Raw genomic sequence first — 144179 nt, forward strand, 5'->3', positions numbered from 1 at the left:
GACCATTCTTTTTCACCACACACCAAAATAAACTCAAAATGGATCAAAGACCTAAAGATTAGGCCTGAGACAATAAGTCTTTTGGAAGAGAATATAGGCAGTACACTCTTTGACATCAGTTTCAAAAGAATCTTTTCGGACACTGTAACTCCTCAGTTGAGGGAAACAATAGAAAGAATAAACAAATGGGACTTCATCAGACTAAAGAGCTTCTTCAAGGCAAGGGAAAACAGGATTGAAACAAAAAAACAGCTCACTAATTGGGAAAAAATATTTACAAGCCACTTATCCGACAAAGGGTTAATCTCCATAATATACAAAGAACTCACACTGCTTAACAACAAAAAAACAAACAACCCGATCAAAAAATGGGCAGAGGACATGAACAGACATTTCTCAAAAGAAGATATGAATATGGCCAATAGACACATGAAAAGATGTTCATCATCGCTAATCATCAGGGAAATGCAAATCAAAACTACACTAAGATATCACCTTACCCCCGTTAGATTGGCAAAAACATCCAAAACCAAGAACGACAAATGTTGGAGAGGTTGTGGAGAAAGAGGAACCCTCATACACTGTTGGTGGGAATGCAAACTGGTACAGCCACTATGGAAAACAGTATGGAGATTTCTCAAAAAGTTAAAAATAGAAATACCCTATGACCCAGCCATCCCATTACTGGGTATCTATCCTAAGAACCTGATATCAGATATCTCAAGAGTCCGTTGCACCCCTATGTTCATCGCAGCATTATTTACAATAGCCAAGACGTGGAACCAGCCTACATGCCCAGAAACTGATGATTGGATAAAGAAGATGTGGTATATATACACAATGGAATACTACTCAGCCATAAAAAAAGACGAAATTGGCCCATTCACAACAATGTGGATGGACCTCGAGGGCATTATGTTAAGCGAAATAAGTCAGGCAGAGAAAGACGAACTCTATATGACTCCACTCATAGGTGGAAATTAGTATATTGAGAAGGAGATCTGATCGGTGGTTACCAGGGAAAAGGGGGGGTGGGGGGAGGGTACGGAGGGGGAAGTGGTGTACCCACAACATGACTAACAAAAATGTACAACTGAAATCTCACAAGGTTGTAATCTATCATAACATTAATAAAAAAAAAAATAAAAAAAAAATAAAAATAAAAAAATTGGAGATATGGATAAAAAAAAAAAAAAGAACAAATGGACAATGTCAGCAGAGAGATGGAAATCCTAAGAAAGAATCAAAAATAAGTACTAGAGACCAAAAAACACTGTAACAGAAATGAATAATACCTTTGATGGGCTTATTAGCAGACTGAACACAGCTGAGCAAAGAATCTCTTAGCTAGAGGATATATCAATAGAATTCTCAAAAAACAGAAAGCAGAGAACAAAGACTGAAAAAGCAGACCAGAATATCCAAGGACTGTGGGACAACTACAAAAGCTGTACCATATGCATAATGGGAATACCATAAGGAGAAGAAAGGAAAGGAACAGAAGAAATATTTGAAACAACGCTGACTGAGAATTCCCCCCAATTCATGTCAGACACCAAACCATATATCCAGAAAGCTCAGAGAACACCAAGCATTATAAATGCCAAAAATAAAAAAAAAAAAAGCTACACCTAGGCACATTGTCTTCAAACTACAGAAAATCAAAGATAGAGAAAAAATCCTGCAAGAAGCCAGAGGAAAAAAAATCTCACCTATAGAGAAACAAAGATAAGAATTACATCTGACTTCTTCTTAGAAACCATGCAAGCAAGAAGAGAGTGGAGTGAAATAGTTGTGTTGAGAGAAAAAAACACCAGCCTAGGATTCTGTGAAATTTTCCTCCTAAATGAAGAAGAAATAAAGACTTCTCAAACAAAAACTGAGATTTGTTGTCATTAGACCTGCCATGCAAGATATGTTAAAAGAAGTTCTTTAGAGAGAAGGAAAATAACATAGGTTATAAACTCAAATCCACATAAAGAAAGGAAGAGCACCAAAAAGGAATAAGCGAAAGTAAAATAAAAGCTTTCATTTTTTTAATAATTGATCTAACAGATAGTAGTTTGTTCAAAATAATAATAGCAACATTGTATTCGATGATGAATGTGGATGTATATATCTTATGTATATTTGTATATGCTTATGTCAGTTTATATATGAGTGTCATTCATTATGACAGCAGTGACACAAGGGGCAGGAGGAAGGAATTAGGATTAATTTGTTATCATAAGGTACTCATGCTACCTGTGAAGTGATATAGTGTTATTTGAAAGTGAACTTAGATTCATTGTAAATGTATACTGCAACCTCGAGGGCAGCCACTAAAAAAGAAAGAAGAAACCCAAAGAATAACCGATAGGCTAAAAGAGCAAATGCAAGGCTCATAAGTTTATGAAAGATTTTCAACTTGACCAGTTGGCAAAGAAATATAGAAAACAAAAGTAATATGCCATTTAAAAAATTACAATATTCAATATTGGTGGCATTGTAGGGAAATTATTAGAACTTCTTAAATGTTCATATAATTTGTCTCAGTGTAATTCCACTTCTAGAAATTTCTCTTGAGGAGCTATAGAAATTCATTTAAAGATTAATGTGGAACAATGTTATCATGGCATTATTTATAATAGGAAAAAATGGAATTCACCTAAAGATGCAACAATAAGGATATATTTAAAAGAATTATGGTACTTCCAAAATAGTAACTATTTGTTAATAATAATCATCACACATAACTTTATTTTATTTTATTTTTTTTGGTGAGGAAGATTGGCTCTGAACTAACATCTGTGCCAGTCTTCCTCTATTTTGCATGTGAGACACTGCCACAGCATAGCTTGATGAGCAGTGTGTAGGTCCACATCCAGGATCTGAACCCATGAAGCCTGTGCCACTGAAGCAGAGCATGTGAACTTAACCACTACACCACTGGGCTAGCCCCAGACATGACTTTTAAAATGTGGAATAGTGTAGTTTAGAATAAATGATATTTTTATAATATAATACTAATAGGAAAGAATGGAATATAAATCTGCATATAATATATGGCCTAATATACAATATAAGGACCTGTCTCTGGATTATGAATTGTGTCTTTTCTTTATATTTTTCTCCATTTCTAAAGACTTTTGTTTAATGTAAATACACTATTTTTATAATGAATAAAAACAGGTTAACACTTTAAAAAATCAAGTTACTTTTCCCCTTGCTACAAAGAATGGCTGATTTCCTAAACACATGTTTGTTGTGGTCCTACAGAAAGAAGAGGGAGGAGTTAGATATCAGATAAATCATTGGAACAACTGTGATGTCATTAAAAATTGGGAAATCTGAAACATAAGATAAATTCTGCCCTCCATCACTTCTATTTTATGACAAGTTTATCAGTTCTTTCAAGATTATTCTGCATTAAGCTCAATAAATGAATAGAAAAGTATTATCTCTTTAATTTTTAAATTGAAATTGCAGGTAATTATTGTAGCCCCAAAACCCACTGGTCCAAAGGGTCGCTATATTCAAATGAACAAATCAGTATAAAAGCCAACCTAGTATTTATACATGAAAAGGGGAAAATGTTTTTCCTTTTTTTTTTTTTACCCAGTTGATACCTTTGATTTTGGGGGATCACCATGGGATAGCTTTAGCCTCATGAGTAGGGACTTGTCCATTAGGCTAATCCCAGAGTTGTGTCCAGAGTCACAGTGTCCCAGTGATCGTGGTGAATGTATACTCTTCTGAATGAGTGGGTGGAATACAGGATCCTGAGTTTCTAGACCAGTGCTCTCCAAAGGATTTTGATTGCATACCCTTATCAATGTTTTTTAATTGAACATGCCCTCTGCTATGTTTTACATATGTACTGCTGTTACTACCTAATATCCCAAGGCACAATATAAGACAAAACTTATTGTTATTAATGATGAGTGTACAGCTGTAATTCAAGTAGCCTTCCTGAGTGTTTGAATTTTTGGCGTCTTGTCAGATTACTGCTTTAACCATCTGTGGGACGACTGAAGACGTCATTCAACTCACAGAGAAGTAGCAGCTGTGCCTCTTCAGGATTTCCATGTCTGCTTGCATTATTAGAACACTCTTCACATCGCTTTCCCTCTGGAGGAATCTTTTTAAGCCATTTGTCCATTGTTGAGGATTAGTTCAAGTTGAAACTAGATAATATCAGGCATTATTCCACCTAACCAGTCACAAGTAAACAGCATGTGTCACAAAACACTGAAAATAAACTGAATGAGAACACTCTTGGCAGCCTCCCTGTTGTTTTCTACTCTGAATTATTGAGCGAACCTTGTGTAGTAGTTCAAGTCCTTTTAGCTACTATTACAGAGAAACCTCAGAACTTGTCTAGCTTAACACAAAAGCCCAAAATGGTTGTTCAGCAGCAGCTTTTCTCCAGGAAGTGATTTAGGGTCCCACGTCTCTCCCATTTTATGCCTTTGTTATCTCCAACATGTGGCTCCCAAGATCTCCATGTTCATCTCCACCAAGTTGTGAAGATCATGCATATGAGGTCTATTATGGGACAACGGGTCAAGAATAATGTGCCACACTCACTTCCATATTCTGTTGACCAGAACTCAGGCAAATGGCCACACCCAACTATAAGAGTCTCTATGATGTAGTCAGTCTTGGAGCAGGAGGATTAAAGACGTTTGGAGAAGAGCTAGCCAGTATGCAACAATTCCCATAACAAAAAGACTGAATGATAGCATCAGTGTCAATCTGAATATTAAGTATCAGTCATGCTTAATCTGTTTCTCTTAAAATAATCACACCCATAAAGATTTTTTAACATTTCCAATAGATCAGTAAATAGAAAGAGGCCAATACAAAAGGATTGAATGTCTACCTTGTTTTCTGCTCATATTATTGAGTATGAAAACTCTAAAACTAAGGAAAACTATAGTTTCCAATCAGAAAACTCACATCAAAATCAAGCTATCATAAAGCAGTGGTTCTTAATGTAGGGTTCATGGACTGCCAAAGACCTATGGCTTAGAATGTGTCAGGATCATACACCATTGATATTGTAGGTGAAATTGTGTGCATATGGTTTGTGTGTGTGTGTGTGTGTGTGTTCATTTTTGCAGAGAGGATTGATATCCAGCATCAGAATATGGGAAGAGGGTATGACAAAAATAGTATAATTTTTAAAAAAGAGCAATTAAGAGGCAAACTTTTCTCAAACTAGTTAGCAAACATAAATCTGTAAATCTATTCTCCAGACTCTATCAGAAGTCGTTATACATACATGTTTAATAGTATGTTGCTACAATACTATTCTGTTATTATCAGCAAAGAAAAAACCAATTATCTCGTTACATACGCTAGGAGGGAGATCATGGTAAGAAAAAGTATGGCCATACGATTATATTCTATACTTCTCACTGACAAATATGAAGAATTGAAGGATTCACTGGTGATGTTCGGATAGGCATACAGCAATTGGAAGGTCAACAAGCCTAGGAATGCAGATTAGTGAATTACATTTTATTTAACTCTCAAGTTATCCCCTGCACTAGGGAGAACTTGTACCTGTAAGATAATAATCCTTCCCCTAGGGAGAATCAGTGTACAATATGCATACAGTCTTGTAAATCCCAATGCAAATCCATTTTTTCCTAATATAAATGCTGTAATACAGTTTAAAACATATTGGTGAACCTAACAGAACTTGGTTATAATACCTGCAGCCTAGCTCCTTAGTTATTAGAGGATTGATAATATATTACTTTTGTAAGATTTAAAGTTCTTCGGTAATATGACTAATCAGTCGTTTAGCTACATTTAGCAAAAAAAGGCAATACCATATTTTGTTTGTTTCTTTATTTATTGAAGTATACTTGACATACAATATTGTATTAGTTTCAGGTGTACAACCTAGTGATTTGATATTTATTTGTATTACAAAATGATCACCTTGATAAGACTAGTGACTGTCACCATACAAAGGTATTACAATACTGTTGACTATTTTCCCTATGCTATACATCACATCTCCGTGACTAATTTTGTAACTGGAAATTTTTACCTCTTGATCCTCTTCACCTATTTCCCCCACTCTTTTAACCCTGCTCCCCTCTGGCAACCACCTATTTGTTCTCTGTATCTATGAGTCTGTTCCTATTTTGTTTGTTCACTTGTTTTTGTTAGATTCCACGTACACAAGTCAAATTATACAGTATTCTTTGTCTGGTTTATTTCACTTAGCATAATATCCTCTAGATCCATCCATGTTGTCAAAAATAGCAGGATTTAATTCTTTTTTATAGCTGAATAATATTCTACTGCATATGTGTACCACCTCTTCTTTATCCTTTCATCTACCAGGGGACACGTGGGTTGCTTTCATGTCTTGGCTATTGTAAATAATGCTGCAATGAACTTGGGGGTGCATGTATATTTTTGACTCAGTCCTTTCATCTTCTTCAGATAAACATTCAGAATGGTATTGCTGAATTCTATAGTTCTTTCTTAATTTTTTGAGGAACCTCCATACTGTTTTCCATCATGGTTGCACCAGTTTACATTCCCACCAACAGTGCACAAGGGTACCCTTTTCTTCTCATCCTCACCAACACTTTTTATTTGTTGTCTTCTTGTGTGTGTGTGTGTGTGTGTGTGTGTGTGAGGAAGTTGGTCCTGAGCTAACACCTCTTGACAATCTTCCCCTTTTTGCTTGAGGAAGATTGTCACTGAGCTAACATCTGTGCCAATCTTCCCTCTATATTTTATGTGGAACACCACCACAGCGAGGCTTGATGAGTGGTGCTAGGTCTGTGCCCGGGATCCAAATCTGTGAACCCCAGGCTACCAAAGCAGAGTGCATGAACTGAAGTACTACACCGGGCCAGCCACTTGTTGTCTTTTTGATAACAGCCATTCTGACAGCTGTGAGGTGATATCTCATTGAGTTTTTGAATTGCACTTCCCTGATGATTAGTGATGTTGAGCACCTTTTCATGTACATGTTGGCCATCTGCATGTCTTCTTTGGAAAAATATCTTTTCAGGTCCTCCGCCCATTTTTTAATCAAACTATTTGGTTTTTTGCTATTGAGTTGTATGAGTTCTTAATATATTTTGGATATTAACCTTTTATTGGACATGTCATTTGCAAATATATTCTCCCATTCTGGAGGTTGCCTTTTTTGTTTTGTAGATGGTTTCCTTTGTTGTGCAAAAGTTTTTTAGTTTGATGTGGTCCCATTTGTTTCTTTTTGCCTTTGTTGCCTTTGCCTGAGGAGACTGTCCAAATAAACATGGCTAAGACTGATGTCAGAGTTCAGTACCTATGTTTTCTTCTAGGAGTTTTATAGTTTCAGGTCTTATATTTAAGTCTTTAATCCATTTTAAGTTTATTTTCATATATGGTGTAAGGAAGTGGTCAGTTTCATTCTTTTTCGTGTTTCTGTCCAGTTTTCCCAGCACCATTTATTGAAGAGACTGTATTTTTCCCATTGTATATTCTTGCCTTCTTTGTAATATATTAATTAATCTTTTTCACAGAACTAGAACAAAGAATCCTAAAATTTGTATGGAACCACAAAAGCCCCCAAATAGCCAAAGCAATCTTTAAAAAGAAGAACAAAGCTAGAGGTATCATGCTTCCTGATTTCAAACTATACTACAAAGCTATGGTAATCAAAACAGTATGGTACTGGCACAAAAACAGACACAGATCAATGGAACAGAATAGAGAGTGCAGAAATAAATCCACGCCTATGTGGTCAATTAATCTATGACAAAGGAGGAAGGAATACACAATGGAGAAAAGAGTCTCTTTAATAAATGGTGTTGGGCAATACCATATTTTAAAATTGCCTGGTCCTCTGCCACCACCTCCTTACTAACCTTTGTGATTTTCAAACCCACTCACTTAAACCAGCAGTGCTTTCTCAAGAGTCACACAGCAATCAGTGGTAAAACTAACACCTCTCCTCCTGAAATAATTATTTTCCTTCCTGATTAGTGACATTTTGAATAAATTGCTTGAAGGCTATATTTGTGAATGAGATAGAAAGAAGGAGATGATTGAGAAGTAATTATGAGGTGGAGTTTTTCCAACATTGTAAATTCCGTGATCTGAGATTAAGCCTCTTTGGTCTTGGGAAAGTTAGAACTTCAGTTTCCTTAGGAGGGATTGTCTTGCCTTAAAAGTTCAACTCAGAGATAAAGGAGGCCAGAGTTTGGTGAGTCCAAGCAGCAGAATGAGAGTGGGCCATATCCACACTTCAGGGAGCCAAGGCAGTGTCTTCCCCTTTGAAGTTCTCCATTGTCTACCCTGCAAAGGACAAAATGTACTCCACTTAGAACGGGAAAATAGTTACACGTGTTAGAATAAGGCAGTATCATTCAGAAGAAACCTTCTTCATTTTCTTTGCAAGAGGGATGGCTCTGTGTGTTGGGAGTGGACTAACATGAATCAGTTAAAAAGTAAGGCAAGGATTGGTTTTTAAGGCATATTAACATCCTCCATCATCTTTTGCTGGATTAATGCTATAACAAATTTTCATTTCAGAAAAAAGATATGATTTGATCATCCCCAGAATATAGTAGGCATGAAAACAGCCTGGAATTAAACTGGACTGGAATAATCTACTAGGTGGTAATCCAGGTTGATTTTTCTGTTTAGGGGTATCCATATTTTACATTTATATGATGCTATTCTTTTGTGACAATAGCAGAAGGGAAACTTGATTAAATTATGCTCGCATGGATTATCTAGTGTTAAATTACTTGTGTTTATCTAATGAATGTGTTTTGAGTAGCTGCTCTATTCCAGGCATCATCTGGAAGGGCGTCTTCCTTCACCATCGCCATCTATGATAGGAAGCAATGGGGACGTCAGATTCTATGGGCATTTAAGTGTAACTGCCCCAGCACAGCTCCATTACCAACAACTAATGGAGCTGGCTGATTTCTTGACTTTGAAGAACAGCAACAAAATGGCAAAACCATTCTGCCAAACACCTTATGACAACAACCCAAAAAAGGAAACTACGAGGGTCCCTGCGTTGTGTCCTCCAGAGGCATCTCATTTCAACTATCCATGTACTCACTCCATTTCTTAAGCCTGTCCTTATTTTCTCTGCTTCTGAATTCTAACATTGCCTCCATTATGTAAATATATGTCTTGGGATTCCAGGATTGATGCTACTGCTCTGATATTCACCTTGGCTCAATTCTTCATACACAGTCTGAATCAGACTTGCTTAAACCCCTTCAGGATATAGCCCAGCCCCACACATTCTATCTGCTGGCAGCTCAACCCATCAATGCTGAGTCTTTTCACTCCCAACATACATAGATCACAGGCCAGGGAAATACCAACCAAGAAGAACGTCAGATGAGACAATCAAAGTTATTCTCCCAGAGAGGTAGAGGGATGGCCTTCTACTGTACGTAATTTGAAAGGTGCTCAAAGGCCCTAAATTCTAAGCGAAATGGCAAGAACCCATTAGTGACACTTCTTTTAAGTGCAAATTAACTGTTTCATAATCTCACATTTTCTTTTCTTTCCAACCTGATTTATTCCAGCTATGAGGCATTAATTTACTTGGCTGGATTAATAATAACCAATCAAAAAGAAATTTTAAGTATCACTTTCTAGGTGAAAGGCACTAATTTCCTTCACAAATGACTTGAGTCACCCAACCACTTGTGAAATAACATCCTTTAAGAAGATTCTGCTCTGACTGCAGAATCTTAGTACGTCTCTTAAAGCAGGGATCAACAATGTTTTCTTTAAAGAGCCAGATAGAACATTTTTAGATTTTAGATTTTAGATTTTGCAGGCCATGCTCTGTTGCAACTACTCAACTTTACTATTGTAGCACAAAGCAAGACAATATGTAAACAAATTAGCTGTACCACAATAAAACTTCATCTATAAAACAGACAAATAAGTGGGGCACAGTTTTCTGACCCTAGTCTTATCTCATGATTTTGCTAAGATGTAATAGATCCTTCTTGTTTAATTTGTTTAAAAATATCTTCCTAATATAAGTGATTTCTGATAAGAGAATTAGAACTAACCAAGTCTGGGGAGGGTAAATAACATCTGAGAGAAAACACCCACTATATCTGGCATACAGTAAACATGAAGCAAATGTTGGCTGAGTTAAAAATCTAATTCACACCTCAAAAATATACCGACAGTTCCCAACTTATCATAGTTTGACTTACAATTTTTCAACTTTACAATGGTGAAAAAGCAATACAGATTCAGTAGTAACCATACTTCGAATTTTGAATTTTGATCTTTTCCTGGGCTAGTGATGCGCGGTAGATACTCTCTCATGATGCTGGGCAGCGGCAGTGAGCCACAGCTCCCAGTCAGCCACGCGATCACAGGGGTAAACAACCAACACACTTACAACCATTCTGTACACATACAACCATTCTGCTTTTCACTTTCAGTACAGTATTCAATAAGTTACATGAGATATTCAACACTTTATTGTGAAATAGACTTTGGTTAGATGATTTTACCCAACTGCAGGCTAATGTAACTGTTCTGAGCATGTTTAAAGTAGGCTAGGCTAAGCTATGATGTTCAGTAGATTAGGTGTATTAAACACATTTTCACCTTATGACATTTTCAACTTACAATGGGTTTATCAGGACTTAACCCCATCATAAGTCAAGGAAGATCTGTGTAGCACAAAGTTAGCCAAATTTGAAATAACCTTGAAAATAGTTTTCTTGTTTCATGACTTTTTGCTGTCTTTTCCTTCCAATTACAAGATCTTTTTTTAGATTTTCTCAGTGTCTTCATTATTATGTATATTCGTTTTTTATAGTTATTCAGCAACTGTAAGCTTTCAAACACACTGGGACTCTTCAATATTGCTGTATTAAGGGAAATTATAATAGCCTATTGACCGCAGTTCAGTCAATGATCCATTCATTATTCTGTCTTGAAGGCTAAGTTCGTAAAATAATGGATGTGATTATCACAAAAGTCAATATAAGTATAAGTGTGAGGATGGAACCAATGATGAGCCCAAGCAGTTAACTTACATTATCGTACCGTTTCACAAATATGTGCAACCAGATTTGGACATTCTTTTCCATCTATTGTCTACTTGAGTGATCATCAAAGTGAGGTGTGAGCACTTCAGTGGGTTGGCAAGATGTTCCATTGTGGTGCCAGGCAAAATTTTCAAAATTTCTTTCTATTGTTTTATCTCATTCTTTTATTTTCTGTTTTTGTGAATTTCATAATGTGATCAATATATTATTAGAGTTGTACATGTATATAATGGGGGATGCATGTTCAAAAACATTTGGAAAACTATTGCTGTACTCTATGTACTGCCATGTAAGAATGTCACATGCTCTTCTAAATACCTACTGTAAACATTCATAGAGATATTAAAGTTTTAACGAAATTTTTATACCATGGGTATAATACGAATATATCTTTTGATAAACAGAGAAAATAGATTGGAATATGGCTTCGATTACATAATTAGCAGCACTCTGCTACTTCATATTATATGTGTCTAACTTGTTCACTGGTCTGAGTATTTTAGAAGTACACCCTATAATGAATGAATGAAGAAGTAAATATCATTCAGAAAAATTACATGAATTTTGCTGCATCAAAAACCAACCCAAACTTAGTGGCATAAACCAGCAATCATTTTATTATGCTCATGAATTCTGTGGGACAAGAATTCAGGACAGGGCATAGCAGGGGTGACTTGTCTCTGCTCCACATTGTCCGATGCCTCAGCTCGGAAGAGTTCACTGGCTGGGGATGACCAGAATGACTGGGAGCTAAAATGATAGGAGGCTTCTTCACTCCCATGTCTGGTGCCTGAGCAGGGATATACTGAGGCAGGATTTAGCTAACACTAGTCCTTTCCACGTGGCTTGAGCTCCTTCAGCGCATGGAGGCCTCGGGACAGTTATAGTTCTTACATGGTGGCTCAGAGCTCCAAAAGCAAATGTTTCAGCCATCAAGCGGAACCTGCAATACTTGTTATGACCTAGCCTTAGAAATTACATAACATCACTTCCAAATTACTCTGTTAGTTAAAGCAGGCCAGGCCTGCCCAGAGGAGGGGACTTAGCTGTCACTTCTCAATGGGAGAGTGTCAAAGAATTTGCAACCATGAGTTAAAACTACCACAAACAATAACTTCACACACACACACACACTTGTGATCATCAGACTACTTTTTACCAACAAAAATAAGTAAAATTAGGGGCCAGCCTGGTGGTACAGTGGTTAAGTTCGCACGTTCTGCTTCAGTGGCACAGGGTTTGCCAGATTGGATCCTGGGTGTGGACCTACGGACCGCTTATCAAGCCATGCTGTGGCAGGTGTCCCACATATAAAATGGAGTAAGATGGGTACAGATGTTAGCTCAGGGACAATCTTCCTCAGCAAAAAGAGGAGGATTGGTGGTAGATGTTAGCTCAGGGCTAATCTTCCTCAAAAAAAAAAAAAAGTAAAATTATATTTTTAAAAATTGGAATATTTAGATTGAGAAAGAAAATATTTCTGATAACAGAAAAATTTTACAAAGACACATATATAGACTTTAAAAAATATTGCATTAGATGAAGATAGATATTAAATTTTATAGGAATTCAAATAATAGACCTCTGAGATTCCCTTCATTCATTCTTTGGGGAGGCATAGACTATTAAACACATGAAATTTTACATTATAATAATTAAATTGAAACAATTTACAATCTAAAAATGGTTGTAAGGCATTGCAACATGGAAAGAACAAAAATATTTTTAAAAAATTTACACACACCAAAATGTATTTCTTCTTTTGTTGTTGAAAACTATTAGGAAGACACTGTTCTAACTCTGAAATTTTGTTATACTATAAAAATATTTTGCACAATAATTTGCTTCAAACAAAAGAAAGCTCTTTTTGAAGACTTTCTGGGCAATCTCAAAGTTATTTAAATTAAATAGTATTAATTCCTAGTTTTACATTTTCTATCCACATTTCAAAATATTCTTTTCTATATTTTTTTAATTCAAGTCTTTGAAACTCCATGTTATTTTTTCTCTAGGTAGGAAAAATTTAATTTGGAGAGTTATCATTTATTGCTGCAGGACTAGAAATTGACTAGGGTAGAGAAACGTTGGGAGTGCCAGTAGAGAAGATGGAACCGTGTAACCTCCATCTGGATATTTGGTGGAGTCTCTGGGGATCCAAATTAGTAGGGACCTGATGAAGGACTTTTCATTTCCATTATTACCAAGTTACATCCTCCCGGGGTTAGACACAAAGATATAAATATTAACAACCAAAGGAGAGTTTTGCTTGCAAAACACTCTGATAACAATGAACTTTCTTTATTTGTTCATACTGGGTAAAAAGATCATCTTTCTTATAAAGCTGCCAGGCATTGGTTTTTTTCCACACTAATATCTCGGTTGACCTACTTATCCTTCCATTTCTCCATTTGCCATGCTTCTTCTTTCATGCAAATGAAAGCATATCTGACTGGTGATAAGATTTTAGTAAAAACACATTAGTTTTGAAATAGCAGTCACTTATATCCACCATTGTTTGCTGTAGAATGATTCTCACTGGTGATTTCCCTGTGTTTTTTGTGTGTGTGTGTGACCAAAATCATCTCCACTGCTAGGGCTATTTCACATACAACGTGGAAAGTCCAATGTCTTTTTTTGAAAAATTGCTTTTTGGTTATTATAAGCCACCGATGAATCTTTCTCCCACCATCTCATTGAAAAGCTTCCAGGCTCAAAATGTGCAGACAGTGAGGATAAGGCCAGTGTCTGGAACAACACAGTTTTTTTTTTTCCTTAATAGAAAGGTATGAGGGGTGACTGTACTGTACAAAGACTGATTTCATGTGGGCCATATAGACTTCCTGCCAATGTGTCATTGCGTCATCTTCTACATATTGTAGAAAGAGAATACAAAGCAATATTCTGCTGAAACTACCTGTGGGTCTAGTACTTTAAAATACTAAAGCTTAGAAATCTAAACATTAATCATTTTCTTGCTAAAATGCTCATAGACTTACAGATTCATAGAGATAGAAGGGATCCCAAAGTCCTTTCTTCCTTTTGTAGATGAGGAAACTGAGGCCCAGAGAGTTATTTGCCCCAAGTCAGGACTCAGGTCCCAGTCCAACAAGCTCTCTGCTACATTGCAGGTCTTCCCTGGAATCAATTTTCTGGTAATGAGAACAATGAGCCTATTCTCTCTTCCTGGGTTAGGAAAAATTACTCAGTTTCAGAAAAGATGGATGACAGATAACTAGATAGGGAAGAAGGGAGGAAGAAAGGAAAAGATGATAAGCAGAGAGAAATGAATTAAGACAGCAAAGAAAGAACAGAAAGAAGGGAGGAAGGAGGCATAAGTCAAGTGGAGAAAATCTAGCTGGAAAGCACGATAAGGTGACTTGTCTTGAAGCTGGATTTGCATAAAAATCCCTTAGAGATTTTTTACATTGATTTCTTTATTTTGGGGGTTTGGATTTAATGAAGTGGAGTAGCTTAACCCCATAGGCTATACTCTGTCTTCTAAGCACATTTATGCTTCCTGTAAATTCACTCAAACACCCAAACTCAGAGAAACCTCTATTTTAAAACAAGAAGAAGAACAACAACAAAAGATCATGACACATGCATTTGATTGTGTGGCTGCCAGGAGGAGCCCACAAACTCACTCATTTATGCAACAAATTGTATTGAGTGCCTGCTGTGTGCCAGGATTGTTCAAAGTGCTAAGAATGCAGGAGTGTGTAAGAACAACAAGATTCCTGTTCTCATGGAGTTTATTTTAGTGGGAAAAACACACAGTAAATTAGTGAGACGTAAATGAACAAGATAATTTCAGATAAAAATAAATGCCTGAATGACAATAATAAGGGAATACTGTATGTATAGGGAAGAAGGTTTTGGGGGTTTTTTGAAACGGCAGTCATGAAAAACTTTTCTGAACAAGGAACGTTTGAGTTGAGACTGAACTCAATTATAAGAAATAGCCAACCACAGGACAATCAAGTTTTTTTCCAACTTTATTGAGATATAATAGACAAATAAGATTATGTAAGTTTAAGGAGTGCAACATGATGGTTCGATATATGTATATATTGTGAAATAATTACCAAAATAAGGGTAGTTAACAATCAAGTTGAAGGGCATTCCAAGTTGAGAATTTTGTAGGAGCAAAGGCGGCATACTTGGGAAGACATATTCTTGGATGGATTTCTGAACATATTTCGTTAACTGACCTGCTAAACGTGCTTCCTTCTAGTTCAAGTCTCTTTGCCAGACTTCCAGAGGAAGGAACTGTACTAGTTCTATAAATAAGTAGTATATATTGTAAATTGATATTTGCTACAAGAAAAAAATACATTTTCTAAACAGCTGGCACCAGAGGTTCTCTCAGAGATATAACTATCTTTGGGAAAATACTGTGAGAATCAGGTCAGGATCAATCCAGTCTAGATCCCAGGCATCAAAAGATGAGCGCTAAATTGTGCCACATACATAGAAACATTTGTTTTGCTCCTGATGCGCAGGGATGATATGAAAGAGATGATCTGATGGTCTGCAATAGATCTGTAGTGTGAGCAAGAAATACGTCTGTTGTTTTGAGCTGATGAGCTGTGGGGGGTTGCTTGTTACCACGGTATAACCTAGCTTATCCTAATTGATATAAAGAAATAGGAGAAGAGAAAGGAGAGGAAAGAAAAAAGAATCTAAGATGGGGAGAAGCAGAGACCAGGTGGAGTGAACAGCCCCTGGGGCTCCTCTCTCCGAAGTGTTGGCTTGGGGGCATTTTTAGATGGTTTAGTATTCCACTTGAAGCTGATGTGTTGCTGCAACATGGATCCCTCTTCCTAGTCCCCCAACTCTTCCTAACAATTCTTCTATGAAGCCTAGTACACAAACAAGACTTACTATGGGTTGCTTCTTTCACAGAAACCACGTAGGTTTCAGATCACCTTTGGGAGTGATATAATACACACAAGACACACGGAACACAGAACCAACCACGAAGAAAGAGTTACTCAGAGAACATAGGCCTCTTGGAAAGTCACAGCACTCCTGTGATGGGACTCGGCCTTTCCACTAGACGTGGAATGGAAGGTTTGAGTCAAACTCACCTACTTCTCAAGGGGACACCCCGTTGATTTGCAGGTCACATAGATGTGAATGCACAACCTCGGCAGAGAGGCAGTGATGGAGTGAATGTAGACAGCCAAGGTGCTTATTCTATCCTCCCTGATGTATCTACCTTTTGATTGACAGTAATACCTGAATGAATGGGGTTCATACGGGTTCCGCAGCACTTTGTGCCTCCATACAGTTTGGTTCTTCCCTCTTTCATAACTTGACATATAGTTATGGCTCTATAATTACTTAGCTTTATGTCTCTTCCCCACTAGACTGGTTACTCCTTGAAGCTGAGAGCCCCATTATGTTCCTTTGTGTGTCCCCCATACCTAGCACAGCGTCTGATACCCAGCAGATGATCAAAATGTTTGTTGATTCAGTTAAACTCTGATATGCACAGACTTACTTAAATAGGGGCAACTAGGTCTCAATAGCCATCAAAAGCAATGTTTCAAAAATATTTCTTTTAGGAGGAGAAGTAGATTAGCAATTGGTTCTGTTTCCTAATTATTCCGAGCTATCTATTTGCTGGGCTCTTTCTGACCCCCTCCCTGGGGGTGGAGTGGAGTCGTGGGACTAGTTCTGCCCAATGAGGTGTGAGCGGAAGTGGGGAGCGAGCGTCACTTCAAGGCCAGAGCATTTAATTGCTGGTGTGAGATACTCCATGACTTTTTTTCTGTCGAGCAAGCAGCAATACCGTAAAGGGTGGCTGCTCTATCAAACTGTATCTGGGCTTAAAGATGATGTAAGCAGAAGCCCTTGCTAATCTACAAAAGACATGAGACATAAGCAAGAATAAACCTTTGTTGTTTTAAGCTACTGAGATTTGGGGGTCGTTTGTTACCATAGCACAACCTAACCAATCCTAATCGATGGAAAAATGAACAAAATCCAGATCTTATTCTCCCTACCCTGCCCACCAAATCATTTTTAACACAGTAATAACTATTACAAGAAGGGATAAGCACAAATGATTTAAGAAGGAAAAATAGAAAATGAAAAGCCAGCACTTGGGAGCAGGACTGAGTAGCCCATAGTCAGAGAACGGAAAGAAAGAGGTGATGAGCTGAAACCTGTGCAGGTGGAGGGGCCATCTGCTCACGTGCCTGCCTGTGTGAGCTACACAGTTAAGAAGAATGGCGGGCCATAGGAAGAAATCATGTATAAATGGTGCATTCATTTTTGGCAGAAAAAAGCTAACAATAGTGGTTAAAACTCTAAGCATAAAAGCAACGAAGCTTCAAAAAGAAAAGCAATGAGGCAGAAAAAAAGATTTAATAATAGGCTGAAAAGAGTTATTTTCCCCAATACAGTGGCTATCTGGTATCTAACCAGACTGCATGATAAAACTCTCTGCAGATTCCAGAAGGACTTTATTACTAATAGTTTGTGGTCATTTATTTCCCCTGTAACACCTACATAAAATTCTGAGTGTGTTTGGAATGCTTGAATTTGACTGTCATTTTTAGGGCCTGAGTTAGTAAGTTTTAATTGAAGGGCATCTCAAGGTCCGATGTCTTCAAATTTGTATTTGCAAAAGTTCCACTGCTATTGTTAAAACGGGCTTTGTGCAGAAGCAAATCACTAAGTTCTTAACAGCATCTTTTCAGGCTGAATGTTTATTTTTAGAAATGCTTAATTTTTTTTCTGATTGTTGCTCAAAACTATAGGAAATAGGAAATAGAAAACATAAAAAAGAAAAGTAAAAGCACTCAATCTCATATTCAGAAGAAACTAAGGTAGCCACTTGCTGATAATCCATTCAGACTTTTTCCAGGCATGCACATGCATTTTAATATGATTTTAGTATTTAGGCCCCTACGTTTTTCTTCATACAACGTTTAATCATGAGCACTACTCTAGAAGATTAAAAAAAATCTTTAAAAATGTACACAATTATTTATTTAATTATTTCCCCATTATTTTGTAGGTCAAGAGCTCTCTTTTTTTTAATGACTATAAATGACACTTGGATGAACAGAAATACTTCACACATCTCTGATTATTTCCTAGACGAAGAACTAATGAAGCAAAGGATGGATATTTTTGGATTCTTAAAACAACAAGACCAATTAGCTGCCATAACGTCTATCCTAATTTATACTCCTATATGTTTATGAGGGTACCTTTTCCCTACTCTCTGCCAACTCTCTTTTAAAATGTTTAGCAATTTGTTTGACAAAAAATGGCATTGCAGTGTTGTAATAATTTGCTTTCATTTTTCTGGCTAATAGTAAACATAAACATTTCCTCAAGTATTTAAAAGTCATCTGCATTTCTTATTTTTTGTTTGAATTTTTATGCCCATTTCATTTTTCTATTTAGCATATTAGTAATGTTTCTATTGATTTTTAAGTTTCCTTTACATAGTTGGCTATTAATCTTTGGATATAAAATATTTCCAAGATTAGCTTCAGATTTAAGATATTTGGGGTCAATAAAATGAGACAACATATGTGAAAGTTGCTTTTAAGCTTAAAATGCTACAGCACTTTTGCTTTATTGATTTTTTTTTAGTTTTTCAGATTTGGATTTGTGTGACTCCTGTCTCTTCTCTTTTGATATTATTGAATGACTCTAACACAGAGTTAGCAATCACCTGAGTACTTGATTCTTCACACACAAATGTATACATAATTCCATATACGATAACTTTAGAGTTCCTTGATATTGGTATTACAGTGTGGTGGTTACAACACAAGCTGGAGAGCCAGAGTCCCAGAGGGTACCTCCCAGTTCTGTGCTCAATTAGTTACGTGACCTTGAGCAAGTTATTTAACCTCTTTGGTCCTCATTTATCACACCTCCAAAATCTCAGAATAATGTGTCAAACAAGGATGTAACAGACCTCGCAGTATTGCTGCAAAGATTAAACAAGATAACAAGGTAACTGGTTAAACTAGACAGCTAATTTAATTAATCCTGAAAACTGAGGCCAGGCATCTAGTAAACCGATCCAAGTGCTGGCTCTTGATAGGACATTTTGCATGTTCATTGATTGGAGATAAGCCTTTTGATCTAGTTTATTTTTTAGGCATTTGGAGTGAAATACATCTCTGCCTCTGATAACAATAGTTAACATTTTCTGGAGCCTTTTGCAAGACTTAGCTGGTATTCATGATTCATTCAATGATTATTTATTGATTACCTGAGCTGCCAAGCAATATTCCAAACACTTCAATTGTGAACAAAACTAATAAGCTCCCCCCGACAGAGAGTTTCCATTCCAGAGAAAAAAGATAAAATGAAGAAAAAATGCAACTAAATAAACTAGCTAATTTCAGAGAAAGATAAATGTTATGAAGTAAGTAAGGCAGGAGAATGCACTGGAAGATGATTGTTGGGCTAATTCTTTGGATGGTCGGGGCAGGCCATGGTGAGGAAGAGGCAATGTGCAAAAACCTAATGACAACAGTCTCATGTCATGGGCATCGTCTTTACTCCCATTTTATAAACAGAATGATTAAGTTACTGAAACCAAATTGTTGTTGCTTTAATAAAATACATATGTCTTTCTCTGATTGCAAATGTAACACTAATTTATGATACAAAACACAGCTAAGGACAAAAAACTAAAGAAAAATCATCTGTGATCTTATGGCTAATACTTTGTAAGTATATTTCCTGTTCTCTTTGTCTGCATATGTATCCATATATTTAACAAAGGGAATTGCCATATGCATAATATTTTTAACTAGCTTTTTCCATTGAGCAATATTTTTCCTTGTCATTAAAGAGCCTTCTGAGACATCATCTTTAATAGCCGTATAGTCTCATATTATATGGAACCATAATAGTTTCTTTAATTAGTTTCTTACCAATGGATATTTATGTCATTCCAACTATTCATTGTTATAAACAATGCTATGATAAAGAACCTAATAATAATAATAATAATAAAGTAATAGCTAATGTTTACTCAAGTGCTTATATACAGCATGCATTGCACTAACAAATTTATAACTCTTAACTAATGTGTACAACAGTTCTATGAAATAGGTACAATGACAGTCCTCCCTTTAGAAATTGAGGAAACTCTGACAAAAATGAAGTTAAGTAATTTGCACAAGGTCGCATACCCAGGAAATTGCAGAGCTAGGATTTGAACTTAGACATTCTGGTCCAGCCAGAGCAAAAACTTAATCATGGCACTCTATTTCTGCCCCTGGCAGGATTTCTACGGATTTACAGATAAGTCTTAATCTTTATCAGCATTATTTCTTTAGGATAAGCTTTTAGAAGTGAAATTCCTCAGAACTCAACTCCAGATCTAATGCTTCTATACAAGAACCACAGCTCCCCTCATCCACACGTAACGCCCACTCCGAGGTGCCCTAATGGAAGATCTGAAACTGTCGGATTACACATCAGACTGCAGCCTGCAACGAGAAGCAGAGAACAAGCAATAGTCTAAGTAAAAGGGATTTCAGCCCCTGCCAGCCCCTCTCGCCCTTGGTTCTCTTCACAGCCTTTGCCAAGGAAAGCTTAGCAAAAACAAAGAGGAGGCTGCTGAAGTTCAACCTGTATTCATTCAGTCAGTTCCTTTTTTTTTTTTTTTTTGAGGAAGATTAGCCCTGACCTAACTACTGCCAGTCCTCTTCTTTTTGCTGAGGAAGCCTGGCCCTGAGTTAACCCTGAGCTAACATCCATGCCCATCTTCCTCTACTTTATATGTGGGACGCCTACCACAGCATGGTGTGCCAAGCGGTGCCATGTGCGCACCCGGGATCTGAACCGGGGAACCCTGGGCCGCCGAGAAGCGGAACGTGCGAACTTAACCTCTGCACCACCGGGCCAGCCCCTCAGTTAGTTCTTGATCCCATCCCCTAAAGAATATTCTCTGCACATATTCCCGTAGTCTAAGCACAGAGAGAAATGGAAAGGCAGAGGCAACACATGAGTGGCTTTGAGCTCACAAGGTAGAAGCTTTCCATAACGCCCAGGGTGTTTCTCTTAGGCTGGCTGTACGTCCTTTGTAACCTTCTGGACCTCCTTCCCTCTCTGTGTGGCCCTAGGAGGCCATCGAACAGATTAGCTAACAGATAATTGGGCCACACTCAGGGAACAAAAAGAGTCCCATGAAGGTGTACGGCTAATTGAGACACACAAAGTAGACCCTCCTGGGTGCTCTGGGCTTGCACTAACTGGAAATCATGACTCACTAGACACCATTTTATCTCATCTTTCAAAAAGTGTTTTTTTCCTTGAGAAGCTGGTTGGCCAGAGAGATGAAACAATTCATCTCTGTTACTTTTCCCAGGATTCAAAGATAACCCAGAATCACACGTTTCTATTTTAGCAAAGGAGGCCCCTGAGTATAGTAAACTCTCTGTTATCTCATCTGGTCAAATGATAGAGGCTTTACTGGGGAGTGGAGAGATCAATCGAGTTACTACATCTACCCTATATAGTAGACTATCACTCTTCAAAGAAACAGAATATGGAAAAATAAACCTAACAAACAGATTAAAGAACAGGTAATCATTCTTTGTTAATTCAGAGGCCACTTTTGAATCTTAAAGAGCTTCAAGGTCATCAGCACAATCAAACTACTGCACAGGAAACTTCCAACTGACAACCTTGGGTTCCAATGATCTGCTTGTAAAACTTCTGGTTGGAAATCAGAGGCACGTTTGTAATAAATAGTGCCCAGGGCCTGAGGACAGCCCACACAAATGTTTTTAACCCATAATGTAGCTGAAGAAAAGTACTAATAATGCTAAAGAACTTCGCTATCATTTTCATATTATTCTAGTGTTTCTATCAAGAAAGTGTGCTTCAAACCAACAAAGTGAGACACCAGGAACATGTCTCCCGCATTCTGGTGGCAGATACAGGAACTTGCGCTTAATGTCTTTTGTGACAGAGCCAGGCCAGTGGAAGAGAGGGTATCTCATGAGACTGAAACACTTCAATCGAGATAGAAAAGGGACAGGAGCAAGGGTTGTATTGAATGGGCTTAAGGAGTCACAGCTGCCACTGAAATGTAAACGCCCCAATGGTAGGTGCCCTCATCTGTTTTGTTCACTACTGTATTCCCAGAGCCTAGAAAGGTGCCTGGTATACAGCAGATGTTCAAAAAATAGTTTCGAATGAATGAAGGTGGCAGTGATAAAGGTGGAGAGAAATTGAAGTAGAAGAAGCCAGATGCAAGAAGTAATTTGAAAATCAGTCAGCTTGCACCATAGTGGAGGATAAATACTAGTTAATATTCTTGTTGATAAAATGTCAAACAGAGAGATATTGTAAAAATGTAGGCACACCAGGAAATTTAGTCATGATGGTCTAGTCTTCAAGTGAACCAAGGAGATAACGCACACAATTTTCTAAAGATCAGGGAGTGAACTCAGGTATCAAGGATAAGAAAGTCTATATAACTCAATTTTCCCCCATTGAAAAAATGAGACCCAAGAATTATAAGCCTGACTTCACTGTGCCATTCAGGACTGAAGAAGATGGAGACCAGCATCACACCCGTCTACACAGAGGCAGGCAGAAAAATAAAATCAAAGGATCATATATGTGAGAGCTATAATACGCCGGATAAACCAAAACAGTGCTATTTAAAAAGCAACAGAAACCATTTTCTCTGGGAACGTCAGAGTTGGAGAATTCTAATGAAGGATAGACAGCTTATTGTATACCCCTATTAATCGTGAAAGTCTGGCCAAGGGCCAAGTATCATATAGCTCAATGTGGTATTTTACAAGCAATTTTAGACAAAATGCACCTCTTTTCTTTAAAAGCGTCTAATTTCATGAACCTAAGACTATGTTATAAAAACTAATGACCTTCACAAAATGTAATCACAAAGACTTGGACTTTCACTAAAATTTCAACTAGGGGGGAAATGTGTATCATGCCCTAAGTCTCTCTTAAAACGGCGCATGACCATCGGGCCATGGAACAAACTCCAATAGCTCAATCTGTCCTCTCATTAAAGCTAGAGAGAGGAGCACAGGGCTCTGGCTCAGACAAAGGTGTCTGTGTGTCAAGCATGGATAGAACATCACTTTTTCTCAAGTAGCTGGGTGAAAGTCAAGGAGGGTGAAATCCAAAGAAGACTCTTGGGAAAAAGAAAGCTTGATCAACAACAAGGCTGCACATCAGAAAATGCTGTCAGTCTGCAGAGACTCAGACAAGAGATGGTATAAATATGTGAAGCAACAGAAGAGAGACCAGGGATTCAGAGGGAGTTAAAGATCTCTAATTAAAGGATGGGAGGCAGCGCCTGGAGCAATTCCCTGGACCAGAAATGAAGCTGTTTGTTTTTATAGAATGCTTTTAATTTGAAGTTAGGCAAGGAGAGGCATGTTCAAGTTGCCAAAGTTATTCCAAGTCAGGAAAGCAGTCACAATTTCCTTCTTAGGAGTGGTAAGTAGAGGGGACAGACAGGGAGGAAACTACACAGGAACTTGAATTTTACCCCAGTCACACTGATGCAGCTGAGTTAGCCACTCACTAGCTGATTCAATTTAATATTTCGGAGGTGCAATCCACTATTTTTAATCATAATCTCTACATCCTAATACAACATTTACCTTCTTATTCTTAATCTCCAAGAGTTTTCTAATTAGCAGAGGGACGGAGGCTTAGAAATAATAATAAAAATTTTCTTCTAATAGGAAAAAATTATCTGCATGCCATGTTACATCTTTGATGAATACTTTTCTGTAAAACCACAGTGCAGAATATGAAAATGTACTAATTTGATTTGTCATAGAAATGTTCTTTCTTTTAAGATCCAAGATAAATCAGCAAATGCTTTCAAAGCTGCCATTTAATTCATGAATTCAAATCATTTCCAAGATTTATGATCCATTAGAAAGACAGTTTCAATTTCCTTTGCCCTTGTGAGAGTTTAATGTATAGCTGGCAGAAAATGCATTTACACTGCACACATTCCAGGACAACAATATCATTTATTGATAAGACTTTTCAAGTTTGAAAAAATGATGTTGCTAGTTATGTTTATTTTGATTTGTTTATCTGTAAGTAGTAGATGGATGCTTCACTCTGGTAAAGTTTCCTAAAATGTAGCAGATTAACAGATATCCATGTAACAAAGATTGCCTACTGAAGATTAAAAGATGTCTCCCACAATTATAATAATGATACTATAAATAGATAGGGATATCTAAGGATAGACTAGGTGTCCATATATAGACTCAAATACAGATACAGATATAGCCAAGATCTAAAGAGGATAAAACATCAGACTCACAAAAGGGCACAATCAACTCAGTTCCAATTTGCTTTTATTTCCCCTCTTCTATTCTTTAGCCTTTGTTCTAAGCTGAATGATTCTGCCTGCCAAAAGTATTAGCAAAATTTATTGGACTTTCAAGAGAAGTTCTCCAAGTATATTAACCCAGCCTTAAGCTTCAGAAACAGTACCAACAGATGGAATACCCATTAGAGAAGATGCTCCTCTTTTCCAGCAATTTAAGTCTTCAACATGTAACTACTAAATTACTTATATATTAATTATTATACTAGGAGAGGAGCTACAGGAGTGCACAAGATGGTTATGCCTTTGAGGAGCTTAATGGCTTAGATGATAAATGAGTGGATTCTATGTTAGTGGGTAAGTTAATATATCTGTGGTTAATTAGAGGAAAAGAAATCTTCTCCTTAGGAACAATTTGACTCTGGCACCATTAGGAGTTACAGAACTTGTTAAATTTCATACAGAAAAATTATAAAGTGCTAGAATGCCAATTTTTTCACTATACATATGATAAAAAGGAATTCCAAAGAGGAAATTTATTTCCTCAAGGTCATAACCTTGTCAGATCTGTGTCTGCCCCAACTTGGGTATTAACCAGCAAAATGAAAAGTAAATGTTCTTCATTAGCTAATACCAGCTCATTAACTCTGTCTAACATGACCCATAGGTATCACTCAACAACCATGTTAGTTATCTACTGCTACATAACAGACTACTCCAAACTTAGCAGCTTAGAACAACAAACATTTATAATTTCATAGTTTCTGTAGGTCATTAATCTAGGAATGGCTTTGTTGGGTAATTCCAGCTCAAGGTCTCTCATGAAGTTGTAATCCAGGTGTCAGCCGAGGCTGTATCATCTAAGGCTTGACTGGGTCTGAAGGATCCTACCTCATTCACATGACTGTTAAGAGGACACTTCAGTTCCTCCATGTGGGTCTCTCTGTAGTGGTGCTCACGGTACAGCTTTCCCCAGAGCAAGTAGTGATCCAAAAGAGAGAGACTGAGATCCCAAGGCAATACAATAAACAATACAACAATAAAACAATACAGATTCATAACTTAATCTTGGAAGTGACATACCATCACTTCTGCCATATGCTATTAGTCACCCAGAACAACCCTAGTACATTGAGAAGGAGTCTACAAAAGGGTCTGAATACCAGGCGGGGATCATTAGAGGCCATCCTGGAAACTGGCTACCACAACTAACATCTCAAAATCCAGGGGACCTGCTCATACTTTGGAAGATGCATTACTTTTAGCAAATCTTACTTTTCTGATCCACAGATGACCCAGAACTGCTCCTGAAGAACACTTTCTACACTTCCCTATATCCAATCTGACTGCCTCACAATTGAAATAATAAAAACAATATGAGCCTAAATGCCTCTCTCATATGTTCATTCAGTAAATGTTTTTTGAGTAACTACCATATGCCAGGAACTCTCTTGGGAGCTGAAAATACAATAGTAAAAAAGGTATTATCTCTCCTCTAAACTATTTGATGAGAGAGAGAGAGAGAGAGAGAAGAAAATTGGAGGGGGAGGAGAGAGAGAAGGAAGAGAAGGAAATGGAGAAAGAAGATAAAAGAAACAGTGAGAGAGAGAAAGAAAGACATGAAAAAGGCAGAGAAAGGGAGAAGTATGGAGGTAGAAACCAAAATTCATGGGAAATAAATGCAATCATGGAGGTATTTGCTTGTGATGTCCTGCATTAAAATGCAGATATGAAACTTTCAGAAGAAAGAAGTAGGAAGATATTTGCTTAACATATACATCCATATTCTCAATGTATAGTGCATTGAGCACAAATTTCTAAATTTAGAAATTTTGCCTAAATGTATGCTTTTCTGTATGCAAGAAACTCACACCTCAAATCAGAGCTTCTCAAGTCTTTGAGTAAAGAAACTGATAAAAGCTTGGACCCTCTTTTCATAAAGAAAATGAGGATGCATGCACATACATACACACACATGCACAAATTTCTGGAGTCCAAGGACCTAAAATTAACAACCACTATCTTAAAAATATTATTAAATAACATTTGAATTAGTTGTCCATGTTAGCTGTCTTTGTCAATATTCAGGATATGTTCTAGTTAAAGGCTTGCTAGATCTCCATGAAATGATGATGTTTGTCCAGAATTAGGCAGAATATTAAAGTATTTTGGTCTTCAGGATATTTTGCTAAGCTAACAGTTTCCACCCTGAATGCAAGAACTAGTCTTGGAGGAAGAAGACAAGAATGCTCACTCTTGCCACTTTTATTCAAAATAGTATTAGAAGTCCTAGCCAGAGCAATTAGGCAAGAAAAAGAAATGAAAGTTATCTAAATTGGAAAGGAAGAAGTACAACATTTGCAGATGACACAATATTAAGTATAGAAAACCCTAATTCCATCAAAAAACTGTTAGAACTAAAAAACAAATTCAGTCAAGTTGCAGGATACAAAATCAATACACAAAAATTTGTTATGTTTCTATACACTAATAATGAACTATCAGAAAGACAGATTAAGAAAACAATTCCATTTACAATTGCATTAAGAAGAATAAAATACCTAAGAATAAATTTAATCAAGGAGATGAAAGACCTGTCTATTGAAAACTACAAGACATTAATGAAAGAAATTGAAGAAAATATAAATAAATGGAATGATATTCCATGCTCATGGGTTGGAAAAAATTAATATTGTTATAATGTCCATACTACACAAAGCAACCTACAGATTCAATCCAAACCCTATCAAAATTCCAATGGCATTTTTCACAGAAATAGAAAAAACAATTCTAAAATTTGTATGGAACCACAAATGACCCTGAATAGCCAAAGCAATCTTGAGAAAGAAGAATAAAGCTGGAGGCATCACACTCTGATTTCAAGCTATATTTCAAAGCTACAGTAATTAAAACAGTGTGGCATTGGCATTAAAATAGACACATAGGTCAATGGAACAGAATAGAGGGCCCAGAAATAAACCCATGCATGTATGATCAATTAACTTATGACAAAGGAACCAAGCATATACAATACGGAAAGGATAGTCTCTCCAATAAATGGCATCGGGAAAATTGGACAGACACAGGCAAAAGAATGAAACGGGACCACTATCCAACACCATACACAAAAATTAACTCAAAATAGATTAAGGACTTGAACAAAAGATCTGAAACCATAAAACTCCTAGAAGAAAACATAAGCAGTAAGCTTTATATAGGTCTTGGTGATGATTTTTTGAATCTGACACCAAAAGCAAAAGCAACAAAAGCAAAAATAAATAAGTGGGACTACATCCAGCAGAAAAGCTTCTACACAGCAAAGGAAGTCATCAGCAAAAGGGAACGGCAACCTAGTGAATGGGAGACAACATTTGCAAATAATATACCTGAGAAGGGGCTAATGTCCAGAATATATAAAGAACTCATACAACTCAATAGCAAAAAGAAAAAACAATTGGTTTAAAAAATGGGCAGAAGATCTCAACAGAGATTTTTCCAAAGACACACAGATGGCCAACAGGTACATGAAAAGATATTTAACATCATTAATCATCAGGGAAATGCAAATCAAGACCACAATGAGATATTGCTTCACACCAGTTAGAATAGCTATTATCAAAAAGACTAGAAATAACATGTGTTAGTGAGGATGTGGAGAAAAGGGAATCCTTGTGCACTGTAGGTGGGAACATAAATTGGTGCAGCCACTATGGAAAACAGTATGGAAGTTCCTCAAAACATTAAAAATAGAACTACCATATGATCCCACAATTCCACTTCTGGGTATTTATTCAAAGTAAACAAAAACACTAACTGGAAAAGATTTATGCACACCCATGTACATTGCAGCATTATTTACCATAGCCAAGGTTTGGAAGTAACTTCAGTGTTCTTCAATGGATGAATGGATAAAGAAGATGTGGTGTATATATATATATATAACTGAACATTAGTCAGCCACAAAAAATAATGAACTCTTGCTATTTGCAATAACATGGATGGACCTCTAGACATTACGCTAAGTGAAATAAGTCAGAGAGAGAAAGACAAATACCATATGATCTCTCTTGTATGCGGAGTTTGGCCAAAAAAAAAAGGTCATAGATTCAAAGAATCAGAGAACAGATTGGTGGTTGCCAGAGTTGGGGTATGGAGGCAGGTGGGAGAAATGGGTGAACTGCTTTTTTTTTAGTTTAAATAAATTGAATTAAAAAAAAGAACTTGTCTTGGCAAGGAACAAGGGTAAACAGCATTGTGTCTAAAGACAAGCTCAGGTCAAAGTTGATCAATCTATATGTAAGAGCCACTTAGTCTAATTCCTTCATTGTACAGATGGGAAAACTGAAGACCCAGTGGCTGACTAGGACACAGTGGCTGCAAGTCCAATATCGGTCAAGCATTCAGGATCTATGTAATCTTGGTCCACATGGCAAGAGGCTTATTCACAGGGATCAGGATCAGACTTGGTAAGCTGAGGTTAAACTCTCCATTCTAGGAGAGCACTAAGTGAAGCCAGATTAGCTACAGATACCTCAGTCCAGCAAGCTATGAGGTGGATCTTGGATCAACCAAAGGACAGGGAATAAGACTAGGCAGACAGTCTTTGGGGTGTCTCCTAGTAGACACTTCTATGAATCTTTATTTAATAGTCTGGGTTTTCTCCCCTCCAGAAGACACCATGACACATTTACTCTGCACCATAGTGATTTTATAGCTGGAGGAAAAAGGAAGGTTGGATATGAAAGCCAAATTCTCCCTTGGAAATGTAATTGAAAGTCTCCAATGCACCTATAATACTGGTATGCTGCCATTTCGTCTGGCACTGAGGCCTGGAAAGCTTAGTAAATGCTATCAAAAGCAGGTGAGCAAACGGCTGCTATTGCTATTCTACTGCTGATAGGTTAGAAAAGACCTGAGGAGGCTCTGTCTCAGGGCTTTGCCAGACCTGCAGTGCCTAGTTATGTAAAATCCTCTCTGAAAACACACACTGCCATTTGAGCAGTGGTAGACTGACACTAACGGGAGCTGTGGTTTACTAGCAGGTTACTTTCCATAAGCTTTGAAGGAAACCTCCTAATTCTAAACCAGCTGTAGAATGCTTAGTGCTCCACCAGAACTTTGAGGGGCCAGGCATAGAGCTCTTAACCTTTTCCCTATTCCTCCTTAATCCTTCATTGTTTAAAAAAAAGACTAAGATTGCAAAATGCACTCACCAGCTCTTATCCTGTACCACAAATTTTTCGAAAGCAATTTATTTTCAAATGTACTCAGGTATAGATTCTCAAAATAATGCCAAAATAAACACCAAATGGTATTTTCCCTTTTAGATGAATTCTTCCTGCTAGCTTGATCTCTGCTACATTTTGTTTTCTGGAATTCTCAATGACCTTTTCAAAAGTTAGGGGTCATAGTGTGTGAAAGGCAGGATTGCATTGGGCTGACCTGTTGAGAGCACCACACTTTTCTACTTTGCTTTGTTCTTTGAGCTGAAAGAAAAAAAATGCCACACATCATTTAGATTTTATTTTAGTAAGAAGTGAGCATAAATACAGTGAACTGTCGAGTTTGCAACACACAAAATGAAACATTTCTATAGATTATATTAGTTCAAGGAAAAACTTCCCAAATGTCACTAGACATAGTGAAAAACTGATAAAATGGATAAGAAAGAGACAAAGTTGATTCACTGAAACAGAAAGTGAATGTCACTGGTCCATTTTTGTTGCTGTATATAGCGTTCCATTTTACAAATCTACTACAATTGCTTTACCCAGTCCCTTCCAGTTTGGAGCAACTGTGAATAATCTTCCTATAAGTTTTCCTTACAAGAATCTTGATTTACATGCACCACAGTGTTTCCATATTATATAGGTAAGAGAGGAATTGCTGGTATATTGCTCAACATTGTGCCAGAGGGTTTTCTAAGATGGTTGTACCAAATTTTGCTCCCACCTGCAGCATATAAAAATTCTTACTGTTCTTCATTCTCATCAATACACAGTGCCGTTACACTTTTAATTTTTCTCCAATCTGGCAGGATTATGGTGGTATTGTTCAGAGGTTTTAATTTACATGTTCTTGATTATTAATAAGGTTGTACACTTTTTAATATAATCTTGGCCATTTGAATTTCCTCTGTTTTGAAGTCTCTGTTCAAGTCTTTTCCAATTTTCTGTTGGATTGTGTATATTTTTCTTGTTGATTTATATCTACCTAAAACCACATGAATAAAGTTTACAGCCATAATATTAAGCAAAAGCAGCAAGATACAAAAGAATGTAAATGTATGTTTCTATTTATATAAAGTTCAAAATCAGGCAAAACAGAATTATTTTGTTAAGGAAGACATAAGTAGGTAGCAATAATATTTTTAAAAGCAAAGAAATAATTGCAATACAATTCAGGAGAGGTTACTTATGACTCTAAATAGATCATGCTTGGAGGAAACAATCTCTGTTTGCTGAGCTGTCGTGGTTTCTAAAATTTGGTCAATAAACCCACCAGTGCTCAGGATGTTGAACACTGAAAATGAATCAAATAAGAAATCCTACTGAAAAAAGAGAATATAATCTTATGTGTAGATAAATAGCAAAAATTAAGCATATACAATGGGGAATGTCAAGTAGTGGTAAGAAATTCCAATTTTTTGACAACATATTATTTTTGTATTTAAAATATACACTTAAGTATAGAATTTACACATTTCCTTGAGGAGAAGATTTATGAGTATCACTGAATATGTATTCTTTTCTCCCCAGAACCCAATGGGAGGGCAGGAGAATGCAAAGTAGATTTTCTATAAATTAATATGTCTTTAAAGGGGAATATAAGGTAATCCCCAGAGCAACAACTGAGAAGACTATTTTCAAAAATTGTACAAAGATATACACTAAAAAACACTACAGATAAGGCAAAATGTAGCACTACAAAATATGCAAGTAACCCTCAGGCAAGGTAGGAAAAGGGAAAGAGAGAAACAGAAAACAAAAAGAATGCACAAAACAAATAATAAAGTGACAGACTTAAATCCTAACATATCAAAAGTTACGTTAAATATAAATGGTTTAAATATACCAATTAAAATAGAAATCATCAGAATATTTTTTTTAGTGACCCAGCTATAAGCTGTCTACAAGAAACTGATTTAAAATACACTAAAATAGTAGATTAAAATCAAAGAGATTAAAAAATATATATACTGTGAAAACACCAATCAAAAGAAAGCTGCATGATTAGGCAAGAAAAAGAAATAAAAGGCATCCAAATAGGCAATGAAGAAGTGAAACTCTTGCTGTTTGCAGACAACATGATTTTATATATAGAAAACGCTAAAGAATTCATTAGAAGACTATTAGCAATAATCAACAACTACAGCAAAGTTGCAGGGTACAAAATCAACTTACAAAAATCAGTTGCATTTCTATATTCTAATAACAAACTAACAGAAAGAGAATGCAAGAATACAATCTCATTTAGAATCACAATAAAAAGAATAAAATATCTAGGAATAAATTTAACCACGGAGGTGAAAGACCTATACAATGAAAACTATAAGATATTATTGAGAGAAATCAATGATGACATAAAGAAATGAAAAGATATTCCATGCACATGGATTGGAAGAATAAATACAGTTAAAATGTCCATACTACCTAAAGCCATCTACAGATTCAATGCAATCCCAATCATAACCTCAATGACATTCTTCATGGAAATAGAACAAAGAATCTTAAAATTCACATGGGGGCAACAAAGACCCCGAATAGGTAAAGCAATCCTGAGAAAAAAGAACAAAGCTGGAGACATCACAATCCTTGACTTTAAAATATACTATGAAGCTATAGTAATCAAAACAGCATGGTACTGCTACAAAAACAGACACACAGATCAACAGAACAGAATTGAAAGCCCAAAGATAAAACCACACATCTACAAACAGCTATTCTTCTACAAAGGAACTAAGAACACACAATGGAGAAAGGAAAGTCTCTTCAATAACTGGTGTTGGGGAAACTGGACAATCACACACAAAAGAATGAAAGCAGACCAGTATCTTTCACCATACACAAAAATTAGCTCAAAATGGATCAAAGACTTGAAGGTAAGATGTGAAACCATAACACTCCTAGAAGAAAATATAGGGAGTACGTTCTTTGACATTGGCCTTTGAAGGATCTTTTCAAATACCTCGTCTACTTGGGCAAGGGAAACAAAAGAAAACATAAACAAGTGGCACTTTGTCAAACAAAAGAGCTTCTGCAAGGCAAAGAAAGCCAGGAACAAAACAAAAAGAGAACCCACCAAATGGGAGAAAATATTTGCAAATCATGTATGTGACAAGGGATTAATCTCCAAAATACATAAAGAACTCACACAACTGAACAACAACAACAAAAAGCCCAATCAAAACAGGGGCAGAGGATCTGAACAGACATTTTTCCAAAGAAGATATACAGATGGCCAATAAGCACATGAGAAGATGTTCAACATCATTAATCATCAGGGAAATGCAAATCAAAGCTACACTAGGTTATCACCTTATACCCATGAGAATGGCTATAATCACCACAACAAAAAATAAAAAATCTTGGTGAGGATGTGGAGAAAAGGGAACCCTCATACACCGCTGGTGGGAACACAAACTGGTGCAGCCACTATGGAAAACAGTATGGAGATTTCTCAAAAAATTAAAAATAGAAATACCATACAACCCAGCTATGCTACTACTGGGTATTTATCCAAAGAACTTGAAATTAATAATTCAAAGAGATGTATGCACCTCTGTGTTCATTGCAGCATTATTTGAAATAGCCAAGAAGTGGAAGCAACCCAAATGCCCATCGACTGATGATTGGATAAAGAAGACGTGGTGTATATATATGCAATGGAATACTACTTAGCCATAAAAAAGACAAAACTGTCCCATTCACAACAACATGGATGGCCTTGAGGGTATTATGTTAAGCAAAATAAGACAGACAGAGAAAGACAAGCACAGCATGATTTCACTCATATGTGGAAGATAAACTAACATATGGACCAAGAGAATAAATTAGTGGTTACCAGAGGGGAAGGGGATTGGGGGGCAGGCATAAGGGCTAAAGGAGCACATTTATATGGTGACTGACAAATAATAATGTACAACTGAAACTTCACAATGTTATAAACTATTGTGTTCTCAATAAAATAAAAATTTAGGAAAAAAGAAAGCTGCATGGCTATACTAATGTCAGATAAAGTCGACTTTAGAGAAAAGAAAATTACCAGATACAAAGAGGGGCATTACATAATGATGAAAGAGTCAATCTATCAAGAAGACAACAGTCCTTAATGTATTAAACAACAGAGCTTCAACAACAAGACAAAAAGAATGATGAGGAGAAGATAACTTCCATTTTTGAGCAGTTAGTATGTGCTAGACCCTGTTTCAAACATTCTCCATTCATTATCTCATTTAATCTTTACCCAAAGAAAAGTAATTACAAAATGCACATTATCTTCATTCCGCATAAGAGTAAATTAAAATTCTAAAGAAGTTTAGCATCTTACCCAAGTTCACACAGTTAGCAATCATCAGGCCAAGTTCTTTTCATTCTTCATACTGCCTCCTTTAAACACTTCGAAAATAAACAGTGTGATTACCACTTCCAACACTGCAGTCCAATATCTCCTCTTCTTAGCCATAAAGCCTTAGATAAACTTTTAATAGGGATTCTAAATTAGTCACAGGAATAAAGTGACCTGAGAAGGCATCAGTAAGTACAAAGAGGGAATGGGGAGAGCCTGGGGCAAGAAGCAGCTAATCATGGGGAAGATGGAAGTCACATTATGACCACAATGATGCCAGAGAGTGTCAAGACTGCCACATAAGATTGGGAAAGCTGGGCACTGCACAACTCCAGGGATGCTATTATCATAGACTAAAACAGACTATCATGTAAATGGCACCACCTGGAGTCACAGTCCACACCATGCTCTACCATTCATGGCATCCCTGACAATAATTATTGCTGTGTGAAAGTAAAAGACTCAAGACTAAAAGCCTAGAAAAGGGTCATTAGCATACGTCTAGGTCCGGGACTCTAGGGCAGAGATGGTTGTCCGATTCAGTGAGTGTAAACCCTGGCAAGCTAAAGCAGCAGTGCCTAGACAGTTGCGTTTAACGGACCAGGAAAAGTGCCCCAAAAGTTGTAATGAATCCAAAAAAGACCCCAAAACTTCACTTTGCCAAGCAATTGTTTTCCTTAAAAACTGTTGTTGACCACAACCATAATTTCCAAAAAGAAACTTTATAAACACATTTTCCTTATTTTGCCAAGACTTGGATAACGTGATCACAGATCAACATTGGTCTGTAAAAAGAGTGACAGGAACCATGGACCGAGCAAGTCAGGGAAAAGGACCAAAGAGAAAAAATAGAAAGAGAGAGAACATTTTCATTTGTGTCCCTTCCCCATAGCCTTGTCCTCCTTCCTCAAAGCCCAAGGATGATCATTAGACTTTGAAGATAATTTCTAAGATTCTTACAGACATTTGACTCATAAACCATCTGAAAAGCCTCGCTGTGATGGCACCTATCAGCGCCAAACCTGCACCAAGTCTTTTTAAGGGTATCATCACCAATACTGTTACACAGGAATGTGGGCTACAACAGACCAGCGTTAGCCAGGAGAGTCCAGGACCAAGATGGCAGCAAAGAGGGAAGTTTTCTGAATATCAAGAGTCTACTGTAAGCCTACTCTTTTATACAATTCTCTATCTAGGTCATTTTGCAGAGTTTTTAACACAACATAGGCACTCAAAAAAATGTTACCTGAATTAATTGCAATTGTCAAATTGACAAGGCAAGTGTACAGAGGTCACTTAAATAAAGAAATACCCAAGGGGTTCCAAGACTTTGCAAGTCTAGAGACAGGTCCCAGCACTCAGAGAGAGAGAGAGAGAGAGAGAGACTTATATAAGTGAGTTTGAATGCTGACTTTGGTTTAGAAGCTGTGCTGTCTCTGACGTGGACTGTGCTTGACTTGAAAAAGTTCATTGCGACCAGAAAGGGGTAAAATCTCTGCAGTGCATCTTCTGCCTGAGTGAGCACAGGTGGTCAACATCACTTCGTCTAGAAGCCTATCCTTCCCGTTTGACTGGTTCTGATGGTAAGGAGCGATTGCTTCTGACATTGTTGGTTACATCTGTGCATTACTTCAGCAAAAGAAAAATCAGTCCAGGAGAATTTAAAAAGCACAGACTCTGAAGTTAGTGTTTTGATTCTGAACTCTGCTGCTCACCAAATACAAGATCTTGAGGGAAACAGTCAATTTCACGAAACCACCATTTCCAACTTGTGAGATAACAGGGATAACATCCACCTTGTAAGTTTTCAAAGGTAAAATGAGATAATCTATGTCAAAGGCACTTTCTATGCTGAAAGTTCTATGTAAACGCTAGTTATCGTTACCCTTTGAATAACCCAATTGATCAGGGATTTGGAACCGTATTTCTGAGCTTTGCTGTGTGATAGCAATACTTTTCTTTACAACTTCAAAGAGGGATGAGAGGGATTTGAAGTTGAACAAAGATAAATACCATAGTGAGAAGTTTAAAAACATTGTTTCTGATGGAAGGAAAATAAATTGACTGGCTGTGTTAATCTCCATTAGTGTTATCTACTAATTAATAATATATTTTAATTAAACAGAGTCAGAGCAGTTTCCACACCAAAGAAAGGTTATTCTTTTCATTCCATTTGCTTAATTCCTACAGCCAAGGGAAGAGAAACTTATTTCAAGTATCAAAAAGCACTGGCAGACACTAGTAAAGCAAGCAATGGATGTAAGCGGTCTTGCCACTTGATCTAATACTTTCAGTGAATAGTCTCCTTCTGTCTTGTAATAATCATGGAGAATTGTTAGGATTCTCCACCATGCACAGAACCTTATTGGGGTTATTGGGAGACAATCCTTGCTTTCTCCTTGCAACAAAGACCAAAAAAAGCAACCCAACTCCTCTCCTTCAAAAAAACACTCCCACTCAAAGAAAACATGCCAACTTGAAGTGAGATAATAGTGATTTCATCTGAATGGAAATTTTTCTTCCCCTGCTTTCCCCAAAGAGAAGAGCTTCCCAAGCAAATAGATGAGATGATAGCCAAGCTAGAGAAGATCAGAAAGGTAAATGTGTCGAGAAGCCCTATAAGTATCTACACAAGCAAGATAAACGAGCCTCTAGTCTTATTCCCCTTCCCTCTGTTCTCCACTACACCATTTTAAAAACTCCAATAACGCCACATAGTACAAGCTTTTTAGCTGGTGACAGTTCTTCAGGACCTTGGCTTCAGCCAAACTAAAGTATTTGTTGTTTCCCAAAGAAATCCTGTTCTCTCCTTCATCTGTGATTTTACTCATGTTTCTTCTTCTGCAAGGAATGCTGCCTAGGGCTCCCATCCTCCACCTGGATAATTTCTCTTTGAATTGCAAATCAAAAATTCAAAGACTGCCTCTTCATGAAACCCTTTTGTAAACTACATCTTCTGGCCCTCCCAGCAGAGTGACATGTTTGTTATTCTACACTCATTAAGCATCTACCAAATTCACTTTTAGAGCATTTATTATATTTTGTGATTAAGCTGTCGCTGATGGTCTGTTTCTCCAACAAGACTGTTAGCTCTGTGAGAGAAAGGATTACATCCTTTCTACTTGGATCTATAGCATCCAGCACATAGTAAAATCTTACACCCTCAATAAATGAATGCACAGTTCAGCAGTTAACAAACTTGCTCACAAAGGACCAGATAGTAAATATTTTAGGTGTCATGAACCATTTAGTCTCTAGCAAATCTGCAATTGTAGTCTACTCAAGTCTACTCAACTCTGCCATGGTAGACCAAAAGCAGCCATGGTCAATATATAAACAAAAGAGTGTGACTGTGTTTCAATAAAACTTTGTTTACAAAAAAAGGTAATGGGTCAGATTTGGCCCAAGGGCCATAGTTGGCTGATCCCTGATAAACCAAAACATCGAATGAATGAGAAAGCCCCAGACAGTTCTTCTCACAAAGAAGACCTCAAGCCCAAGAAAAGATCTGATGATGTAAGGGTAGAAAATGGTAACAGAGCCCTTTCAAACAGAAATAGAAGGGAAGAAATGGCACTATAACATTCCCTTGCCCTCATTCTGGAAACTAGGAGTAATCTAGGTTAACATGCATGCAACTGGGAAAGTGTAAATCCATGAACAACATTATGAGGCTTGCAAACGTAATGTTTTCTTATACTATATTCTAGTAATTAAACATTTTAGTTTACAGACCAAGAGTGCCTACAAATGGAGGACAATGGACTGCCCTATAGAGTGAATTTTTTTTCCTACATTGCATGGGAGCTAAATGCCAGGGGAAGATGCTAGCTACCCAAGACATGATTGTTTATACCAGGAGAATGAAATAATAGAGATGGAAATTCCAGTCATGGTATGAATGATGGATGATATTTGGCAGAGTTCTGAGAGAGAGGGTTTGGACAGGTAACCCCCAAATTAAAATGCACAGGCAATGTAGGTGATACTGAGTATATTTTCAATTCCAGACCAACATACTATGCTAACATCATTGAATGGAAGGTATGTAAATAATCCAATAATGATTTTTTAAGGCATGATGCTGCTGTATATATTTAATATTTTCTTCTCAATATCATATGTTTTGGGGGAATTTCTGGGGCACAAGAAGGACAAGCAGATAAAAGAACGCAGCATGGCAAGTCCAATCAGTCAGAAGGAAACTGTAAAAGAAGAATGTTCACTTAGGTTTCTATCCCACATTCAAATGGAGATCCAAACTTTGAGATACATTTCCAAATGCATATAACACAGATAAAATGTTGGAGTGGTGCCTGATCCCATATAATCCCCTTCTCTGGAAGGCAAAACATCTGACAGTGCTACAATGAAGGAGCCAAATCGTCGTGTTTGAAGCAGCGACATCATTCCCAGCAGCACCACCTGGCTACTGCAGGACGAAGTGGAATTACATGCAAAAGGGGATCCGGAGAATGGAGTGGCACAAACATAAAAAAACTCTGGCCATAAAATAAGCTAAGCATGTTTACTGCCCTTTTGGGAGGAAAGTGTCTAAACAAAGCAAATGGCTGTGTGCGTTTCCAGCCTCCATACTTCCCCCTTTCCTTCTTTCTCTAAAAAAGTATTTCCAGAATTTCAAAAGAGTTGGGCCAAGCTGTACAATACATGAAACATCAATTCATCACAAGTGATCAATGCCCCGTGGAAAAAGGTTGGTACCATGGTCTTTTCTGTTTAATTGGCTTCAGAGGACACACCCTGATGTGCCCTTAAAGCATCGCTGCTCTTTCTATCTAAAAGTGCCCTCTGTGATAGATCTAACTCATTCAGGGGCACAAACAGTGTAGACAACCCATCAACCTCACTTAAATGGATTCCCTTTAGTGGAAAGCCACTATGGTAAATCACTTGATGAGCTTTTGGCCTGAATTTCCTGGACTAATTGTTAGCACATCCCAAAACCACCTGCCATTTTTCCACTTTGGCTCTGAAGACACAGCAAAACATAATAAAAGCTTTGTGAATCCTTTAATCCTATTCTCTTCTCAATTAGAAATGATTCTAGTAATCAAAGCCATGAAAATATCATCAGTCCATTTTACCACTGAGAATAGAATAGAGCTCAACTTTGGTTAAGAACTTTTTAACATTTTGTTTTAAACTCTGAACCCATACTTCAGTTAGTAGTCCTTAATTTTTTGTTTCTGCACTATTTATTTCAAGGATCATAAATTAAGATACCTTCATGGGCCAAACACATAACAAAAATGCATGAAGTAGGATGGATGGAAAAGTATTGGAGAATTCAGTAAACCAGAGATGGAGCCACTACTCTATTCCAACCAAATATTGCCATACAAGAATGTGTGCAAGTATTGTCAGCTATTTTGACTCCCAGAGATTTTTGAAATCTAGATTCTTATGTATGTGTGTAGATTTTAAACATTTACAATTAATTTTTTTAAAAAGTGTGGGCTAACAAAACATATTTAAGGATCAGCTATAGCTCATGACTCGTCTGCTTAACCACCTTTCCTTAATATCCACAAACACATAAGTGACTCTACAAGCTCACCTTTTGTTAATTGTGTCAAAGGTGGAGGAGCATACCAGATACAACACTGGATTCATGTTAGAGGCCAGTGTTTGAATCTGCCACTTAGAACTATCTAACCTTACGGAAGTTATTTCAACTAAGAGCCTTAGGTTATTCATCTGCAATGTATTGTAGATAAGATTTTTAAAATATAGCCTATAGATGCAACTAGCAGAAGGTCTGATTTAAAAAAAATAATAATTTTTTTTGAATCTTAAAGTTTTAAATACCAATACCTCAACACATAACAAACCCTGTTACAGAGCTAATGTTTGGACCGATAAGCCTCTGGTTTCTTACAAATTTGGTTGAGGGGAGGGTACAAGTAAGAGTTAGGTCTCATGAGTTCTCTGATAACAGCAATAATAATAGCTAACATTTAATGCCTACCACTTGTCAGACACTAAATATTAACTCATTTCATTCTTACAACAACCCTACAAGATATCTTACACATAAGAAACTGGGGCCCAGAAAGTAGGTTGTCCACTGTCACCCAATTAGCCATGGTGGAACCAGGATTCAAACCTGCAAATAAAAGCAATGATTTTCAAATTGTGAAAACAAAAAGATGTTAAACATAAAGAAACTCATCAAGTATATTTAAAGTTCAGTTTAAAATGAATCTGTCTCTCAGTGATAGAATAGTATGTTCTTTGAGTTCCTAGTGACTAAAAAGTATTTATTGCTTAAAATCAAACATGTACATGATTCAAATTATATATATTTAAAAACAATATGCTCTAAGAGCTTACACAAAACAATTAACAAAGATGATTCATTGCCACTATGTCTAACAGTACATTCTATAAATGGGAGATACTTTTCAAAATATTCAACAAAATTTAAAAAATTCATTGTCAATCATCTGTTTTGCTGGATATCTCTTTCTATGACCACCGAGAAAGTTTCCAGACACTGAAAATCCAGTTATTAGAAGGTCCAAGATTTTTGAATCTACAGAATCAATTCAGAAGTTAACTCAAGGTTCTCTAGTAAATCTGTATTTCCCTTTGCAATAAGGTTGGAGCTAAGAAGGAATCATCTAGCTACACTTGGAGGAATAATCCTGGCTTATTCAGGAGACAAGCCAACCATTTACATACAAAGGAGAAATGATGTACCAAGAGGACCTTAAAATGCATGCACTGAGAGTCAGCATATACATAACATATCCACAAAAATATATTTAAATATCAACATTCTAAGAACACAAATCGCCACATATATCTGTTCCTTGTCCTGATACGGCCTTTTTGATTCCATCCTCCCACATCTGAACCTTTTAAAGGGTTCAAACACCTACGGATGATCCCTTCAAACTATTTCTCCTCCCTTTCCTTGACAGAGCTCTAGGGAAGAATCTTAACCTCTCACTCTAGAACATGTATCTAGACTAGAAATTTCTCTACATGTGGGAGACAGTTGGCTGGAAACTGTCTTTAACAGATTTCCATTGTAATAGAGCCATTATTCTAAGCCCACTATGACCACTGATAACTTTGCAAAATCCAGAAAAAATTTCTACTTGGATATTCTCTTTCCTCAAACTTAGTATGACTGAAACGAGCCGTATCCAGGTCCCAAACACTGGTTACTCATGATTTCTCTCTTCAGTCCATCAATCTTCTAATCACTATGTTCAAACCATGAGCCTCTTCTTTCTTTTTGTAGATTCTATCTTTTTCATTGTGGCAAAATGTACATAACACAAAATTTACCATTTTAATTCTTTTTAAGTGTGCAATTCAGTAGCATTAAGTACATTTATATTGTTGTACAACCATCACCATTATCCAATCTCCAGAAGTTTTTCATCATGCCAAACTGAAACCCTGTACCCATTAAACAGTAATTCCTTATTCCTTCCTCTCCCAGCTTCTGGTAACTACTATTCTACTTTTTGTCACCATGAATTTGATTATTCTAGGAACCTCCTGTAACAGGAATATACAACATTTGTCCTTTCATGTCTGACTTAACTTCACTTAGCACACAAGCATTTTCTTGGATTTTATTTCTCTTGCTTTGCACTCCATTCAAAAGTTCTATAAAGTCATCCTTCTCTATTACTTTGCATCTGTTCTTTTCTCTCAACTTTCCCTATCATCTCATCTCTCAATTCCTGAAAGAACTTTCTAACAGATGCCACAAGCTTTATCTAGCTACGTTACATTCAGTTCTACATAAAATCTTCTGGAAACATGTTGTTACTTCAAAATGTTTGTTGGTGTCCCACAGACCCAGAGAAAAAGCCCCAACTCCTTAGCCTGCTATGCAAAGCCCTTCACAGTGTGAATTTCATCTATGTCTCCAGCCAAACTCCCATTTACCCTCATGGCAAACTCTGTACTTAATCAAGACAATAAACCCTCTCACCTTGCAAAGCTTGCTTGGGTATGTTCTTCCATTCCCCCACCTTTAATTCTCTTGTTTGTGTATATAAAGCATGCTCTAAAGCTTCCCTGTTAAGCCTGTCCCAGAGGGCTCACTCCTTCACCTTATAACTCCATGACAAATACTTTCTCTAACAGGTGCTGGGCACTTTCTCTTCACTGCCTTTGCATTGTGGATCCTTCCAATATTTGCCTTGTCCTCCCACCTATGTTATGACTCTGAACCTTACACTCACAGCCCCTGATACAGAGGGAGTGCTCAATCAGCATTTTTTTAACTTATGGCACGGGAATTCAACACTTACAGATAGGTGGATTGGTTGCTTTTTACCTAAATCTTTCTCAGAGCTTCCTTTTTGGTCAAAGTAGAAAGCAATCCAATCTCTTAATTCCTGAATAAACCTCGTGGCTTTACCACCACCATGGGTGATGGTTGAAAAGTAGAACTGGTATAGGACATGCCAGGTAAACGTTTGGCCATTTGGCACACTACTATTCAAGTTCGTATGTTATCCTAGTGCCCATAGCTGCTTCCACTGATGGGATTTGCACTTAACTTCACTTGGCACCTCTTGCCTGGGCTGAATATTTGGTTTTCATTGCAAATCATTTTCTCCTCATGTTTTAATACATTTCCACTTGCTTACAATTTATTATGCTTCATTGCACTCAAAGTATATTTTTAACAATGTAAGAGTGCACCATTATACAGAATGGTTGGCCCCTCAGAGACAAGTTAATTTGTGCCCTATGACAATGATTATGAATTTGATTAAGTCATTTCCAGTGATAGATATTATCCCACAAAGGATAAGTTTCCATTCTCTTATTTGGCACCAGTCTGCCAGGTCCCTGCTGACTACATTTCCCTTCTGTATCTTTTTCTTTTACTCTCTCTCAGTGCTATTACAAATGGTGGATGCCTTATAAAAACACACGCTCCATTCTCTCCTTCCAGCCCTGATCAGTGTGACCCAGCCAAGGCAGTTAAGTGGAATGCCCCTGTTGCAAGCCATTTGGGACGCATAACCTCAAGAGAACTAGGAGTCAGATGGCAAAAAGCCATTATTTGAAAAACAAATCTATGCAAGAAAATACCTTTTGCCCATCAGCAAAAGAGCTCCTCATGCTGCAGACCAGAGTTGGCAGGTAGATTGTCTCTTGTGCAGAATTTGAGCTGACTCTGCTCACTTAGAAAGAGCCCCATGTAAGTAGCCTGACAAAGGACATAAAGGACATAGTTCTCATATGCTTTTATTTTGGAAGCGCAAACAAACATTTCTAGATCCCTCCTGCATTTTGTCTGAGAGAATTTTAAATCAGAGTAAAGGAATATTCTATCTTCACTGGTTTTCTTACCAATCCACAGCAATGTAGTCACTTTTCACTTTGTTCTAATCATCCGCTTATCCTCCCTCCCTATTTGAATCTATCCTTAAAAGCCCAAACCTTCTATGAAGGCTTCCCTGACTTACATCCTCCCTTCTTCCAAGTCTTCCAACCCCTCCTGCATCCATCATTGATTTTGACTTTGTTATTTCCTGCCTTGGTTTGTGATGGTTTCTGTGTCTGTGTCCTAAAATATAATCTCCTTGAAAGAAGGAAACTTATGTAGTAGAAACCTTATTTCTTCAGGCTTAACACCAATGCCTTACCTAAAATGAAAATGTAAAAAATATTAGTTGCTGAATTTTTCTTCTTCTTTTCAGTCCAAATTAATATCTCCTGCTTCAAGACTTTATCTAGAATATCGTTTGTTACAAGGTACCTTTCTTACAGTGAAATGTGTGTGTGAGCCTACCACACAAAGTTCTTATTTCGAAGACAACAAGGACAAGCAAACATGAGTTGCATACGTATGTGGGGTCCACTAAAGCTGCCAGACTTAAATTGACTCCTTGAAACTAAATATCTTAGATTTAAACCATCCTGGGTGAGGAATTTACTGAAGCAAAGGACAAGACAATAGCATGTGGGAATGCACAAAAATTCGGGTGAAAAACCACAAAGACAATTCTGGAGAATGTGAAAAAACAAGAAAAAGAAATCATAATAAAAGCCCCTAAAGCAGGATGTGGATACAGCAGAGAATCCAGGCTGCTTCTGGGAGACCTTGCCCAGTATCTCATCAGTTCCTTAGCCAAGATGATCCAGAGACAAGTATGAGTACATATTGTAGATTCTTCAAGGTCATTGTATTTAAACATAACACATGCTTCTCATCCCTGAGTATAGATTCCAAATTCTCAACTAAACAGAAAGGAAGCAAGCACTGCAATTTTTCATTTTCCTTGCTTCCTCCTCCTAAGTGACTAAATGCCTTCCCTGTCCATGGCTGGGGTCCCAGGCAGGATTCTGGACACGCAGAGGAAACCATGGAGCTTATCTCGAGCATTCGTGGCTTAATCTTGGAGAAGATAGGATTTCCTAAGTCATAGGATGACCTATTAGTGAATTGCTCATAAATATTGTAAAGGACCACGTTTTCTAAATCCATGATGCTTGGCTGCGGTATGGGAGAGGAAACAGGGAAAACGGAAAAATTAAATAAAAAGCCAATCATGCAGAAACAGAAACAAACCAAAAAAGTGTTAATCATCAAAAAAGTGTGAGCGTCAACAGGTTCTGGCTTGGAAATTCCTGCAAAATAACATACAACTTTTAATATCTTATCCCTTTAAATGTGGAAAAGTAGAGAGTCAGAAGATAGCTCCTAATCTTTTCTATTACTACTTAACTAATTTTAGTCAGCAAAATTAAGCAACTTTTATTTGCTTGGCAAGTGAATAAAAAAAGAACTTTAAAGCAGTTGAAGCATTAAGCTTTCATCGAACGTTACAGGTAGCTGCCAAAGGAAAATCTTATCTGTTGAAAAAGCAAGTTCAGCACTTAGCTGTAGAGCTACGAAAGTCTGAAGATAAGAAGATGTGGTATCATTTAATTAACAGCCGCCCAATGATGGCTCAGAAGAGATTAATTCTGCTTCCTAAGAAGTTGAGACCAACCTTGGTCTCTACCAGAAAACATGCTTTAACCTATGTTGTGCTTGTTCCTTCTTCCTCCTCCTTCCTCGTTCCTCAGACATTTTCATATTCTCTCTCCACTCCCTCACTCCTCCTTCTCTCTCTCCTTTTTCCTTAGTAAAACCAGTCTTAACTTAAAAAGAAAGTGTCCATTTTCAGTTGCACGAGATATTTCTAGCAATGTATAAGCTTGTTTATTCTTCTTGTAAAAATTAGCAGCTTTCACTCTCTTTAAGAACAAAGAAGGAAATCGATTAACTCAAATTTATGTTGTTAATGAAAGGAAAGAGTGTTCTAATATCTGAAGGGATAGTGGATATAAAAAATTTTTACTACAATGACTTTAACCAAAAATGGTAGTTTTAATTAAGATATAAAAGAAACTCGTATCTCAAAAAGCCATATTTTTATAGAAATACATTGTGAAGAAAGCTGAATAAAAATCTCATAAGTCTATGAAAGTAAAAAATATATAATATAATATAATATAATATAATATGACAGTCAGGAGAAAATATAGCGTGTCACTATGGATTTTTGTCTCTCTTCATTCTTCCCCATTTGACTTTTCCCCTCCTTCATCCCCTTCAGGGATTCTAACCTTGTTGAAGATGCTTCCTAGGAGTATAAAGCATCCAATACCATTTATGTGTGCATGTAGCAGAGAATTCCACTGAAATGGAGTTTTTAAAAAAGATTAATAAAGCCTGAAATGGAGCAATAGATATTTCAGTATTTGAGTGACAACAAAAATGGATGTGTGTATAAATCAGAGAGCAATTCTTCTCCTGAGACAAAATTCAATGTACTATATTGAAAAGGTATTATAGTTAGACTCAAGAAAGAGTGAATTACAGTGACAAAAAGAGAACCTTCATCCAATAATCTACTTTTGTGGATGTGAATCAACATGATACTAATAAATACATGAAATAAAACCACAGCCTGAATAACTCTTAAGTACACAGAGACCACAGGATAGGAGAAATAAGTAACGAAATTCAATGTAGCCACTAGAGTATTTCCCTGAGCCAAGCATGAGTTTTTAAAACATACGAATCTCCTTCCTTACATAAGCTAAGTACTGGGTTTAGTAAAATTGGCTAAATATACTCCCCAGTTTATCCCTTCTTAAACCACAGGGCAATCCTACAGCTTTCAAATGGAAATAGAATAAAATTGGGTGTCTAGCAGGTAATAGAAATTTTGACCTAACTCACAGAATATTCCATTTTTATATTCATATTAATATATAGATATATATTTATATCTTTACTATTTCTATCAATAAAACTAATAATTGGTTGTTACAAAAAAGTATTAAAATAAAGATCATCAATAATACCACTAAGCCCTGTATTATCACTATTGACATGCTAGAGTAGGAGTACCAACTTTCAGATATTTTTCCCTTTATATATACATATGTCTTTGTGTTTACGTATCTTTTTTTTTTACAAAAACAGGATCATAGCAGATGGACTGTATACCATTTTTTTATTCTCTTGATAATATGCAGTGGATTTTTTCCCACATTAATAATATAGATCTACATCACCATTTTGATATACTATATAATCATACCATAATTATATAAATGATCCCTTAGTAATAGGCATTTAGGATTTTTTACAAATTTTTGCTGTCATAATCAATGCTTCAATAAACACCCCTATACATGTATCTCTGCATACTATATATCTTGAATTAAACATGAAATTTATGTCTCACAAACGTTGGAGAGAACAACATTTCTATAGTCCTCTTCACTGCTCTCCAAGTTTTTATCTGACAACTCTATACCCAGATAAATTCTGAGAAACACTTTGCTAAAACTTTATATAGAACACAGACACATACACAAACACATACACACATAATATTCAAGAAAAACAGGGAAACATCTTTTAAAAATGAAGGGCAGATGGATGGCAATCCAAAATATGAATAGCAACTATTAAGGGTATTATACAAAATAAAATACAAATTAAGCTCTGAAAATAACTAGGCATTGTGTAAATATGGCTATGGCATAATACTGGACTTCCAGAAAGGTAATTTACTGTGGCTATTTAAGTTTAAATACATTTTGATATACAAGGAATGATGTATGCTGAGTGAGGAAATACACCTGTATAAGCTATTATGATGTAAATATTTGAGATTAATACTCCCAAAGCAGCAACTGTACTATCCAGAATTTTGAGTTGTAGACTACTCCAGTTTTCCTAGGAAATAATGCATTGTAAAAGCCATAGCTGGAAACCACAAGTTCAACAAAATCTTACAAGAGGATGAGACAGATAAGGTCTCTATTTTCAAGCTGGTCACATTCTAGTGGGAGAAAAGACAATAAACCAGTAAATATAGTAACAAACAAGATCATTTCTTAGAGTGATAAGTACAGTAAAGAATATATGTCTATAATTAAGGATGATGTGGCAGAAAGAAATTGCGGTGGGAGGACGGAGCAACATCAGATGAAGGTGTCTGGGAAGATCTCTCTAATGAGGTGATATCGCACAGGTAACAAAATGATGAGAAAGAAGCACACATGAAAAAATCAAGAAAAGGCATCTTTGGCATAAACACCAGCAGGTGCAAAAGTCCTAAGGTGAGAGTGAGCTTGCAACGTTTGAGAAAAACAAAAAGGGCACTATCTGCAGATAGTGAGTAAGAAAGAAATATTAGGAGGCAAGTCTAAGAAGTAGGAACCTTCTATCCAAGGGCCAGTTTCAAAGCTGGCAGTCCAAGCTGAAGATGATGAGGAACATGATTCGTAGATGACTCAATGACAAGTGATCTAACACAAACATTCATTTATTCTAAAGTCTACAGCATCTTCAACGGAAGGCCAGTCGCTGCTCAAATGGCTCCAGAAATAAGAAATTCATTTCTAATAAATAGCAACAAAAATGGCATACTCCTTGTTTAGACAATTCTGAAAAGGAGACCACTTAGCTGATGTTGTTCACTCTGGGCACCAAAATTTTGATCCTAAAAACTACAGGGTCCATCCAGGCCAGAGAACTTATAGGACAATAACTAGTGGAGTCATTACTTAGAACTTCATGAAGATGTCACATCCCTTTTCTTCTGCTATTATGAGTCACTATGGAGTGCCAGTGTTGGTTTAAAGGTCAAAGATGGAGATGAAATGTGGAGACAAAGAAGAAATGAAGTCAGGACCATGAAGAATTCACCGAAGAAAAGACTGAGAAAATAATAACCTGAGCCCAAGATGCAGCCAAGATGAATACCAGAAAATTGTAAGGAGAAACAAAGATCTGAATAGCTAAACACAGGGAAAAAAGAGCAGAGAACTGAGGAAATAGTCAAGTCAATGGAGGTGGACACAAAAAAAGGAAATTACCAGGATGAACTGACCAATGCATCAAAAATGTATCTTTTTTACCAGTGGTGATTTCATAAGCAACGTTCATGTTCCAGTTCTTATCCCCATAGCATCTTACAGGCAGGCCCAACATGGAGAAATCCTGTCCCCAGTATACATATGTAATTGATCTTAAATACAGGGGACAGGGAAAAAAATGTTTTTCCAAAGGTCGTAAAAGTATGGTAGGTCCCTCTCCCTGCTACCTATCTCCCAGGCTCCTTCATACTCACTCCAGCTTAAGAGATTAGTTTTGTCTGAAACCAAGGACTTTGTCTTGCACAATTGGTATCATCCCAAGGTCAACCCCAGTCAGTTCCCCATTATAGCAATTAATTAAATGGAAGATAGCTAACTGAGATATAGTCTCAACCCAGGATTTGAGACAGTTAACTCAAACCTCTATCCAACAGCTTCTTTACACCTCTTAACTTTCTCCTCTTAAAACACACATACAAAATACAGAAAATTAAGGTGACTTGAAGAAGCTAATGTCTGCCTGGTGCATTATATAATTCAGCTAAATCTAGTATCTAACTTTTTGAAAAACATTAGAGAAAGACAAATCTCTTTGTTCTCCTGCTCTCCTCTTCAAGCTCTCTGACCAGAAGTCAAACCCACACACTAGATGAAGTATAGAACTAATTTTAGATGGCTCCATCAGCAAACATGTCCTTCCAGACTCAGTCACCAAGTCCAACAGTTCTCGGAGCTTTTGAAATTAACTATGGGGAGAAGTTGTCTGAGTCAGACGTAATTTTCAGTTTTTGAGGTTATAAACTTTTAATGATAACAGGAATTTTGCAATTTGAGAATTAGCAACTCCTTGATTTTGCATCTTTCGCTTTGCTTCAGTGGTCTAAAAGTCCTTCAAATATGAAGGAACCAAGAAATCAAGACTTTACCAGGGTAACGCTTAAACTTCCAAGTCCCATTAGCCACTAAGAGCTCCCAATAGAAAAGTATATTAACTGAGTGTTCTTTTTAAATAAGCAAATGTGCAAAGATTGTATGGCCTAATTATCCATCTGACTAACTTCTTATAGGTGTTGAAAGGAGAAGTAAATGCTCTCAGGCAATACTTTGACAAATATATCTTGCTCCTCGACCTGGTTATTCAGATTCTTATGTGTGGGCTTTTATTAGTGTTGGAGTCAATTTTTCAAGTGTACATCTCTGAAGTTATAATAAAAATTAACATCATAATTAAATATACAAATATTCATCTTACACCTCATTATATAGAGCACATGTAATTCACAAAGCAAGGGCGCACTGTTTTCTTATTGCAGTCCCTCACTGGGATTGCTATCAAATTTGCTGATGCTGCAATGGAAGCCAGCAGCTGTTAGGACAAGAACATTTCTGTTATTATGTGTGGCAATAGATAAGGATATCCAAAAAAAGTATGAATTGAAAGATGAGTTTCTAGTTTGAGATGGTTCCCTGAATAAAATAGTGAAGTGTTTCATGATATTTAGAATTAGAATATAAATTGATATTCTTTCATATCCTCTCTTTTGAAAGATGTTCCATTAACATAGACGATTATTTTACAAAACACTTTTAAGAAGAGATAACAATAAAGAAAAGAAGTGATTAATTATGTGAGATCTTCAAGGCTTATCCTTGATTGCTTTCATTGTAACCAAAGTAGAAAATCCCTTTACTATGTGGTTCTGATTATTCAAAATGGTCGGATCTAGCTTTAAATACTGAAAGCAGCAGTAGGGAGAAACACAGGGCAGGTGAAAAAAAAAAAGGAAAGGCTGTCCCTGTTGGGGAGATGATCCACGTAAGCACTAATGAATCAGACGATTCACATTTTCTCTTTGGATTTAATCTCCTTTTTAATGTGTCTAAGACTTTTGCTAGTTTGCCTTTTTACTGCTCTCTCAGCAGAGTTAGCACTCCCCAGCAAATATGTTCAAATGAGACAGCACTGGATTCTGCTCAAGATGACACAGAACATTCACATGTTGATACTAACATTTTATTCCAAGTACATAGACAAAATATCTTAGAAATAAAATCAAAAAGCCATCAACAAGTTCAAACACAAGTTAAAGGTCTTAGTAACTGGATCCGTGAAAACTCCAAATGTGACCACTGGGTGGAAAATTCAAGCAGCTGGTACTATTAGATGTTACTAGACTGAAAGCCCAGGAGGCTGGTCAAGGCAACATCCAACGGCAAACACAGACATTGTCAAAGCATGATTGTAAACTGAATTATTAACTATAACTAATATTTATGAGTTTTTATTTTATTTAGTTATCATAAGATACTGGTCAATAAAATCAAAAAGGGAAAGGGTATAAAATGAATAACAAAAGTCCTTTTTATATTCAGAAAAAAGCCGTAATATATAATTTGTAAAAACAAATATATATGTATATGTGCACTTATAAATACACACAAACATATATATAAAGTACACATGTTAAAAATTCAAGAGTAATTACTAATAGAAATAAAATATAGAGCTTTCGAACCAGTGAAGAATAAAAAGAAATGTAGAAAATGCTTTAATTCAGTCAAAGGCAAAAAAGGAGAGCAAAATAAATCACAGTGATAAGAAAAGAACTAAAGAAAAAGAAAGAAAAAAGTCCAAAAATATTAGTTATTAAAATAAATATAGTAAAGCTAATAATAGATCTATTAAATGCAGATATTATTAGGTTGGATTTTTTTTAACCCAGTTTTATGCTGCTTCTAAGAATCATATTGAAAATAAAACAGAAAATTTTAAAATAAAGAATGGAAAAATACATCTTGCAAATAATAACCAAAAGGATGCTGGAGTGATAACAATAAGAGCAGATAAAATAGAATTTAAGGAAAAATCATTGTTAGGGATATAGGCGGGAAATTATATAACAACAACAAGAAGAATCCATCAAGAAGACATAACAATCAATCAGTATATACCTAACACCAGAGTTTGAAATATACTTTTTTAAAAAGCTGACATAATTGCAAGGATAAATTGACACATCCAAACCATTCTGGGAGATTTTAACACAGGTCAATCAGAAACTGATAGTTCAAGCTTCTTAAAAAATGGTATGCATATGGAAGACTGAACAACAAAATCACCAAGTTCACCAAGCTTGGAGATAAAAGTGTGTGTGTGTGTGCACGCATGTGTGCATGCACGTGTGTATTTATTTATTTATATACACACACATATACCAAGAAAATATACTCTTTCCAAGTACACATGAAACAATAGAAAATTAACCATTTCGTAGGTCCCCTCAAAATGCTAATAGTTTTAGGAAAATGATATCATTTAAATCATATAATTCCTCAGGATTGAATTAGAAATTAATCATAAAAAGATAGTTAACATTAAAAATTGGAAATTTTTAAATTCAGTACTAAATAACATGAATTAAAGAGAAAAACATTATAGAGTTTAAGGAAGTTTTACAGTGGAATGATAATGATAGCACTACATGTCAATAGCTATTGGATGAAGCTAAACAGATAATTCAAGAGAAATTATTAGCGCTTTGACATTCTTTTCCTGCCCACACACCTCAGAGAGGATTATCTTAGTGGATCAGAGAGTACCATGAACATCAAATCTCAAAAGGGAGGGAGATGGCACCTCAATCTCTTTCCTCTTTGTAGCATCCTTGCCTTGTAGCGTTCATTCACTCTGAGTCTACTTATTCCACTTTAACCTCTATCCCAAGCAGCCATAAGGATTTTCCTTTTTCATGTGGAAAGGGAACATCCTTTATGTCATGATTTAGAAAGTGTGAAATATATGTTGGTTTAACATTTTCAAAAATAGCATCCTCATAACATTGAGGGACTCATAAATAGTGTTATCATATACCAGTTGTTAGATAAGAAAGGAATTATACTGTAATATCAAATGTCTCCCTTGCTCTAAGGAATCTGGAGCCTAGAAGAGGTGTTAAGACCCATCTACGACAAAAGAACTTTCCACATATAGGAATAAGTCAGGGTATCAAATGTGTGATCTTGGAATAGAGTTGGAGCAGGAGAAGGTCATTTCAAGTTGGAGTATTCAGATAAGAGGGGGAAGTTATGGGACCTTGAGACATCATAAAACTGTGATAGACAGGAAGGAGGCATTGTGAGCCAGTGTACTATAGGGAGAATGATGTGAAAGTTAAGGTGTATTGATGCGACATAGAGCAGGTCCATTTAACTGGGGCTGGGAATGCAGGTTTCTGTGTAAGGGAGTAGTGGAAGATATGCCTGGAAAGGCAAACTGAGGCAAAGTTGGCAATAGGGTCAGTAGGGGGTGGAGGGACTCTAAATGTTTGTTTAAAATGTGTAGACTCTGATCATTAGGCAACAGAAACCTACTAAATGTTGCAGTGAGGAAAAATGCCACAGTTGAAGAATTTCTAGAAAACTCCACTTGGAAACAGCATGCAGGTAGAAAAGAGGGTACTTGAAGCAGGAAGAAGGGCTCATGATGTAAACAAATCACTCAATTTGTCAGATGAGTAAACTGAGACAGAGATTCAGTGATGTGCCTCAAGTCCCACAGACAATAGAGCAAGGAGTAAAAATCAAGACTGTTAACCTATCACGTTGGACATTTTTATTAATCAGTCCCATTCCTTTTGGGAATTATTTTAGGCAAAATTAAAATCACGAAGTTTGTATCCAAGACCTACAACTTTCTCTTTCCCTACAAGTATCATAGTATATTCTCCACCACCATTAACAAACCCCACCTCAGCCATGTCATCTCACCCCAAGTCACAGTGTCTCAGAGTTCCTTCTCAGCCTTCTAAAACTCTTCAAGAAAAGGCTTTGAAAACTGATTTATACTAAGATACAACGTCTAATAAAATTTTGATGAATAATTTCTCTCTGTGGTATCTGGTTTCAAGATTTAACACAGCAAAAGGATACTCTAAATGAAAATATCAATAAGAAGTTTTCGGGCAAAGGGAAGTCTTCCCGAACAGCCTGCAAACACAGGCACATAGGGGGCCTTCTATTCAAAACCAACCCCATTTGTGGAAAATTGCTCCACAAATGTATTTACACTTTTTTGTCCTACCAGTATGGGAGACAAGGGTAATACCAGAGAAAGTGAGAGAAAAGAGAATAGGTTGCAGCCCACAGGGAATGTTGGTGGGTCAAGCAATGAAAATAATTTGCAAGCATCACAAGTTATTATTGCAGCAACAGAGTATGGCAATAAATCGTCACACAACAAGCTCTGAGTCTTTGGAAATTGTTTTCCTGTAAAAAAAAAAGAAGTAATTCTTGGTTTTTTAAAGAGTAAATAAATGCAAACAATCTTGAGTTGAGAAGGAGGCCTCCCCTAGAAAGAATAGGGTTCAGTCTACAAAAAGATCCATTATTTTGTTGGTCAGCAAAGGGAAGTATCCAAAAGTGTGGTTTAGCCATCAAGAAATTACATTTATGGAAGTGCTTTGACTATATATTTTACTGGTCAAATCCCATTACAGGAAAGATTATTTTGCTAAAAACTGTGGATAAATATTTGTCATCATTTTGTGGATTTGCATTTACCCAAACCAGTGTGCTTTCCATCTGAGCATCCATTATCATATTAGTGTAGACTTATTCTCTTTCATCTTGGACACTTCTGGGAATGTGATTCAGAAAAAGTAACACTTAGGGGAAAAAGGAGAAGTCACAATGCCCTGCTTCGAGAACTATAAAGAAGTGCTGGGAGTTGAGCCCTGTGGTCAACCTCTTCTGGTACATGTCATGGTTACAAGAAAATGAGTCAAACTTATGAATGGAAAAAATTGGCATATGCCTACTTCTTTATTTCAGGGTTAGCAACAGGCTCTCAGCTTCCCAAGCCTTTCTCCCCCCAGCATGTTGCTGCCTAAAATACCATTGTACCTTATAGCTAACCCAACCATCTCTCTCATTTGTCATAAACCTACCAATAGGCAACTTTCTGATCAGTGACCTTTGGAAAATTTTAAGGGATACTAGTTTATAAAAATTCTCAATCTCCAGTTAAAAACCCTAACAGTGTCCTTTAACCTAATTCAATGCCTCAAGGATGTAATAGAGTAACATTTCTTGGCTGAATCAATATTGCATTAAAGAAAGGTGCTATCATTGAAAAGTTATGAATACAAAACAGTTCAATGATGCATTAGTGTCATTGCTTGCTGTCTCTTTCAGTTGGTTTGCATTACTAAACATAACCAGAAAAGAACCCTTCTCATGTTTAGATTTGTCAGTGAGATCCTATTGGTATTCCATTCGGTCCTGTGTAAAGGTGTTTTACATCTTGCATTCAAAGCGCTGCAGGTACAAAAGAAGCAACCTAAATAACAGAACAACCACGGAAGCCTACTTAGTATTTGTCGGTACATTCTCAAAGAGTTCATGTTTTAAAAATCATTTAGCAACTTGCTTATTGAAGAAGGCAAATTATTCCTGCCAAGACTCCCTTTGCTTTGTGATCCAGGAAGTCACAAAGCAATTTTATCAAGGTCACTTAGCACAAACTTAAATATAGTTTTCAAAAATTAAGTTTTTTAAAGGGCCCATATCCTTGATAGACAAAGTGCTCTTATAAGTCAATAAGAAGAGACAAATACCTCAGAAGAAATTATAATACCCTGTGGTAATGCAAGTTTATTACAACAGGCATTCTCATCCATTGCTGTTGGGTAGCAAATTAGCAAAACCTTTCCGAAAAATAATTTAGTAACTTCATACCAAAATCCTTAAAAGTGTTTTACCCTATGATAAAGCAATTTCACTTCTAGGAGTTTACCCAAACAAGAGGGAAAAAATTTCAGACATAGATAAAAATGCTGATGTGTGATCTCTGAGGCTACTAATTATATCATTAGATTCCTGGGAAATTAGACAGTATGTTAGTAGCCAACAATAAGAGATTGTCCAGAGAGTCACTATGACCCACTATCCAGCACAATACCTGGCAGGTGGTAAAAACTCAAAAGAATGTTTGTTGACTGACTAAATACCTAAGTGAATGTTCATTTTAAAAACCAGTGCTCCTGAAAGTGAGGGCCACAGATTGGCAACACCAGCACCACCTGGGAGCTTCTTAGAAACGCACATTTTGAGGCCCCAGCCCAGACCAACAAATTCATAACCTTTGGGGATGGGGCCAAGGAAATTGTATTTTAATAAGCCCTCCAGGTGATTCTGATGCAGACAAAGGTTGCTTCATTCTATTTTTAACAATTTTTTTTCTACTTCTATCTCTACACCCGAGTAAGCTATTTCAGATTCTCCTGACAGAAGCAGAGCTCCCCTCTAAGCCCAGATCCTTCTGGAAACCAAACACAGGAAGAAACTGAAAGGTAGAGAAGACTTTACCGAATTTCTCTTGTCCAGTTTTATTAGGATCCCTGCCTGGGCGGTGATTGAAAGGCTCCGGATTCTGGAGACTGTGTTCGGAACCGTGTTGAAATTCTGGCTCCGCTACTTACTATTTGTCATCTTGAACAAATTATTTGACTACTTTGAGTTTCAATTTCTTCAGCTATAGAATAGGGCTAAAGAGGCCTCTGTGCCAATGTTTCAGAGTGGGGATTAAATAATATAAAGCTCCTTGAATAGCATATATTCAATCCCCAACAAATATTAATCCCCTCTCCTTAGGTCAATGCTAGTTTCTTTAAGATACTGTATCTATGCTTAATAGGAAGGAAGTTATGTAAATATCTTACCATTTTTGGTATTTGTCACAGTGTTTGACACATGCTGGGCTATTCATAATTACTCGATGATTGACTGACTAGTGTGGTGAGTCAGAGCATTAAGGGATCCAGTCCTTTAAACCCCACCGCACTGTATTAAACCTCTTGAGAGAGAAGCAGAATGCTTAAGCCTATTGCCACTAAGAGAAAAATGCCTGTGAATACAGTAAAATTCCCACTCCTGACCCTGCACTGCTATCCTCCACTATCTGTGCTTTCCTTCTTCTAAACAAGATCAGATCTCTTCAAACATCTGGCAGCTGCCTTTAAAGCAGAAAAACTCTGGATGATATTTACCAAGCTGTAATAAGAGATACACAACTTCCAGATGTCCCTCCTTTTGGCAAATGGAAGTGTTGAAAACACTGGAGAGATAAAAACTGAAGGAATTTAGTATTTTTTCCCAAATTGGCAACACAAATTGAAAAGATGACGTTATGAGACCAATTTGAACACGGAACAGAAAAATCTCTCAAAATATGCACTGAATCCTTCTTTGGGAACACATTATAAGCCAGAAGTTTTTTTTTTTAATAAAGATTTTATTTTTAAGGCCAGAAGTTTTTGTGGAAAGAGACTTTATCCTTCAACATAATGAACCCTCCACATTGCAATCTGACTCTGAGAAGCAATACATGCACACTCCCTCCTAGAGACTGCCTGATGTGAAGTGAGAGCAGATGGACAAGGCTGTTAAGCCCCTACTAGGTTCTTAGCTTGCAGTAGTAGTGCTTGGGGAAAAAGGTAAGTAAGATATGGTCCTCACCATGAAGGAGCTTATAGACCAATAGGCAGGCACATAAATGTGTAAATAAAATGAAGAATTACAGGCGCCTTTATAGAGGTTAGATTAGGATACAGCAGGTGCACAGTAAAAGAAAAGGTCAATTCTCCTAGTGGTGGGGGGAGGGGAGAGGCTTAATTGGCTTATCTTGAGATAAATCTCTAAAGATGAGCAGGTCCTCTGAAGCCTTGCTATTGGGAGTGTGGTCCATGGACCAGCAGCATCATGTGGGAGGTTGCTAGCAATGCAAAATTCAGGCCTCGCCTCAGAACTACTGAATCAGAACTCATTCTTGCATTTTAACAAAATCCCCGGAAGATTCATGGGCACATAAACCTTTGAGAAGTGCTGGTCTAAAGGCAGTTTCTGAGGAGGGTTAGAGACAGAAAACTGATTGCAGTAGGTTGAATATATGCAGGCCAAGAGTTAAAAACTAGGATCAATAATCCAAATTCAGCCCACATATGTGCTTTATTTGGACTGTACATTGTTTTAAACATTGAGAAATTTCAAATAGAAATCCAGATTTCCTGCTTTTCTTGGAAGAAAGTCTGAGGCTTTGGCCAAAGTGGACCCTCATTCCCATATGACAGCAAAGGGCAGAATAGAGTGTCAGTTTCAGACAGAGGTGAGCTACAATCACCTTACATTCAGCCTCTTTGCTCATGGTCATTATTGCCTCTCTGGTCTCCAATAGACATTTGAGACTGTGACCCTTGGAGTGAATTGTGCTTTATAGAAACTGAGCAAGGACTGAGGGAGAGTAATAGGACAGCAGCTTAAGTGGAATATAGAGTGGAGGAAGGAATTCTTTCTGTAAATATGATTTAGGCTGTGAAAGAAATGCCAATAGAAAAAGTGAGGGTAGAATTGTGGGAGAGAGAGAGTAAGGAGTATGATTCCGGAAGAAAAAAGGACATTGTATCAAGAGCACAGAAGAGCTTAGCCTACCTGTTCCTTTGAGACAGAACAGAAGGAGATGAGGTGGTTCAGACATAATAATTTTTCAGGTGCTTACACAGAAGGCTAAAAACTTTCTGCCCAAGAACTCCAAACTGTCTATGCAATCAGAGGCAAGATGATCTACTGAAAGTAAAGCAGCAGTAATGGGAGACTCAGAAGAGTAGTGAACAGTTAGGATAGCAACCCACTGTGGATAATGGGAGCAGAAAATCACTAAAGCATGAAGGTGAATTTTCAAGTGATCCTGGGAGCCCCGCTGAAGTCAGGAGCAGAGAAGAGAAAACATTAAGCTCCACAACAGCGTGATGTATTGGGGCTCTTCCCTCCAGCTGCAATGAGCGTCACAGGAATGAGAAAGTGGATGTATGCATGGGCCCATGTGAATATAGAAGAAGGTCAAGTACATACAGATGCTGAAGCTATCAACAAGAGTGGCTGAAGTGACCTACCATAAGGTTCTGGGACCACTGCAAATAAAGGAAAACTCTAAAAGTGACGATAAACTTGGAGAAGAAAAAGGAACTAGAGGAGCTAGAGGTTCCAGTGGCTCAAGCAATAAAGGATTTAAAGAGTCAACTAGTAGCCACTGGTGGAGGCAGGAGTTGAACTCAGGGCACCTGACTCAAAATCTACACCCTTTTGTTATAACCCTCCACCTCTACGAGTTACACAGAAATACAAGAATAAGTCTCCACTTTCCTGACGTGGCTCCAAGTGGGGTCAATTTTCCCTGGAATCCCGAGTGGGAATCACCAGGAAGTCATCTGCACATGGTTAAAGAAGCTGGCCGCTCCCACTTCTGTTGCCTCCTCTGCTTCCCTGTGAGTCCTCATTTCCTCATGTCAGCTGTTTTTTATATTCTATTAAAGTCTGCAAAGTAAGGCAAGGGCAGGGATGTTTATATACCATCATCTCCAAACCTGCCAGTTCAAAAAAGGACAAATAAACAATTGTTATACAAGTTCCGTGTGTTGTCAAAAAGGCAGAGCTGTCAACACTGATATTTCTGGCTTCAAATTACCATCTCTGTAATTGTAAAAGATTCCATGGTGCATCCTGCGGATTCATTAAGCTATAATGATGATAAGAATAACCATTATTTTTATTCTTACTATTAAAGCTGAAACATTTGAGACTTCAAAATGTAAATATCAAAAATACTGGATAGTGGGCCCATGGAAAAAGAGAATAAGTAATTTTAAACACATACTTAATCCCATCTTATATCAGTCATTATTATTGTCATTAAAACTACTACTTGTATTTGAATGTGCTTTTTTTCAAATGACTTTCTCTTGCTTTATTTTACTTCATTCAGTTCATGTGAGCAGTTATCAAATGTCATTGCTATGCACATTATACATTCAGCATCCAACAATTAAAAATATAGTAAGTGCAGACTTGGAAGGAGTATAATCTCCAACATGGAATGGGTTTAAAACAGCAGTAAAGAAAACTCTCCATAACTGGGGAGTTTTCAAACTCTACTTTAGCAGTTGAGGAAAAGTCCTTATCAAAGAAGGCAAGAAAGAACCGAATAGAGAGAAAAAGTTAAGCAATGGGGAAATGTGTTCCAGGCCACATTCATTCCGGAAACCACATTTCCTCTGCCTAAATTTAGGGAATAGGGAGAAGAAAGGCATTCAGGAGTCTATAAGGCTAACAAGCATCAATGTGAAACATATAAGCAAGGAATGTTAAATCATCAGGATGAAAAAGGGGTCCGGGCCCACTCAGATATTTCATCAGCTGCTTGACAGTTTTTCATCCATAACCTAGTGAGAACACTCTACTTTGGGCATTCTGGTCCATGAAAGGACTTCAGTACATTCATAGGCCTTCTGGAATGAAAGTAGATTGAATGGATGACTGAATTGGTCTACGTCTAAGTATTCTTAGCTTAGCTACTTTAAAAATGTGCATTTTATTAGAATTCATTCAGTTCTTACCTAATTCTTCTACTGTTTTACTATGTGATGAATTTTAAAGAGAATGTCTTCAAATATTAACAATTATCTAGACAATATTTGCTATATTATTCTTATTTTTCTATATTTTAAGATTGAATCAAACATTCAAAAGGGACATTCCTAGTCCCTTTTCTTGGTGTCCACCACATGAATAGATTCCTTCATAATGTTGACTGAGAAGAAACCTGATTTTGATTGACTTGAATGAGCCACCTCTGCTCAAGACTCTGTGCTAGGTACTGTAAAGTTAAAATAGTTGTAAAATACAATTCCTTCATTCAGAGAACTTACAATGTGGTACTAGAGACTAAATATTTCTATAAACAAGAACGTAGAAGGGCAGGGCTTCTGCCCACCCCTCCAGCTCTGTCTTTCACCATATCATTTTATCTGTGCTCCATGAACACAGAAGTACTCATAATTCACCTAGAAGGTGGTGCTACCTTGAGTGTCTACGATTTTGCTCATAGTGTATACACTGCCAGTAATAACCTCATTTTTCAGCAGACACCTTTACCCCACTCACTTGCAACACTCGTAACTATAGACATTGCCTCATCTATGAAGCCATTTTTGATCCATAATGAAAGAAATGACTACTCTATTTTCTCTTCCTCCATTATATCTTATACTGGATTCTGTCATAGCACCTAGTAGTTATAGACTAACATCTTCAGAATCCAGAGAAAATAAATGCAAGGATATGTTATTGAGTTGTCCATGACTACAGGGAATTGGTGCTCAATTCTCTGGAATCTTCTGAGAACACTTATGAAATACATTCCAGAACTATCCACCTGGGGTACAAAGGAGGGAAGCACTTATCCACGGGTTTTTGTCCTCCATTGTTCACAGATGACCCTGTGGGCATTAACTCAGCCACATTCCATTTTGCACATATGGTGGTGACCAGATACTCTCCTCCTTGATATCAAAAGATCTACAGGGAAGGAAGCAAGACATATGTAGCATAGGTGCAAAGCAAGACACTATCAGGTTGCTCCTACATGAAACCAGTCAAAATCTACTTGGACCCGGTCACCACGGCAGTGCCCAGAGTAAGCAGTGGGGCTCAGCATGTGGCACACAAAATCGAAATCATTAATATAGATAATTTACCAAACGTTTCCCCATCTTGTCACACATTTTACCAGAATAGTTCTGATGTAGCTCACGACAGAAAGTACTGTAAAAGAAGAAAATGCTCATATCCAGCATATGTATTTTCTATATCAAGTAAATTTTTCTAGCTAAAATGTGCTGTTTTGACTCTGCCTAATTTCTTTCAGGCCTCAACCTTTGGACACTCATGACATATTTTCCAAGTAATATTTGACAAGGAACCATGTTCCTATCTCTTTTATAAACACAACAACTGAACCTTTTACTTTTACTATCTTTCCTATATCTCTCATATAACAACAGGGTTTAAGGGCTAATGCAACCACGCCTGGAGTGCATTTCAAGCCCCCAAATGGAAATGTCCATCTTGTTTTCTAGTCTTATATTCTAGTCTTATATTCTGCCTCTTTCTTAATCTATTTGCCTCCCAACTCCCTCCTTTCCAGTTTATTTTCATAAATTGGCCATTAATCCAATTCCTGAGAAATTAAATTTGAGCAAGAAATGATAGTTTCCTAGCAAATAATATAGTGTCTTAGAGTTAGTTTTTCAACATAAAAATAATAATCTTATACGAGCAGGGCACACATGAAGATTTGTAGACTTGTTTTCTCAACTCATTGGCTCACTCTGAATACAAGAAATTCTTAAATTGTGCCTGGATTAAAGATGAAAGGAGACCCCACAAAGGAATAAAATATGGACCCAAGTGTTCACATCTGGCTCCATCCCCCTTGAGAATATCTACTCCTATTGAGAAGGCATAAGTAGTTCAAAACTAGGCTAGGAAGATTTCTTGGATAAAATTCTCAATCTTTGCTGGAAAATTACATTACCAGATGTCTTCCTTCTACTCCCATATTCCCTAAATAGATCAAAGCTTCAGTATAAATAAAAAGGAGAGGGCTAGGGAGGAAGGAAATGTCTCTGAACCCTGCTGGGAAACAGGCCCATCAATGATCTAGATGAAGTAAACCAGTGATTTCTCTTAATAAACTGACACCCAGCCCTTCTAGAAACCATGTAGAAGCAAGAGGCAAAGTCAGGTCCATTTTTCTTTCAAAAGCTAAGAATTCTTATACCTGCATAAAACACTTTTTAAGAGATTCCCCGTAGGTCTATGAAAAAGTATTTTTATCCCTCACTCTTCAAGACAGAACATTCTCCATCAACTAGATAACATCTGGTACTGTATAAGTTCAAAGCCACTACCCCTTCTCTTCCACATTCAGGAAGTTCTAGGAGATCAGTGGATAAAGTTGCTGGCCTCACTAAAGTGGAGAAATAGCAAAGAAAATGGACAAAAAAAGAAGTCTTTCAAAGCCTCTTAAAAACAAAATAAAAATATCTTGCTAATACTATTAAGACCAATTGAAGTTGGCAGAGATGAGAAACTCTAATTTCCTGTAACCTGCAGGGGAATAAACCTGGTTGATTTAATACTTAAGATTGAGTGCCTGCCTTCCTAACTTTAACATGCACTAGCTGGAAGGAAGGAAGGAAGAAAAGAAGTAAGGAAGGAGGCTAGGAGGGAGAGAAGGAGGGAGGGAGGAAAGGAGGGAAGGAATGAAGAAAGAAAGGAAAGAGGGAGAGAAGGAGGGAGGGAGGGAAGGAGGGTAGGAAGGGAAGGAGGAAGAGAAGGAAAGAGGAAAGGAAGGAGAGAGGGAAGAATAGAGGAGGGAGGGACATTTTGTTGTCACCTACTATGAGCCAGGTGATATATAAAATATTTTCATATTCACTGTCTCATTTTAGTCTATCTAACTGATGGACTAATTGTCCATCAACAGGAGGCTATGAAATTGTGGAGGAAGTCCATTTTTAGAGAAACAAGACAGTAAGTCTATGTTAAAGACTAATTCGTGAGATAACCCTGAGCCATTCACAAAATCTCTTCATGCCTTGTACACTCATTATTAAACTTAAGAGGTTTACATAATATTATACATAATATTTAAGGTCTAATATTCTATGGCTTAATGATAGATTTCAACAGAAATCTATAATTTGAGCCATTTTCCAACCCCTCTCCCTTCTACCTCACTGGTATTATTAACATATATTTCATTGGGTTATCTCCTTCGATTTATGCAGTAGCAAATGTTTCAACTAGAGAGATGAGAGGAGTCCCTGACTCATAGAACGTGAAATTCATTCAAGAACTGGATAGCAGAGGCCAATTCCTGAGAAACTGTACATAAGACACATGGGACGTTCAGAACATTTTTCTTCTAGCCAAACTTCCCATACTCTTGTCTTAGAACAAACACTCTTATGCATAAATAGTGTAATCCCAAGAGCTACTGTGGTCACCTGTTTTTAAGCAAGTTTAAGGTATCGTGGTGTTGGGCTCCAGAACTTAAAGTCCTGAACAGGGAACCAGGCTCATAGGAAGGACTATCCATTGCAGCAGTGGACCCAGCTCATTCACTTTCCTCTTTTACTCTCCCACAAGGACAACTGAAATTAATTACCAACACCCAGGCTTCTAAAGCAGAAGAAATTTACTTGAGGTACATGGGACAAAGAAGGACACAGATTCCACATCCCAGGACCCAAAAGAAGTTATACCCCTAGCATCCTCCAGGATGAAGGATGTCAATGGTGGCAGAGGGAGTGATAATGGCTCCTCTTGGCCCACAGACTGGCCATGAAGGTGCCCCACTTCATGACTCCTATGAAGAGGAGACGACAGAGTTCTATCTCAAGCCATTATTGAGACAGGAAAGATGTAAAAGTCAGCAGGGGCAGCCCCGGGGTGTAACATCTAGGATTCAGTCCTTCTCTCCTATCCTTAGGGTAAATAAAAATGATAGCAACTATAAGTAACTCTTAAAAATTAATTCCTAGCATGTGAAAAGCACAGTACTAATTGCTTTACATGCTTCACCTTATTTAAATCTGGCAATAACCCTATCAAGGAGGTACTATAATTATATGCTTTACAGTGTTATCATCATCCTCATTTTGTAGATAAGAAAACTCATTATAAAAGAGGTTAAGGCATGGCCAAAAGTTATATTCCCAATAAAGGCAATATTAATAACTCACACTCTGTCTTTTGAAAAAACTGTCCAACAGTCCTCTTTGCAGACAGAGTCCTAGGTGTTGGGAAAGCTTATTAAAAAAGAAAAAAAATTCTAAGAAATTGAAGTGAGATCTATTGGGCACCCAGCTTGAGGGCTAGGGGTCTACAGCCAGCCTGTTTTCCCTTCCCTTAATTACGCTAGATGGTGCTCTTATTGCTAACTAGGATCCTGTATTCCTTTTATCTTAGATTCTCTTTGACTTTAGGGTATAGCAGATAAAACTGGAATTCTTTATCTTGCCCATTTGGCTATAGACAAGGGAGACTCTGTACAGAAATCCTGGCTCCAAGTGGGAGCTTAAAATGCTGATGGGCCAGTGCATGTCAAGTCCGCATGAGATGACACGGTGACACATTTGTTAATAATTCCTCCACACTGGGGGAGGGGAGATGGAAGGAGAGCCCCATTTGCAGGCTCATTTCTGGCACCTTGTTCAAGTTTTCCTCTTTGAGCTGTCATGTGGGCTGATGCCTACTCTCATGATGCCCACGGGGAGTCTGTGGATACTTAAGTGGGTGAAAATGTTGCTAGTGGTGATACTACTTTTAAGTCTAACTCTGATAATGAATGTAATTTAAATAGATAGATAAAACTGTATGTGTGTGTACATATATATATCATATAGAATGTAGATATATACATTTTACATATATAGACATAGCCATGGACAGGGACATAGATGTAGATACAGATATAGATATAGATATAGACATAGACATAGATATAAAGATATAGAGATAGAGATAGATATGTGTTGTCAGGTTTCAAATCCTAGCTACCAATTTCCAGGTCAGATTACATGCACTTCCTAAACTTGCTAATTTGTAAGACAAAAGCTATAGAAACTATGATATTAAGAGGGTTTAAAATAGACATTCTTAGAGTTTAACCATACTCCCTTGGCTATCTCAAACCTACCCTACAAGTTTAGTCTGCACTTTGTGTGACATCCTACATCATGCCCTTCTATATTAGGATATTTTATAGACTTTCATGCCTAGGATACGGTTGGTGGTCCACGTATTTGCTCTGTGGGATCAATGTGATGTTAGCATTAGCTTTATCTTTGATGTATTGATGCTGCATGTTGGATAAGACATTACTGCTCTGAGTATTATCCCTGGAGCCATGATACTGGGAGCACCTTGACCCAGAGAGGAACTATTGGTTAGAGCAAATATGCTTATAACTCAAGGACCTAAACATAAGATCCTGAGTGAAACCCTAGAAATAATTATATTATTGACCCTTTTTCCTCTCTCATTAATGGTTCCCATTGTTTGTTACGCAATGTACAATAATACGATGATTGGAAGAAGTTGAATGAAGAGGGGATATGTACAGTCATGCGTCGCTTAATGATGGGTATACGTTCTGAGAAATGCATCGTTAGGCAGTTTCATTGTTGTGCTAACACCATAGAGTGTATTTACACAAGCCTTGATGGTATAGTCTACTACACACCTAGGCTATATGGTACTAATCTTATGCGACCAGCGTCATATGTGTAGTACGTCATTGACGAAAACATCATTATGCGATGCATGACTGTAAAGAGATTTGCTCTACATAATAACTAGTTCCAATGCTAATTCTACATGGAAGGCATTTGGGCCATCTAATACGGACAGCTGCTACTCAACTCCAGTTATTAGTGATCTAAGAGAACATATGCCTGATATTGTCAGATCATCCCATTTTCTCAAGAGGCACAAATCAAATTTTACATAAGGAATCTCCAAGTTTTAAATAGTAGCAGCCATCTAAAATTATTTTTTTTAATATGTGAGGACCAAACAGTTATGTCGGCAAGCCAGACTCAGCCTGACACTAGCAGTTCCAACCTCTGGTATCAATTGTTGTAAATGGGGGCGACTCCGTGGCCAAGTGGTTAAGTTCACACACTCTGTGTCAGTGGCCCAGGGTCTCACCGGTTTGGATCCTGGGCGTGGACCTAGCACCGCTCATCAGGCCATGCTGAGGCAGTGTCACACATAGCAGAGCAAGAAGGATCTACAACTAGAATATACAACTGTGTACTGGGGGTGCTTTGGGGAGAAGAAGAAAAAAAAAAGAAGATTGGCAACAGATGTTAGCTCAAGTGCCGATCTTAAAAAAAAAGAAAAAAATGTTGTAAAAGTTTACTTCCCGGAGCTGGGTGTGAGGGGATGTCTGTGTGCACTGTGAGGGGAATAAATCTCTCATATACTGCGAGCATATTTATCTCTTTCTCTCAGTAAAACTGCAGAAGGCATGACTATTCAAGGAGTTTCTGGTACCAATCTCAAACAGTGCCTACCTTCCTAGTTCTACTAAGGATCAAAAGAGATCCCACCACAAAATACTTAACAGGACCTGGCACATACAGTGGATCCTATAAACATTTGTTTGGTTCCTTCTTTGAGCTATTATTATCACTTTCTAACCAACCTTTGAAAGAGTCATTCATCAATGTCCCTCATAACTACTTAAATTTCTTTCTGGAAAAAGAATTGTGGGTTCACCAGCAAACCATTTTATGATAGCAGCTTTGAGATTAGAGTTCTATATGTGATTAGAAAATTAGCAAGGTGGCTTTTCATTAGACCGATACACACTAGAACCGAGCCTGCAACCGCATGCCCTTTGTCAGCAACAAGGGGATGGTGCTTAGAACACCTAGATTTCCTTTCCTGTATTTTAAAGGAAGTACAGCTTCCATGCAAAATGCCAATCATCTCATGCAGAAAATATGGATGTCATCCTTTCCCAAGAATAGATACTAATTAAATGTTCCATCAGTATTAACCACTTTACTGTACTGTACTAGGTAACTTAGCATGTGCACAGAAGCATTGGCAATGTTCTAGGTTATCAGCAGCAAAATAATGAACCAGTCCCAAGAGCAACCCAAGAGTAGGGACGTAACATTCGGTAGTACAAAGAAGTGCTCAAAGTGTGAAATATTTGAACCCAGAATGGAATTCTAATTCTGAGGACAAAGATGAGAGAGGGAGAGAGAAAGATTCCAATTGTTTTTCCAAAACTAAAATGGTTCTGGTTGGTTTCTTATTTGTTTGTGGCTAGACAAAATTCTCTGAAATTACAAAAGATGGTATGCCTGCCATAGTCCTGTCTCATTTGGGAAAACCTGCATTTTCTTTTAGCCCTCATTTCCATTTCAAGTTAAATGGGTTTGTCCTACCAGAATTTTCAGCAACATGGCAGAAAGAAACCCATCTTTGTGACTGCCAGAGTGAAAATAAAACAAAAGGTGAAATAGGATTGAAAGCTACTCCCAACAAAAAACTTTTTAAACAGGTCCACGGAATGAAAGGAGTGAGTGGATGTAATTTAACAATCTATCTTTTCATTGCAGGTAAGCTGGCTCTAAGAGGAGCGTGTGACATAGGAACCTAAGAGTTAAATTCAATCGGCTATTTGTAAATGAGCTGAGGCCAATTTCTGCCTGCTGATTTCATCCTATTTCTCTATAAACAGCTGAAATGTGGCCAAGGGCAGAAGATGTATCTGCTCCTAAGTCAGAAGTTGACAAAGAAGCCAGGCTACAAGGACGGCTGCAACCAGTAGCATATATCAGCTTCATATGACCATGGAAGTCCCCATCTTCTGGTGCACATAGGACAAGAGAGCACATGTAAAATCTAAATCCATAGATAATCCAATGACATTCACACAGCTGATCACTTCGCCTTTCTTTGGCATTACATCTTACCTGTTTTGACTTCAGTAGGTCCTAGGAAACAATCCCTATTGCTGACCGATGCCCTATAATGCAATCTCTGCCCAATTTTTCTACTGAAATCATTCTCTTGGACATCATAGGAGATCTAGTGATCCTCAAATTCAAAAATCTTTCTGATCTTGACCTTCATTGGCTTCTATCTCATATTTGACTCTGGTGTTCATTTATTCCTTCCTAAGATTCCCTCTTTTCCTGGCTTCCTGGATTTTACTGGTTTTCTTTTTCTCTCTCTGATCATTTACTCTTTGTCTTCGGCTGATTTCTTCGTGTGACAACCTACACATGTTCTGCCATCAGTCTTATAACCATAACAGCTAATATTCATTAATTTTAATAAATTGTATTATCACATTCAATACTCACATCTACTCCATGAAGTAGGTATTATTAACCCCCTTATGTAGATATGGAAACTGAGGCTTGAAGGTTAAATAAAATGCCCAAGGACACAGAGTAAAAGGGAGAATCAAGATTTTAATTCATATCCATCTCATCTCTGAGCTCACATTCTTAACCTCTATCCTATATGCCTATTTTTTTCTTTTCTTAAGGATTACAACCACTTTACCTACTACCTCTCGGTGAATTCTAAACCTCATTTTCTCCTACCACAACTTTCCAGGGTATCAAGCCTGCTTTTTATATGCCCAGCACTTCTGTCCTCTTAGCCCTCAAATTGAATAACAAAGTTGAGCTCATTTTCTCTCTGCAATCTCCCTATATCCCAATTTCTGTTAATAGTACTTACCCAATGAGGCAGTTTGGTGAAATATACTTGGGAAACTATGGTGTTCCTATATCATAAAGAAAGGGTCTCATCAAAATGACTTAATTATTATGAAGGAAATTATCAGAATGGTGCTCTAGTCAGTTAGCTAGTTATTGGCTCTTTATTGAATTCAGAATGGCCTTAGAAAGCATTGAACTAATTCCAACTCAAATAAACAGGGGACTTCAAACTCTGCCCAGAATGAGGGAGGATAAATAAGTATATAAATTGAGCAGGTCTGCCCTCAACCTCTACAAATCAGGAATCAGGTACAAGCCCAGGCCCAAACCTACAGAGCTCAGCCGAGAGACTGCCAAATTGGGAATGGAATTGGTTAAACAGCAATTCATCTTGCAGCATTCCCTCCAAGTTGGACAAAAATGACCAAAGATGTTGTGAGAAAACCCTCTATGAGGCTGGCATCCGTGGTTCCCAAGGCAGAAGCTTGGAGGACTTAAAATTTCCTAAACAATCATTGAATACTGGATTATCTAAAAATGCTTTGTAATGCGTATTGACATAATTACTTACCCAAGCATTCTGGAAGGCACGTTGCAGTGTACATTAAAATCCACAAAAAGGTTCAACTTTTTTAAGGGAGTTTATCTCCATCTGAGGAGTTACAAATAATGTAACTAGAAGGGGAAATATACATATATAATCTAGATATCTTAGCCACATTATTTAATGATAAAACTTGGGAAGTAACCTAAATCCCAAGAAGAGGGGAATGCTTAAATAAATATGGCAAGATACTTGACTGGAAAGCTACTAGAAATACAATTTTGCAGGCAAAGTAAGCAAAGTGTTCTTTAAAAATATTATTTGAGGTGAAAAAACAAAAATACAAAATTGTATCTATGACATAATTCAAACTACATAAAAAGTATATTTCATGTGAAAAATATGAAAAAATTTTACTTGTAGTGGCAGAATTGTAGATGTTTTTAAACTTAATTTCTATTTTCATTCATGCTGAGATTAGGTTGTGCAAAAAATTGTCATTTGTAAACAACTAGTGTTCACCCTAAAGACGTGCAGCCCCAAAACAGGTGCACGGAGCTTTGCAGACGTGGCTGAACTCTCCCCATTCCCCTTCTCTCAGGTTTCCCACTGCCATTTGAAATTGCCTCTTGGCACAATACTGATTTAATTCTAACAACATGGGCTAGCTTCTGAGCTCATCAGACTAGAGCAACGAGAGTACGGAAGAGTAATGAGACTGCAAAATGACTGAAAAATAACATTTTCACTTCCACATAGGCATTTCCTGCTCCATCTATTGCTTATCATTAACCAATATCACTTGGATTCATCCATTCATTTGCCCTGTGCCCTTGGACAAGGTATCCACCTTCTGTTTCCTTGTCTACAGTTCATGTGAACGAGTGCACATGCAGATGCTAGAGCTGATCTTTAAGGTCCTGTCCTAATCTAGCCTCCTATAATTGATTTGTCATCTTCATGAAAACAGAATATAGAGTTCCGGAGAAAGAATAAATTGATATAACCTTTCCTAAGGGCAAGTTGGCAATATATATCAAGAGACTTAAAAATGCCCATACTCTTTGACATAGCAATCCCATCTCTGGGGTTTTTTGCAAGGAAATAATCAGAGATGCCCACAAAGATTTGTGAACCAAAATTTGCCTTATGCATAATGATGAAGAAAATAAAAACAAATGCCTAGCAGATAGGAATTGGCTAAGTAACTCCTCTGTAGACGTATGATACATTTTGAAATCATTAGAAAATATGTTTTAGAGGGACATTTAATGACATAAACAAAATATTCAGCGTAAAATATTAAGTGAAAGAGCAGGCAGGTATAATCATTAAATAGATATGTAGATATACATATATACACATATGTATTGTATATATAATACATATATATATTATGAGAGACAGAAAGTGAGAGAGAGAGGAAGGGAGGAAAAGAGAGAAAGAGACTAGGTTTAAATCTTAAACTTTGCTACTAATTACCATCTGTGTGAACTCTGGCAAGTTATTTAGCTTCTCTGTGCCTCCATTTTCTCGGTGTAAAATTGAGATAATAATAGTACTTACCTGCTAGAACTATTTTGAGGATTGAGTTAATAATTTGAAGCTCTTCATCAGCACTAGCCAAGACCAAGTACGTAGTCGATATTGGCTGGGTACTCAACTGAGACAGGAGGAAACTATAACAAAAATCCTTCAGTCTCTATGCACTTAAAGCATTTCACACACCGGATTTATTAAGGTCCCACAACAATCCTAAAGAGTTATTAGACAAAGATTTCCATTTCTAGGTTTCAGGTGAAGAAACTGAGACCCAGAAAGGTACCATAATTGGCCCAGTGCTATCAAATACATCAGTGGCAGAACTGGAAGAAAAATTTCTCTGTTACTCTTCTTTTCTAAGGCTCTTGCCATTATTTAAGAAATTAAAGAATAATTTATACTATTTGAATTTTTTACCATCTGCTTATATTTCCTGATCAAAAAATCTTAATGTCGACAGTTTAAAATAAAAAAAATGAAAGGATGTTAAAGAAACATGCAGCCTCATTAAAGGGAAGGAATGGACTATGTGACCAGTCCTCTGCCAACTTGCCAGCCACCCAGCAGTTACGCCAGCCACGCCAAAGACATTTACCACCTGACAATCTCTCCAGGTGTGAGCAGACTATATTAAATTCTAAGCACACAGTTCCTCTATAACTGCTTGTTTCCCACTAAGGTACAAGGAAGATGATGCTGGAACAGGTGGTAGAGATTCCTTCACATCCCATGAATCCCTGGTAGACCATTTCAGAGAAATTGAGATAGGACAGGACCCTCCAATATTGGTGGCTCTCTAGGGACATCTGAAGATGACTGAAGTTTCCAGTTGCTTCCAGTCTTACAAATTCCCTTTAAACCCAACTGAGTTTATCATGTGTTAGCATAAAGAGATTTTGCCCAATCTAATGAGAATTTATCCAATTCACTTGGCTCAAGAATAAAAGCCTGAGTGTGCAGCAACAGGAAAAATAGACATGACCTTTGATGACATCAGGTACAAGCAGGAGTCCTAACTTTGGTTAGATAGGAAAGAAAGCATTCTGCATAGAAGACATTTGGGAAGCACTTCTCTAGTAAATTCAGCACGTTAGTTGGAATTCTGCTGTAGGGTCTGCTTTTCTATAACTGCACCAAGCAGTGTTAAATTAATCCATTCACCTCTCTGTGTCACACTCACCATCCAAGAAACCAGGCTCTCTTCTATTTCAATTGCCCTATAAACAAATCAACGGACAATATGGAAGGCCCCTACAAAGTTAGAATTTCTAATGGAGAGACCACCTAAAACCTACACTGCAATAAAATACCACTTAGAATGGAAGAAAATAATATAGAAGCATCCCTTTCTTAATTCATGCAAATTTGTGGCTGATGTCAAGGCTGCTGAATAGAATAATAGCATGTCTGACTCACTGTCACAAAATGTAAAATGCAGGAGAAAAAAAGCGAAGGCAGAAAAGGCAAAAGTCATTATCCTCAAACTTGAAAAGAATTAGACTCATAAATTCCTCTTCTTCTGCTATCCATCAAGGATTAGAATACTTTCAGCTCATTGCTTCAACCACATCAATGTATTTAATGCTATACAGGGAAAGAATGTGAAATCTAGCAGCTAATGTCTATGGTTCATCTTGGAGTATGAATGGGAAGAACAGAAAGGGATAATTTATTTGGTTTAAGAAAAAAATCTATTCTCTTTACTCCAAATACTTTCTTCCAGAAATACAGAGTAGGTGCAGGTGTAAAATATATGGTAAAAAGCAAACGTAGAATAGGTAAAAAGCAAAATAGGATCACTACTCAGTAAACACATGACAGTAGCTCCTTTTACTGTCTCCTCAATTCATTTAACAGCCTCACAACCTCCCAGTTATGATGTCCTCACATCCTGATCCCACATCCAGTGGTCACCACGTGCTTCAAGGCTCTCCTCCCCACTCCCGCTTCTCTTCCCCACCCCACAACTGCCTGAGGTTAAGCTTTCATCATCTCTTAGACTCCAGCTGCCCAATTGTCTCCTTGACTCAAGTGCCATCTTCCTTCCATAAGATTGAGTCATCTCCTTGAGTATAAATATTTGGGGGTTCCCATTTGTCTCCTTCTGTAGTTATAAGCCACCGGCATATGGAAAGATGTGAACTTTACTGCTGGCCTGGTTTGGCTCCCAGGTGTTTCAAAAACAATTTTTATTAGTTGCCAGCATTTAAATATCATGAAAGCTCACATTTAAAATGAAATTGCAGGTTTTTCTTAGAAAATTGGATATCTGACCTCACTCCCATCAGAATGGCTATAATTAACAAGACAGGAAACAATAAGTACTGGAGAGGACATGGAGAGAAGGGAACTCTCAAACACTGCTGGTGGGAGTGCAAACTGGTGCAGCCATAAGGGAAAACAGTATGGAGATTCCCCAGAAAATTAAGAATAGATCTACCACATGATCCAGCTATTCCACTGCTGGGTATATTTCCAAAGAACATGAAAACATGAATGCGTAAAGACACATGCATCCCTATTTTCATCACAGCATTATTCACAATAGCCAAGACTTGGAAGCAACCTAGATGCCCATCAAGGGACGAATGGATAAAGAAGATGTGGTATATATACACAATGGAATACTACTCAGCCATAAGAAAGGATGAAATGTGGCCACTTGTGACAACGCGGATGGACCTTGAGGGTATCATGCTAAGCGAAATAAGTCAGAGGGAGAAAGTCAAATAGCGTATGATCTCACTCATAAGTAGAAGATAAAAAACAATGACAAACAAACAAACACATGGAAACAGAGACTGGATTGGTGGTTACCAGAGGGGATGTGGGGAGGGAGGAGGGCGAAAGGGGTGATTAGGCACATGTGTGTGGTGATGGACAGTAATTAATCTTTGGGTGGTGAACATGATGTAATCTACACAGAAATCAAAATATATAATGATGTACACCTGAAATTTATATAATGTTATGAACTAATGTTACCGCAATAAAACAATTAAAGAATGAATAAAAAAAAAATTTTAAATTGAAAAAAAAGAAAATTGGATACAATTTTCTTGCAATGCAGGGTTTACGCACTAGAAAAACCACCATCTGTGGGAATGGTGTCTTAGCTGCCTTCCTTTGAAGGGACCTTACTACCCACGTCACCACGGTTACTATTTGGTCAGTGTCACTCATTTATATTACCTTCTTAGCCTCTGTATACAACTGAGTCTGTGACCTATGACCTACAATATCAAATCCAAACTTTTTATCATGGTTTTCCAAGTCCTTCACAATGTTGTTCCAATTTAAATATGCCAGGCCTAATTTCCAGCTACACCCATCCCATAAACACCTGCCACCACACATCCTCCCCCACCATATGTCATGCCTCTGTGCTTATTATCATGGCTTTTATGCTCAAAGTATCCTCCCTATCCTTGCCTTGTCTTGTAAAATCCATTACCAATCACCACTTGTCAATCACCACTGATCAACTCAAATTGTATGACTTCTTGATCATCTTCCCTGATTACTTCCCCCAGAAGTCTCATCATTTGTATTTTTGTAACATTATTATAGCACTTGTCAAGATGTATTTAAAATGTTAAAAGTCAGTATCCCTAAACTGGTGGGGATGATGTCTCATCTCTATTTTCCCCAAGGAATCTAGCATAAATATGGCCAATAGTGGATGTCCTATAAATATTTGTTCAAATAAAATTAGATACCAAGAACCCTGACTGGGATGCTAATGCTATTCTATGCTTCTTCCTTCCACTACAGAACTTCAGCCAAGGGAAAACAGCTGTAGTATCTTGCTCTAAAATCTCCTCAAAACATGAGGTTGATTCCACTAGTATCTTTGACCCATGTCTTCTCTTTTAATATAACAGTCTAGGAAAAATTTCATCTTAAATTCCTAGTTATGTGAGAGTGACTTGGTTGCAACTCTTTCTCCCCTGCCAAAGAGAAAACTCAATAATTCATGGAGGCAGCAGAAAGCTGTCTAAAGCTTCCATGGCCTGTCTGTGGGGGGCAACAGGAGCAGGCTTTGAGCAATTTTCTCTCCAACCCTGTCACTAGCAAGCCACACTCCCATCCTCTGCAATCAGAATTGACTCAACTCTTACAATATTGTTCTGCCAAGACAAGAATTGGGATCATCACAACCATAGCGTTAAAAATGTTATAGGCTTCATAAAAACAATCACATCAGCTATAAAACGGTAGGTGATCAAGGTTGCTGCTCCACTTTCATAACTTAGTTTGACGTGCCTGGATGGAGAAACAAATTATAGGTAATTCCTAGCCCACCTTCCGCTATTGTGGAAAATGATACATTGCACCTATTTCCAGGCAGACTGCCACAGTGGTAAAGAGAGAATAAATGTTTTTCAAATGATAGGAAATAAGGCTGGAAGAGATCTTGCTGGATAGATTTAGATAATAGTGTCTGAGAGTTGGAGCCATCCCAAAACTGTTCTGGGGTTCAAAGAGATGGCAGAAAAATCACAATACTCACACCCCTGATTTATTATGGAAATAGCATATTCTGGAATCTGACACATCTTAAGTTATCTAAAGTCACATTACTGGTCCAATGATTGTGTGTATGACCTTGATCAAGGTCCAATCTCTTTGTCTGTAAAAAATGTTTGTCTTCATCTTTAAAAAATCAATAGGAATCCTGTGACTGAACCCACTGCTGCTTAACTGCATGGAGCACTTTTAAGGGTTAAATAAGACAATGCATACGCAAGCATTAGCCTAATGCCTAGAAGACAGCAGATTCTAAATAAATCAGTGTAAATGACCTTCCTCTATCCACACCTCTGAAGTTTTCTGCCATTCAAGGTGAACTACCTTCCAAGTAACTCACCCTCACTCACACACACGCAAACACATGCAACACTTCCATCCCCACTCCCACTACACACCCTACCCTTTCTCTTGCTTTGTCTCACCACATAGACAACCCCCTGGATGTATGGAGGTGCATATGCTAGGGTTTTATACAGTATGCTTCTATCTATCTATCACGCCAGGTTAAAGTCAGGTATACGAACTTTTGCTTCCGGATATTAAAAAAAAAAACAGGAATTTTGGAAACCTCACAAGAGCAAGTCAAGGTAGAGTGACTCAAATGTTCCCAGCTTCAACTTTTTCCTTCTTCGGCCTCCCTAAAAGATTTCTCAGAAATTCCCTGTCACGTCTTATTGCACTGCCTTGATCACTGCTGACAGATCATGGAACCTTTTGGAAGCTGATGAAGTATAAGTATTATGGTTCAAAACTCGGCAACACAGGTATTACAGTGACAGATGGCACAGCTAGGTAAAAGAGATGGAAGCACAGAGATGCCTGACTAGCGAAGTGCTATTAATGCAGAATGACTGTTCATTTGGGGACTGCAGAGAATCAGCACTGGGGGAAAAAATTGTTTTAATGACAACTACAGACTGGGGAAACGTAGACAGTAGGGCGGTGGTGATTCCTGCCCTGTCCTAATCTTTAGGTAATCTAGGGACAGGTCCTTTTTCTCAAAGGAGTGTGGAATGAGTTTTTTTGTTTTTGGGGTAGGGGAACAGGCCCACAGAATAAACCTATTTATTTCCCTCACTAGGTTCTCTCCCTAGGTGAGTCCATGTGACAAAATTCCAAGCGGAGAAATTTAGGAAAAGTGTCAAGCTACCGGGTACGGGCACCCTGTAGAAAAGCTTGATGTCTCACTGCACGGAATTGCTCTGTCTAGCTGGACATTCCTTAGGCCATGGAAGGACTTGTGCACAGATGCCTCTGGTTCTTTAATAGGTAGCTTCTAGCTTCCTGACTTCCCCCTTGAAATCCCCGCTTCTCCTGTCTTTCACAAGTGCTAAGTCCCCCCCCAGCAGTTAATAAGGTCCAGTTTCCGCTGGGTCACAGGAATGTTCAGGTCCTCAGTGAGGCTTTTATGTTCCAGATCCTTTTTCCAATATTCATTTCTGTTCCTGGGTAGAAGGCTGTGGGACGAACTTCACACCAATGTGCAGGGCCAGAAGAAAGATGTGGGGTGATATGCCCCTCCAGGGTGCAGGTTGCTTTCTGACTGATTTAGCCTTAGCTTTTGTTATCTAAAAATATTAATATCTTATTCTAAGGGTTAATTATCTACCAATAACTGTTGATATCTACATATAAAATTCCCATTTCCCCAGCTACCACTTCTTTCTGGACCTTATTTTGGTAAATACACATACATGTATATATGTATGTCCTTCCTGTGTTTGAAGCAGAGTGCAATAACTCCGTTACATGGGATCTTCCCATTTGAGGGAAGTCCCATCCTGAGGGGGTACACCATCAAATGGGGATAGAGGCAGGCTGCTAGACAGGCAGGTGCAGTGCACAGCTGTAGCCCAGCCCTTTATCTAAAGCAAAGAAGACTGCATACAGGATCAGAAGGATGAAAGGGCCCACAGTGGAAGTAGGCAGGGCCAGCCAGCCCAGGTCAGTTGGCTTGTGATGGGAGGTTGATGTCCTCAGAATGGCAAGCTTCTGTTGCTCCTTCAGCCAAAACATTCTTTTCAGTACCATCTAGTAACTTCCCTTGGGTATATGGCAAGGAAAAAAACTATTTTCAATCAACACTTCTAGTTAGATGTACCTAAATTCTTACTATGCTAAAAGTTCCTTAGTTACAGAACTAGGCTAAAAGAGCCTGGACTAAAGCTTGGGCTTCTCAGGAACAGAGTAGGAAAATGGAAGAAACCATTCTGAGTTTTCTCTGATGTCAATCCTTGTTATACTAATTAATATCAATAAATACAAGCTGGTAAAGCTGTCAAGTAAAGACAAGACAAAATAGATACACTTCACAAATAGGTTTTAATTGCTTTTTTTTATTATTGAGATATACTTGCCATTTAACACTGTAAATTTAAGGTGTACAATGGGTTGATTTGACACACTTATATATTGCAATATGATTACCACTGTAGTTGTTAGCTAACATTTCCATCAGACCACATAATTATCATTTCTTCTTGGTGACGACATTTAAGATCTAATCTCTTAACAATTTTCAAGTATATTACACAGTATTTGTTAGCTACAATCACAATGCCGTAAGACAGATCCCCAGAACTTATCTTCTAACTGCAACTTTATACACTTTGACCAACATATCCCCAATCCCCCCACCTCACAGTCCCTGGTAACCACCACTCTGCTGTTTCTATGAGTTTGGTTTTTTTAGACTCCACGTATAAGTGATATACAAGATTTGTCATTCCTCTGTCTGATTTATGTCACTTAGCACAATGCCCTTAAGGTCCATCCACATTGTTGCAAATGGCAGGATTTCCTTCTTTCTCAAGGCTGAATAATATTTTATTGTATATACATACAACATCTACTTTACGCATTCATCTGTTGATGGACTCTTAGGAAGGTTCCACATTTTGGCTCTTGTGAATAACGCTGCATTGAAATTGGGATTGTAGATATCTTTTTGATATCCTGTTTTGATTTCCTTTGCATATATACCCAGAAGCGTGATTACAGGATCACATGGCGCTCTATTTTTAATTTTTTGAGGAACCTTATTCTATCTTCCATAGTGGCTGAACCAATTTACATTCCTACCCACAGTGCATAAGGATTCACTCTTCTCAACATCCTCACCAATATTTATTTCTTGTCTTTTTGATAATAGCCATTCTAACAGGTGTGAGGTGATATCTCGTGATTTTGATTTGCATTTCCCTGATAATTAGTGATGTTGAGCATCTTTTCATGTACATTTTGGTCATTTGCATGTCTTTGGAAAACTGTCTATTCAGTTCCTCTGCCCATTTTTTAAACAGATTAAGTGTTTTTGTTATTGAGTTGTATGAGTTCTTTATATATTTTGTATATTAACCCCTTATCAGATATATGCTTTCCAAACATTTTCTCCCATTCCATAGGTTGCCTTTTCATTTTGCTGATTGTTTCTTTTGCTGTGCAAAAGCTTTTTAGTTTTATCTAGTCCCACTTGTTGAGGTTTGCTTTTGTTTCTTGTGCTTTTGGAGTCATATCCAAAAGATCATTGCCAAGACCAATATCAAGGAGCTTTTTCCCTATGTTTTCTTTTAAGAGTTTTATGGTTTCAGGTCTTATATTTAAGTCTTTAATCCATTTCAAGTTAATTTTTGTGAGTAGTGTAAGACAGGAGTCCAATTTCATGTTTCCACATTTAATTTCATTTAAAAAGAATAGTAGCAGGATTGCTCGTGTATCACATATGTGGAAACTACTTTAGAGAGAAACCAAGATATGCAGGACTAGTTAGCTGATTGATCGTTTAACTGGCTGATTACTATGAATGTTTCTCAGTCCTATAGCAAGATCGAGGCCAATTAGGAACATTTGTTCCAAAACTGACTCTGTTACTATATGTGTCCAAAAGAAAAACACATTTTAAAATTATCCCCTAAACAGATCTACCTGTAAAATAAACATAGCTTACCTGCTACTCTTGGTATAACAGAGAGGATATAAACATGTTTTCTTTAATGGAAAATTTTTGCACATATATTAAATAGTCAAATTCTCACCTAAATATAATATTTTCCTATTATTATCTTCTAGGCATGACTTCTATAGACATTATGCCTAGTTTGTAATAGCTGTTAGGAAGAAGGGCATATTACCAACTTCTACAAAACTGAAGAGCCAAGGCAATCATCTCTAACACCAAGAGCTAGTAATTCCATACCGCAGATCAACTCATTCAGTTACTAACAGGTTCATTTTGAAAACTGCTTTATCTTGAAGAATTCAGCTGAGAAATTTGTTGTTAAAATTTAAATATTCTATGGGAACTTTGTGGAGACTTTTTTATGGCCGAAGTGGGCATTTGGAAACATTTTCCAGATTAAAATTAGAAGGGCCATGCTCCATGATGTCAAATGAAGAGGTCCCGGGTAACCATTTGTTCATGGATTGCAGCAGATTCCACTTTCCCTTCCAAGGCAAATCATGTCACTGCCCTCGGGTCTCTTCTCAACCCATCTTCCTGATGAGGTAAGGTTTCTTCCCATCAAGCTTCTCGAATTTCACGAGAGGGTGTCAACATTATCCAAAGAGCAGCAGAACACTAAAGCCATAATAAGTGTGACAGAACATTTCCAGTCCAAGTGCTTGTCAAAAAGTATAACTTCAAACTCAGTGACACTCAGAACTTATCAAAATTTTGGTCAAGGGAAATAATATTTCTGGAAAATTGCCTGAGGAACAAGTAGTCCATCCACTGCTCTAACATTCAAAACAAGTTATCCTCAGACTGAACCACACCACTACAGAGCTATATATATAGGGCCTTCTCTTTTCTGTACCCTCTTCCCCCAAGGAAAAATTTCCAACTGCTTTTACTGAGTCATACTGGTATTACACCACCACACACACTGAAGAATGTTACTACAGGGATACTGTTGAAAACATTATTCACAACATACCCTATGTCATCCTAAAAATGACCTACAGATAAAAAATTACTCTCAACAATTAATAATACATTGCTTCCTTTGAAAAATTGGTTTGTTTAATCTTACAGATGTGTGAACTGTGTGTCTTGATTGCTTTCTTCTTTTATTGATTGCCAGAAAGTTCAGAGGCAAATATTGGTACCATTCCCCCAGGACCTTACAGTACAATTCTGCATTTTAATTTTACCCCTAGCTTTACCCTATTTACCCTTTACCTTTATTTTTATTGTTGTTGTACTTTCCTTGATTAGTTACTTTCATCTGTTGTAGAGCATTTTAGCAATCCTTTTTTTTTTTTTGGAAGGATGATTCTATTAAAAATAGTTTAATTCACTTAACTAAGCACTTGACATAGCATTTTCTTAGGCACCATGATACCTTTTGTATGACTTATCCTATAATCCAAGTACCTTAACTGGGATCTGAACATTTGATTTAAGCGGAGGCAAACATTCATCGATAACAAGCACGGATTAGAAAGTCTCCAAGGATTTTCAAGATCATCAAGGAGGCTACACTGAAAATTTTTGAATCCTGGCTACTTTTTTTCCTTAAAATAAACAAAAGCTGGTAAAGAGCCATTATTTCCCTCAATAAATTAAGTACATTTTTATTTAATTATACATTTATAAATATAAGTTACATCTTATTCCACAATGACTGAGGGAAAGTTTCAGAGACAAACTAAAGCTTTGATAAAATGTTCTCAAGATTGAATTTGGGACTAGGATAAGGAGAAATTACTAAGTTATTTCCTTGATATTAAGAGGGCTTCAAAGAGAACCATGCTCTTCCTCATCAATAACAAACATGCGTTTAGTATTTACAACACTGAAGTCTCTGTTCCCATTCTCGAGAGGCTTGAAAGTCTCATTCCATTTCCTATATAATATCACAGAAGAGGTAAATTTTACTAGCTGTTTTTCAGCTTTCTTCATCTCTACTTTTCTTTTTACTGCATGTCTAAGTCTGAATGCTCTCTTGCGTTTCTTTATATCCAACATACTTGAGCTAACTATCCCATATTTCAGGATTAGTGAGCTAAATTTACAAGGTTAACTGAGATTCTTTGCAAATTCACATGCTAAAATGAAGCAAAATCAGTTTTACTTCAAGATTCTCATTAACGTGTTACTTATTTTACGTAAAATAAGACAATAACTTTGAGAACTACCACTTTCCATAGCATGGTCACATCAGTATGGATCATCACTGAGCATGTCTCCTTTTTTGCCTCCATAGATCTTCATCTCCATGGTAGTAATGCAGCCAGTAATAACACAAAGTGCAATGAGGGCACCACCACCATGCCTGTCATGACATGGAATCCATTACCAAAGCTGATCATGAAATCCATTACCTCCTTGTTCAGGGCTCTCTTCACTAGCAGTGACTGATGGAGGTCACTTTCATCAACAAACTCATGATGCCAGGAATTCAAGAGCCTCCCTCATCAAGACACTAGGAACAAGAGCAGCCTAGCAGTGGTTTTGTCTTTTGACATTGTGTGAGAAACTCATGCCTGGAGCACTACTTGACAGCCACAGATACTTGTAATCAAATTTCTCCCTTCAACTTCTCTGAAATGTTCAGCCTATATAGCCTCATTAGTCCCTCTCCACCAAAGAAACTCCTGCTTTCTGCTGAAACTCAAAGAACAGTGACCACCAGAATTTGCTTGCATGGAAGTTTCAACCGAAGCACCAAGGTACTACAGATTTCAGTTACCACAGTGTGCTGTCAAACAGAACAAAATGCTGATTTTCAAAGCAGGCAGCATAGAATCAATCTGAAGACTGACCCTCAGTGAAGATTTAAAAGGATAAGCAGAGAGATAGAATTTGTGAAGAAATTTCTTTGGAGAGAACTGTTCCCTTACTACAATTCTCAAGCCCCACTTTATCCTCCCATTACCAAGAGGCAGGGCTAGCATGAGTTCTCCTCTTCATCTCAAGCCAAGATAGTGGCTTCACTTTATCCATATTAGCCAAAAACTGAAGACAATCTAGGTGATCATCAGCAGAAGAATGGGGAAAAAACTGTGCTATAGTCATAAAAGAGAATACTACTCAGCAATAAAAAGGAAATACTGATACATATAACAATGTAGTTGAGTCTCAAAAACATTTTAAGTGATAAAATCCATACACAATAGAATAAATACTAAACAATTTCATTTATCACAAGCTCTAGAACATTAAATCTGATCTACAGTGGAAAAACAAAACAAAAAAGTGGTTGGTTCTGGTGGGTGAGGGGTGTGGGGCTTAACATTGAAGAAGTATGGAAGAACTTTCTGAGACAACGTCTATCTCTTGATAGAGTTTGGATTACACAGGTGTAAGCATTTCTCAAAACTCAATAGAAATACACTTGATATGTACATTTCATTGCACGTAAGTTTTACATCTAAAAAATATAAACATATATTGAACTCTAGTTAATAATAGGCATATTGAAGTGTTCACAAGAAAATATACAGATGTCTGCAATTTATTTTGAAATGTATCAAAAATTAGATGGATTGGTAGATACATAAAGAGATGAATAAATGGATATATATGTAATAAAATGAGCATAGTAAAATGTAATGGTAGATGGTAGGCATATGGATGTTCACTGGAAGTTTTTTCAACTTCACAGCATATTTGAAAATTGTCGTAATAAACTACTGAGGGAAAATACGTTGGTGTCTTCAATATGTCTCTTGTAGAACCTCATACCAGTCTCCCAGAATTAGACAAGCACAATGGACTAGTGCCTGTCTCTGGCCTGCAAAATCAGAGGGCAAGAGAGCCAGGCTGGCCAGATATTTTGGCAGTAGAGCAAAGGTTGCTGCTGTGTTTGATTTGCCCCACCAGGCAAGGACAAAGGATGTGTAAGCATTTCCTGTGGACCAGGTAAGGTTCTACAGGAAAGCAACTAGCTTGGAGCCACTGTGACTCCTGCCCAAGATGACTATATGGGAGGGCAAAGGCTAGAGGAACAGAGGATATTATCCACAACAGGAGATTTAGAGTCACAGGGGCCCAGCAAAACAGCCTCTGAAAATCCCACACAGGTATTCATGACAGAAAGTATCCACTTGCCAGACCCAGAGAACATAGTCATCTTATACTAGTACTGGTCAAGGAAGACCATCTTCCACCTTTTCACTGATGTCTGATCCACTGCAACTCTACAATGGTCAGTAACAGCAGCTTGCTCAGGGGAGGTGGTAAGCAAACAGTGTCATCCCACTCTTTTCCTCCTGAAGCACATAACCAGCCTGACCATGCCAGACCTGAAGAAGTTGGCATGGATAATGGGGAAGGAGGGTAGATATGACTTATCTTAGAATAAAATCAGAAGTACTATTTAACATGTTAGACTGGGCATTCTAACTTCTTAATCAAAATGCTGTCTTTTAATTTAAAGAGACTATAGGACTCTCAGTTGTCCAGGAGTACCAGAAAAGCTATGGATCATAGTGGCAGGGAAAATAAAATCCCACACTAAATAAATTTTAAAGGACAATAGATGTAGTGGATACTTTGCATGTCCTACCCAGATCCCCTCCTTCAGGTCACTGCACCCACCATGCTGTCAGTGTCGGCTGTTTATGGCTCACAGCAGCCTCCTTCTCCAGAGAACTGCCTTCAGCAGAACAGAAGCCACCTCACCCGGATGTCATCACTGTGCATGACTACCTTCCAGTAGAAAGTGGCCAATGACAGACTCAGAGTACAAAAGGTGGGATTTCAAGGTGGAGCTCAGTTCCATGGGGCACCATGTGCACCATGACCCCCATGGGACAAGGCTGCTGTTAAGCTTCAGGCAAGCCCTCAAGCCCACATCCTGCCTTAGTTGTCTTCCCCTGTCCTATCGTGCTTCCTTATTCCCCTTCTCCTAAAGTTACCCTCAATAAGTATCTTGCACTTGCACATGAATCTGCAACTCAGGCTCTGCTTCTAGAGACCCCTACCTGAGACAAAAATAAAGCTGAATTTTTATTATATTGTGCCCATTCTAGAACAAACAGCTTGACATGAATGCACAGACAAACTCTCATCTGTTGGCTGATCTTCCACAGTCTCAGCGCCCTGTTTATTACGGCTTCCCCAGCTCTCCCCCATCCATCAGGTAAGTGTGCACAAGCTTTCCTCAGTCCAGCCTTTCTTCATTGTCTCTGCATCCTCATTTGCCCTCAGACTGTTCTGCACTTAAAAACAAATTCATTTTTTCATTTTTCTCTTCATAGAAAGTTCAATTGTAAAATTTTAACATATTTGTCTTTTTTAAGGGGAAAAAAAAAAAACCCTATATCCTTCATGTATAGCAATTTTACATAAATACTGCACTGAGGGTTAAATGTGGGTCCCAGACCTCTTTGTTGTAATAGTATGATCTCCAGCTAGTGGACAAACCCTGGTCATGGCGGGCACTGTAGTGGAGCCAGGACAGACAGATGGGGCAAGTGCTGCTTCCAATACATTTCTCAGATGAACCTGGGAAAAAATCATTCATAATGTTAAATAAAAACAAGAAACAATATTGAGGGCATGCAGCCACCTAGGAATCAGGTCATCAGAAAATGTGACCCTTGATGAGTGCATTGACCATCAAAGAAGAGGGCCAGTTCCGTGGAAGTTACAAAACAGAGCTAAAGTACGGTTTAATTATAGTTAATCTGGAGAATTTTTTTTCACTATACTTTCAATGATTGAGGTTAAAAGCTAAGCTAAACATTATAAAACAGCTATGCTATAAACATCACAGCCCTTTACCTCAGGAATCTATTTATGTCCCTCGGAATGGGGTCAAAATTCTGGAAACCACAGTCACATCTTTTTGGTGAAAAATTTGTACTGGAAATTGTCAGGTTGGACTTAACACATAAAGGGAGGAAATGCGAGCTGCATGGGGGGCGGGGCACAGTGAGGTAACAGAGAAATAATTACACAGGGTTTGGGGCCATGCAAAAGGAGAACTGGGAGATAAATACTCAGCTATCAAGAGAGGAAATGTACTCAGGACCTATCCTCCGTTCTCACTGTAAACCTTGAATATGTTACACATCATCAAAATACTACAGGAAACCCTAAATTCAAGCCAGAAATGTCAGATATTTATAGCAATTTCCAGGATAATCTTTAACACATTCCCCGCTAGGAATTTAAGGATCGAGTTTCTATAACTGGTTCAAGTGTCTCCCAGAGGTTCTGGACCCCGGTTTCCTCAAGTATTTAGAGGAAAAATTTATTCTTTAGTTTGCCATGTTTTGTTTCGTTTTCCAAGTCTGGTCCTTGGAGCTTTGGTATCTAAATCAACTGGGGAGCTTATTAAAAAATGCACAATCCAGGGACCAGCCCCAAGGCCTAGTGGTTAAGTTCAGCATCCTCCTCTTTGGCAGCCTGGGTTCGGTTCCTGGGCACAGACCTACACTACTCATTGGTGGTCATGCTGTGGTGGCAATCGACATACAAAACAGAGCAAGACTAGCACAGATGTTAGCTCAGGGCAAATCTTCCTCAAGCAAAAAGACGAAGATTGGCTACAGATGTTAGCTCAGGACGAATCTTCCTCAGCAAAAAAAAAAATGCACATTCCAGGCTCAACCAAGATCTAATGCTTCAGAATTCTGAACTTGGGGCCTGGGGATTTCATTCATTCATAACAAGCTTTCCAAGTGTATCTGAGGCACACTAAATTGATGCATTACTGAGATAAAGAAGAACTGAAGACTAACGCTTCTCCTCTGTTTGACCCCGAAGTCAAGAAGGCAAGAGTAGGGACTCAAATCTCCCTAGTCTATGTGCCATTTCCAGCTCCCAGTGATGCAATGTTATAAGATATCCAATATTCCTGGAGAAGTCCACCAAGAGTAGAATAGACCACTGTTCCTCTAGATGCCAACTCATAATAATGATTTTTTAGTGTTTTCTGGAGGCAGCTAAAGTTTTGCACACTTTCTAAGAAGGAAAACTTCTCCTCAGGAAATTATTAAACATCTTCTGTCTAGAATTTCACTTGGAAATATTCATGCTACTTCACTTCTGGAAACTCTTTCACTTCTCTTCCATTGTTCTCTGAGTCAAGGCCTGGATAAACTAAGTCTTAATTGTACAACTCTTTAGTAAGAATTTATTAAGCACCTACCATGTGCCAGAAATGGTGCTAACTACTATAAATACAAAAATGAGGAGAAAGAGCCCATGCTGTCTGGGACTCAAAGACTAATAGGAAGAAAAGGCAAGTAAACTGATGATTATAGCTCAGTCTGATCACCCTCAACAGACGGCTAAGAGATTCCAGAAAGATGGTATCTAAGTCAACTCAGGAATTTCAGGAAAAGTTTCTTAGGAAATTCCCTGTCTGTGAATAATGTAGAAGCACAAAAAAGAATTTACCTCTTAGACATGTACGAGTGCAGATGGCCAGAGGACTTATCAACATATTCACCCCATATGAAGAGGGAAATTTATGCAAATCAGATGTCAAGAGTACCCCACAGTTCTCTAAAGTAGCACACAAAAAAGGCTCAATGAAGCTCTGGTGTTCCAGTTACTGTGCTGTATAACAAATCACCCCAAAAGAGCGTGGCTTAAAACAAATAATCACTCATTCTCTCATAGTTTCTGTGGGCAAGAAAGTCTTATCTTTGCTCCACGATCTATCTGGGGTCTCAGTCAGAGGACAGAAAGGCTAGGGCTGGAATCATTTGAAGGCTCATTCACTCACGTGTGGCAACTGATGTTATTGTCAACTGGGGACCTCACAATGCAGGTCTCTCTATATGGTTACTCTACATGGTTAGTCTGGGTTTCCTCATAGGATGGCGGCTGGGTTCCAAAGACAAGCATCCCAAGAAGAAAGAGCCAGGCAGACACCGTGCTCTTTTTATGACCCAGCTTTGGAAGTCCACAGCATCACGTCTGACATACGCTATTTGTCAGAGCAGTCATAAAGTCCTCGCCCAGATTCAAGGAGAAGAAATACAGTCCCCCTTTTTGGTGAAAGGGGTGTTAGTCATATGATAAAAATAACATGTGGCATGGGATATATATATATATATTTGTACAGCCATCTTTGAAAAATATAATATGCCACATCTAGATTACTAATATAAAGAGAATTTTGGAATATCCAGCTCAAGTGTGTTATTCAACATATAGAAATAATAGAACAGAAATTATTAGCAAACAAATCTAAGTGGTAATAAAGTATATTTGTTTGAGACATTGTTAAGTCAACTTTCTATTTCGTCTCCACATCTATAAACACACATGCCATATCTACATATGCAAATATACTCTTTCATGACCCCATCATATAATACCTTTCAGAAATTTGAGCTTTTTAAAACTCTGCAGGAAATGTGCCCAGCATGTTCTAAAACTTGTTGCAATAAAACATAGCGATGATAACCCAGGGTCCAATTTTATAGATCTATGACTAGGAAAATATTGTTACTCCAGGTCTAGCTTCTTGGCCTTCCAGTTCCTTGCCTGATGAACGTGTTGACAAATTGCTCCCTCTGCACTCCACAGAGTCATTAATTGAACTGGTCTGAAGTTTATCATAAAAGGTTCTTAGATAGTTTCTCGAGAGGAGGTCAAAAGCTATGACCACATGAGTAGCCACTGTTCACACTGCCACAGTGTGCTCTGCACTAGACAGGATGATTCATACGTGGCCAGCCTGGATGCTTTGACACCCAAACCAAAATTTGCAAGAATAGAGCACACAGCATTGGCTGCCACTGCACTGTTCCCCTCCATTCTCCCTGAAGGTTTACATTTAATGCCTGCCCGACAGCCTTTCTCTGCCACGCTGCTGTTACAATGACACATGCTTTATGCCTGACTTAGTAAGGGAGGGAAGACAGGCACCACTGAGATGATGGAGAGGGCCCACAGCTTACCTTTAAACTTTCCAGGTGCCTACTGCACCTGAGTAATCACTGATGTGACCTGTGAAGTGTGACCCAGTACTGTGCGTTAAACTTCAACTCTAATCCTAAAGTGTATCTTAGGGGATTTAAAGCCAGAAGTTTCTCATCTAAAGGACATGAAAGCATCATATTGATCCACCAGACAATGTTAAGAAACAACGATATGGCCCACAGATGTTTGCAACCAGTTAAGGATTAAGAAGGGGAAAAATTCCTCCAAAGTCCAATCTCTTTAAATCTTTCAAATTTCCCAGGGTAACTGAGACAATAACCCTTGCTCTCAATAGTTATAATAAAACAAGGACGTCATTTAGACTGAAAGCTAATGTATTTTGGTAGCTCTATGGATGGAGTTTTTTAAGAAGAATAACTGCTTGGAGCATTAGCATTAGAAACTGGACCCCAAAGTGACAGATTTAGGCATAAAGAAAGCTTTTTAAGGAAAATTGTGGCTTTTATAGAGGTCAGATGCCAAAAACATCCATTACTCTCAGCTCTAGCGATTCTTTTAGGCTTAAATATTAAAAAGATTATGAATAAACAGATACAGATTGGCCCCAGAAAATGGTCGTAATGCCTCATTTATAAAACTCTTTGACCTTTACAGGTACTGATTTGAAGCTAACCCCGGAAGTCATCTTGCTGATGGTTAAAATGATTGCTATATGACAGAATGAACCCCCTTCATGTGAAAAGAGTTTGCCAGCCTGTGGGCTGGGGCACAGGTGTCTTCTACAGTCCCACCGCCAAAACCCAGTCCATTCAGTGAGGTTCAGTCATAAAAACAGTGGTAGTCTGTATCTACCCCAGCTTAGATGATCCAGGTAAATGCTCAAAGGTTTAAGGTGGTATTTTTTTTCTCCCCTTGCTGGTCTCCAAGACAGCACCTGGGTATATTAGAAGTATGGCTTGTATGACCTTATGGTAATGTGAGTGGAGGAAGATGAAGTCCTCAAATTTTCAGTGTTCTTTCAGATGGCATGGAAAGAGATCTGGAATAACATCCACTTAACGTTAATTATAGTTCTATAAGGATAGTGATTTTTGGGAAAGATATTTTTGCTCTTGTAGTCTTACTTTTCAACATCGCTTGTTCTTTTCCTAATTTATATTTATTACTGTAAAGAGTTGGTCTTAGCCTCTCCCTGGACTGTGACACTGAGCCAGTGTGAGACTGGCCTTTGGATAGGGGAGGGGGATAGGGGATAGGGAATAGGATATCCCCTTTGGATAGGGGAGGGGCTAACACTCATGCACCACCCCTGGATGGAGGTCATGGTTCTAACAATTTACCTCTGGTTCTGCAGCCTCTTCCCCCTAGAAGACCCTTAGCTCTCTTGGTTCTTTTGCATCCTATTCCTGGGACATTCAGGAATATTCTTGGTTCTTTGCCTTCAAGCATGGAACATGGGGAACTGGGAGCTCTGTCCAGGCTCATCGACTTTTCTGTCTTCTGCCGTCACCTCTGCACCATTGCTCCCTGGCCTTACTGCAAGTAACACTGAGCTGAAGGCTAAATTTCTCACAGGAGCCAAGAGTCTCCCCCTGACTTTTCCCAGGAAAGTGGCTCACCTGATCTTATGTCTTCAGAGGTTCACTACTTCTCTGGATGTTTCTAAAGCCATTCCTTCATGCAAAGATCCATCCTCAAAGGGTCAGGTCAAGGAATTCAACGAGCGCTGATTTTTTCATTCTCACTTAGCCACTGTTTCTCTCCCTGACAATCCACTTGAATAATCAAGCCCATTAGGCTTAGATTTTAGATGTATCCTGAAATTCTTTTCTCAACACCATCTAACTTTCAAAACTCTTGTTTTGCTATGGAGGTATTAAAAGAAATATCAGCATTGAAATTCAAAGCTGATGAATTTAACCTGTAGCCTTTAAAAATCTTTGAGGGAGGTGCCACAGCATCTGCATTATTTTTTTTTAAAGCTCATAAGGCTATTCCAACTCACAGCAGGGCTGACAACCACTGAGCTCAGCCCCTCCTTCCTTGGAGACATAAGCTGCCTGGATCTAGAGGTAGAGTGCTATATAGAAACATACTTTAAGAGGATAATTAGACATTTAATATTTACAGGACAGAATCTCCATTAACCTCTATGTTGGCATAGAAAGATATCTGGAATAATATTCACCTAATATTAATTATCCCTCTATAAGAATAGTGAGACTTGGGATGGATATTTTTGCTATTGTCACCTTACTTTTCAACACTGCTTGTTCTTTTCCTAATTAATGTTTATCATTCTTATAAAATAAATAATAACTTTAGGAAATAAAAAGACAAAATATGAAGCAAGGCACATGCATAAAGATAACCAAAACAGTAATTAATGATAAGTCTAGGGCAATCAATAACAAGGAAATAGTTAAATCAATCGTGGTATATCCACTCAATGGAAATCATGCATCAACTAAAAATTATCATCATAAAGTTCTATGTAGCAGCACAAACAATGTTTATATTACAATGTTAGATAAAACAATATAAATAGAAATTATGAGTAAAGTATATTTATAGAAGGATAAAAACATAAATATTGTTTACAATGCCCCATGGCTTAATATCTTAATTATTACTTCCTCCCCACCTCAGTTTTAATTAAATAGTGACTTCTTAAAGATTTCAAAATCATGAATCCCTAAAGGTATAAAATTGAGTGTCCTGTGAGATAAGAATGAATTATTTGGGGACATATTATCTCTCAGCAGAACAGCTCAAATCATATGATGGCCGCAGTCACCTCTTTGACAAATACAGATACAGTTAAATTGATTCATTTCAAGAAGTTACAAGGAATGTGGGAGCTACTGTGCAAGTCTGAAAGAAAGAATAAAAATGGGAGAAAGCCAAGAGAGCTGCAAATGCTTTCTTTTGTACAAAGGGTAAAAATCTTCCAGGATAGCAATGTAGACAGGTCTCGGTTTCTTTGTGGAGTTGCATTGATCCAGAACTTGTATCCACTGAAATAAATGATTATACCAATAATATGAAATCAAATACCAAGCAAGAGAAACTTATTATGCAGAATTCTCAGGTGTTTTAGGTAGACGAAATAGACAAGAGGTTTACCCCTTGGAATTAGTGGGTGCAAGCTGAGCCTTGAACAGTTAGGGGTAGAAAGAAGGCATAATCCTAGCTGTAAAGCCCCTCTTCATAATAGGATGAAGAGAAGAGTAAGCAATGTGGCCTGGGACCAAAAGAGAAGAAAATTTGGACAATGAATAAAAAGTAAATGAAAAGATATGAGAGATGACATGAGTGACTACAGTGTGAAGCCAGGAAAGCTTAAGATAGGAGGAAGGTAACATCTAAGTTCAATAAGGATTAGAGGCAAATTAAAGATAAAATTAAAAGAAAAACAACTTAATAATCTGCTTCTGTAATCTTGGTTTAGAGCTATTAAATGTAGCTCCTGTGACCCTCATTTATAATTATTACATCAAGCTTCTATTTCCATAACTCTAGTGTCAATAGGGGAGGCCTCATAATATGTATCTACTGAATTCCTCAACCTGTTGAGGGGGCCACTTACAGGTGTTGTGGATCCTAATACCCATGACAGTCTTAGCAGGTCCCTCGTTCCTCACAAGGTATCCTCTAACTTGCCTGTATGAGTGACCTGATTGTAACAATGGCTAGAAACTTGTCATCATCCTGGTACTTCTACCTTGCAGGCAAACAGGGTGAAGGAAGTGATGACTTTTTGTTTATTTCTTATAATTCCTTGAACACATATATGTTGAAGTTTTACCATGTCTATGCGTTATTCTAGTACAGTGGATACAGTGGCGAACAAGACAAACAGCTTCCAGTCCTCATGGTGCTCACATACTGGCAGGAAAGAGAAACAATAACCAAGCAAATAAATAAATCTGACAAGGGCTGTTTTCACAGTGTGGAAGAGGAGCCTTGGAAGATTCCACCTTTAAAGCTCATTTCTGAAGGACACAGTCACCATAATGATCACATTATGCCCCTCTGATGGCAATGTTTTGAGTAGGTACGTGTGTGTGAATGTGAGTATACACGTTTGTATTCGGTTAATGTAATAGATTCACAAGTTTGCTATGAATTTCAATACCATCATATGATCTCATACCTGATCCAGTTTTTCTGATTAGCGATATGAGACTTTAGAAGAGACACTGAGTGGAATACCAGGTGAGCAGGATGCATCTCTACTCCACACACTTAGGATGTAATGGTAGAAACAGGTAAGTATATATGTAATGATAGTAGAAGAAATAACGTAAATGCTGGAAGAGGTGAAGTCCAACTGTTATGAAAGCATCGAGACCCAGAGTGGTCAAATGACCAACCAAAGTCACACAAGTTACCAATGAGAGAGCTAGAAACACAGCAAGTACTTCTCCCATAGAGCCCAGGAAATGTCAAAATGACACAGAATCAGCATCTTTCAACAGCCCCAATATAGAATTATCCTCTCCTACAGGGTTTCCTCCCTGCCTGTAGATCTAGGTCTAACTGGGTCAGTAGCTAGAGCAGCAAACTGGAAATTAATAGGGCTAGATTCTGCTTGGGAATTTGGTAAATCTCTCACTTCTGTTTCTATTTCTCCATCTGCAAAATGAGGCAACAAGATTGAAACCAATCCTCCATCCTGCGGGGAGGAAAGAGGCAGAAAACTAACAGTGTCTGACCTTTTATTTTACACGAGGCTCTGCATTAAACCCCATATTACATGTGTCATTTAATCCTCACAACATCTCAGTGTGGTAGAAATTACATTATTTTGTAGAAATTATGTTAAAAGAGGTTAAGAACATTGCCCAAGGTCACACAGCTGTGCAAGAGCCAGGGTTCAAAGGCGATCCATCTGCTCCTAACCTCTGTGCTGCTAAGCAGCCACCCGTTGGAATAATTTGAGCTCATTCTTAAAAAGGTACTACGTGGATCCAAGACATTAGAAGCAATATCAGCCACGTGAAAAACCCTGCTATAATTATGAATAAAAAGGCCTCATTGGAATTTTAATTTTAGGACTTAATCACTCACATAATATATGTTTTATAAATATACAATTTAAAATAATTTTTCTTCTAGTAAATTGTATTTTTAAGAAGTTTCCTGTAATTATATCCAGAAAAAAGAACACAGATAGAATTATATAACCTCTGAGGTGAAGGAAGAGCACAAAGAGAGAATTGTTCTGCCTGGAGGAGAAGCCAGAGCATGTTAAATATTCACGCATACCAAAGATGCTCTGCTCAGGAACATCTCTCCCTCCCTCTCCACCTCCTCCGGCCTCCACTGTCCTATATCGGTGCTAATTCACCTAGCTTTTCTCACCTCCTTTGACAACCCAGCTATCCTTCCATATTTTCTCCTACATTCCTGCTTAAGTGCCTAGAGTATCAAAGGATAAAGTGCATTTGATGGCTGATGTGACCAATTACAAGCTGTGTAACTACGAGCAAATTATTTTAACCCTCTGAGAGTCAGTTTCCTCTGGCGTAAATGGAGAAGATGATATCTACCTGTCTGTTGTGAGATGACGGAGCGGGTGGGCAGGGACACTTCTGTGATGTCTGCAGCTCAGGAAATGTTTTCCCCTTTCAAAACCAAAATTTCCAGGTAAGAACCAAGAATACTGGGTATGTCATATCTGCTTCCTGTTGCCCATCCTGCTCAGGTCCACCATCTATAGATGAGAAGGGAGGTGGCAGTGTTTTGAGGGAGGAACACTTGTTTGCTGCTCTTAAAACTGGCAAAGGCAATCCTAGAAGGTTGTCTACCCGAGGAAACTTGAGTTTGTTTAATATGGTTAGTGGGCACAGAAGCCAACTGAGTTCTTGCTCCAACACCTGGTAGCTGTGCGACCTTGGACAAGTGGCTTCCTCTGTCTGGATGTCAATCTGTAGCTTGGAAATAAAACCACTACTGGCCTAGCCTCCCTCACAGGGACGGGGCGATCTCTGATGGCATCCGGGATATGACGTCACCACCACTGCGTTAGTAATAACCTTAAAATGATTGGAACTGCCTGGGAAAAAAAAATTCAGGAGACTGGAAGGTGGATCTGTTCCTGCTCCTGGAAAGCAAATTACTTGTGCTCCTGAGGGCAAAAAGTAAGTCAGAATTCAATTTTGTAGTAAAACAGATGACTTCCAACCCTTTTCTCACATCTATGTCAGTATTGGTTCTGCAAAGACGGTCTGAAACTCACTTCATAATTCATACCCTCTACTTTTCTTTTATATGACTCTGATCAATGCAGCTAATGTAATTTCAAAATCTATACAACAAATAAAAATTACCACTCCAATTACATCTTACGACGGATAAGAACCTTAAAGTCCAGGAGTGTCTTGTTCATCTTTCCATCCTCAGTATTTAGCACAGTTCAAAAATAGAAGCCCAATAAATAATTGCTGAATGAATGACTAAATGAAAATCCATACACATATATGCATGCATGTATGTGTGTGTGTGTGTGTATAGTGAGTGTGAGTGTGATATGCTAGCAAATGTACATCCTGGGAAATTTTTCAGAATAATTAGACATTTGAGGCCTATTCAAGACTGAACCCTCACTTCTTATAGAACTTGTGTGAGCATTTATTACAAATATAAAAACTATTTTAACAGAATCAAGAATTTTCAATAGGTACATGTGATAAACTTAAAGAGAAAGAAACATTAATCATATTGCTTACTCCACTGTGCTTGAACTTCTCATGCCTGAATGTCACTCCATACAAATTGTGTCCTTACTCTATATCAAATATACAGACCTGGGCAGTGGAGCTAATATCAATATAGCCACTGCCTGTGGGGTATTCTAACTATACAAACTATCCAGCAGGTCAGCTCAGAACTCAAGTCCCTAACAAGTATAAGGACCTCATGCCGGAAATTTTAACACTTCTTATGAGGATGAAATGAATAACGGCAATGCCAGGCCAGAAAGTTTCACGGTACACAAGTTCTACGATGCTCAAACCCAGCATCTGTCCCACGAAATGCTGTCTCCCATGCTGTATATGAATAGAGATGTGGCCCTCTCTGTGCCCAGGTGGAGTACAAAGGCCCTTTGTCAATGCAGTGGAGGATAACAGCTATATAGATCTGGCCACCTTTTCGTTGCAAAACCTCCATGGCAAGTTTTTTTCAGAATGATGCCTGTACCAGCACCACTGGTTACCATATCATCATATTTAAAGGAGGTGTCCAGCTTCATCCAGAGCTTCGCATACTTTGAGGAGACCTACAAATTGCTGAATGGGAGTGGGAGCCATTCAGTGACACTCACCAGTTCAAACTCCGTGCTGTGTGGCAACCTGCGTGTCCTGAGTACTTCCTACCCACCAAGGATGGAACCATGAGCTAGAAAACCATTCCCACTTCCCTTAATTTTTAACTTTAATTTTTTGCCTTTATTTTTAACTTACTTTTCTGTGCATCAATAAAACTGTGTATTGGTGTACTCAATTCAGTGTCCTAGTTTTTGTTTCCTTCTTTCCTATTCCACAACTGAAAAAAGTAAATTGAACAGCTCATGATGTCGCAGAGGGAAGATACCAATTCCCGACTCTCACTTAGGAAATATAATGAGTAGGGTGTCCTTCTTTTAAGGGAATGTGGGCAGAGAAGAATTAACAGAACACATATCCCATAGTCCCCTGAGTGGGGTAGCCGTTTGGTTATGTAAATATAACAGGACCCCAAATCCTTTTGTGCAACCCTGAGGCCTGCAAATAAAATGTAGCTTCCTGATTTGTTTTTATAATTGATTTGATCTACCTAAGCCCATTGCTTGAGATAATGATAGCGCAGTAAGGATGCAGTTTGGGGGTAGGATCCTTTATCCCAACAGAAAGAATTAGTCAGGAACACTTCATGCAAATTTGTGACTGAGTTTTCCTTTGTCAGTTGAACTTTATCCAGAGTTATTTTTCTGTTACGATATTAAGATTCTACCTCTGCAAATCCAACCACCTTTTTCTTACCCTCTTAAAGCCTTCATTTATTCCATTTCAGGAAAATTGCTACCTGCAGGTAGATCGAGACCATAAAAGTATTGTATTATTATAAACGCAATGCTTTCTCTTCACCATACTCCACAAAGGCCACTACTAAAATCAAACATACAAACAAAAATAGGCTATTCATCTTTGTTTAGACTTGTGGTGGGCAAATAAAAGATACACGAGCATCTTGAAATAAACAACTTCATATGTTACAATAATAATTTCATCTTTTCAAATGATTAAAGATTTAGAAATAGATGCTTTTCTGCCGGCTGCCCTAACAGTGTGGAGATTGGTGATGTCACACTGACCTAAGCTATATACGCCCTCACCTGTAGCCTCAATCTCTTTCCCAGAATTATCTTTCCAAGTCCCACTCCCTCCTAATCATGCTTTCTGCCAGACAATCTGATTAGCTAATCCGTACCATGGTAATATACTATTCCAACAAAAAAATAGTTCAGTTGTAACAGACTTACTTGGACTTCTACTCTGGCCAAGATGGAGTACCAGGGACTGGATTTATGCTCCTACCTGCAACAACCAAAAAAAAAGACAAAATGTATGAAACAGTGGGATTTTTCAAGACAGTGGTCATCAGACAAGTACAATAATAACTGAAAAATTGAAAACAAGCAAAATGTGTCCTATAATAGTAATAGTCCCAGCTTAGTGCTTCCAATAACTTTCTAGGCCACTGTGCAGGGAGGGACAGTCCAGACAGAGCATCATGTTCTCTCTTTGTTGAAGAAATGAAGCTATGGGTCCAGGGAGACCAAGGTGGCTAGAGTTACAGGGCAGAATACCAGAGAGGAGAAAACTACAGAGAGAGAACTATGGAGATGTGCAGAAGGATCCCTCCTCCAGTCTTTAGTTGGATACTAATCAGCATACGCCTGTGAGGAAAATATCTAAGGCTGGGGAAAGGATCACCCAAAGGGATTAGAAGTAAAAGTGCCAGGAACAGTGCCTGATCCTGCCAGCCAGCTACTTCAGTCAGACTGGAAAACCTCATATCTGACTGGGGATTTAGTAGAGCAGTCAGAAAGGTTCTGCCTCACTAGCAGGGAAAATTAGCCCCATGCTAAATACTGTTCTGGCCCCACCTAACAAATCTTAAAAGCAAGACCCGATAAGATCGAATTGTTTAAAAGTAAATTAACCATGTTCCAGAGCAAAACTCAAGCACATTTATAGGAATAGAAAAATATCCAGCATCGAACAAGGTAAAATTCAGTGTCTAACACACAAACAAAACTTACCAAACATGCAAAAATCAGGGAAAAAAGGACACATAGCGAGGAGAAAACTCAATCAATACAAAATGACTCAGAAATTACACAGATGATAGAATTAGTAGGCAGACACTAAAACAGTTATTAGGTATCCCACATGTTTAAGAAGCTAGAATATATGGTAGAAGAGATACAGAAGATATAAAAATGATTCAAATCAAAATTATAGAGATGAAAACTATAATGTGAGAGATGAAAGATAAGCTGTATGGGATTAATGGCAGATTACACATTTCAGGATAAAAAATTAGTGAACTTGAAGGCATAACAACAGAAAGTATCCAAAATTAAAAACAAAAAGAGAGAATTTTTAAAAAGGGAGTGAGAGAACAGAGCATCAGTGAGTTGTGAAAATTGTGAGAACTTCAAGAGGCCTATTATACATGTAATTGGAGTTTCTGAAGGAGTGAAAGGGAGCAAGAACAGACAAAATATTTGGCCAAAAATTTCCCAAATTTGATAAAAATGATAAACCCACAAATTCAAGCTCAAAAACTCGGAGCACAAGTAGCATGAAGAAACTTACACTAAGGCATGTCATAATCAAATGACTAAAAAAATTTTTTAGAAACTTGCCTCTGAGGAAATTGCTTTCCTATAGCCCATTTCACAGCACCTGGAAGTAGAAAGGTGTCCTTACCCTCATCATCACTTCTGGACCATTCTCTCTCACATTTCTCTTAAAATTCTCAGCTTTTAATTTTATGTTCACAGTAAATTACCCCTCACAGTAAATTACTACCCCTCATTATCGTTGTCATCTACTGCCCATGGGTTACTCCTTGTCATTTCTTAATATTTTTAGCCTTTGGTTCACTGTCCTCTCCTAGACGGCTATTGTATCACTTAATAACAATGTCAATATATAAATAAATGATCTTGTTAACACTTTGACTGCTCGGTTCCTTGACCACCTCTTTATCATAAATTGTGTCCCTCACTGCTCCAGTGGTCCTGCCTAGAACTTGTCATTACAATAACTCATCCCATCCATATCTCCATTTTATGAACCCCATTCTTGGCCTTGCTTCATATTTCACTGAGAAAATTGAAGCAATCAGAACAGAACTTCCACAGATTTCCCCCAACCACATCTAACCACCTACCAGCATCCGTACAATTTATCCTTCAATTCTAAGTGTTACTGTAAGCGAACCATTCATACAGTCCCTTCCTTATGTATCCAAGTCCATCCCCCTTTCCTGTTCAAGAACTCACTCTAGTAGGTCTTCCCTCTCTTTCCTGTATCATCAATGATTCTCTCCTGCTGGATCATTCCATTCAACTTGTAAACATGCTGTTATTTCACCTACTTGAACAAACGAGCAACAACACACACACACAAACCTTCTCTTAAGGAAAAAAATCATTTTCCATAATAGGAAGTAACTTCTTGTTCTGATAATTGGTAATTAAAGGGAAAGAGTTAAGCTTTCAGGAAAAAGTTGATTGATAAAAATAATTGATTTAGGCACTAAATGAAATATAGAGAGAAACAGAATATCCACACAGTGCCAAAATATCACTACACAGATTGTTTGCTAACTGTAAAAGGGACACTGTACCTTTTTAACAGAAATAGCTGTTGAACACAACTCTAACCAAATAATACAGAAACATAAAAATTTAGAATCATTAAGACAACCTGATATTAGTGCCTCCTAAGGAAATGCAATATGAAGTACAGAATATCACCCATGAAGTATCAAACCTAAATTTAATCAAACCTTTAAACTTGTACGTAGGAAATTACATATTTACATATGTGTGCGTGTGTGTGTGTATGTGTGTATTCACATATATTCTTAAAATTTCTTTAAAATAAAAACCTTTTCTGGACCGCATCTTCCAGTTCACTGTTCTCTGTAGCAAAACCTCTTGAAAACATCATATATAATCACTGGCTTCAATTTCTCTCCTCCAACCTTCCTGTGAACTACTTCTAGTCAGTCTTTCACCAACAACATGCCACCAAAACTACTCTTACCAAAGTCACCAATGTCTTCCACATTGCCAAAACCAACAATCAATTCTCAATCCACAGCACACTTCACATATCAGTAGCATTGATGTCTGACCACACCTCTTCCTTGATATCCTTTCTTCATTTGGGCTCCCCCTCTCAATGGTAGTTCTTCTTAGTCTCTTTTTCAGACACCTTATCTCTCTTGGACCTTCTAACTGGAATACCTCAAGGCTGACTCTTTGGACCTCTTCTCATTGTATGCACTCTCTTCTTTGGTGCTATCATTCCGCCTCCTGGCTTTCACTAACATCTCTACACTATGTCTCCCACATTGACGCATCTCTCCTAAACACGAGAATCATATCTCAAACTTAATCATAAACTCCAGTCATATTTCCTACTTAATATTATCTCCTTGGACATATAATAGTTACTTTAGGCCTTACATTGTCCACAACTGAACTCTTTCTTTCCCAAAACCTGCTTTGTCCATACATTTTCCCATCTTAATTGATGGTAATTCCATCCTTTTAGGTGTTCAGGCCCAAAATCTTGGCTTCATCTTTTACTCTGCTTTCTTTCTCTCACCCTATATCTAATCAGTCCTGTTGGCTCTACTTTTATAATATATCCAAGCAACTTTTGTCCAAGCATCCATAGCCTCTTGATCGCTGCAGTAAATCTGTCGTGATCTGTGTCCCTGCTTCCACTTTTGCGCAGCCCCTATCCACTCTCATCATAGGTTTTAAAAGGATCACTTGACAGCTAAGTCCGATCAGGGCAGAATTCTTATCTGTCCTGCAACACTCAGCTGGCTACCTGAGGGTTACCGTAGATATTCAATAAGCAGTTTGCTCTTTTCCAGTTTAACTTGAGAGCTGACTTGGGTCTTGAGGATTTGTGAGCCTGTTTTGCATAGGAAAGAGAATGATTTCAGGGAGGTTGCAATCACTGGATGGCTGGCCCCCAGCAGCTGTTGCAGATTGCCCAGCAGCTTACCAGGAGTGTCCCCTTTGTTTATCTGAAGCTCCTCCTGCCAAGCCTTAGCTCTATAAAATCCTCTGTTTTCTGCTCTTGCGAAGGTAGATTTGAGCAAACCCATGCCCCCACCTTCTCATTTTAGCCAATTGGAGTAAATCTTTCTCCATCTCCAAACACCAATGTCTCATTTACGGTGCACTGGGCACACGAACTTGAGATTAAGAGGTTTGGTATCAATACCAGCTTTTCTTCACCATAGTCCAACAGAACACTTTTTCCTTGAAATGCACCATGGTTTGGTAGAGATAATTTTAATATTAAAGGACCTTCAATCACTCATTCATTCTACAAGCATTCCCCGGTCACTTTGGGTCAAATCCTTAGTGGGTGTAGATATATGAGGCAAGGTCCTTCCCTTCAAGTCAGGTGGGGAGAAACAAACACAGAAGATAATTACAACACAAAGTGGTGGATGTGGATGGATTTCAAGGCATTACAAGAGCAAGAGGAGGAGTACTTTAATTTGGCTAAGGAGGATCAGGTAAGACTATCCAAAGGCAATCATGTCTGAGGAGTTTGTCTTTTCACCACTGCAAGGGAGTGACCTTAGGCATGCTGGAGAAAACCCCTGACATCGGTTTGCTCATTTGTAAATTTGGAATGATAATACTTGCCTCACAAGTTTGTTCTGAGTGTCAATAGAGATGATATATGCTCATTAAAGTGTCATGGGAGTTACCTATAGTCATTATCCTTCTCTGGCCTCTTGCCCACCACCATCCACACAGAAGCAAGTACTTTAGAAAATACAGTCTCTGTTCACACAGCTTCAAATATTTGAAGAAATGAACTTATTAGCTCAGTACCAAAAATTCAATATCTTGAAAAACATAGGTGCTTCTTATTTTTGTTCTATACCTTATGCATCTTTTTGAAGAAATGAATCATATTTTGTTGCGGGCAATGCTATCATGTTCATCTACACAAACCCAGTCAATATGCATTGATTTGTGTTCTAATATTCATGGAAACAATGGCTCAGTTCAAAAGCAATCTTCTGTATTTGGGTCTATTTTAAGCTGCAAATCAACAGCTAATAGAGCTATAGTTAATGATGGCTACATCAGAAGAACATTAATGCAACAGCCTGATTGACTGCAAGGGGCTTTGGAAGAAACATAATTCACATAAAATTCTCTTAGCAATTATTTTCCCCCTAACATTTTTCTGGAACCCATTGTGTGTAGATTGATGAACTGGGTAATATTGGGAGATGCAAAGGAATTTGTTGAGAAGATTTCTACACTTGATTGTTTCATCATACATGGGACTCACCTCTGGTTTCCCCCTATAAGTACCAGATACATTTTGCTGCTTTTTTGAGATAACAAGTAAGGAAAAATCTCTCAGGGAAAAAATACTATAAATTGGCTGTTGGAGTGGTTTTTAAAAACAATCACAAATTCTTTGATACTACTCCCATGTAGAGATGAAATCTGTATCACCTTCCCTCGAATTTGAGCACAGCTGTGAATGCTTTGATGAATAGAATAGAATAGAAATGACATGCTATAATATCAGAGGTTAGGCCACAAAAGGTCACGCAGTTCCAACTGGATCTCTTAGAACTCTCACTCTTCTGATGCTCCCTCTTGGGATGCTCCCATTCAGAACACAGCCATCTCGCTATGAGAGGCGTAATCCACATGGAGAGGCCACGTATATGTGCTCCTGTCAACAGCTCCAGCTGAACCCAACCTTTGCATCATCCTGGCCCACATATCAGACATGTGAGTGAAGTTGTTTCCAAATAATTCCAGCCCCCATTCATGTGAGCCACTGCTCAGCCATTTGAGTCTTCCCAGATGAGGCCCTAGACTTTGCACACAGAAACAAACCATCTCCATTGTATCCTGTTTGAATTCCTAACCCACAATGATTTTATACTACTACATTTTGGGGTGCCTTTGTTTGGCAGCAATAAATAATTAAAAATGGTGGTTCACAAATGTCAAATGGTAACAATGAAAATATCTAACATTTAGATAACCAAAAGAAGTGAATACTTTTTTCGTGCTAGAAGCTACACAAAGCTCAACTGAAGAGACAGGAAGGTTTTTGGAGAGAGAAGGTTGGACTCAATACTCAGAAAAGTTTTCAATGAGATGCTGGGACAACTCATTTTTTTCCCACATACCTCAGGATGGACACATAGTGAAGCTGGGTACCTGAGAAGTACTCTAGATATTAAACCAATTTGCTGTTTTTCCTGTTTAACTTGAGGGGTGACTCAGGGATCTCGAGAATGTGTGAGCTTGTTTTCCAGAAGAAAGAGAATGCCTTCGGGGAGGTTTCAATCACCAAATGGCCAACCCTCAGCAGCCACTGAAGCCGAGGAGTCAGATTGTGCTGGAGCTTATCAGGAGTAACCCCTTTGTTTCCCTGAAGCTCCTCCTGCCAAGCGCCTTAGCTCCATAAACCCCCCCTGCTTTCCGTTCTTGAGGAGGTGGATTTGAGTAAACCCAGGCTTCCACCTACCCATTTTGGCCAGTTTGAATAAAATTTTCTCCATCCCCAAGCACGGATGTCTCAGTGTTTGGCTTGCTGTGCATCAGGGACATGAACTTGAGATTAAGAGGTTTGGTATCAATAGTGTTTTAACTACATTTGCTAACTTACCAGTCAAGTCAGAAAGACCAAAAAAAAAAAAAATCATCCATTTTTGATTCCCTTGTCTTGGTCAGTCTTATTTTCTAGATATGAGAGAAATTAATTGGAAAGCAAAAATGCAGGTGAATGGCCTTACCTCTGTTTACTATAAAGTCAACTCTAGTGTTACAAAATTACTTAACAGAACTAATATTATGGGCTTTTCTCAAAGTTGTAGAGAAGATGCAAACTCTAAGTTTTAAAATTTCAGATCTTAATACACGTTAGAGGACAAAGACCACAAAAATTTAAAACTAAATAATGTTTAAAATGGCCAAAATCTTCATCTTTTTTAACGTACAAAAAACCTTTCATTGTTAAGACTTCCCCATAATCTCAGTTTAACTCAACATTTTTTTTCTAAAAGATTTCTAATTACTAATTAACTTTCAAAAAAGCAGAAGATATCTCCCTTTGCACCAAAGGTTGTAATTTTCCATAGCTTTGACTTTTGTTTAATATACCGTAAAGAACACTGTATATTTTTGCTGAATTTTAAAATGCGAACATTCTGTGAGGTAAAGAACTAAGTGCTAAGTGAAATGTGAAACCATCTTCCTCAGAAAGGTGTTCCTCAGAAAAATTAAAATGTGCCAAATATATCGCTACAAAGAAAGGAAGGACATTTTTCCTGATATCCACTTCAAGAATAACCTCCTTTGGGAGAATTTTGAAAGGATTTGAGCATTCTAAATGTCCTAAAATAAATTAGTTAATTAAAAATATGGGTGAGCAAAGTCTACTGAGGTTAAAGGGAGAACAATAGCCAGCAATCATTTATCACAGTGTCCTGTTCAAGGATTTTAAGATACCTGATTAACAGTGGCAATTCTCATTTAGATTAGTTATCTGATCGAGCAGAGTTGCTATTGATCCAACAGTTGACCTCACTGCAGGCTTAGGATATGACAATAATCATCTTGCCATAGAGTGTGCCTGCAGTCATTGACAGTGTGAGTAATGATTAGATGAAATAGATGATTAAATAGCTAATTCCTTAAAACTGTCATTCCATTTCTATTGATGTTTCAGACTTTCCTCACACTTCATATCTTATCTTTTTATCCTTCTTTCTTTATTTCTTCCTTTCCTATGTTAAAATGATTTACTAAATTTTTAAAAAGGAAGTTTTAGTTAAAACTGTTAGGGAGGAAAAACTTTTATTCTATACTCAGATTCAGTGACTGGGGACATGCAATTTTAACTGACAAAAGGTCCATTAACAGGTAAAAAAGAATACAGATGTATTAATATTATGTACACACAGGAGTCCACAGAAAAGAAGTGAAATTCATGTGTTAAACTCAGAGGTTTATATACCATTTTAACAAAGGAAAGGGAGTTGGGCTTTGAGGAACAATAAATTGTAGGGAAGTGACTAGGAAAATACATAGGGAAAACTAATGGAAGTGAAGGGTTATTCTAGGACAATTCGTTTATGCAGACTCATCTCCGCATCAACCTTCCATCTCTGGTAACAAGAGTTGCTCTTCTCTTTCTGGTACAGGAGAGGGGCATCTTCACAAAGATAAATGTATGCCCTGCTTTAAGGCAGATCAGGAGAGGGCAAAAACTTGTCCTATACCAGTTGATTCTTAATTGCCTTCAGCTCAAAATAATCCTTGGGCCAAAATGACATATGTGGGGGTGGCATATTCTAAACCCCTTCAAAATTCTTCTTTCATTTCATCATATCTTAATGATAGTGACTAAGAATATCTTATACATCCACTATATAAAACGGCATTTTAATGCAAAAGGGGGAGGGGTAACTTGACCAAATATTAGATTTACAAGACTATAATTTTCATGAAGAATAGAATATAGACATGAAATCAATGCTTTCAGAACTTTTTCTACTAAAAATTCATGAAATGTCTGAGAGCAGTGGGCTTGAGCTATATCAACACAATGCTAAAACATTTGGAGAAGAAGTGGAAAATACAAGCAATTTTCCAGATCCCTTTTCTACACAAAATTCAGCCATCCAGATGTTTGCTCTCCCCAGACCAAACATCTAGATAATTGACGGAACTCCTTTCATTTCTATTTGTGCTTGTGAACATCCCTCATCTACTCATATTTAACAATGAACTGCATTCCCCTAGAATGGGATTCTAATCCAGCTGTCTCCTCTACCCAACTCTTTTTCTTCTTTCCACATGTTTATATTTTTTTAACGCACGAATGAAAGAAAAAATAGGAAAGTGTCTGTGTCTTCTTGTTTTAGAGTAAAGTAACTGTAGAACAATGGCTGGGTGGTGTGAACTTTCTTTGCAGCATCTAGCACACCAGGTGCAGTCGATAAACATTAAGCCATCAAATAAATCAGAATTCCAAAGTGTGGTCTGCATTGAAGAATACATCACAGTCAGCTGCTTTTGCAGCAGGGCAAATTTCAGCAAAAGACTCAATTGATTGGCTTTTCTCAAACGTTAGTGTGCACACAAATCTCCCGAGGATGTTGTTAAAATGTAGATTCTTATTCGATAGGTTTGGGGTAGGACCCAAGACATTGCGTTTCCAGCAAACTCCCAGGTTACACTGATGTTGCTGGTCCATAGCTGAGTAGCAAGCAGACTATTGGCAAAGGGAAAAGACCAAATCCACCCCTTCACAATTCTAAAGAATATCTCTTGTAAACACTATTTCAAATATATTTAATTATCAAAGGAGATTTTTTTTTAAATGAAACATCACTGTTTTTTGAGTCTAAAAAATTTGAATAAATCTAAACCATCAAGACTTTTTAAAAACTCTCAAGATAGAATCTCTTATGTAAAATTTAAAGGGCTATTTACCTGGGGAAAAAAAAATGGTTTGCCAAACACAGGTGAGAGGAAATCAGTAACTCTGATCCAATAGGAGTGAATAGGAGGAAAGAGCCAAAAAATAGTTTAAAGCTAGATGTACAAATATACACCAATAATTACTCTAGTACAGTCTTTAAACGAACCCCTCTCCAAAATGTTAGTCTTTTAGAGCTACTTATAACAAGAAAAGTGAAATTATGAATTAGTTACATTTTCAAGTATAAAATTGTAAACATCATAAGTGCATTAATGATTTCAATAGATTAACAGACTGGATTGTCTGTTTTGAGAAAATCCTTATGATTCAAAATTATATAAAGTGATCTCTTAAGTTGTTTTCTTCACTCTTCTACCTAAATCATCAAGTTGTGTTTGCAACGGAGAAAAAAAGTTATTCATTTAATCAACATTTAACTCAAACAGGAAAAACCTTGTGCTAGGCACTCTCTGGGACTGTAGTACTGATCTCACTTGGAATCCAGGATGGATCTTTTAGACTAATAGGGAGAAAATATGCATGCATAAATAACTAGAATAGGAATTCAAAGCGTAACTGTCATAAGAAATATGCAAATACTGGGTTTTAGAAACTCAGAAGCATAGCAGAACTGTGGTTGGAGAAAAATTCCTTCCCAAAGTTTCTTGAAATGAAATACCTGGATAGAGCACTTAATTTTCTGAAAAGACTCCCTGATCCAATAATTTAATCATCATAAGAATTCTCATTTTGTATATCCTCTTCCAACTGCGGCTAACACGGTTCCTCATCTGATGAAAATACCAAGACAACATATTGAACAGTACTAACAATTCCCCAAATGAATACCTGCAATATTCAGTCAAACAGCTTTCCAAATGTGTCTGTAACCAGTGGTGTGCTGGTAAATGTTTAGCAACCAGCTCCGGAGAGGCAAGAGGAGCTCTGATTACAGCATTTACTGATTTCCATGGTGGGAATACATTTACCACAGCTGATTTCAGGCTACTAATGTGAGGTCACTGAATTCAGACTTGGGAAGACATGCTCACAATCAGCCCTCACACATCTCTCTGTTGACATTTATGTTTAGTGGTGAAAAAGAAGGCAGGCTCTGGAGAAAAACTGCCTGGGTTTAAATCTTGTTTCCACGATTGATCGGCTATGAAAACTTGGGTAAGTTACTCAACCTCTCTGGGCTTCAGTTTTTTCTTTTGTAAATAGGCAACACAAAAACAATCTGACTGTCATAAGAAATAAATGATTTAACATGTGAACAAAGCATTATGTGAATGTTTATCATGAAGTGTTTACTATTATTATTAACTACAACAATTCCATTGAAAATTAATCTTTGTGTAACTTTCTAATCATAGTCTCCATTCACAAGATCCTTCCATAAAGTAATATATCTTGCATCATTTTAGAAATAACCCTACCAGTCGTCTCTTCCTGAACACTATTAAGACTCTGAACCTTAAAATAAGTCTGCATGGTCATGAAAACACTGGTTCTCTGGACCATTGTATGAATATTCTGAAAGGTTTAGCAAACATATTCATTCAGGATTGAGTATAAGAAACCTTCACTTGACGGAGTGCTTTCAAATTATACCACTCATTTAGCATTTGGATTTATTCTTTTTTTTTTTTTTGATTGGCACCTGAGCTAACATCTATTGCCAATCTTCCTTTTTTCTTCTTCTTCTTCTTCTCCCCAGAGCCCCCTAGTAAGTAGTTGTATATTTTAGTTGTGGGTCCTTCTTGTTATGCCATGTGGGATGCCGCCTCAGCATGGCATGACAAGTGGTGCCATGTGCACGCCCAGAATCCAAATCAGTGAAACCTTGGGCCGCGATGCGGAACACACGAACTTAACCACTCAGCCACGGGACCAGCCCCTATTCTGTCTTATCTTGGTCTCTCATTACATAGTGTCATAGTAGAATATTAAAACTAGAACGTGACTTTGAATTGCAACCCTTTGTGTACAATCTTAATTCCCACGGCCATTCACCTCACTTATGGATCAGATTACAAATGACTTTGGGGCAGAGCCAGGTTCTGTCTATCACCATTTCTCCATCATCTCTTCTCAGGCTTTCCCATTGTAGTTTGATAAGTATTTTTTGAACTACGATGATTTAATACTCTTTCCCAAAATAAGTTCCATTAACCTATTCCCACAAGAATCAAAATAAGGATTCCAAAGCCCAAATCCTGGAATATTCCCCTTTTTGAGAATCATAAGGTATATTAGCATATTAAAGGGTCTACAAAGTTTTGTAGTTAAGAAACCTGACCATCCTACCTACCTACAACCATCCTACCTACAACCATCATTAGAAAGTGGAGAGAAATGTGGAAATTCTCATAACGACTGATATATACATACATAGATCAAAGTTTAGGAAACAATGATTGGCCTAAATCCCTCATTTTACTGATGAGGAACACGAGATCACAGAGAAGTTAAATTGCTTCCCATTGGCAAGTCCCTTGGAAGGCAGTTAGAGGGAGAACTGTGAATAAAATCCAGCTCATTGGATCGCCACTTCCAAATTAGTTTCTGAAATTATTTAAATCCTGAAATTAAAACAATTAATTATTTGGCTGTATTTTCACAAAGAAGAAAAGAAACTCTAGACTTCCATGCTTCATTCAGACTATCATTTTTCATGCTGAAAGTACCGATTTTGCATACGTGCAAATATAAATCAGATGTCAGCTGGGGACCCCGTGTCTCTTTGAAGATCTAGGAATAATTGTCTTGAGCTCTCAACAATTCTATAGCCTAATAGAAGCCCAAGGTTCTGCTCCACAGTTTCTGCAAATTTCCATGGGCCTACTTCTCATGGCCTCCTCTGCCTTCTGGGTTCATGTTTTCTCTGTGACATACTACATTGACCTGGTCACAAAACTGGGTTCAGGTCCCTCAAAACAAGTATATTCTCACAAGTTCTTAAAAGATTTTGAAAAAGTTTATGAGGAAAAAGGGAGAATTTACTTTACAGCAAAGCAAATAGTCAAAATTAAACTATAGCATTTAAAAATATATTTATTGGCTTTCCTCCTATTAATTTTCACTAGACATCTTCTTATCATCTTCTGGTTCTTCACCCTTACTCCTCTCGCCTTCTATTTCCTCTCCTATTCTTTTTCCTCCTCTTTACTGGGTATTTGACAACAATCTCTTTCCCCTATGCTTATAAAAAAAATAACTTTCCCCTTCCCCTAACACCTTGGTATAGCCTAATATCCTTAACTGTGATATGATACAAGTGTGGGAGATTTTGGGAGTGGTCTTCTAATCGAATCATTCTTCCAATGAAGATAGAGCCCACTTTGAAAGGAATCCAAGTGAAAATAATATTCTCGCTAAGAATATTATTCTTGTTAAGCCTCATTAAGCAATTATATAGCTCAATTAGAAGGTAATTGCATTTATTCAAAAAGAAATGATGGTAACTTAGACTAGGGTGGTGGCAGTAAAAGAGGAAAGAAATGGACAAATAAATACAAGAGACCCTTAGGAGTTTGAAGCCACAAGTATTGGTGGTTGACTAAGTAGGTGAGGATGAAGAGGAGCAATTAAGTGCAACCCCTAGTTCTCGCACTTGGACAGCTGGAGAGTTGGTGGCCCATTTACAAAGATAATGAGCCTTCAGTGGATCAGGTTCAGAAGAATTAGGATGAGATCAGTTTTGGAAATCTTGAATATGAAGCGTCCATGAGACAGCCTCTGAGAGATGCCTCCTAGACAGTTGGATGCATGAGGCTGGCACTCAGGAGAGTGATACTGAGTAAGGGCAGAGGCTTTGGATTCAGAAATATCTGTCTCCGAGCCCTTGCTCTCCCATTTAATACTTGTATACCTTGAGCAAGCCACCGAAACTGTCCATGCCTCAGTCTCTTCATCTGTACAATAAGGATGACTGTTATAAGTCTACGTTGTAAAGATATCTCAGGATACCAGAGGCAACATATGTGAAGCTCTTAGCATAGCTCAATAAAAGTAAGTAATTCAAAAAATATTTATTCAGCACCTCCTATGTAGCAGACACTGCTCTGAGCACCTTAGATATATTTACTCATTTAATCTTCACAACAATCTTCTATCATAGATACTACTATTATCTTCATTTTAAAGATGAGGGAATAAATGCAGAGAAGGTAAGCAGCTTGTAAAGCAGGAAGTGATCAATCTGAACCCAGTCTGGCTCCAGAGTCTGCATACTTAACCATCACACTGGACTTTCTCTTAATGATGTTAGCTAGAATCATAGCTTTGAAAGTCACGAGAACATGATGTAAGAGCATGTGGGTAACTAATTATACTAATAATAGCTAAATTTCATTGAATGCTTATTCTTTGTAAGGTAATATGCTAAATGTTTTATACGGATCTCTCATTTTTCTCAACATTTCTATGAAGTAGGTACTCTCATTTTATTTCTCTCACTTTGAAGAGGAAGAAACTGAGACACAGAGAGGTGAAGTAGCCTGCCCAGTGTCATAGAAACATAAAGTAAGGTGTCAGACTCAAATTCAGAAAACTTGGCTCTCACATTCTAAAATAAAATATATGTTGTGGCTAAGAAGGATATGTAGAGATGAGAAGAAAGCATAAGACAAGTTATGAGGAACACATGCTTCCATTACCCTTTTAAGAAATCTTCTTAACTATAAACGACCACCTTTTACTCCCTTTGCCAAAGAGGACTAGTAAACACTCCTTCCTCCACCCTTTCACAGCACATTGCCTCTACCTCACTTACAGCACCTGGTCATGCTGTCATCATCACACATTCGTTTGTCCCACCAGGATGTAAACCCAGCACATCAGGAACCCCTCACTCATCACTAAATCCCCTCTAGCATCCAGTGCCTTTAGCCCCTCTTTAAAGGTTTGCTGAATTAAACTGACAAGGAAGGATTAGGACGGATGGAAAGCAGGGAAAAGAATCAGACAAAAAGGGCCAGGAGGAGTAAGGAAGAAGGAACACCGAGAAGCAGCAAGAGAAAGCTTCTTTCCCTGTCTTTCTAGCTTAAGCAAAGTCCGGAAAGAAGACAAAGAACTTCCCCCATCACATGAGGGTGATGAGGCCTGGAAGGGGACATTCCAGCGCACGTTTGAGGAGCCACTCTGTATGTCTTGACGAATGGAAGAACAGGCTACTAAAGAAGTCAACAGGACCAATGACGAAGAGCCTTGTGCGCCATACAAGGGAATTTAGGCTTTAGCCTGGACAGCAGAGGTTCTCAAACGCAAAAGTCCTTAAGCACCAGAGAGCCAAGATCCATGAAACACATATGGGGGTCTACGTGTCAGATTGGAGAGTACTTGCCCTGTCTATAAGAACAGCCTCTACTGAGCTTCAGCCTTCTGGAGCCATGCTGGAATGCAGACTCACTGTGGCCAGATTTTCACTTCCCCAAGAGAAACCAGAAATCTACATTTTTGTGTAAAATTACCCTAGTTTTAACTACTGACAACCTCCTCACAAGGGAGAATCACTGAATGTCATAAAGCAGAGAAGTAATAGCATCAAATTTTCATTTTAGACAAACTACTTTGGTATCCATAAGGGAGATTGACTATAAAGACCTACTATTAGCCACCTAATAGTAGTAGCCAGTACTTGGCTACTGCAATTGGACTGGCGAGCCTCAAGAAACCTAATCCGGGTCTGGCCCTGTGGCCTAGTGGTTAAGTTCAAGTGCTTTGCTGCGGTGGTCCAGGGTTTCACTGGTTCGGATCCTGGGTGTAGACATGGCATCGCTCATCAGGCCACGTTGAGGCAGCGTCCCACATGCCACAACTAGAAGGACCTGCAACTAAGATATACAACTATGTACCAGGAGGGATTTGGGGAGATAAAAGCAGAAAAAAAAAAGATTGGCAATAGTTGTTAGCTCAGGCGCCAATCTTTAAAAAAAAAAAGAAACCTAATTCAAGGATGAAGTTGGAAAAAAACAGTTTATAGTTAAGAAACGTTTAGGCAGTAGAAGGGCTAGACTTGTAGACTGAATGGAAGAAGGGGATAGTAAGTGAGAGAGAGAGGCTGAAGAATTTTTCTGTGTAAAATTGCTAGGTGTTGAATGGAAAAGCTGAGTCCAGTTATAGACACGTTAATTGTGAACTGCCTATGAAATATCCAAGAGGTAATGAGTAACACTATTAAAAATAATATTATGAGAGGCTGGCCCAGTGGCATAGTGGTTAAGTTCACGTGGTCCACTTTGGCAGCCAGGGGTTCACCAGTTTGGATCTCAGGCGCAGACCTACACACTGCTTGTCAAGCCATGCTGTGGCAGCATCCCACATACAAGATAGAGGAACATTAGCACAGACATTAGCTCAGCAAAAATCTTCCTCAAGCAAAAAGAGGAAGATTGGCGGCAGATATTAGCTCAGGGCCAATCTTCCTCGCCAAATAAATAAATAAGTAAATTTATGAAAATCATGGGTAACCTGAAAAAGTCATCAAGCATTGATGTCAAGTGGGGAATGACTACAAATATATATATGTGCCATGATTACAAAAATATCCAATGACATACAAATTATATATGCATACAAGGGCTGAATGTAATTTTGGAAAAAGAAAATTGTTTAACTTGTTTAAACAACAGGATTTTAGATGACTTTTTCTCTTCATTTCTTTTATCATGAGTTTGTAAAAGTTTTCTTGCAGTGGAAATGATAAAAAGATGGCCAATAGTTTCTGTGGGAGCTCAGAGAAGACAAGCTTGCTGTAAACTGAAGAATTTAGGGAAGGCTTACGGGAGGAGGTGCAGCTCGAACAAGGCCAGGAAGGAGGGGAAAGCAACTATTGCCTAAAGGTCAATGTTTCCCATGCTTCCACTTCAAAAACTGTACTACTTCCAGGAATAAAAATCACAATTCACTTCTGCTATATATGGTGGCAAAGGGTAAATAAAGCTATTTGCAACCTTGAAACTAATCTGATTTGCATCTAAAAATCCGCTCTGAATTTTCAAAAGATAAACCCGTGTTTTCGTTTAAAAGATGGCTTGATACAATGGAATTTTCAGGGACCTAGAAATCAGGAAACCTTGATGTAGCACAGATTCAGCCATTAATTAGCTGCCCCTATTATTAACACTATAGACACTCTTTGTCTCTGGGCCGACATTTTTCTTTTGTAAAACGGGCAGTCAATTAGTTGATCTCTTTATCTTTCTATGCAATAATAAAACATGTTTTTCTCCGCTAAGACTACGTTATTCAGATTCTTCACGTAAAGCTTGAGGCTTCTGAAATTATTTTCATACTCTGTTTTATGTTTTCATTTTATTGGTGATTAAAGGATCACGCCTTTAAGATCATCCATGCCTTTCTAACAAATGAGTTCATCACTCAGAAGCAGCCAACCTAAAACAACTCTGGAATGGTCTGTTAAAGGCTCAGCTGAGGTACCAGATCAGGAACAACACACTGGATTCGAGACTCTGAGCTCCAGGATGCAGTATATGCACTACACCAATACTTGACACATGGCACTGTCTCCAATAACTTGAATACAAAAGTCCAAGAACAAACAGGTAGAAATAGAAGTGTTCCCTCTCATCATCCCACTCAATAACTCACTTGTGGTATTTGTGCTTCCAGTCCTACAACCCTAGGCTGTGTTGGGTTACAGGTCCTGAGTGCCAGAGGAGGATCACTTTTGTCAGGTGACATAATGGTGATTCTACCTACCACTGGGCTAGTTTGAACTCTCCATGAGAGTAGCAATCAAAGAAAGGGAGTTACTAAACTGGCTGAGATAATCAACCTTGATTACCATGAGAAGTTAGGGTTGCTTCTACACTACATGAGCAGGGAGGAATATGTCTATGAATACAGGATATTAACTAAGACATCTTTTAGTATTTCCATGCCCAGTAATAACTGTCATTGGCCAATTGTAACAACCACAATACAATAACATCAGGGCAACAAGGGTTTAGAAGCCTCAAAATGAAAGTCTGGGTCACCCTACTAGGCAAGCATACCAGTGAGGGGGAGGGAAATCTACAATGGATGGTGGAGGAGGGAGATGATAAATATCAATTGCAGCCTTTGGACAAGCTGCAGCAGCAGCAACTGTAGTTGCTTTTCAATGACCCTCTTGTCTTGTCTCTTCTAGGAAAATGCAACTTGAAGGTGACTCTGACTGGTTGGGTTTGTACCTCCACTTTCCAAGAAGATGTGATGTCCTCCTGTTCTAACAAAAAAAATGTTGTTCCCATATTTTATTTTGTGAACCAGATATAATTGAAAGACACAAATGGATCTCAGTGGTTCAAGGGGCAGACTGTAAGACATCTTTTTGCAACTTTTCAGATTGTATTGGCTTCACCTATCTTCCAGACAGCCACCACCACAACCAACCTATTCAATACAGGGCCATGAATTTTTGCTATCTGAGGCCAACCAGCCACACTCAAGTCTGTCTTCTCTTGCCACTTTCTAACTCAGATTCAGATGAAATGCCACACCAAAGAGCATTGGTTTTGGCTTCTGAGAAGGTGCTGAAGGTGTTAGATGGTGCAAAGCAATAGTGCTGAGGAGTTAACTCCTTGTGAGGCCAACTTCGACCAGTGAGAGGCAAGAGATGAGACAAAGCCAGGCAGACAAATTCTCTTTCTCTTCCTCACTCCAATGGAATGTTCTGAATCATGATTTCACCACACAGGCTGGCCAAGTCATCGACCTGCTAAGTGACCTGCTGTCTCTTTCAACTTCTTGAGAAGTAATAGCCAGCATGTCACCTTGCATTACTTACCACGCTTCTTGGCCTCACTTTCCTTTTCTCTCACTCTTGCTGCACGGACTTTTATGTCTCAAATAAAGCATTAGCACTTACTCCTTGCCTCAGATTCTATTTTCTAGGGAACTCAAGTTAAACAACTACATTATCCAGACTCCTTTGAAGTTAGACGTGACCGTGCAACTGGATTCTAACCAATGGAATATAAGCAGAAATTATATACACAACTTACAAACTTGGCACATAAAAATTTGCTCTTTTTCCCTACAAACATACTAGAAAGGAAAAAGGAAAAGAAAAACCAGAGCCATTTAGAAGCCTATATGTGGCAGAGCCTCTGTTAGCCTGAGTCTCTGAATGACAGCGGAGGAGAGTGTCTACTGACTTGTTCACACTCCCACTACTATTACATGAACAAGAAATAAGCTTCTATGATATTTGAACCATCATATATTTGAGGCCTACTGGTCATGGCAATCAGCGTACCCTAGTTAATAGACTTATGCTGTCATTAAACCAATAACTACAATTAGTAAAGATCAAAGTCCTAAAAAAGTATACTGCTAAGGCTGGAAGTCACATTTTCCTTTTTTGCCTGCTTACCTGAAACCATATTTTATTTGTAAATTTGTGTAAATGAAGTGAAACAACGAAGTCATGATACATTTCTCCAAAATTCACAGTTAATAGGTCCTCTTTAAAAGCCACTCTTCAATCCCTCTCCTCACACCTCCAGAAAAAAATCAAGTGATCTGAACTGGCGAATGCTCATCTGCATAAACAACTTTGCTCTGGTTTCACTAACAAAGGCTACAATCCTAGGAACACAAGAGAAACAAAGCTAGATGCAATCACTGAAACTAACAGACTTCTTCATTTCTACCCTACATGTTACCCACGAATGAGAACAATTATTCTCTAAAAAGTAGAAAAGTCCCTATGGGAGGAACACCTCATTTCCTGATATTGTAGTAGACAGTACCCTCTAATCTTAAAAACTCAGGAGGACACTATGGCACAGAACCACTTCTTCAATTTGCAATCACTGCTCAATCTCTTATACAAACAACTCAAATCCCTCCACCTGATTTATTCTCGTCCTCCCTCCTAGTACCCACACAATCACCCCCTAAAGGTACGCCTGTGATATAGTGGAAACAGTAAACTTCCTGCCTTTCTCTCCCAGCGCTGTATTCAGTAAGAAAAGAACAGATGCTGGGTCAGTCATGTGCTGAGAATGGATAACAGCAGCAAACCAGAGAGGCCGCCAAGGAGAGACACAGTGCAAATCAAAGACCAGGGGGAGGCGAGTCAGGAATGCTAGATGAAGTCAACATCTGCGGTTTCCTGCTGGGGTGAAAGAAATAGTTCATAGGTCTCGAGGATCTCAGCCTCATTAATGGCACAGCCTAAACGGAGGAAAATCTTTCCATTATCTTTATTTGCTCACTCAACAGATACTTATTGAGAACCTACTACATACCAGGTACTACTACATACAGTCACTAGGAGTATGGCAGTGTACAAGGTAAGTAGATACCTGTTCTGATAGAGCTTGGGTCTAATCTAGAAACTCCACACTACACTTGCAACAGATCAGAGATGCCAAGAGATTCATTCCCACTTGCTTTCCTGAGAAAAATGAATTGCAAAAGAAGTGATTTTTATTATCTTCAATATCACTTATAACCTTTTAAAAGAGTCCTTTCAGGGGCCAGCCCTGTGGTGTAGTGTTTAAGTTAACGCTCTCTGCTTCAGTGACATGGGGTTTGCAGGTTTGGATTCTGGGCGTGGACCTACACACCACTCATCAAGCCATGCTGTGGAGGCATCCCACATACAAAGCAGAGGAAGACTGGCACAGATGTTAGCTCAGGACCACTCTTTCTCAAGCAAAAAGAGAAAGATTGGCAACAGGTGTTAGCTCAGGGCCAATCTTCCTCACAAACAAAAAAGAGTTCATTCACAGCTTAAGATAGAAATCTCAAGACCCTGGCTTCTGAACTAAAAATCAGAACAAAAGTTCTGATAAATAGTAATTCCTACCATCTTTCTAGGTTCTTTCCTCTCCTAAGATCTTTAAATATATTATCTGATTTGCTCCCGTGAGTTATATAGTGGATCCCCATTTTCAGCTGAAAAAAAAGTCTCAGAAAGGTTTAAAAAAAGTCACATATCCCTTCTTTCATTTTTGTGTATTTATTTATTGGGAATCCACATTACACATTTATTTGGCATCCACTAAATATTTGGGGGCACATTATTTGAGTATCCACATATTTATCAGATATCCACGAAATTTATTGTTCATCCACTATAAATTAGTGTGCATGAGTGTATGTATACTGTTCTAGGATGGAAAGAGAACGATAAACAAAAGAGATCTCACACACACCCCCAAGAAAAAACACCTACCCTCACAGAGCTTGCCTCCTGGAAGGGGGAAAAATGGTTAAAAATTCTTAAATGAGTAAAATAAATACTCATTAGATAGTGAAAAGTACAAAAGGGAAAAAGAAAGCAGGAGAAGGGAAAGGAAGTGTCCAGGTTGGGGAGCGGGGTGCAATTTTAGATGGGGAAGGCAGGAAAGAACTGAGTGAGAGAATGACATGTGAGTAAACACCTGAAGAGGTGAGGGAGTGAGCCATGTGGACCCCGGGAAAGCTTGCCAAAGGAGGTTACATCAGGGCAGATTCTGACCTGGGAGCATGCTGGCCTGTCTGAGTTACGGCAATGAGGCAACTCCAACAGGTTGGAGTGGAATAGGCAAGGGGGTGAGTAGGAAGAAAAAAAGTCAAAGAAGGAAAGAGACAAAAGGTCATGTAAAAACTTTGGCTTTACTCAGCCATGGTAAGAACATTGGTTTTTACTCAAAGTAGGATGGAAAGCCATAGGAGGGTGCTGAGGATTGGAAAGACCTGCTCTGACTTATAGTCTAATAGAATCACTCTGGCTGTTTTGCTGAGAATAGACTGTGGAGAATTAAGGGCAGAAGCAGTGGAACCAGGTGTTGTTGCAACAATCGAAGTGAGAGAGCTGTGGCTGAACCCAGAGCAGGAGCCATGAAGGTGCTGAGAATGGGCAGGTTCTGCATAGTATATCGTGAAGGTGGAGCCAACAGGATTTTCTGACAGATAGATGTAGATTGTGAGGAAAAGAGGTGAGTCTGAGATGACCTGAACATCTGTAGCTGAGTAGCAGGAAGAATAGATTGTCATTTACCGACATGAAGAGAGACAATGGGATGGAATGCTTCAAATCAGAGTCCATGAGGACTATAAACTATAGGCCACGCCTAGTTCCACACATAAATTGTAATCTAAAAGTGTGATTTACATTTTTACTCTTTCAAAACAACAGCAAGGAAAAAGCAAGTGAAAAGCAAACAAAATAGGAGGAATAATTTTTTTTTTAATTAGTAAGAAAGTGTAACTAGCCTCCATCAACCTACCCTTCTGGACTTTTGTCTTACTATTTTTCTGGAATATTGCCTCATTTCTACCAATTTGGTTGTCTTAGTTTGGGTTCCCCCAAAGCAGCATCTTCAACAAAGATTTGGGTGCAGGGAGTTTATTTTGGAGGCAGTTCTCATGGAGCAGGAGAATAGGGCAGTGGATGTGGAAGAAGGAAGGAGGGAAAACCAATGCAGAGATGCCTGGTTGAGCTGGTTACCACTGGGAGCAGTGGAGGTTCAGCCCCATTGGGAGCCCTCTGAGAAACCACGTGGACTGCTTCTCAGAATTGTCCCTGTGACGATACTGGGACATTTTCCACTGACTCCCAGCTTCCCTTAGTTGAGGGCTGCTTCCACAGACATTGACCCCCCAACACTGGTGGACTGTCTCTACCATATTGAGTAGTCTTTCTAGGCATCAAAGAAAGCCGAGGCCAAAAAGCAGAGAAATATCATAGTAGACACTTGAGGTGGGACACTGTCAATGGGTGGAACTGTCTAGCCCACTTGACCTTAAATCAGGTGGGAAGGGGGTGATATGTGGTGCAGGTCACCAAGAATAACTGCTACACTGGCTTATACCTGCTTCCCCGCACCTGGCCTGTGCCTTCACCTCTCCACACTTTGCTTATCCTGTCTTCCTTCCCACTACCATTGCACTCCCAAACACTCTACTCCTTCCTCTTTACCCACGACTGTGATCAGCAGTCAAAGTCGAGGTGGAATCTCACTTCCTCCAAAAAACATAAGACTATTTCCAGTTAAAGTGCCTTCCACTCTTTTTAATGCCCACAGCATGAACATCCCTAACTTTGGACCCTTAGCTCCAATGTCTTATGGATGGGAAGATCTTCACATAATGTGCTTCACCTTGCCGAGTAGATCATAAATACTTGAGGGACAGAATTCTTTGTATCCACCCTGTTGATTAATCCTACTCCAAACAGGTGGTTTTGACCTTCTCTAGTAGCAAACAGGGACAAAGAGAGCAACTACTTTGGGAGCTGGTTGCCATGATTGTTACGATCCCAAGTTATCTCAGAGAGTCACTATGTGAATGAGCTTCATTCATTCCCCCCAAATGAAGGCAGAACAGGCAATTCCATGTGTATCTATAAACATTTGGCATATCTACACTGCTTGAAATTCTCTAAAAACTCTCAAGCTAAGATTTTAAAAAATGAACCACTTTGACATAGTGGGGTGGGGGGGTGAGACTTGAAATCAAGCTGGATTAGTTTACAGACTGAATACATCTTTCTGCTAATTAAATATCAGGTATGGGCTGGACAAAGACAAAGTCCAGAAAACTTCAATCTTCATAGATGGTGTTTTGCAAATGGAAGACTGCTAGCACAAGGAGAATGGGTGTAATGACTGACTCTAATCTCAGAAAGACAATGGCTTCAGGCATAATTGGGAATAGTATATACAGCCTGACAAATGAGTGGGTTGAGGAGCAAGGGAGGGAGCCAATCTCTTGAGCATATTAAAACCAAGCCTGGATATGATAATGGCTTTGTGGTTATATTATTTTCAATATCCTTATCAGTTAGAGATGCATACTGATATATTGATACATGAAGTAATATGAGTCTAGAATTTGCTTTAAAATATATCAGTAAAAAAGGACCACAAAATTTTGATATTTTTTTAAAACCAGGTCACGGGTACATGGGTAAAATCTCTCTATTTTGCGTGTTTGGTAATTTTCATTATAAAATATTTTTTTAAAGAGCCACACACTGGTTCAGTAAGTTGTGTACAGCTGAGGTACCAAGCTGTGAGTCTCTAACTGTAGCAGCTGCTACAGCAACAATAAATAGAAAATTCATGAACTTTTATTGCTCATCACTACTGAGGCACTGCTGCATAGAGTGGGAAGGTTCCTCATACTGGGGAGAGGAGAGTCCTGGTGCAGTGAAAAACATCATCGCAGTCTTTGTTCTCTGCACAGACTTTTCCCAGATGCCACCCTGTCTCTCTCTCCCTATAGATATAGTTGACAGACTGTCAGAGCCATAGAGCCCCATGCTCTTCACCATACCTACAGCTTCAAGTACCTTGTTGACCATAACATTCATTTTCCTGCTGGCCAGTTCATGTTCATCTAATCCTACTACTTCAATACATTTCATTCCTATCCAAAAACACGTGCAAATCCACCTCTGATATGGTACGTTTCCCATGCATATTACTCAACCTAACAATGTTTTTCCATAATATCATAAATATCTCCCCTATTCAGTAGCTACCCTCCCATCAGCTAGTGTCTGTCCTTCTGAATGTACTTTCTCCTAAAAAATGAACCGACATCTGCATTAGCCCAAACCCTTCTCTCCAACCAGTCTCCCTTCCTTCCCAACCCCCACAGGAGACCTGGTCTAGTGCTGGGCGGACTCCTAGCAGACAGTCCTCAGTTTTACTTCTGGAGCTAGTAACTAAATACTGGGATTTAAGCATGAAAACTTCATTCATCCAATAGACAACTGTTAACCACTATGTGTCATGTCCTAGATCTACAAAAATAACTAAATTAGGTGTCAACCTTGAAGAAGGTCAAATCTACTAGGGATGGTAAGTGCATAAACAACTACAATACGCTGTAAAAATACATAGTTAGATATGTTTACTAGATAAAGTGGCAACCACTGAATATACTCACTTTGACTTCTCAGAGTTAGGAGGTAGGGAGATGAGGGGGGGCTTCCAAAGAGGAGAAAACCCTTGATTTTGCCTCTAAAAGGTAGAGCAGCAGTTTGTCAGGCATATGTAAAGAACTGGAGATATAAATTATAAAAACTCTATGTGAAGCTAGAATTAATAAAGGAAAGGCATGAGAAAAAGAGTTGGAGGAATAGAATGTGAAGGTTCTCAATGTTATAAACTTTGAGCTTTATTCCGTAGAAAATAGAAAGTCACTGAAAGCAAAAGCAGGGCTGTCCAACAATAATATTTGCATTTTAGAAAAATTTCCCTGTAATAGAGGAGGGGATGACTTTGAAGGCTTGGAGAGAGGCAACAAAAGGAGCAATGGAGGCAACATCAGCAGTTACAGGATGACTGTAGCTGTCCGGAGCAGAGAAACGGTGATCTCGATAAAGGCATGGCAGCAAAGGCTGATTGGAAAGACCCATAAATGTATTCACCAGCCTGATTTAAACTTTTACTCCCACCCCCCTCTCAAAAGAGCATATTTCCTCTAAGAAGTTATCCTGAGAGTTTGTCAAGGAAAATGTGGGAGCAGATGCCAAATAACTAGGAAATCTTCAAAAATATGTGCCCTACTGTGCTCTATCATCCATTCCCTAGGGACTTTCTCCCTTCTCCCTCTCCACAAAGCCCTCAGCAAGATCAGCTTCCATGTCTGTGTAGACCTCCTTCCAGCCATTTCTTGGCTCCTTTCTTCCTGATTTTGAGCTCTGATCTTTACTACTCTTCCAACTCTTGGTTTTAAATGGCAAAGGCTCCTAGTTCTAGAATGATGGCCAAGTGGACAAAATACCTCTGCCTGAGTAGACAAGAATGTGACATTGACACACAGCCATTGTGATACACAAGTCAAGACTGATTTTGACAAGAATGAAAGGCTTCTTCCTGCTGCCGCTGTCTTATGGGATTTTTAGCGTTTGGAGAACTAGCCATTGTCGGTCTTAAAATTCTTAAATGCTTTCATGAGATTGAATGCCATTTAGATAAATGAGCCATTTATAGTGATGGTTCATATAACAGAATTATTCAGTTGGTTGCTCTGGAATATGTTCATTTTATTTTTAAAGTTCAGTGGAAGTTAGTTTAGCCAAGTACTTTGCAAACTTTGTTAGAAATTAAGTTCCCAGTGGTAAGGTTCTGGATGAGTATGAGTAGGAATGGTAAAGGTGTCAGAAGCATTATATGTTTCATTAAATAAGTGTTTACTAAGCACTAACATAGCTATACTCTACTCTAAGATAAACATTGATGTATAAGACAGTTCATTCTTCAGGAGGAAACGAGCCAAGTACTTCTTCAAGGTAGACAAATGCAGAACCATGACTTAGGTGTTATTCGGTAGCATGCCAAGCAGAATTCCTATCACCATTGTGGTAGGAATGTCTGTTTTAGCTACTTCTGTTTCTGGAGCCTTGACCACGTCTGCTCCTCTCCCTACCTCCATTCCCCAACTTCCAAGAACTAGGACGCTGTTAGAAGCTGTCTTAAGCATCCCACTTCAGCACTTTCCCCCAGGTCAGCACCTTTTCCGAAATATCTATTGCTCTAAAATTGTCTTTTCCTCCTCCTCCTCCAGCTCCCTCCAAACAAGATCTCTATGTCATCTTCTCAGCTAGGTGTTAAAGGAAAAGAAATAAAAATGCCTGATTAAACCAATTCACACTAAAGTATAGGTGGTAGGATGCTTAACTTTCATAGCAACTTTTAGAAGAACCTACTGTTCTAAATGAATTTCTGACTGGTGGGATGCAGGAGGGAGTGTTTTTTGAGGTGGGGGGAGTTACACTTTTTCCTCATCTATTCACACTGACCAGAGCCCCTACATCAATTTTTCCTCTTCACAGAGATTCCCTTCTGACCTCAAGACAACGCATGCTATAGCTCCAGTTCACCAGGTTATAAATAAGGAACCTCAGTAGAAACCTGGTTGGTTTCACATTTCTTGCAATCTGTAGTTTGGTTCCTTCTCTAGAGTCATGTGTACACATTTGAACTTTTTCTGGATAGGCTTCTAGTAAAGATAAAAGTTATATTGATTTTCTGTAGCATCATCGTCTTTATCAAACAGCAAAATATCTAGCTTGGAAGTTAATATTAGCTACAAATATAGGTGAAGTAGTGGCCACAATGCACACCCTCTAATGAGAGTAAATTAATATGGAGATCACAAAGGAGGGAGTTCCATCTTTATGACATTACTTTCTAACATCAGCTTATTGCATATAGACAATCTGCCCTTAAACAATCCTAAACATTACCCATAAAATAGGGAACAAGTAGGAAACACACACACAGTTGCTCACGAATGCTCTTACAGTCAGTTCTGCCTCCAACTTCAGGTCAGACTGCTGTTTCTTCAGTTGTACACCAGATGAAATTGTGGTTTGCCTTCAGGGGCTATGTTATAAGAAAAAAATATATTTCTTTTAATACTAAACACACTGAACATTAAGCACATACAGTAGAATTCCCTTAAGTTAAATGCCTAGACAGAGTTCACTGATTATTTACTTTTCTTTCAGAGCTCAAATCCTATCCTCGCGGTGTCTCTAAGCTAAAGAATCGCAGCACTAAGGTATAAATAAACTGAAGAGACCGTCCTTCATGCATGCTGTGACAGGACTCGGCTCTGGGTGTGCTGAGTCCCAAAGCTGTGCTGCATCCCTGCTATGAAACCTAAAGAGCAAGCCTAAAATCCACAGCAGGCCCCCAGAAGACCAAACGTTGGATAGAAGACCGCGTTCCACTACCTTATCACTCAGCACCTCTGTAATGAGTTTCTTCTCTGTGCCAGAATTAGCTAGGCTCAGGTGGCACAAAGGTGGAGAGTAAGACGGGGTCCCTGCCTTCCCTGCCGGGGCTTGTAGTTTAATGACATAAACAGGTGGTCACAGTACAGTGTGATGGGTGCTGTGACAGAGAGACAGGCTGCAGGTCAAGGGCGCACAGAGCAGGAGCACCTACCCCACCTAAGAATGGGAGCAGGCGAAGATCAGGGGAAACTTCTTGGAGAAGGAGGGATCTGAGATGAGGCATTTTATGTTTTATTTATGGTTTTTATTTTCTTAACCTTGTATTTTGATGTAATTTCAGGCTTCCAAAAAGAGTTACATGAATAATACAAAGAATTCTCATATTCCCTTCACCCAGATATACTAAATGTTATTATATCAAAATATGCTGTCTCATATATAATACGTATATTTATATACAAATATACACTTTTTTTTTTTTTGGTGAGGAAGATTAGCCCTGACCTAACATCTGTTGCCAATCTTTCCTCATTTTGCTTGAGGAAGATTGTCACTGAGCTAACATCTGTGCCAATCTTCCTCCATCCTGCCTGTGGAACATCACCACAGCATGGCTTGGTGAGCAGTGTGTAGGTCTATGCCCAGGATCTGAACCCACAAACCCCAGGCCACCAAAGGAGAGTGCACAAATTTAACCACTACACCACCAGGCCAGCCCCCAAATATATACATTTTTCAACCATGAGAGTAACTTATAGAGATTATGTTCCCTTTACTCTTCCAGTGTGTGTTTCCTAAAAGCAAGGACATTCTCTTCCATTGCCTACAATTAGCAAAATCAGGAAATTAATACTGATCTTATACTACTATCTTATGTACAGACCTCATTCAAATTTCACTAATTGTCCCAATATGTACTTTACAGCAAAATAAATTCCCAGCTCATGCTCTGTGTTCAGTCATCATATCTGTTCAGTCTCCCACAGCCTGAAAAGTTTCTTTGTCTTTCATGACCTTGTCATTTTTGAAGTGCATGGTCTAGTTATTTAGTAGAATATTCCTCAATTTGGTTTTGTCTGATATTTCCTCACTATTATATTTAGCATAAGTATTTTTGGCTGAAATGCCACAGAGGTGATACTGTGTTTTGAGATGAGTTTTGAAGAATGGAGCCAGCCTGTATAACATATTGCCAGATTAATTTATTTTTACATTCAAACTTGGGAGGATGGGAGGTGTAAGGAAAAGGGAAAAAGTATACTATTATTAGCTAATATCTGTCAAGCACGCACTTACAACATCCTCACAATTGTTATTTTCCCATTTTTCAGATGAGAAAGACTGAGGCACAAAGAGATGACAAAGCTAGCAAGTGGGGCAGCCAGGATTCAATCCAGGCACACTGACTCTGCTGGCCATACTGTCAGCAGAAGAGACTTAGTGAAAGCAAAAATCTTACAGAAGGAAAGGCTTGCGACGAGTTCAGGACCAGCTGGCTTTGAGAACAGCGTGCAAGGGTTGGTCCAAGGAACCGCAGTCAAGAGCCTGGTTTATGGCCGTGGCGCTCTCGCCCCCTGCTGGCTGTGTGCGCTTATTGCATGCTTTCGACGGCTTTCTCTTCAATTGAATGGAGAGAGCGCCTCCATGCAGAGCAATGATCACTGAAATTTCTGCAAAACTCCTGAATTATGCCTGACCTATAAGCATGCGTCAGGAAGAATTTGGCATTTCTTCCATTCTTCTTCTCTGTGCCTCTCAGCCCCCTGCCACATTCTAAAGGTTGCTCAGCAGAATAAATCCTAAACCCTGTTCGCACCAACTTCTTTTATGAAACTTCCCAGGAGAATTTTTTTTTAAACTGTGACAAATTTGGAATCCACCGAAGCAGTAAGGAAGCTAAAGTTAAATTAATCAGAATACAATCCCCAGACAAGACAATCATTGCAGCTGAAGAAACCTGTAGGGATGGCGTTTGTCCTTGGGAAATATTTGAAAAAGATCCAGCGGCGCTGAAGCAAGTCATCGCACAGTGGGCTCTGAAGGGCCAAGCAGGATGAAGTCACGAGGCAAATACGATGATGGGGAAGAAAAACTCCCCTGAATGAATCGTAAGTAGCCTCTATTTTCAATCAAATTCTCCTTCTCTTCAGAGGTAAAAGCCTGTCCCTCTGAATTCAAAACTCCTGAGGCTTCCACAAAATTCCATTGTTTTCTAGAAGAAGTAGAAGCAAAATAAAGCCAGAAGACAATGGAATGGCAGTTTTAGAAGGATGGCATACTGATTCATCCCGTCTGTACCAACAATCAAAAAAGTTTTTTAAAAAAAGAGTCTGTTTAAATTCCCAAAATACATTCTACGGGAAAATTTATTCATTGTGTTTTTGATGGCAAATACAGATAAGTCCTTGGCCATTATTAAGCCACTTCTAATCTCCAAGGGGAGCAAGCTCCTTGCTGGAGTTGTGAGAACGCTGATGTAAGGAGGTCCTGTGTGAGTATTAACCTGAGCCCTTCTAGACACCTGTCTGTCTATCTGTCAAGGTTGGAGAGACAAAAATACATCCGCATACTGCTGCTACCAAGCAAAGGGCTGAAACCTTTGCCCCCAGGTCAAATCGACTCAGTAGATAAATGTCTTGTGAAGGTGCTCGGGCTAAGCAAGCCTATCACTTCAAGGACTTCTTGTTTATTAATAAAGTATCAAGTGTCCCATGAAGAGTTAATCAGAGCTCCATACCTTCAGTCAGTCTGCAAACTAGTGCCCTGTCTCAGTTATCTATTGCCACAACTGTGCTGCGTAACAACCACAAAACATGGGTGGCATGCAGCGTTAAACATTTATTGCTCTCATATCTGGGGTGGCCAACTGGATGGCTCTGCTGACATTGCCTGGGCTCTCTCACGTGTCTCACATGTCTGTGACTGTGTCTGCCATCACCCAGCAGGCTAGACCAGGAAGGTTCTCGTGACAGTATTCTCAGCAAGTGAACAAATGGAAAACACAACGCTTTCTTAGACTCGGAAATGGCATGCTGTCACTTCTGCTGCATCTATTGGCCAAAACAATTCACAAGTCCAGATTCAAAGGAAATAGACTGTCTTTTCATTGAGAGAAAATGCAATCTCAGGGCAAAGGTTGTGGATACAGGGATGGGTTAAAGAATTGGGGCCATGACTGGAATCTACTACAGGCCCAGAAAATCAATAAAATCTGCTAGGTAACTCTCCATTTTCCCAATATGCTCTTTGTTCACATATCCCCTTCTCAATCTACCAACAGTGCTCTCTGAGTTGTCCTGGTAAGCTTTAATAAAGAGGAAACTCTTAAACCTTAAGGACAACTTTTCTCCTTGTGAGATCTGGAACACCCCAGCTAACTGAAGAGGATACCAGAGCCTTTGAATCTGACATAAATTGCCACTTATTGCCATCAATTTCTCATTGCTACCAAGTCCAAACTTCACTCTAGAGCAGTCTAGAGTTTAAGAAAAAGCAAGAAAATGTCCCTAATTTAGTCTCCTACCATATCACAATTTTTGGTCAAAAAATATGTATTTATCTATATTTTTAAAAGTTAAGAAATATGTGATGAAATAAGATTTTAAAAATTAGAGTAATACAGTTTAATTTTTTGATCAATTGCAATAGGACTCTTTCTCAGTGAAAACTAAAACACACATATTATCTGGAATTTCTTTTTTACTTGTAAGAAGGAGCTAAAGAATTCTTTTTGTTTTTTTATGCTTTCATCTTTGGCTTTTGGCTTTCAAATAGCCATGCTGAATTCTCTTGTTTGAATATGTTCATATAATTCCAATTTAGTTCTCAAATAACTAGGTTTTAATCAAGTCATTATTTCCTTCATTCTCAGTCTTTTATTGATCTTTTTCCATTCCGTAACTGCTCTGCTACCACTCTAGAAATAATATACAAATGAAAAACAAGACCCCTCTTCTCTCTGTTTGCAGGTCTATAAATATAATTTAGTGAGAGAATCTAATATTTTTACTAATTATCTTTCCTTCAAAGTCACCAAGTGACTTTGCAAAGAATGAGGCAAAATTTTACTCTTGTTCCATTTTTCTTTTTCTTTTTTTTTCTAGCTTAAGTCAAGACTAGAGTAACAACACGATGAACCACAATATGCTTCTCCTGGTATCTCCATCTTGCTGAATTGATGATATCCCAGGCAGCCCAATTTTCCCCAAAGGCTAAGTGCACATTTAAAATACTAACCTCTTAACAGAGACAAACGTGGAAGTAATTTGAGATTCCCCCATTACTTCCCAAGTCTACTGAATCTCTTAATTTAGCCCCTGACCAATGATCAACTCTTTTCACTGTCGCACAAGTTCTTTTTTCACTCCACCTGACAGTCTGCCTACCTTTTTGTATGTTGGAATGTAAAAAACAACTTCAAGGAATAAAACTATCTCCCATAACCTATCTCTGCTAATGCCAACCATATTGATTGCCTGACCTTTGCTAAGTCTACTGACTGGATGGTGCATAATGTTTGGGGATTAAAGATGCTGACTTATTTCTTTTCCAAGTCAAATTTAAACTCTGACTCCCGAAATCAAACCCTGCACACTGTCTCAGCCTGTCCTCACTTCACACCACTCTCTCTGACATTTGGACGCCACTTATTGATTGAATTTTTAGCAGCTGTCATTCAAGGACACCCAGCTTTAGCTGGACCATCATGGGAATGGCACACTCCCAAGGGCCTGAAAATGACCTAATTTGACACAAATGTGTATAATCTTTCTGCAGAAAGAAATGGGCTCAATGAGGTTATCAGTTTAACTGATGATGCTCATCCAATTATGATTATCACAATTAACAGACAGTTTTAGTAACAGAAGCATTTAGAGTGACGGGTTTCCTTTTCAAGAAAGGAAATAGGATAAGAATCATTTACTTTTCTCATTTCCAAGTATTATGGGTGTGAACTCCATGGACTAAAATCTATTTCTAACAAATGAGTTGTTAGCTTAGTGATTCAAGAGCATCATTCATGACCATAAACCCCAACCATCACCACACACACAGAGGGAAAAAAAAGATTAGATAATGCCCTTGTTAAAAAAAAAAAAGGTCTTTGCCAAGTTTGATTACGATACTTAAATCTAGCCCTGGCTGCATATCAATTAAGTTTTGTTTAGCTTGCAATTAAAAGAATAATTTTCCATCTTTCAAAAAGGATTTCTAAGCACTTTAAAAGTGGCAAATATTTTTAAAGTTAAGCACATTGCTCACTTTTGACAGCATATTTGCAAGTCATTCATGACCTCAAAGATCAAAGATCACTCATCCATTTTCAATTAGTGAGCAAGTCAGTCTTACAATCTGACTATCCACAACCAGATATGACTATAAACACTTCCTCTTAATAGAAATAATTAATAGAACACCATTGTTGACTCAATATAAAATTCAGACTAGAACATATGCATCTTAACATCTTGCATGGTTTAGTTACCAAGCACACAGGCACTATAAGATACTGGTGCCAATCTGCTTTGAGCAGTTTTCCCATCGACATGGAAAAGATTTTTTAAGTTAAATTGTATATTGTATATCCCCACCTTATACCCAAAATAGATTTAAGGTGGTCAAGTTTGTGGCCATTTTTAGTATGCTGTTAATACTATGTTCTTGGAAAGCCAGTCTCATTGCAAAATGAAAATAGAATGTAAAGAATAGAATCAGCACTTTCTGCCATCAAGGAAGAATTCCACCCATAAAACCAGTGGTGACCTGGAAACAATTTGTGTTGGCTCTCAAGAGTTGATTGTGTGTATCTCTTTCCAACTCCGCGTTCAATGACACCAAGTTGGTAGCTTGAAATTGGCTGTGGCAGGAGTAGTTACACCATAGAAATTGGCAAACACTATTTGTAGGTTTATGAGTTGAGTATCAGAGAGATGAAGGTGTTCTATATCTGTATTGTCCAATAGAGTAGCCACTAGCCACGTGTGGCTACTGAGCAGTTGAAATGTGGCTAGCGTGAATGAAGAACTAAATTTTTAATTGTATTTAATTTTAATTTAAACAGCTGTATGTGGCTAGTGGCTACCATTTTGGACAGATGAGTTCCACTGTGAAATAACAAGTGATGGCATCTGCCCAGGGTCAGGGGAACTGAGGTAGCTAAGGCTTGAGAAGAAAGAGAAGCACCCAAGAAAGCAGTCCTTCAGGTCTTAGAATAATGAAATGTAACAGCAAAGCCCTTCCTGGTTCTATTATCACTTTTTGAATCTGCTATCCACACATTCATTCATTCACAGACCGGGAGCAATCAGTTGTGGGGACAGGAGACAAAGGCCACCTCCTTATTAAGGTAGCTCGGTAAAGAAAAGTGGCCCCAGTGCTCTAAAAGAGTTGTGCTCAAATTTCAGCATGCATCAGAATCACTTGAAGGACTTGCTGAACCAAAGATTCCTGGGTCCTACCCCCAGTTTCTGACGGAGTAGGTCTGGATTGGGGACCAAGAACTTTCATTTCCAACAAATTCCCAGGTAACGCTGATAGTGATGGTCCAGAGACCACACTTTGAGAACCACTACTTTCAAGCTAATTTATGCCAATCTCCAACTCCTGCTTCTTTGATCACAGTCTACATGATTTTCACTCAGGCTGAAGTCTTATTGACTGTGTTTCCTGAGATGCTAGAGCAAATCCCAGTAGTCTTTGTTGGTTAATTCTGTTCTTAAGGTCTAGAGTTAAAAATATGAGAAACTAACAAGCTCTTCTACTTCACTTCTTTTGGGGTCCCTGGAGCTCTGTTGTTCCCACTATGCCAGGTACTACTCTTAAATGTGCAATTTAAAGAGTTTCTGCTCATAGCCCCAGCTGTTTAAGAAAATCACAGACATCAACTAATCCAATCCCTTTCTTCCTCTCCGTAACTCTCTCCCCAGCCCTCATAATACCTATGGAATACACTTAACATAAGCACAAAAAGTAAAAATAACTTCCAGTATATACCCAGACTTTGCAAACTCCTTGAAAACATAGATTCAGCAGGAGCTAAATAATTTTCTTTCCCAGAGGAAGATGGTATGAAGGGCCTCTTCCCTAAATGGAAATAGATCCATTTGAGTAGACTGGAGATGCAGGAATTTGGATCATGAGAGTAAATGGCCTCTCAGAGGCTTCCTTGAGACTTTTCCTAGTTTAACAAAGAAAGAATAATAAAAACTTTGTGCTTTCTCCTCTTCTGTTCCATCCTCCCTCATCCAGAGGAGTAAGAGGATGGTGGTCAGGAGGCAATTTTAGAAACTGGTCCTGAGAGAGCCAGGATAACAAAAGGTTGATAAAGACAAGGTTAGTCATCAAGATCGAAATGATAGCTAAAAGCACATGTTGGAGATATAAAGAGAAATTATAAAGCAGGAGAAATGCAAAAGGGTCAACTTCTGAGGCACCAGCTATTGCCTTGACTGCTCAGAGTTTTATTTCTTATCCGGATGTCTCCTCATTTTCTAAGACAGGCTTCTGTTATGTCTAATCAGCACATTGTTAGGAAATCAAGGAACATTTTTAAAGTGAGAGCAGAGGTAACAAACTCTGTTCTTTCAGCAAGATGTGGCTATTTTTATCTCTAGGCTAAACCATTTGTAGACAAGGGAAAATTCCTTAGCTTTCCACTATAAACAAGGGATTAAATCTAAACTCAAAGCATAGTATTGAATAAATAAAAATGAGCACTCCCTATTATTCCTCTTTGCATTTAGATTATTTACAGTATAGATTATTTGCATACTTTTAACCCACCTAAATTGGCCTTAAATAGTCTTCTTAGTGGCAGAAACAATTGATGTGTGTCCAAAATGCAAATTAACTTTAAGGTTAACCTGAGCAAAATATTTTGAAACAGTAAACCAAACTGTTCCCCCCACACGCAACAAAAATTTCTAATGCATACTTAAGTCAGTTTTTTACAAACTCCACTACCTCCTCTACACAGAAAATCAAAAGTTGATTTACTTGTCTAGGAATAATATCCATATTCTCCAGCCTCACAAAAGGGTAAAAATTGAAGTTAATGACATTCTTACAAAATAGCAATGATATATGCAATTTCACCCCATATATTTATATATATATATAAATACACACACACTCCATATATATACATATATATACTTCATATCAAGAAGCTACTAATGTTTCTCGCTCTCCTTCTTTCCCGCTCTCTCACACATTTTCCTATACTATCTACACTCACCAGGCCCTGTAGTCACTTCTTTTTCCATTTTACACTTTCTTCACCTTTAAATGATACACACTCTCTAACACCTAGAGGAAGGGTTGAGTTGACATTCACATTAACTGGTTTTCATTCTCCACTAACTAAGGTGCTCTGATTCAAGACGTATTATACACTCCGACCCCTAAGATAAGATATCCTTTAAAAGAAGAACATCGAACAAATGGTACGTATAACACAGAAGTGTTTGGTACCAGAACTTGAAAAGATGTCTTGATAGCAGAGCAGCTGTCTATCACTTGTGTGCTAAAATTACTAGTAATTTATAAGTTAATTAAAAAGAGATCTTTGTTTTTCTAGCACCCCCCCCCCCCCCGCACCCCCGCCCTTCAATCAGTCAGCTTTTCCATTTCAGGGTTTCTTATTAGTATTGATCTCAACCTGCTGGTATGTGCTCGTCATATGCTGGATACTGTTAAGCACTTTACACCTATAACCTTAGCATTTTATTTAATTATCATAACAATCCATTGTAACAATCATTTTACAACTGCAAATATGAGCTTTACAAAACTTAAGAACTGTCCTGGCTCATATCGCTAACAATAGCAGAGCTGGATTCCAAATTCTGAAGCTTCAAAGCTCAGACATTAAACTCCATGCACTGAAGCCTACCTGGAAACCTGTAATCCCAGCAAAAAAAAGCTCAAGATGGCAGAAGTTTTTCAAAGTCTAATGAGATCCAAATGTCAACTAAAGCCTCCCCTAAGAACTATTCATTACAATTATCAGCTCTCGCTGGCTTACAAATAGGTTAAAGAGGAAATTAGCTGAAGTAGATTTTAATCACTTAAATGGCTTTTTTTTCTTCAACAGGTGATTTGTTTCACCAAAAGCAAATCTTGCCAAGAGAATTAGATAAATAAGCAACCTGTAATTGAACAGTTCTTATCTAGTCTCCCTCAGAAGTTAGCACAGTTGGATTCACAGTTTCTGTCCCCTTAGCTATGGAAAAAGTTAACATTTCAACTAATATCTTACAGCAAAGAAAAGGAGCTAACAGTGGCATTTTTCTTTTCTTCTATCTTTACCATGTTCAGCAATTTGCAACAGAACTAATAATACCAAAAGAATGTAGCCTGCTCAAAGACACAGACCTTGACGCTGCAAGCTATTTCATAATTTTTTAAAAGACCAGTGACATAGTTCTTTGGGTATTTATATTTCATTCATTTCTTTACCCATGGCACATAGAGATTTCATCAACTCAACACTTGTTCAATAGTTACAAATGAAACAATTTTCTTCTTAGAGAAATTTTGATGATGGGTTTCTTTTGAACTTAGAGAAAAGAATTGGTTAAACAAAGAATTTGGTGAAGGGGTAAAATTTCCAGTAAGCTTAATTTAGATAAACCCTGGAACCTGTGATTATAATCATGAGTTCTGAAATGAAAACCGCTTACTGGTAGAATATGGAAAGAAGCCTACCAAAAACTGTACCATTCACTGTTCACTTGCTTGTCCTTCTAATTTAACAGATAATCATTGAATGCTTCCTAGGGTCCAGCCACCATGTCAGGCTCTGAGGACACAGTTGTGAATAAAACAAACATGGTTCCTGCTCTTTAAGGAGTTTCCAGTGCTGGTCGGGAAGTCAGACCTTAAGACTCCCCTAGTCTTAAAGGCACACAAATATAAATATAATCTTCCACAAATCTTTAGAATTGTGTTTCCCAAAGAAAATTCCATGAAATACCATCTGTCCAGAGTTCTCCAGCTTTCCCTTAGGGTCAATTCCATTCTCTCCTCAGAATTTTCACTTCCTTGGAAGGTCACAGAAAACCAGCCAAGACTTATACCTCTAATTGCTAGGGCTGGGAAAGATGAAGAGCTTCCAAGATTGAACAGATAGTAAGAGCTCCCAGAGGATATCAGTGAGCATAATCACAGCTCTTCCATCACGGATGAAATTCAAGCCAAAATCCTGCTCCAAAATCCCCTCTGCACATTTACTATAGCACCCCGTGAAAAGCAGGAAGCAGCAGGGACCGTGGAAAGATCCCATGTTTGGTGGTAGGAATCCTTTATTGGGAGTGAGAGAAAACCCAAATCAAGTTGATGCAAACAATAAAGGGAATTTACAGGTTCAAGTCACTGAAAAGTCCAGAAGTCATGAGGGCTTTAAGTGCGATTTCATTAAAGCTTTGGTTTCGTTTCTCTGTGATTCTTTAGACACTCGTCTCTGTATTCCCTGGATCTTCAGGATGACTTTTCTCATGGACAGAGAAGCACTGCTAGCAGAAAGCGGAGCTACAGTTCTTTCTCAAACACGTCCTGGGTACAAGATGATAGAGTTTTCCACACGAACTGAACAAAAACCTAAACTTTACTCTGATTGGACCACCACTGAACAATCACTGTAGCTGAGAGAATATCATCTACAGACTGGCTTCTGCCCTGTCAGGAATTTCCCCCTTGACCAATCTTTGTGGCAAAAGAACTCAGAGAACCCTAAGTGGCTTTGCCTATTCACAGCCCAAAGCAGGAGACAAGGTGGAATGGACGCCAGAGAGACAACTAGAATAACTGTTTTGCATAGCTTTCTTTTAATTGATTGTCTATGTAATATGATTCCTCCCAACAGGAGCAATGTCCAGCAAGCAAAGCCTAGACTAGTTGACTCATAACCCATAAAAGGAGTACAACAGTGTTGCAAATTCTTTCCCCAGCTAAATCAACAATAATGTAGGAACTCACATGCTGCTCTCATAAAGTTTTATCAGCTACAGTGAAGGAACCTGGAAAACATCCCAGCTAATCTCTCAGCAGCAGCTGGGGAAAGCATGAAAAAATTACTTTTCTGATTGTCCAAGTATTGTCTGCACTTAATCTTCAGATATCCAACTGTTAACACTAGGAGGCTTCACTCAAACAAAGCAACTCCTACAGCACCCTGGGCGCTGCCCCATGTGACCAGCCTCTTGGAACGTTAATTAAGAATTCCATATTCAGAGTAGGCTTTGTTATTGTCCTTAAACCCAGCAGAGCAGGCTGATTTCTCTGCTAATTGCTCTGATTCCCAAATGCTAGGGGAGGCTTTTTGGCAGAACCTATTCTAGGGGAAATGTAGGTTTTCCAACTCTTCCCAAATGAATTTATTTATCTCTTCTTTTCAATCTGAGTTCCCCACGGAAACAATGGCTTTAACCATTAGCTCATTGGTCTCAATAGACAACATGCTTTTGCTTCTCTCCTTTATCCTTTAGCTTCCAAGCAGAACATGATTGAGTAAGAACACATGCTCCGTGGCACATGTCTTGTGTGTGAGACAAGTCTCCACTAGCTGTGTAGCCTACATTATACCAAAGTCTCTATATTTTAAAGGATCATTTTTTTAAAAAAAGATAAATCAATATTCTCATCAAATGAATACAAAATGAACATGTGTCAAAGATTTTATGTAATACATTAATTTAGAAGGAAACCAGTGAGATGTTACAACCAGTTCAAAGGATAATTTAAAGAACTACACCTATATGGACAATAAGGAACGCTGAATTGAATTTACGCACAGAGGCAAAGAGGTCTATCCTCAAGGCAATAACCAGTTACATTTTGGACGCAGTTTATTTGCATTTCTAAGGAGAAGAATCATGATTATTATCAGTTTTCTGAAGCTTATAAAGTTGTAAATTAGCTGAAAGACATAAATAACTCTGAAGAGTGTGCTAACAGGACATTTGATCATCTTTTTTGGGGGAAGGAGAGGTTTGACCATTTTGAAGTCTTTCAGTTTTTTTCTGAAAATGTCTGTCAAGTAAAAAATCCATCAAGAGAATGAAAAGACGAGCCACAGACTGGAAAACAATATTTGCTAGAGACGTATCTGATAAAAGACTGTTATCTAAAATTTATGAAGAACTCTTAAAACTTAACAACAAAAAGCAACCAACTCAATTAAAAAATGGGCCAAACACCTCAACAGCCACTTCACCAAAGAAGATACACAGATGGCAAATAAGCATCTGAAAATTTGCTCCACATCATATGTCAGGGAAATGCAAATTAAAACAACAGTGAGATCCCAGGACACACTTATTAAAATGGCCAACATTCAAAACACTGACAACACCAAATACTGGTGAAGATGTGGAGCAGCAGGAACTCTCATTCACTGCTGGTGGGAATTAAAAGGTCACAGCCATTTTGAAAAACAGTTTGGCAGTTTCTTACAAAACGAAACATACTCTTACCATACAATCTAGCAGTCACACACATTAGTATTTAGGGCTTTTCTTTTATAGGGAGGAGTAAATAACACTAAAAAGAACCAAGTGTGGAGAAGTAGGATGAGCTGTGGCCTGATTAGACAGTTGACCCCAGAATGATTTTCCCTGAGGTCAGCTGATTGTGGAGAGGCTCCACTAAGGAGGGGTTGTTCCACATTCCAATGCTCAAGGGTGAGCCAAAGTTCAGGAGCCTGGGGGCAGGACAGAACCCTGACTAAAATTTGGTCAAGTCAAATTAATGGGCATTTTCTTCAGTTTGGTCAATGGGGAAAAATATTTTAGCTAATCATTTATAAGATAAAGAATGAGGATTTGAAAAGTCTCTGTGTGTGGCCTACGTAAACAAAGGGTTCGTCCTTGAGTCTCCTCTAAGTCGTATGGGGAAGGCTGGTTCTTTGCAGTAAGCCATTTCCCAGAACACGAAAGGGTAAAGAGATTTCTTAGCGTCACTGTTTTCCAGGAGCATGGGGCTCAGGGAAAGTTCAACATTATCAGTCCACTCTTTTGCTCCAGGTGAATGAATATCATCCATATCTGAACAACACGGAGATGATCATAACCTTCCTGAAGCAGGGTCTAAGCAACAGCCTCCTGAGGACTCTTGTTCACAATTTTCCTGCAAAAATGGTTGAAACATCTATTGAGAGGTGGTGGCAAAGGTCAGTTGTTTTAGAGTCCTACTCTTGCAGGCATCTTAAAAGAGGGATGCCTAGAAAGAAAAAGAGAAATATTAGTATAAAATGTGGTATTCGACTAAAGAGCTGACCCCTGAGGGTATCTAGCCCAGTGGACTCCAAGAGATTGATAGACGGAAATATTTCAGTTTTGTAGCACTGCTCACTGAGTTTCTTGAAGCTAAGATTTCAATGCTTTTGATAATGGTGTTCACAGTCTTAATTACCTTGCATACAAGGGCATGCATGACCTGAGCATTCAACCAGACTTCCTTTAGTGGCCCAGACAGTGGCTCATCCAGGAAGAAATCCAGCCCATGAATGGTCTGCTTGTGGTGATGAGTCCTTCAAATGTATATATCAAGTCAGTCAGGCTTTAGCTCACAGAGCTTCTTCAGATCCTGGGGGAAAGGTCGGCTACACAGCCAATAAGAATCCGGGCAGTCAGATTTTAGGTCTTGGTGATAACAAGTCAGAAGGGAGGGAGAAAAATTGGAAATATTGGTTTGGAGGGTTGTAGCCAGATATTGAAGGAAACTAGAAGAACTGAAAATTTGACAAGGATTGACAATTTATGAAAGGTGACAGGTTACCATCCAATTTACAGGTAGATAACAGTGAGAGAAGAGATTAATTAAATCTCTACCAGACAAGACAGTGTTTGCATCTATCAGTTACCTGTAATTTACAAAGAGGTACAGAATTGCACAAAGACAGGAATAGACAGAATCTGAGAACCCACAAGAGTGTGCTATAGTTTTCTACTGAAACACAAAATTTCTCCCTATATATCGAAAAGGGTGGATAACAACATAGACTTCATAGTATAGCCTTTGGAGAACTAAACAGCCCAAAATATAAAATATGCCAAGCTCTTAATCTTAACACAATGTCAGGTACAATAATGCTAAATAGAGGTGAACTATATTAGTATTGCCATTATAATTGTTGTTGTGGTAGTCAAAATATCTTTCTTACACCTGGTTTGGTTTTTTAACTTTTTTTTATACAAAGATCATCTTTGCCCATTATCCCACTATTCAAGATAAATTCTATTAATAATATAGTTTATTTCTTTTATCACTGCTTATGGATAAAAATGCACAAACCCAAATATCTAATAATAGGAGAATAAACAAGTAAATTGTGGTCCATCCCGCAATGGTGCCATGGATGGTAGCCAAGACAGCCTAAAACTGGTGTCTGTGGAGAGTTTTAATGATATAGAAATGTATCAGAATACATTAACTTTAAAAATACATAAAATTGCATAGCCAAATAAATAGGATATAGATACACAGATAGATAAATAGATAGATAGATAGATAGATAGATTTATGTATGAAAAATAACGGAAACAACACTTGTTATATCTAGACATTCTGCATCCTCTCTCTTTACTCAATAATACGTTCTGAGCATCTCCCCAATTCTACAAATAGTCCTTGAGAACATACACTCTTAAAGTTATAGCATAAGACACATTCCCTCTATGTTATTTTTCTATTAACCTCTGACTTTCTCATTAAGAATTATATGGTAGTGGATGGAACATTAAATTGGCAAGCTCATGCAGCAAGACCCCAAATAAATCTTCATTGGAGACAAAGAAGAGTCCCAATCACAAATGCCAAGGTCAAAAGAAAACCAGATGAGAGAACTAATAGAGAGAAAATTGCCTACTGGAAATAGGAGGGAAACATTCATATTATAGTCTGGAAGTTGGAATGATCAATTTGAAGAGATTGAGGTCCTTCTCCCACCCTAAAGGTGAACTGGAAAATCAGAGTAGTCCTTCTTCCATTCCTACTCATTAAGCATTAACACTACTATAAGTCACCAATACCTGTATTTTCTCCTGCCTCTTTGGTTTTGCACAGGCTATTCTTCTGTCTGGGACACACTCCCCCACTCATCCGTCTGGCAAACTCCTCTTCATCAAGTGTTAGTTCAAAGCCACTTTCTGCACAAAGCTTTCCCTGAGTCCCCCAGGGAGAGTTAGAGTTTCTTGTCCTAATGGGCCTCTTCGCCTTTGCGAGACTTCATTACAGCCATCATTTTATTGTAACATAACCCTTTGGATGTTGGCCTTCCCTAGTATACAGTGAATTCCTCAAAGATAAGGTTCTCACCTCTTCATTCTCAGTATTTAAGCATATTGTAGGTGCTGAATAATTATTTCATGAATAAATAAATGGACAAATGAACAAAACTTTGTGATGGAATAAAGTGGAATTACTTGATTATTTATGATCAAAAATAAAGTTTGGGGTCACATCAGTTTGGGCTGCGTAATTCCTAAGAATTACTAATATTGCCTTTTTACAGGTAAAGAAACAAGTCTAGAATGATTAGATAAGTTACTGAAGAAAGTAAATTTCAGAGAAGAAATACAAATAGTCCTTAATTATATGAAAATATAAATGTAAATGAAAGCCATTTTTTACCTATCAGACTGGCAAAAAAAAGTTTTATAATAGAGTCTTTTCACACGATGCAATAGGCACTTTCATATATTGCTGGTAGAAGTATAAATTGCAACCACCACCAATTTGGCACTATATATCAAAATTAGAAATTTATATAACCATCAACCCATAAAATCCACTTTTAGAAATTTATGCTATAGAAACATCTATACCAGTATGAAATGGTATATGAATAAGAATATTCATTGCTGGATAGTTTGTAATAGCAAAAGGATGGAAAAATCCCTTTTGTCTGTCCACAGGCTAAATATACTATAGTACATCTAGAACAGTGGTTCTCAAGGTGGGGTCCCCAGACAACATCAGCATCTCCTGGGAAACTTATTAGAAATGCAAATTCTCAGACCATCCCCCACCCTCCAGAGCTCTTGAATCAGAGACTTGGGGGTAGAGCTCAGTAAACTATATTTTAACAAGCCCTCTGGATGATTCTGATGCGTATCAAAATTTGAAAAATACTGATCTAAACAACAAAGTACCATGCAGCTAGAAAAAATATGAGGGAGCTCTCAATATCCTGCTAAGGCAAGATCGCCAAGATCCTTTGTTAGGCAATGAAGAGTGGCAGAAGAATGTCTGTAATACGTTACCTTTAGTGTAAAAGAGAGGAGGAAAGAAATCACATTGCAATTGTCTTTTATATAAATGTTTTAAATCTCTGAAATTCTGGATAGGTAAGAAATTAAGAAGAGTGATTACCTATGGCTGAAGGGTCTGCCAGATGGGAGACAGTGAATAGGAGGGAGCCTTATAATTGTGCATTTTTTCACACTTTGTGATTTTTTAACCATGTGAATGTATTAACTCTAAGATACATAAAGAGAGAAAGATATAGATAGATAATTTTTTAAGCATATGTATCTCCAAGAAGTGGCTAGAAAGGATTACTACCTTGGCTGATTTCTTCCTACTACATCTTTCTCATCAAGATTCTGCAGAATTGTAAACAGTTTCATCTTTTTCTTAAGAGTTGCTGATGACCCGTAATAAAATCTAGCAGCTAACACACACAGACGGTCACACATACACTCCGATGTGCACACACACACATATACACACATGCAAAGAGAAGTACTGGCTGATTTTCTTGCTTTATTTTCAAGACGATTCATTTTCCAATTGCTATTTCCAAGTTTAAGGACTTGTCCTGCCCCAGTGCAGGAGTATGCCCAATTGCAAAAAGCACCTCTATCCACAAACTGCCAGGCGAAATTGGGGCAATCATTCAGACAGATCCAAACCTAAGGGCCATTAACAATGCAAATATCAGGTCACACTGAGGGATGATAAGCAAATTAGATAAAACAGGGTACCTACTACTTGGTTCGTAACCAGAGAATCTGAGTAAAGTCAACAGTTTAGATCGTTTCAAATGTGCACTACCTGCTGAGACCAAGCAATGTTTTATGGTGTTACACTAGACGTCTTGTGAGTACATTGCTGTTGTTAATTTGATGTCTGACCCTCGATAATTACTAAGGGATTCAGTTGTCCTTTCTACTAAAAAAGTAAATAATAATTAACATACCCCTCATCTATCCTACTGGAATGTGATAGGAATTAATTAAGGATTTTTTTACCTTCGGGATATTTTTGGCTCTTCAGTTCCAGACATTATGCCAAAAGCAAATAGCCTTGTCATAAATGTCTTACTATTTTGTCCTATTTTCAATGTAGTGACACTCGGACAGAGTTAAATCCCAAGATCCCCGCCTGCTGCCAGACTCCAGAATGGAATCAACAGAGTGACCTCACCTAAATCTCCAGAAGGACTGGAAAATTACAACTCCAGGTGGCTGTTTCTGGCTTATGTCCTCGGGAGACCTTTCTAGGCCCTGTGCTGTGGAACATGAGGCCTAGACTTGGCGTATTTACTGTGCTGTTTGCTTTGATCTGAATTTGCCTCCAATAAGTACCTTTTAAGTCCACATATTTCCTGAGACTATTGCCCTGCAGATGCCCAAAATGAGCCATGAGAGCTATTAAACTGTGTCTTGACCTGCTGTGGAAGCTCAAATGAACCATCGGTAATAGGATATAAGAGAACCAAGAGTGACCATGGCCAGCGATGGGTACAATTGCTAACAGGGTACTTCTTATCTATTTCAGAGACAGGCTGTAAAGATCTTGGAAAATGTTTGCCAAGTGCTTTGAGTCCTAGAGAAAAAATGTTAGTGGATTCCTCTGAGACAAAGAAGGGAAAAGAGGTTTTTTTTAAAAAAGGCAGAAAGAGCAAAGGGGATAATAGAAATTCAATTCAACAAACATTTACTGAGTGCGTACCAAGCGCTAGTCCCTGGGCTCAGGACCAAGCTGTGTGACCCTTACGTACAGGGGAGCCCTTTGGAGAAGGAATGGAAGACAAGTTTAGTAACAACAAGGTAGATTAAAATACATTTCATGAGAGAAGTGTTCCTGTTCTATTGTTTGTGTTTTTGTTCATTTGTTTTAGTTCCCAGCAACTAGCGCTGTGCTTCACACAGAGGAGGTGCTCAGTAGTATGGAAGACACGAATGAACAAATAAGGATACACAACACCAGAAAAAAACTTGTTTCTGTCCCCTTATCTCTTAGTCTGGCTCCTTTTCTGCACATTCCCCAGCCTGTGACTTTAAAACTATATTCATCACTTAAATGGTGCCCTTTAGAAGCTCCATTTGCAGGGTTTGAAGTTTATTAGTGGCAACTATTGCCACCACTTGGTTGCCATCAATATAGGAGGCAGCGTGGAGGCTGTATTAAATAATACTGTGATAGACTGAATGGTTGTGTCCCCCTCAAATTCAGATGCTGAAACCTATTACCCAATGTGATGGTGTCAAGAGGTGGGGCCTCTGGGAGGTCATGAGGGTGCAACCCACATGAATAGGATTAATGCCCTTATAAAAGAGACCCCAGAGAGATCTCTCACCTTCGGTCACGAGAAGACACAGCAAGAAGACAGCCATCTATTAACTATAAAGCAGGCGCTCACCAGACACTGTATCCACAGGCACCTTGATCTTGGACTTCCCAGCCTCCAGAAGTACGAGACATAGTTATTTGCTGTTTAAGCCACTCAGTCTGTGGTATTTTTGTTATAGCAGCCTGAGCAAACTAAGACAAACACAGATTGCATGTTAGGAATAAGTAGACCAGCTCATCCCATTTTGCCCAAGACTTTCCCCTTTTTAATAGTGAAAGGCCTGCTTTCTGGGAAACTCCTCAGATCCAGGCAGACTGGGATGGTTGCTCGTAATTATTAGGGACTTCCTATAAAATTTTCCTCAAGTATTTTCCCTATATTTTTGTGTCGGAAAATAGAAAAAATTAAACTGTAACTTCCTGGAATACAGGTTAGTGATCGCTTTTACAAAAATTGGAGCTTTTCTCATCTCTCAATTCTTTCCAAAATATTCACACTTTTAAAAATAATCTGATTCCTATTGCCTCCACCCCCCCAAGAATCCCAAGTTACTTGTATCAAAAAAGTTTCAGAGCTGACATATAAATAGAATTAACTAATCTAGTCCTCTTTTTATAGTTGAGGAAACTTGAATCCCAGAGAGGTAATTAAACAAAGTCACACAGCTTTTTGGTCAGCTGATCAAGGCAAGCGCTCAAGTCGCCCCGTTTCCAGATTAGCACTATTTCTTTTAAATGTAGCTTTTAAAAATTATATTTTATGTTCAATAAGCCGAAACTTATAAACATTTTGTTTCCCCCTTTACTAGACTTGACAATCCCTAACAAAATCGTTCACAATACTTTTAAGATCAATTTATAATTTGATCAACAGTAGTCTAGCTTTAAGTACAGCATTCAGCTAATGAAAAACTAAAATAACATACGCTTTCCTATTCATAATTACAAAAGTTTTTTAACTCCTCAACAAAATAGGAATTTTAAAAAGTACTTTTCCATTCCATTGATTACTGAACTCTTCCCTCTACTTGCCAGAGCCCATTACTGCCTACTGGATTCCATGATTCAATAACATGAAGAGTAACGCACACAATATTTATCTGTTTAACAATGTCATTTAAACTCTACAATAGTCCTGTCAGGCCGTGTAGAGGATGAATAGCTCCCTGAAGAATTTAGTTTAAAACAAATGTTGCCCTCTGAGAGTTGCACTGCAAAATCAATACAACATATAGTGACAGAGGTATGCAAAGTTGAATTTTAAAAGTCGATTGAATCCCGGACATGCATAAGGCAAGTTTAAAGACATTTGCCAATGACTGGGTCATTTACAATGAAGGTCACTGGACAAGTCAGGGGAGCTGATATCCATACTGTAGAAAAGGATACAGCAGGCTACCCTGATCCTAGTGCTCCAAAATCCAAACCATGGAACCAGTTCCCTTTATTTGAATCCTATGCCCACTTGACAACATTCCGACTTTGACTGAACTTCCAAAATAACTTTGCTTACAAGGACAATATATCCTAGCCAAAGAATACCACTGTCCCTTCTCAGTGACCTTTACATTTCTCATCTAAATTAATAAATTTCCATGCTGGTTTATATATCAGTCTTCATGAATTTGGCTAACAAATCTTGCCTTGGAAGAAGACACCACTGTCGGTACAGGGAATAGTCTAGTCTCCATGGATTATGGAGAATTCCTCCTGAAGCCCCTCGGCAGCTGGCCAGTTCATTTCTCCTAGTGACACACTGCCCTTGGCTTCGTATCTTCCACACAAATGTCACCTGATAATATTATCCTCATTTTACATATAAGAAAACTAGGTCTGGAAGGTAAAGGCTTTTGTCACAGTTACTCAGTTAGTGTAATTGTGGGCTGGAACCCAGGCCTTTGCCTCCAGCTGCAGTGTACTTTCCTATTCTCATTTTGTGGCAGACATCTCTGGTGTCCCATAGCACATTGTCTTGGACATGCTGAATTTCATCGCGGATGAAATCCACTTGAGCTTAGATTATCCTCAGAATGACAGTGTCCCATGTCAAGGAATGTCATTCATCTTTCTCTTTTCTGCCAAAGGCCTTTTCTGATGCCACAGAAGCCTGTTCAACCCATGTGCAAGCACAGTCCAGAGGCTGTTCTCAGGAAGAGCC

At 38.2% G+C, this 144179-nt stretch overlaps 1 long non-coding RNA gene across 5 annotated transcripts; it reads right to left on the reverse strand.

Annotated features, from left to right (window-relative positions):
• Positions 1 to 5826: 5826 nt before the first annotated feature.
• LOC102150976 (uncharacterized) lies at positions 5827 to 84969 on the reverse strand. 5 transcript variants are annotated; one of them, XR_011427346.1, is made up of 5 exons: positions 84839 to 84955; positions 84438 to 84559; positions 43042 to 43159; positions 40001 to 40075; positions 5827 to 8298 (listed from the first exon to the last, which is right to left on the reverse strand). It is a non-coding gene; the product is annotated as an uncharacterized lncRNA (long non-coding RNA). The 5 variants fall into 5 exon arrangements; XR_011427345.1 differs by lacking the exon at positions 5827 to 8298 and adding an exon at positions 18615 to 20530; XR_002800753.2 differs by lacking the exon at positions 5827 to 8298 and adding an exon at positions 38022 to 38153.
• Between the last annotated feature and the right edge of the window lie 59210 nt (positions 84970 to 144179).

The sequence above is a fragment of the Equus caballus genome, chromosome 16 (genome assembly GCF_041296265.1).
Source record: "Equus caballus isolate H_3958 breed thoroughbred chromosome 16, TB-T2T, whole genome shotgun sequence".
NCBI classification, from domain to species: domain Eukaryota; kingdom Metazoa; phylum Chordata; class Mammalia; order Perissodactyla; family Equidae; genus Equus; species Equus caballus.